The following is a 144,179-nucleotide window of genomic DNA, read 5'->3' on the forward strand; positions in this document are numbered from 1 at the left end:
AAAGCAATCAACTACATCTGAATTCACTGCTTCACCAGGAGGCACTGATCACTCGTTAGGCTCTCCTACTTCTTCAGAATCAATTTCTAGTACAGATTTAACTCTATTCATAACATTGTCACCAGAAACCTCAACCCCAACTCCATCAAGTGAAAACAGTCCACACACAACTGAAAATAATATTCAGTCTAAAACTACAAATGAACTAAGCACAGAACCCCGATCACCTGATTCCACTCTCCACACAACAGAATCTCTAGCAGAGACCTCAAGGAGCATTCCCCTGAGTACTTATACTAGTACAGTCAGTGTACCCTCAGACTTTACAACTCATTCTTTAGCAAATACTCCAGAAAGTTCACTGGAGTCAGTCTCATTGTCTCACATGAGCACTGCAAATGAGCCTGCAACAATTTCTGACAGCACACATTCATCTTTCTCGTTTGACATTAGTACAATGGAAGAAACAACAGACCTTATCTCTGTTAGCACAAGCTCCATTCATAGCCCTTTTACGGAAAGTGTCACTATCGAAAATGGAGGAACGTCAATCTTTCCAACTACAGCTCAGACTGCAGCTCTAACAGCTACCACCAATGGCCTCACAAATTCTTATTCCACAGGAGCAACATTCACTGTTCAGGAAAGCACAACTGAAACATCTACTTCTGAGCCGTCTACTTCGTCATCCTCCTTTACTTCAAAGCAATCGACTACATCTGAATTCACTGCTTCCCCAGGAGGCACCGATCACTTGTTAGGCTCTCCTACTCCTTCAGAATCAATTTCTAGTACATATTTAACTCTATTTACAACATTGTCACCAGAAACCTCAAGCCCACCTCCATCAAGTGAAAACAGTCCACACACAACTGAAAATAATATTCAGTCTCAAACTACAAATGAACTAAGCACAGAACCCCGATCACCTGATTCCACTCTCCACACAACAGAATCTCTAGCAGAGACCTCAAGTAGCATTCCCCTGAGTACTGATACCAGTACAGTCAGTGTACCCTCAGACTTTACAACTCATTCTTCAACAAATACTCCAGAAAGTTCACTGGAGACAGTCTCATCGTCTCACATGAGCACTGCAAATGAGCCTGCAAAAATGTCTGACAGCACACATTCATCTTTCTCTTTTGACACTAGTACAATGGAAGAAACAACAGACCTCATCTCTGTTAGCACAAGTGCCATTCAGAGCCCTTTTACGGAAAGCGTCACTATCGAAAATGGAGAAACGTCAATCATTCCAACTACAGCTCAGACTGCAGCTCTAACAGCTACCACCAATGGCCTCACAAATTCTTATTCCACAGGAGCAACATTCACTGTTCAGGAAATCACAACTGAAACATCTACTTCTGAGCCGTCTACTTCGTCATCCTCCTTCACTTCAATGCAATCGACTACACCTGAATTCATTGCTTCACCAGGAGGCACCGATCACTCGTTAGGCTCTCCTACTTCTTCAGAATCAATTTCCAGTACAGATTTAACTCTATTTACAACATTGTCACCAGAAACCTCAACCCCACCTCCATCAAGTGAAAACAGTTCAAAAACTACTGAAAATATTATACAGTCTGAAACTAAAAATGAACTAAGCACAGAGCCCCGATCACCTGATTCCACTCTCCACACAACAGAATCTCTAGCAGAGACCTCAAGTAGCATTCACCTGAGTACTGATACCAGTACATTCAGTGTACCCTCAGACTTTACAACTCATTCTTCAGCAAATACTCCAGAAAGTTCACTGGAGACAGTCTCACCGTCTCACATGAGCACTGCAAATGAGCCTGCAACAATTTCTGACAGCACGCATTCATCTTTCTCTTTTGACACTAGTACAATGGAAGAAACAACAGACCTTATCTCTGTTAGCACAAGTGCCATTCATAGCCCTTTTACGGAAAGTGTCACTATCGAAAATGGAGAAACGTCAATCATTCCAACCACAGCTCAGACTGCAGATCTAACAGCTACCACCAATGGCCTCACAAATTCCTATTCCACAGGAGCAACATTCACTGTTCAGGAAAGCACAACTGAAACATCTACTTCTGAGCCGTCTACTTCGTCATCCTCCTTTACTTCAAAGCAATCGACTACATCTGAATTCACTGCCTCCCCAGGAGGCACCGATCACTCGTTAGGCTCTCCTACTCCTTCAGAATCAATTTCTAGTACAGATTTAACTCTATTTACAACATTGTCACCAGAAACCTCAAGCCCACCTCCATCAAGTGAAAACAGTCCACACACAACTGAAAATAATATTCAGTCTGAAACTACAAATGAACTAAGCACAGAACCCCGATCACCTGATTCCACTCTCCACACAACAGAATCTCTAGTAGAGACCTCAAGTATTATTCCCCTGAGTACTGATACCAGTACAGTCAGTGTACCCTCAGACTTTACAACTCATTCTTCGGCAAATACTCCAGAAAGTTCACTAGAGACAGTCTCATTGTCTCACGTGAGCACTGCAAATGAGCCTGCAAAAATTTCTGACAGCACACATTCATCTTTCTCGTTTGACACTAGTACAATGGAAGAAATAACAGACCTTATCTCTGTTAGCACAAGTGCCATTCAGAGCCCTTTTACGGAAAGTGTCACTATCGAAAATGGAGAAACGTCAATCATTCCAACTACAGCTCAGACTGCAGCTCTAACAGCTACCACCAATGGCCTCACAAATTCTTATTCCACAGGAGCAACATTCACTGTTCAGGAAAGCACAACTGAAACATCTACTTCTGAGCCGTCTACCTCGTCATCCTCCTTCACTTCAATGCAATCGACTACATCTGAATTCATTGCTTCACCAGGAGGCACAGATCACTCGTTAGGCTCTCCTACTTCTTCAGAATCAATTTCCAGTACAGATTTAACTCTATGTACAACATTGTCACCAGAAACCTCAACCCCACCTCCATCAAGTGAAAACAGTTCAAAAACAACAGAAAATATTATACAGTCTGAAACTAAAAATGACCTAAGCACAGAGCCCCGATCACCTGATTCCACTCTCCACACAACAGAATCTCTAGCAGAGACCTCAAGTAGCATTCCCCTGAGTACTGATACCAGTACAGTCAGTGTACCCTCAGACTTTACAACTCATTCTTCAGCAAATACTCCAGAAAGTTCACTGGAGACAGTCTCATCGTCTCACATGAGCACTGCAAATGAGCCTGCAACAATTTCTGACAGCACGCATTCATCTTTCTCTTTTGACACTAGTACAATGGAAGAAACAACAGACCTTATCTCTGTTAGCACAAGTGCCATTCATAGCCCTTTTACGGAAAGTGTCACTATCGAAAATGGAGAAACGTCAGTCATTCCAACTACAGCTCAGACTGCAGCTCTAACAGCTACCACCAATGGCCTCACAAATTCTTATTCCACAGCAGCAACATTCACTGTTCAGGAAAGCACAACTGAAACATCTACTTCTGAGCCGTCTACTTCGTCATCCTCCTTCACTTCAAAGCAATCGACTACATCTGAATTCACTGCTTCACCAGGAGGCACCGATCACTCGTTAGGCTCGTCTACTTCTTCAGAATCAATTTCTAGTACAGATTTAACTCTATTTACAACATTGTCACCAGAAACCTCAACACGACCTCCATCAAGTGAAAACAGTCCACACACAACTGAAAATAATATTCAGTATGAAACTACAAATGAACTAAGCACAGAACCCCGATCACCTGATTCTACTCTCCACACAACAAAATCTCTAGCAGAGACCTCAAGTAGCATTCCCCTGAGTACTGATACCAGTACATTCAGTGTACCCTCAGACTTTACAACTTATTCTTCAGCAAATACTCCAGAAAGTTCACTGGAGACAGTCTCACTGTCTCACATGAGCACTGCAAATGAGCCTGCAACAATTTCTGACAGCACGCATTCATCTTTCTCTTTTGACACTAGTACAATGGAAGAAACAAAAGACCTTATCTCTGTTAGCACAAGTGCCATTCATAGCCCTTTTACGGAAAGTGTCACTATCGAAAATGGAGAAACGTCAATCATTCCAACTACAGCTCAGACTGCAGCTCTAACAGCTACCACCAATGGCTTCACAAATTCTTATTCCACAGGAGCAACATTCACTGTTCAGGAAAGCACAACTGAAACATCTACTTTTGAGCCGTCTACTTCGTCATCCTCCTTCACTTCAAAGCAATCGACTACATCTGAATTCACTGCTTCACCAGGAGGCACCGATTACTCGTTAGGCTCTTCTACTTCTTCAGAATCAATTTCTAGTACAGATTTAACTCTATTTACAACATTGTCACCAGAAACCTCAACCCCACCTCCATCAAGTGAAAATAGTCTACACACAACTGAAAATAATATTCAGTCTGAAACTACAAATGAACTAAGCACAGAACCCCAATCACCTGATTCCACTCTCCACACAACAAAATCTCTAACAAAGACCTCAAGTAGCATTCCCCTGAGTACTGATACCAGTACAGTCAGTGTACCCTCAGACTTTACAACTCATTCTTCAGCAAATACTCCAGAAAGTTCACTGGAGACAGTCTCATCGTCTCACATGAGCACTGCAAATGAGCCTGCAACAATTTCTGACAGCACACATTCATCTTTCTCGTTTGACACTAGTACAATGGAAGAAACAACAGACCTCATCTCTGTTAGCACAAGTGCCAAGAGACCTTTTACGGAAAGTGTCACTATCGAAAATGGAGAAACGTCAATCATTCCAACTACAGCTCAGACTGCAGCTCTAACAGCCACCACCAATGGCCTCACACATTCTTACTCCACAGGAGCAGCATTCACTATTCAGGAAAGAACAACTGAAACATCTACTTCTGAGCCGTCTACTTCGTCATCCTCCTTCACTTCAATGCAATCGACTACATCTGAATTCATTGCTTCACCAGGAGGCACCGATCACTCGTTAGGCTCTCCTACTTCTTCAGAATCAATTTCCAGTACAGATTTAACTCTATTTACAACATTGTCACCAGAAACCTCAACCCCACCTCCATCAAGTGAAAACAGTCCACACACAACTGAAAATAATATTCAGTCTGAAACTACAAATGAACTAAGCACAGAACCCCGATCACCTGATTCCACTCTCCACACAACAGAATATCTAGCAGAGACCTCAGGTAGCATTCCCCTGAGTACTGATACCAGTACAGTCAGTGTACCCTCAGACTTTACAACTCATTCTTCAGCAAATACTCCAGAAAGTTCACTGGAGACAGTCTCATCGTCTCACATGAGCACTGCAAATGAGCCTGCAACAATTTCTGACAGCACACATTCATCTTTCTCGTTTGACACTAGTACAATGGAAGAAACAACAGACCTCATCTCTGTTAGCACAAGTGCCATTCAGAGACCTTTTACGGAAAGTGTCACTATCGAAAATGGAGAAACGTCAATCATTCCAACTACAGCTCAGACTGCAGCTCTAACAGCCACCACCAATGGCCTCACACATTCTTACTCCACAGGAGCAGCATTCACTATTCAGGAAAGAACAACTGAAACATCTACTTCTGAGCCGTCTACTTCGTCATCCTCCTTCACTTCAATGCAATCGACTACATCTGAATTCATTGCTTCACCAGGAGGCACCGATCACTCGTTAGGCTCTCCTACTTCTTCAGAATCAATTTCCAGTACAGATTTAACTCTATTTACAACATTGTCACCAGAAACCTCAACCCCACCTCCATCAAGTGAAAACAGTCCACACACAACTGAAAATAATATTCAGTCTGAAACTACAAATGAACTAAGCACAGAACCCCGATCACCTGATTCCACTCTCCACACAACAGAATATCTAGCAGAGACCTCAGGTAGCATTCCCCTGAGTACTGATACCAGTACAGTCAGTGTACCCTCAGACTTTACAACTCATTCTTCAGCAAATACTCCAGAAAGTTCACTGGAGACAGTCTCACCGTCTCACATGAGCACTGCAAATGAGCCTGCAACAATTTCTGACAGCACACATTCATCTTCCTCGTTTGACACTAGTACAATGGAAGAAACAACAGACCTTATCTCTGTTAGCACAAGTGCCATTCATAGCCCTTTTACGGAAAGTGTCACTAACGAAAATGGAGAAACGTCAATCATTCCAACTACAGCTCAGACTGCAGCTCTAACAGCTACCACCAATGGCCTCACAAATTCCTATTCCACAGGAGCAACATTCACTGTTCAGGAAAGCACAACTGAAACATCTACTTCTGAGCCGTCTACTTCGTCATCCTCCTTTACTTCAAAGCAATCGACTACATCTGAATTCACTGCCTCCCCAGGAGGCACCGATCACTCGTTAGGCTCTCCTACTCCTTCAGAATCAATTTCTAGTACAGATTTAACTCTATTTACAACATTGTCACCAGAAACCTCAAGCCAACCTCCATCAAGTGAAAACAGTCCACACACAACTGAAAATAATATTCAGTCTGAAACTACAAATGAACTAAGCACAGAACCCCGATCACCTGATTTCACTCTCCACACAACAGAATCTCTAGTAGAGACCTCAAGAATTATTCCCCTGAGTACTGATACCAGTACAGTCAGTGTACCCTCAGACTTTACAACTCATTCTTCGGCAAATACTCCAGAAAGTTCACTAGAGACAGTCTCATTGTCTCACGTGAGCACTGCAAATGAGCCTGCAAAAATTTCTGACAGCACACATTCATCTTTCTCGTTTGACACTAGTACAAGGGAAGAAATAACAGACCTTATCTCTGTTAGCACAAGTGCCATTCAGAGCCCTTTTACGGAAAGTGTCACTATCGAAAATGGAGAAACGTCAATCATTCCAACTACAGCTCAGACTGCAGCTCTAACAGCTACCACCAATGGCCTCACAAATTCTTATTCCACAGGAGCAACATTCACTGTTCCGGAAAGCACAACTGAAACATCTACTTCTGAGCCGTCTACCTCGTCATCCTCCTTCACTTCAATGCAATCGACTACATCTGAATTCATTGCTTCACCAGGAAGCACAGATCACTCGTTAGGCTCTCCTACTTCTTCAGAATCAATTTCCAGTACAGATTTAACTCTATTTACAACATTGTCACCGGAAACCTCAACCCCACCTCCATCAAGTGAAAACAGTTCAAAAACAACAGAAAATATTATACAGTCTGAAACTAAAAATGAGCTAAGCACAGAGCCCCGATCACCTGATTCCACTCTCCACACAACAGAATCTCTAGCAGAGACCTCAAGTAGCATTCCCCTGAGTACTGATACCAGTACAGTCAGTGTACCCTCAGACTTTACAACTCATTCTTCAGCAAATACTCCAGAAAGTTCACTGGAGACAGTCTCATCGTCTCACATGAGCACTGCAAATGAGCCTGCAACAATTTCTGACAGCACGCATTCATCTTTCTCTTTTGACACTAGTACAATGGAAGAAACAACAGACCTTATCTCTGTTAGCACAAGTGCCATTCATAGCCCTTTTACGGAAAGTGTCACTATCGAAAATGGAGGAACGTCAATCATTCCAACTACAGCTCAGACTGCAGCTCTAACAGCTACCACCAATGGCCTCACAAATTCTTATTCCACAGCAGCAACATTCACTGTTCAGGAAAGCACAACTGAAACATCTACTTCTGAGGCGTCTACTTCGTCATCCTCCTTCACTTCAAAGCAATCGACTACATCTGAATTCACTGCTTCACCAGGAGGCACCGATCACTCGTTAGGCTCTTCTACTTCTTCAGAATCAATTTCTAGTACAGATTTAACTCTATTTACAACATTGTCACCAGAAACCTCAACCCGACCTCAATCAAGTGAAAACAGTCCACACACAACTGAAAATTATATTCAGTCTGAAACTACAAATGAACTAAGCACAGAACCCCGATCACCTGATTCCACTCTCCACACAACAAAATCTCTAGCAGAGACCTCAAGTAGCATTCCCCTGAGTACTGATACCAGTACATTCAGTGTACCCTCAGACTTTACAACTCATTCTTCAGCAAATACTCCAGAAAGTTCACTGGAGACAGTCTCACCGTCTCACATGAGCACTGCAAATGAGCCTGCAACAATTTCTGACAGCACACATTCATCTTTCTCGTTTGACACTAGTACAATGGAAGAAACAACAGACCTTATCTCTGTTAGCACAAGTGCCATTCAGAGCCCTTTTACGGAAAGTGTCACTATCGAAAATGGAGAAACGTCAATCATTCCAACTACAGCTCAGACTGCAGCTCTAACAGGTACCACCAATGGCCTCACAAATTCTTATTCCACAGGAGCAACATTCACTGTTCAGGAAAGCACAACTGAAACATCCACTTCTGAGCCGTCTACTTCCTCATCCTCCTTCACTTCAAAGCAATCGACTACATCTGAATTCACTGCTTCACCAGGAGGCACTGATCACTCGTTAGGCTCTCCTACTTCTTCAGAATCAATTTCTAGTACAGATTTAACTCTATTCATAACATTGTCACCAGAAACCTCAACCCCACCTCCATCAAGTGAAAACAGTCCACACACAACTGAAAATAATATTCAGTCTAAAACTACAAATGAACTAAGCACAGAACCCCTATCACCTGATTCCACTCTCCACACAACAGAATCTCTAGCAGAGACCTCAAGGAGCATTCCCCTGAGTACTTATACCAGTACAGTCAGTGTACCCTCAGACTTTACAACTCATTCTTTAGCAAATACTCCAGAAAGTTCACTGGAGTCAGTCTCATCGTCTCACATGAGCACTGCAAATGAGCCTGCAACAATTTCTGACAGCACACATTCATCTTTCTCGTTTGACATTAGTACACTGGAAGAAACAACAGACCTTATCTCAGTTAGCACAAGTGCCATTCATAGCCCTATTACGGAAAGTTTCACTATCGAAAATGGAGGAACGTCAATCATTCCAACTACAGCTCAGACTGCAGCTCTAACAGCTACCACCAATGGCCTCACAAATTCTTATTCCACAGGAGCAACATTCACTGTTCAGGAAAGCACAACTGAAACATCTACTTCTGAGCCGTCTACTTCGTCATCCTCCTTCACTTCAATGCAATCGACTACATCTGAATTCATTGCTTCACCAGGAGGCACCGATCACTCGTTAGGCTCTCCTACTTCTTCAGAATCAATTTCCAGTACAGATTTAACTCTATTTACAACATTGTCACCAGAAACCTCAACCCCACCTCCATCAAGTGAAAACAGTTCAAAAACTACTGAAAATATTATACAGTCTGAAACTAAAAATGAACTAAGCACAGAGCCCCGATCACCTGATTCCACTCTCCATACAACAGAATCTCTAGCAGAGACCTCAAGTAGCATTCCCCTGAGTACTGATACCAGTACATTCCGTGTACCCTCAGACTTTACAACTCATTCTTCAGCAAGTACTCCAGAAAGTTCACTGGAGACAGTCTCATCGTCTCACATGAGCACTGCAAATGAGCCTGCAACAATTTCTGACAGCACACATTCATCTTTCTCTTTTGACACTAGTACAATGGAAGAAACAACAGACCTTATCTCTGTTAGCACAAGTGCCATTCATAGCCCTTTTACGGAAAGTGTCACTATCGAAAATGGAGAAATGTCAATCATTCCAACTACAGCTCAGACTGCAGCTCTAACAGCTACCACCAATGGCCTCACAAATTCTTATTCCACAGGAGCAACATTCACTGTTCAGGAAAGCACAACTGAAACATCCACTTCTGAGCCATCTACTTCCTCATCCTCCTTCACTTCAATGCAATCGACTAAATCTGAATTCACTGCTTCACCAGGAGGCACTGATCACTCGTTAGGCTCTCCTACTTCTTCAGAATCAATTTCTAGTACAGATTTAACTCTATTCATAACATTGTCACCAGAAACCTCAACCCCACATCCATCAAGTGAAAACAGTCCACACACAACTGAAAATAATATTCAGTCTAAAACTACAAATGAACTAAGCACAGAACCCCGATCACCTGATTCCACTCTCCACACAACAGAATCTCTAGCAGAGACCTCAAGTAGCATTCCCCTGAGTACTGATACCAGTACAGTCAGTGTACCCTCAGACTTTACAACTCATTCTTCAACAAATACTCCAGAAAGTTCACTGGAGACAGTCTCATCGTCTCACATGAGCACTGCAAATGAGCCTGCAAAAATGTCTGACAGCACACATTCATCTTTCTCGTTTGACACTAGTACAATGGAAGAAACAACAGACCTCATCTCTGTTAGCACAAGTGCCATTCAGAGCCTTTTTACGGAAAGCGTCACTATCGAAAATGGAGAAACGTCAATCATTCCAACTACAGCTCAGACCGCAGCTCTAACAGCTACGACCAATGGCCTCACAAATTCTTATTCCACAGGAGCAACATTCACTGTTCAGGAAAGCACAACTGAAACATCTACTTCTGAGCCGTCTACTTCGTCATCCTCCTTCACTTCAATGCAATCGACTACATCTGAATTCATTGCTTCACCAGGAGGCACCGATCACTCGTTAGGCTCTCCTACTTCTTCAAAATCAATTTCCAGTACAGATTTAACTCTATTTACAACATTGTCACCAGAAACCTCAACCCCACCTCCATCAAGTGAAAACAGTTCAAAAACTACTGAAAATATTATACAGTCTGAAACTAAAAATGAACTAAGCACAGAGCCCCAATCACCTGATTCCACTCTCCACACAACAGAATCTCTAGCAGAGACCTCAAGTAGCATTCCCCTGAGTACTGATACCAGTACATTCAGTGTACCCTCAGACTTTACAACTCATTCTTCAGCAAATACTCCAGAAAGTTCACTGGAGACAGTCTCATCGTCTCACATGAGCACTGCAAATGAGCCTGCAACAATTTCTGACAGCACACATTCATCTTTCTCGTTTGACACTAGTACAATGGAAGAAACAACAGACCTTATATCTGTTAGCACAAGTGCCATTCAGAGCCCTTTAACGGAAAGTGTCACTATCGAAAATGGAGAAACGTCAATCATTCCAACTACAGCTCAGACTGCAGCTCTAACAGCTACCACCAATGGCCTCACAAATTCTTATTCCACAGGAGCAACATTCACTGTTCAGGAAAGCACAACTGAAACATCTACTTCTGAGCCGTCTACTTCGTCATCCTCCTTCACTTCAATGCAATCGACTACATCTGAATTCATTGCTTCACCAGGAGGCACTGATCACCCGTTAGTCTCTCCTACTTCTTCAGAACACATTTCCAGTACAGATTTAACCCTATTTACAACATTTTCACCAGAAACCTCAACCCCACCTCCATCAAGTGAAAACGGTCCACACACAACGGAAAATACTATTCAGTCTGAAACTACAAATGAACTAAGCACAGAGCCCCGATCACCTGATTCCACTCTCCACACAACAGAATCTCTAGCAGAGACCTCAAGTGGCATTCCCCTGAGTACTTATACCAGTACAGTCAGTGTACCCTCAGACTTTACAACTCATTCTTCAGCAAATTCTCCAGAAAGTTCACTGGAGACAGTCTCATCGTCTCACATGAGCACTGCAAATGAGCCTGCAACAATTTCTGACAGCACACATTCATCTTTCTCGTTTGACATTAGTACAATGGAAGAAACAACAGACCTCATCTCTGTTAGCACAAGTGCCATTCAGAGCCCTATTACAGAAAGTGTCACTATCGAAAATGGAGAAACGTCAATCATTCCAACTACAGCTCAGACTGCAGCTCTAACAGCTACCACCAATGGCCTCACACATTCTTACTCCACAGGAGCAGCATTCACTGTTCAGGAAAGCACAACTGAAACATCTACTTCTGAGCCGTCTACTTCGTCATCCTCCTTCACTTCAATGCAAACGACTACATCTGAATTCATTGCTTCACCAGGAGGCACCGATCACTCGTTAGGCTCTCCTACTTCTTCAGAATCAATTTCCAGTACAGATTTAACTCTATTTACAGCATTGTCACCAGAAACCTCAACCCCACCTCCATCAAGTGAAAACAGTTCAAAAACGACTGAAAATATTATACAGTCTGAAACTAAAAATGAACTAAGCACAGAGCCCCGATCACCTGATTCCACTCTCCACACAACAGAATCTCTAGCAGAGACCTCAAGTAGCATTCTCCTGAGTACTGATACCAGTACAGTCAGTGTACTCTCAGACTTTACAACTCATTCTTCAGCAAATACTCCAGAAAGTTCACTGGAGACAGTCTCATCGTCTCACATGAGCAGTGCAAATGAGCCTGCAACAATTTCTGACAGCACACATTCATCTTTCTCGTTTGACACTAGTACAATGGAAGATACAACAGACCTCATCTCTGTTAGCACAAGTGCCATTCAGAGCCCTTTTACGGAAAGTTTCACTATCGAAAATGGAGAAACGTCAATCATTCCAACTACAGCTCAGACTGCAGCTCTAACAGCTACCACCAATGGCCTCACAAATTCTTATTCCACAGGAGCAACATTCGCTGTTCAAGAAAGCACAACTGAAACATCTACTTCTGAGCCGTCTACTTCGTCATCCTCCTTCACTTCAATGCAATCGACTACATCTGAATTCATTGCTTCACCAGGAGGCACCGATCACTCGTTAGGCTCTCCTACTTCTTCAGAATCAATTTCGAGTACAGATTTAACTCTATTTACAACATTGTCACCAGAAACCTCAACCCGACCTCCATCAAGTGAAAACAGTCCACACACAACTGAAAATAATATTCAGTCTGAAACTACAAATGAACTAAGCACAGAGCCCCCATTGCCTGATTCCTCTCTCCACACAACAGAATCTCTAGCAGAGACCTCAAGTAGTATTCCCTTGAGTACTGATACCAGTACAGGCAGTTTACCCTCAGACTTTACAACTCATTCTCCAACAAATACTCCAGAAAGTTCACTGGAGACAGCCTCATCGTCTCATATGAGCACTGCAAATGAGCCTGCAACAATTTTGGACAGCACACATTCATCTTTCTCATTTGACACTAGTACAATGGAAGAAACAACAGACCTCATCTCTGTTAGCACAAGTGGCATTCAGAGCCCTTTTACTGAAAGTGCCACCATCCAAAATGCAGAAACGTCACTCATTCCAACTACAGCTCAGACAGCAGCTCTAACAACTACCAATGGCCTGACATCTTCTTCCACAGAAAAAATCTTTCCTTTTCAGGACAGTACAACTGAAAGATCTACCTCTACTCTTCAGCTAAAAGAAACTGCAGCACAGATGTCAAGTAGCGCTCCCTTGAGCACTGATACTAATATAGCAAGTGTATCTGCATTGTTTACAACCAATTCAACAACAAATACTCCATACGAATTGACTACACTGGAGACAGTCTCAATGTCAATGATGAGCACGCCAAATGAGCCTGGAACAGTTTCTGACAGCACATTTTCTTCTTCCTTGTTTGACACTAGTGCAATGGAGGAGACAACTGAAGTCATATCTGGACGCATAAGTGCCACCGATGGCCCTGTTACTGCAAGTACCACCATCCTAAATAGAGAAACTCCATCCATTCAAACTACAGCTCAGACAGCAACTTTAGCACATGTCTCCAATAGCCAGATATCTTATTCTTCCACAGAAGTAACCTTTAACATTAAGAAAAGTACAGCTCAAACATCTGCTTTCAAGCCATCTAGTTTTTCACCCCCCTCCACTTCAATGAAACTGACTACTTCTGAATTCAGTAGTGCATCAGGAGGCACCGATCAGCTACTAAGCTATGTTACATCGTCAGACTCAGTTTCCAGCACTGATTTAAATGTATTTACTAGTTATTCTGAGACAGTTTCTTTTTCAGCCTTTGCCAGTGCAAATGAATTGACATCTGGGCAATATACACCAGAAAATTCCACTCCATCTGCATCAAGTGACAACTCTCTACGCACAACTGAAAATAATATTCTGTCTGAGACTACAAATGAATTAAATACAGAACAGCCATCCTCTGCCACTGATCTCCATATCACAGAATCTGCAGCAGACATTTCAAGTAGCATTCCCTTGAGTACTGATACTAGAATACCAAAGGTATCCTCATTCTTTACAACCTATTCTGTAACAATTTATCCAAATGAAATGAGTACGTTGGAGACTGACCCACTAACCATGATGAGCACCACAGATGAGCATACAACAGCTGTTTACAGCACTTATTCTTCTCCCTCATTTGAAACTAGTGTAATGGAAGAAACAACAGATGTCATATCTGGTACCATCAGCCTCATTGATAGCTCAGTTCCTAAAAGTACAGCCATTGCTAATGAAGAAAGTACACAAAAGCAAACAACAACTCATATAAATGTTTCAACTACTGACAAAAATGGAGTGGTATCACCTTTGACAGAAGAAAAGAGTACCTCTCCAAAAAGCACAGCTGGGATGTTTTCTGCATTATACAGCTCCTCATCCTCCTTCACATCATTACAGTTGCCTACTACTGAGCCTGATGCCACCCCAAGCACCAGAGAACAAGGTTTTAGTTCAATTTCATTCCCAGAATTATCACTTAGCACAGGATCACCTGTAGTGCAAACACAACATGGGACTGCATCTTTTTCTGTCACAACTCAAACAAGTATCAAGACTACTGGAGTGGGCATATTCAACTATAGCACAGTCGAAACTGCTGCAAGCACTTCTTTGACATCTGAATCCCTCTCATTATTTGCAACAGGCACAAACAACAATCACACAAAAATAACAGCTCTTTTTTACAGTACACATGAAGCAGGAACAGAAGTCACACAATCTGTCTCCACAAGTGCAATCTCAGATTCAATCTTCAGCACCAATGCTTTATCATCCATTGTTCAGCAAAGCCCCAGCACTAAAGCAGAAGCATTATCTTCCACATCAAGCTATACTCCAATTGAGGCAACGTTGTCATCCCTGACGAGCACCCACGGTGAGTAAAGAAACATTATTTAATATTGTTTATTTCATTAAAATAATATGCACATATGTGATGGGCTGATGCCAATATGGAAAACCAGAAGACATGGAATGATAGAAACAGAAAAAATATGAACATTTCATGAATATCCAGGCTGAAAAACATATTTTCCTACAAATAACTTCATCATGGTGAATATTGTGCCATGTTTATATACAGGTAATGGAATTTCTGATGGGACAACGAATTATAGGATTAGGTATGTGCCTAGCGTCACACAATAAGAATATATAGCTTTCTAGGAAAGTTCTTGTGCAAAATAATTACACACAAATTGTCCCAAAACACACCAACGGCCCAAAATGAAAAATATATTGGCTGCCACATTGGGAATGTATGTAAAAGATTAGTAGAATTCAATGTGGGAAGGACATGCTAGATGACTTCACCACACTGCATAGCATCGGGTGTGTATATGACCACAAGGCATCATCCTCTATATAGTTCTGGAAGGAAATTTGGTCGCTAGTTGGGGGGTTTGAAAACCTACTCAAGCAGCAACCCCACAGACTTTGAAATGTATAAGTGTAGTAGGTGAAAGCTCCGCCACCCTTATCAAATCAGATATGGCCCATCCTCCCGACACCTATTCTCACTCTGTCTTACTATCTGGAAGCAATACACAAAGACCAACTGCCAGTTACACTAAGTCATATGACCCAGGATACAGGCTGCAGGAACCAAATGGTTGGGACAAGAAAATGCCAACTTTCTAAAAGTGACATTTTCTCGAATTGCGAATTAAAAACTTACTTTAACTTTAAAGAGGGTTTTAGGTTACAATTCTATAGACACCAAACTCGATATTCCTATCTGCTCCCATTTGAAAGTTATCACTTATTAAATATAATTTGGTAACCCAATGTTATCCTATGGGAGAGGTAGGCCTATGGGCTGTTTAGAGCCTACCAGACGGGTGACTTATAGGTATTAAAAAGGAAGGCTTAGTTAGGTCCGGCAAAAGTTTTATGTTGCCAGGTCGAAATGGCAGTTTAAATCTACATACACAGGCTACAATGGAAGACCTGAGACATGTTTACAAGGCAACTAAAGTTGGTGGCACAGTGGGTACTGCAGGTCCACTAGTAACGTTTAACTTACAGAACATGGGTACGTGAGTACCACTTTACTAGGGATTTAGCTGCACAGCCACCCATAACAGGTGGTGGAGCTCCACTGCAGGCTGGATCCCCAGCACCAACAAGCCAGAACAGCCATCAGGTCAAGAGAGGGGTGAAACACCCCAGTTCAAGTAGCAAAACCCCCAGCCAGCCAGCAGGCAATCCACTGCAGCTGGGTGGCTAGGAAATATAATCAAAAATGAGGAGTTCTACGGTCTCTGGACATCAGGGGGAGGCACAGCTTCAATAGGGCCACTCTGATACAGCAGTTACGCCAAATGAGGTTGCCCAGTATCCTATCAAGGTCCCGGGATGACTCTCTGGCGGAGTACTACTGTGAGGAACTGTGAGAGCATCACCCTCTTTGAAAGGGTTATTCGGCCCTTCACTGATAACGGAAGAGATATCCAGATGGTAACTGGAGCTCTAAGGAAAGATACTGCAGTCATAAGGTTGCCATCTAATAAATCTGACTAATTTTAGAATTTCCCAATATGGAATTAGCAGAAGGTCCAATCTTTCCAGCGTACCTGGCCCACCCAAAAATCTAGCTGGGCTGAAGTCACAGTGGGCACTAGGGGAAACAAGAAGGGCTCAGATCATGTCACTTGAAATCATGAAAGTTGCCCAAACTGGGTTACGAGTTGGGAAAATCTTGAATATAAAAGAGGACATCCTCTGTGTATAGAGCCATAGCATGCATCCTATCCAGTAAGGGTATACAAGAGAGGCCAGCATGAGAGGAGATGGTCTCTATTGCTAATGCGAAGAGAAGTGGGGAAAGAGGTCACCCCTGTCTGATGCCTCTATTCACCAGTGTAGATTTGTGAAATCACACCCCTGGAACAATCTCATTCTGTTGGGTTTGTGTATAGCAGATGGATCAGTTTAAAGGTGCGAGTCCAAGAGCTGAGTCATGTAATCTCAACGAAGGGAATTGAATGTTCCAATACAGGAGTTCCAGCCTGGTCAATGTGATTGTGAAACAGTAAAATCACCTAATGTTACGCGATGTGCACCTACAGGGAACAAAGCCATTCTGGTAAGCATGAATCAAGCTGGGAAGATACTGTTGGACAAAGGTGGCTAAAAGTTTACTCAGGATTTTGTAATTCATATTCAGGATAACTATGGGGCGGTAAGATACCAAACTAGTAGGGTTCTTCCAGGGTTTCAACAGGAGACCAGTAACGCCTCACAGAGTGTCTTAGGTGGTCAACCCATCTCCAGGCAGCACGTCTAGTGGAACCCCCAGGGCCCCTCATCCAGGCTACCCCATCCAGGGCATTTGTCGGCTCAGTCTTCCGCTCCAGTGCTGACCCCCCAGCAACTCCGAGGACAAGTCACAAGGCAGAGCCCAGAGCTAGTCGGTGCAGTAGCTCCCCACAGCCGGAACTCTGTTGCGGCTCAACTGCTGATGGGTCCACCCCCAAAAGCAAGGCCTAGGCAGGCAACTAGCAGCTCCTCAGTGGAGGTTGATCTCCAGGAGAAGGACACCTCCCTTTGATGTAACGGTTGCTGCTGTTCCCTTATGTCCACCATCATGCGCTCCTCAGTGCCGGCAAGGAGAGGGCTTACCAGACAAACTTCACCAGGCAGCGAGTAAGCCCGCAGTCCTTGAGTCACCTGCCTCCCGGGTGCAGGGCATCCCCACATCAGGGAAGAGGGTCTCCCATGTTCCACTGAAAGTCCTGGCACCCGCTGGAAGGCATTGAATATTGGGAGCTATGATGGGTTGAGGAAAATGTCAATTAGAGAGTTCGAGGCCTGGAACTCTGCGGTCAGGTGTCTGCCATTGCAGCCATGCTCCCGCTCTTTGGTAGACTACTACTACTGTTGTTCCTCTTCTGTAACTATAGCCCAGTTGCCACCAAGCCCTCATCTCCCCCGTCTCCCTCCTGCATCTACCTAGGTCAAGATCAGCTGGCCTTTCCACCGCTCTCCATCTCGTTTGGTACACAGGTCCTTAACACTCTGCCTGACCCTAACCTCTGATAGCTAGGGCTGAACAAAACTGTTTAAGACCAACATTTATTCTTTTACAAATGAAGTATTGTGCTCAAGTGCTTGAAACTACTTGCTTATTATTGCATCATCTGGCTCAACTCTTCAAGTAACACCATCGGCCGAGGATACTGTAACAAATAATAATTTGAGCACTGATCACAATAGACAAAGTGTTTACTCCAACTTCACAACTCTCTCTGACACAAGAACACTGTATTGAATATGTCTACAGTGGATGATATCTCACAGTTTGGGGGTTCTGCAAACCACTTTAAAAAGCACAAAAGCATACCCCTTAAGTTCTGCACTAGAAACTATTTCAGCAGACGTCCCTAAAATAAGTCCATAGGTATGAACCACTGGGGATGATTCTGCCAATAGTAGTGCTGTAGAAGTGGCGTTTAGTACTTACTCTGCCTCTGAACCTCCATTGACAACCTCAGGAATCAACAACAGCAAATGGTCAAGTATCTGAAAATACTTACAGACTACTCACCGAAGAGTCTGTCTATACTCTTCAAGTGATATAATGTACAGTAGATACTTAGAAAAAAAATCTTTCGGCACTGATCATGTTACTATAAAAGCATGTTCAAACTTTACAGCATCCACTACAAAAAGCACCGCACCAGATATGAGTACACTCAGTAGGACCTAGCACCACTACAGATGAACCACCAACCTTTTTTCAAAAGTGTAAAGCAATTTCATTGTGCTTCTTTTTTATAAACAAGTCCACTTGAATCCACCAGTACCAGTCCAAATGTATTAACTATTAGAAATGATGCAACCGATATTTAACTGTACAGGCCACCTTTAGCACCTTCTGAATCTTGTTTGACATTCTCAGAAATGGCCATTACTACATAAATAGTAGCATTTGGTGCTTCACCAGTTAATACATACATGTAACAAGAGAAGCACCTTCTAGCCATACTCTTCAAATACCATCAACCTTGAAGGTTACATCAAAGATTCCATTCTACACCAAATATGTCACATAAATATTTTCTCAAATTTCTCAAGCAATATTGCAACAAAGATTATCCATGATGCAAGTGCACTGAAAGTAATCTTGACGCCCTTCATATAATCACAAATGAACCACAAACCATTTGAAAGGCATGCAGCATTACCTCCTCACCATGTACCTGAAAAAATGCAGTGGAAGACAGCAGCGCATTCATGTCAGACAAAACCATGCCTGATACCAGCGCGAGTTACGAAGATACTATCACCACATTAGAAGAAAGCTTATTCACAACAAATGTATTTCACACACAACTTCCTATGCCATACAAACTCCATCTAATTTATCTCATATTACAGATGAAATATACTTTAATCATGAAAGTGCAACGGTGTATACTTCTGAAACATCCACTTCCTTTTCATGCTACAGATCATCAACAATGAAAAACACTGGATACAATAATTTATCAAGCAGCATTGAACAGGATTCAAATGATTTTTCACCATCTAGCACAACTTCAGGTGCATTCGCACAATGCCATACCATAATCAGCCAAAACAGGTCTAAATATACTAAACACAGGAGATACTTCAAAAGCAAGCAGTATTGAAACAGGTTCCAGCACTAATGTTTCTTCAGAGCCAGATTTGACATCCTGGAAGTTTACGCTTGTATATCAGGGTCAAGAAATCGTCATTCATCTGAAACTCTTTGGAAATGAACTACAGCAGACTTTTCTCCTAGCACCACTCTTAATATAACTCCTATCAAGGGGACTTCAACAAGCATTACATTTATCACTACTGGAAATACTGAAGGTAGACCCTGGAGCTTCCAACCTTCTCTGTAACAAAAATTGTGCCTGATATGAGTACGTTGAATACAGTTTCACTGTCCATACCGACCACCACTGGTAAACCTCAAATCACTTTGAAAAGCACACACTTATTCTCTTACAGCCATTCACTAAAAACAAATACAGTGAAAGAGAGCACTGCATTATTGTCAGGTAAACCATCTCCTGATACTAGCATGAGTTATGGAAGTACAGTGATTAAGAAGATAGTTAATTTAAAACAACTGAAGATCAAATTTCAATTTCATATGCTGAGATAATATATCATCAGCGTCTTCAGAGGTATGAATCTCTGTAGAGGGCATACTAAATACCAGTGCCATGGAATCTGCATCCAGCACCCATGCTGCTACTTATTTGCCCGTGATCCCGCCAGGAAGTGGTGAGTATCTCAGCACCTAGACAAGGTCCATTATCCAGAGCTACAAATGCATAGATCATACAACATCTGCCACCTCTGTTCATATAACAGAATCTACTGCAGAAACTTCAACAAATGTTTCTTTTATCACCGATAAAACTTACCAAATTCATCCTCAGTGTCTATGATATACTCTGCAATAGCTACTAGAATGAAATGTCTTCACTGAAGACCACATTGGTGCCCATGTCAAGCACTACATATAAACCCTGCATGACTTCTGAATGCATACTGTCTTCTGTCGTAAAACCAGCAAGTCTAACAAGAGAAGTGACGTATTCCTTTATGCAAGTTAGAAATAATGAATCTCATGAAACTATGAACAGCAGAAACAGTAGTTCAATCATTTCAACAGAAACTCAAACCTCTGTTTGGAACATAAAGGTTAACAAGGTTTCACCTTTGCCCACACCAGAACAACCAGTGGTCACTTGATACTCTAAGGTATCATCAACGACTGAATTTGATTTCACAATTATGTTTTTGCCATTGAAAACCAGCACAGCTTCTCCTGTAACTACCACAATGTCTGAGCCTGTACCTCTTTCCGAGCAACTGCATATACCACTAACAGATGTGCATCAGGCTACTGTGCCACAGAACCTGCCTCCAGTACCAACATTTCTTCTGAAGTCCCAGTACATTCTACAGCAAGTGAAAGTAGTAATAAAACAACAAAAACTAAAATAATACCTGAAACCACTAATGACAAAATAGTCAAGGTACATATATGTAGAGTTAGGTATAGAGAATCTCTAATTACTTGCCTTTCAATAGTTCAGCCTTGATATTCTGGTCCATTGAGATTCTCATCTTGATATCCTAGTGGCACGCCATCAACTGGAACCACAATTCGTGGCATTCAGTTTGTCTCAGAAACATCTGGAAATGTTTCGATGAGTACAGAAAGCACAACACCAAGTGTATCATATAACATCCCAATTTGCTCTTTAACACATTTTGAAAGCAAAATTAATTCACTGGAGACAATCTAGCTCCACTGAGCATCCTACACGGCTTCTAATAGCCAAGTTTCGTCCATCTCAAGACTAGCTAATGGAACAACTAAACGAGAGTACACATCAAATTAATTTTCAAATCTAAGATTACCTCAACAATTAGCCGCATGAGTTCTGAAATTACAGCAACCAAGAATGAAGAAAGAAACATGAGTACATTGGCATCTCTCTAAACACTTATTATTCATCTTCCCTGTAGAGTCCACAAAGAGACAAGACCTTGCAATAAGTATTTCTAATTTTGAAATATTTTTACATCAATACAGAGACCCATACACCCAATGTAGCAACAGGAACAACAGATCAGGAATTAAGCTCTCTTTCTTCACTGGAATCAAAATTCAACACCATCTCATATACATTGGCTTTAACCTTTGCAACTAAGCCCTTTTCTGACACTAAGAGAAAACAATGTAGGGACTGCCATATGCAATACCACCAAACACAGCACAGTGGAAACACAAGCCAACAACTGGTTTTCTTTTTGAAGCACCCTCAATATCTATCAGTCAAAAAGTACTAACCCAATTGTTTCGTCTGCTACTAACCATGTTTTTCCAAACAAATGTGGTAGAAGAAAGTTCTATCTTTAAATGAGACATTTCAGAGCCCATTAGAAGCAATACTTCTAAATTTGCTACAAAGGGAAAGGAAAATAATACAAATTCACCTGCTGTTCACACAACTCCTAACCTCTCACCCTCTCATTTCACAGATACATTCAGAACCACTTTTGAAAGTACATCTGAACTGTCAACTTCTAAAACATCCGTTTTCTCATCTTTCTTAACAACAAAAGAGCAGACTGCTGAAGAACCCACCACTGCGCCAGAGAGCACTTTGCACGATTTGAGCTCAGTTTCTCAGTCAGCATTGACCGTATCAACTGCATTACAAACAAATTCCGGGACTGACACACCACCAACCTTTACAAGTCCACATTTGTGGACCAATTACCATGATATATCACAAAGCCCAGAGGTGCTATCATCTCCTACAACTCTTCACACAACAGCATCTTATGCAGGGACTTCAGAAAACAGTTCTTTTGTTACTCATAAACTCAGTCATAGTGTATCAACAGACTATCTTACAAACAATGCAACAACCACTCCCCGTGAATTTCATACTTTTGAGGTATCATCACCGTCCCTGCTAAGCACCACCACAGGACCGCAAACAATTTCTGAAAGCACAACGTCTTCATTTACTAGACCAACACTACAGACAAGTGCCAGAGAAAAGTCAACTTCGCAAATATCAGATGCTACCAGGAACATTGAAAGCTCTGTGACTGCAGGTACATTTAATGATAATGAAGTAAGCTTTGTTAGCAGAAGTTCGCCTCAAGCATTTTCAAGTCCAGGCATCAGTGTTTTGCCAACTATTGTCACAGAACAGGTAAGTACATTTTATGAAAGTACACCTCGACCTTCTGCTTTTCAAACTGCACTGCCCTCACCCTCACTCCCATCAATGCAGACAACTAGTGCAGTCAATAACACTGTACCAGGGAAAACAGAACAAGAATCACACTCAATCTTTTTATCAGAAACAATACAAAGCACAGTTTCAACTTCATTGTCTGCAAATTCTGAGATGGCACTTATCTCAGCCAGTACAAGTGTTACAGAGGGAAGTACTCTGCACATATCAGACATCACTAGCCCCTTCGACAAAACTGCTTTCAAAGGTACAACCACCAATAATGAAGAAAGGGTTAGCAGAATGACTGGAGCTTACACAACATTATCAAGTATTGAGGTTACTGACCCTATCTCTTCAACTTTCAAAGATATAATTAGTACTGTTTATAGAGCCACAGCTGGACCTTCTGCAACTGAATCTTCTATTATCTTCTCTTCAGTTCCTTTGTCCTCATTTCCCACAAATATTGGATCCACATTTTACATACCCATCACTAGTACAGTTGAATCGACAACTGGACATAACACAATAGTACAACCCTCCTCCTCAGCATTATACGAAAATACAGCCGAATCTTCAGTTTCCACAACATCCTCATTCTCTATCACATCACCAGAACCTCCTCATCTTGAACCTTCTTCTTCCTCACCATCCACTTCCTCCATTTCATCGACTGACCCTCAGACTCTCAGACACTCTACCGTATTAGGAAGCACTGATCAGGAGTTTAACTCAGTTTCTCCATCAGAAATAATATCTCTTACAGTCCCAATGAAGTTTTCCATGGCTTCTGAAACAGTCCACCTTTTAGAAATTACAAGTGAAACAGTAAGGAGTACAGCACCCATATCAGACACGATTAAACCCATTAGTAGCACTGCTTCTGAAGGTACAGCCAGAAATGACAAACCATCAAATGGTATAAGTGCAACTATGAGTACCACAATTTTCACTGATGAATTTAGTACTATTTATGGAAGTACAGCGCCGCATTCTGCAACTGAAACATCTATGCAATTGTCTTCCTTCACATCACTGCAGCCGACTTCTTCTGCACCTGACACTTTACCAAGCAGCACCGGACGTGGGTTAAACTTTGTGTCTTCACCAGAATCAACAGTGCCCATGGGTTTGACTGCAGTTTCCTCACAATTTGAAACAACACCACATGCAGGCATTACAAGTGTACATGAACGGACAACAATTCAGGAAGTATCATCAAGTTCTTCAACTTTGCCATCACGTGAAACTGCTGGGCACATAACTCGAAATGATGCTCAGCTGGAAACTACTAATGACTTAGGCATAGAACAGTCATCATTTGATACCACTTATCATACAACAGGAACTGCAGATGAGGCTTCAAATGTTCCTTCTAATACTACCATATCAGACCATATAAACACAGACACTGCTTCTTCATCAGCTGCTACAAATATATTAAGTACAACTGAGAAATCATCACTGATCCTTGTGACCACGTCCAATGTGCCACAGAACGTTTCTGGACGCATACCATCTTCTCTCACCAGGTCAACAGAGCAAACCATTAGCAGAGAACAGGAAACTGTACGAATAGTACGTACTACCAGGGAGATTGGCAGCACTGTGATTGAAGGTACGACTAAGGGAAACGAGCAAAGCTCTGTCAGCGCAAGTGAAGCTCCCACAAGCTTTACAAGTGTTAGCGTCAGTGATTTGTCATCTGCTTTCAAAGAGGAGTTAACAACAGCTTATGAAAGTGCAGCTGGATATTCTCTTTCTCAAACATTGTTGTCCTCACCCTCCTTCTCAACAATGCCGAGAACTACTGTGAATACTGTAGAGAGCATCACTGAACGAAAAGTAAGCCCAGTCTCTTTGTCCGAAGCAACACTTAATACTGCTTCAACATTGTTTGATACAAATTCAGAGGCTGCTCTTATTTCAGCCATTACAAGTCCTAGTGTAACAGAGGGAAGTACTGTGCACATCTCAGAAGCTACCAGTCCCTTTAACAGGACAGTGTCTGAAGGTACAGAAAGAAGAAATGAAGAAAGAGATGACAGTACAACTGCAGCTGTCTCATCATATTTAAACACTAAAGCTAATGACATGATTTCTTCAGCTTTGAATGATATGGTTAGTACTAGTCATGGAAGTACAGCTGGACCTTCTGAAACTCCAATTACCTCATTCAAAAGCAGCACAGAACGTGAGTTGATCTCTGTTCCTTTTAGAAAATCTACATTTAGCATGGATTTACTTACAAATTCCACAACATTTGAGAACAATGCACGTACACACATTACAAGTCCACGTGTACTGACAACTGAGTGGGAGGCATCAGAACAGTCCTCCTCTTCAGCATCACATGAAAGAACACCTGAAATTGCAACTTCCACAACATTCTTGCCCTCCGTTACATCAACTCAGCCTCCTACTCTTAAACCTTCTGCTACCACACCATCCTCATCCTTCATCACATTATATGAACCTCCCACTTTTGTAGCTTCCACAACATCTTCATACTCGATCCCTTCAGTAGAGCCTCTAACTCCTGAACCTTCTACTTACACAACCGCCTTCATCACTACAATGGAACCTCTCACACTTAAAACTTCGGCTTTCACAACATCCTCATTGTCTATCTCTTCAACGGAACGTCACACACTTGAACCTTCAGCTTTCACATCTTCCTCCTTCATCACTTCAAAGGAGCCTCCCACTCTCGAAGCTTCAGCTTCCACAACATCTTCATCCTCCATTACACCAACTGAGCCTCCTACTCTTGAACCTTCTGCTTCCACAATATCCTCATCGTCCATCACATCAACCGGGTCTCCTACACTCACACCCTCTACTTCTACTACATCTTTATTCTCCCTCTCATCAATGCTACGTCCCACCAACAAACATTCAGCTTCCACTACATCCTCGTCTTCCAGCAGAACTTCCGCACCCACTACATTTTGGTACTTCCTCACATCAATGGAGCCTTCCACCAGCAATCCTTCTGCTTCTACTACCTCCTCATCCTCCATCCCATCAATGGAGCCTACCACAATGGATCCTTCTGCTTTCACCAATTCCTTCTCCCCCATCACATCAATGGAGCCTCCCACATTCAAACCTACTTCTTCTACCACATCCTCATTCTCCATCACATCAAAAGAGTCTCAAACCTCTGAACCTTTTGTTTCCACCACATCCCCATCCGCCACCACATCAATGGAGCCACCAACTCCCAAACCTTTGGCTTCCACAACATTTATGTTCTCCATCACCTCAATGGAACCTCTCACACTTGAACCTTCTGTTACCACAACATCCTTGTCCTCCATCACATTATATGAACAGTCCACTCTTGAACCTTCAACATCTACCACTCCCTCATACTTCATCACTTCTGTAGATACTCTCACTCTTGAACCTCCTGCTTCCACAACATCCTCCATCACTAAAATGGAGCCTGCCTCTCTTGAACCTTCAGCTTTCACAACATCCTCATTGTCCATAACCTCAACAAAGCCTCCCACTCTCCATCCTTCAGCCTCCACAACACCATCTTCCTCAATTGAAACTTCTGCTTTCACCAATTCATTCTCCCCCATCACATCAATGGAGCCTCCCCCCTTCAAACCTACTTCTTCTACCACATCTGCATTCTCCATCACATCAAAAGAGTTTCCAACTCTTGAACCTTTTCTTTCCACCACATCCCCATCCTCTACGACATCAATGGAGCCACAAACTCTCAAACCTTTGGCTTTCACAACAACCACATCCTCCAACAACTCAATGGAGCCTCTCACACTTAAATCTTCTGCTACCACATCATCATTGTCCTCTATCACATCATATGAACTGCCTACTCTCAAACCTTCAACCTCTACACCTTCCTCATACTCCATCACTTCAGTAGAGACTCTCACTCTTGAACCTCATGCTTCCACAACACCCTCCATCACTACAATTGAGCCTCCCACTCTTAAACCTTCGGCTTTCACAGCATCCTCATTGTCGATCACTTCAACAGAGTCTCCCACTCTTGAACCTTTGGCTTCCATGACATCTTCTTCCTCCATCACATCAACGGAGCCTCTCATTTTCAAATCTACTGCTTCTACCACATCCTCATTCTCCATCACATCAAAAGAGTTTTCAACTCCTGAACCTTTTGCTTCCACCACATCCAAATACTTCACCTCATCAATGAAGACTCCAACTCTCAAAGCGTTGGCTTACACAACGTCCAGGTCTAACATCACCTCAATGGAGCCTCTTACTCCCGAACCTCCTGCTTCCATAACATCCTCTGTCTCTACAATGGAGACTCCCACTCTTGAACCTTCGGCTTTCCCAGAACCCTCATTGTCCATCACTTCAATGGAGCCTAACACTCTTGAACCTTTAGCTTCCATGACATCTTCTTTCTCCAACACATCAACTGAGCCTCCCACCTTCAAACCTACTGCTTTTACCACATCCTCATTCTCCATCACATCAAAAGAGTTTTTAACTTTTGAACATTTTGTTTCCACCACATCCCCATCCTCCTCGTCATCAATGGAGCCACCAACTCTCAAACCTTTGGCTTTCACAACATCCACATCCTCCATCACCTCAATGGAGCCTCTTACTCCTGAACTTGCTGCTTCCACAACATCCTCCTTCACTACAATGGAGCCTCTAACTTTCGAACATTCGGCTTCCATGACATCCTCTTCCTCCATCACATCAGCAGAGCCGCCCACCTTCAAACGTACCGCCTCTACCACATCCTCATTCTCCATCACATCAAAAGAGTTTCCAACTCTTGAACATTTTGTTTCCACCACATCCCCATCCTCCTCGACATCAATGAAGCCACCAACTCTCAAACCTTTGGCTTTCACAACATCCACATCCTCCATCACCTCAATGGAGCCTCTTACTCCTGAACTTGCTGCTTCCACAACATCCTCCTTCACTACAATTGAGACTCTAACTTTCGAACATTCAGCTTCCATGACATCCTCTTCCTCCATCACATCAATGGAGTCTCCCACCTTCAAACCTACTGCCTCTACCACATCCTCATTCTCCATCACATCAAAAGAGTTTCCAACTCTTGAACCTTTTGTTTCCACCACATCCCCATCCTCCACGACATCACTGGAGCCACCAACTCTCAAACCATTGGTTTCCACAACATCCACATCCTCGATCACCTCAATGGAGCTGCTTACTCCCGAACCTCCTGCTTTCACAACATCCTCCTTCACTACAATGGAGCTTCCCACTCTTGAGCCTTCGGCTTTCACAGCATCCTCATTGTCCATCACGTCAACAGAGTCTCCCACTCGCGAACCGTTGGCTTCCATGACATCTCCTTCCCTCATCACATCAACGGAGCCTCCCACCTTCAAACCTACTGCTTCTTCCAAATCCTCATTCTCCATCACATCAAAAGAGTTTCCAACTCTTGAAACTTTTGCTTCCACCACATCCACATACTCCACCACATAAATGGAGACTCCGACTCTCAAAACATTGGCTTACACAATATCCCGGTCCAACATAACCTCAATGGAGCCTCTTACTCCCGAACCTTCTGCTACCATAACATCATCCGTCTCTACAATGGAAACTCCCACTCTTGAACCTTTGGCTTTCTCAGCATCCTCATTGTCCATCACTTCAATGGAGCCTAACACTCTTGAACCTTTGGCTTCCATGACAACTTCTTCCTCTATCACACCAACAGGGCTTCCCACCTTAAAACCTACTGCTTCTACAACATCGTCATTCTCCATCACATCAAAAGAGTTTTCAACTCTTGAACCTTTTGCTTCCACCACACCCCCTTCCTCCATCACATCAATGGAAACTCTGACTCTCAAAACATTGGCTTACACAACATCCCGGTCCTTCAGTACCTCAACTGAACCTCTAACGTATGAACCTTCTGCCACCACACCATCCTCATCCTCCATCACAGTATATGCACCTCCCACTCTTGTACCTTCAACTTCCACAACATCCTCATACTCTATCACTTCAGTGGCGGAGTCTCTCACTCTCAAACCTTTTGCTTCCACAACGTCCTCCATCACTAAATTGGAGCCTCCCTCTCGTGAACCTTCAGCTTCCACAAGATCCTCATTGTCCATCACATCAAAAGAGCCTCCCACTCTCCATCCTTTGGCTTTCACAACATCTTCTTCCTCCATAACATCAACAGAACCTCCTACCCTCAAACATGCTGCTTCAACCACTTCCCCATTCACCATCACATCAACAGAGCCTCCAACTCTTAAACCTTTTGCTTCCACCACATCCCCATCCTCCATCACTTCAATTGAGCCTCTGACTCTCAAACCTTTGGCTGCCACAACATCCCGGTCCTTCACCAACTCAACAGAACCTCTAACGCATGAACTTTCTGCCATCACAAAGTCCTCGTCGTCCATCACAGTATATGACCCTCCCTCTCTAGAACCTTCAAGTTCCACAACATCCTCATTGTCTACCACTTCAATGGAGCCTCTCACTTTCAAACCTTTGGCTTCCATGACATCTTCTTCCTCCATCACATCAACGGAGCCTCCCACCTCCAAACCTACTGCTTCTACTACAACCTCATTCTCCATCACATCAAAGGAGTTTCCAACTCTTGATCCTCTTGTTTCCACCACATCCCCGTCCTCAGCAACATCAATGGAGCCACAAACTCTCAAACCTTTGGCTTCCACAACATCCACATCCTCCATCAATTCAATAGAGCCTCTCACGCTTGAAACTTCTGCTACGACAACATCATTAACCTCCAGCACATCATATGAACTGCCTACTCTCAAACCTTCAACCTCTACAACTTCCTCATACTTCATCACTTCAGTAGAGGCTCTCACTCTTGAACCTCATGTTTCCACAACACCCTCAATTACTACAATTGAGCCTCCCACTCTTGAACCTGTGGCTTTCACAGCAACCTCATTGTCCATCACTTCACCTGTGCCTCCCAGTCTCAAACCTTTGGCTTCCATGACATTTTCTTCCTCCATCACATCAACGGAGCCTCACACCTTCAAACGTACTGCTTCTACCACATCGTCATTCTCCATTGCATCAAAAGAGTGTTCAACTCTTGAACCTTTTGCTTCCACCACATCCCCATCCTCCATCACATCAATGGAGACTCCGACTCTCAAAACATTGTCTTCCACAACACCTTGGTCCTCCATCACCTCAATGGAACCTCTTACTCCAAAACCTCTTGATTCCACAACATCATCAGTCACTACAATGGAGCTTCCTTCTCTGGACTTTTCAGCTTTCACAGCATCCTCATTGTCCATTACTTCATCGGAGACTCCCACTCTCAAACCTTCGTCTCCCATGACATCTTCTTCCTCCATCACATCAACAGAGACTCCCACCTTTAGACCTACTGCTTCTAACATAGCCTCATTCTCCATCACATCAAAAGAGCTTTCAACTCTTGAACCTTTTGCTTCCACAACATACCCATCCTCCATCACATCGATGGAGCCTCCGACTCTCAAACCTATGGCTTCCACAACATCATGGTCCTTCATCAACACAACGGAACCTCTCACGCATGAACCTTCTGCCACCACAAAATCCTCATCCTCCATCACAGTATATGCACCTTCCACTCTTGAACCTCCTGCTTCCACAGCATCCGCCATCACTAAAATGGAGCCTCCCACTCTTGAACCTTCAGCTTTCACAACATCCTCATTGTCCATCACATCAACAGAGCCTCCCACTCTCCATCCTTTGCCTTCCACAACATTTTCTTCCTCCATAACATCAACAAAGCCTCCCACCCTCAAAAATACTCCTTCTACCACATCCCCATTCATCATCACATCAACAGAGCCTTCAACTCTTGAACCTTTTGCTTCCACAACATCCCCATCCTCCATCACATCGATGGAGCCTCCAACTCTCAAACCAATGGCTTCCACAACATCATGGTCCTTCATCAACACAACGGAACCTCTCACGCATGAACCTTCTGCAACCACAACATCCTCATCGTCCATCACAGTATATGAACCTCCCTCTCGCAAACCTTCAACTTCCACAACGTCGTTCATCACTACAATGGAGCCTCCCACCCATGAGACTTCTGGTTTCAAAATACCCTCATTGCCCATCACTTCAACAGAGCCTTCCACTCTCGAATGTTCGGCTTCCACAACATGTTTGTCTCCCATCACTTCAAAGGATCCCCCTACTCTCGAACCTCGAGCTACCACATCCTTCCCATCGTCCACTACATCAATGGAGCCAACAACTCTCAAACCTTTGGCTTCCACTGCATCCCCATCATCCATCACATCAATGGAGCCTCTGACTCTCAAAACTTTGGCTTCCACAACATCCCTGTCCTCCATGAACTCAACAGAACCTCTCACACTTGAACCTTCTGCCACCACAACATCCTTGTCCTCCAACACATCAAATGAACCATCCACTTTGAAACCTCCAACTTCTACAACGTTCTCATACTCAATCACTTCAGTGGAGCTTCACACCATAGAACCTTCAGCTTTGACAGCAACCTCATGGTCCATCACTTCAATAGAGCCTCCCACCCTTGAAACTTTGGCTTCCATTACATCTTCCTCCGTCACATCAAAGGAGCCTCCAACCTTCATAACTGCTTCTACCACATCCTCATTCTCTATCACATCAAAAGAGTTTCCAACAATTGAACGTTTTGTTTCTACCACCAGATCAATGGAGCCACCCACTCTTAAACCATTGGCTTTGACAACATCCATGTCTTCCATCACATCAATGGAGCCTCTCTCACTTAAACCTTCTGCTATCACAACATCCTTGTCCCCTATCACATCATCTGAATCACCCACTCTCAAATCTTCAACCTCTACAACTTCCTCATACTCCATCACTTCAGTAGAGCCTCTAACTCCCGAACCTCCTGCTTACACAACATCCTACATCACTATAATGAAGCCTCCCACTCTTGAACCTTCGGGTTTCACTGCATCCTCATTGTCCATCACTTCAACGGAGCCTAACACTCTCGAACGTTCAGCTTCCACATCCTCCTCCTCCTCCATTACTTCAAAGGAGCCTCCCATTCTTGAACCTCAAGCTTCCACAATATCTTCATCCTTCATAACACCAACTCCCCTCAAAGGTAAATTTAATTCTGTTTCTGTGGAGGCCACAGGAGTGTCTACCATTGAAACATCTGCTTCCTCAATTGCACCAATACGTTTTACTTCTGCTTATACAGAGAGTGCATCATACAACACTGAACATGCTTTCAGCTCAGGTGCTGCTGCAATAAATGCACTCAAGACAACTTCATTATTATTCACAACAGTTTTTGAGAGCATACCTCAGCCTACCACAAAAAAGACCAGCATATGGTCTACAGAAGTAGCTTCACCAAAATATAGTACAACAAAATTCATTTCCAGCATGGAATTATTGTCTACAGCGTCTGACTTAGACTCTGTAACAGAAACCAATCATCTCTCAGAAAGTACTAAGGATATAGGAGCAGATGGACAGTCATCTTCAATGACTCGTAACTCATCTGAGTCCGTCAATGCAACATCTTCCACATATACGTTAAGCACAGCTGGATATTTACCTTCCATGTCATCTAATGCTGATCGAAAGTCTACATTGTCACTCACACTTACTGAAACCAGGGACCACAGCACCGTTCTCGAAACATCTCCTGCTCTTTCCAGCACTCTTACACCATCATCCACTGCCTCTGATGTGTTTTCTAGCAAACAAATTACAAATAAGACTGCAGCAACAGGCCTACCTCCAACCTCCACCACGATGGATACCCAAGGCACCAACACAGCCTCAAATACAGTTGTCCACAAATCTAGCCCCATTCAGCCATCAGTACCTGCATTCACTACAGCTGCAACAATATTTGCCTCAAATGCAGACAGGACATTTTTTAGTGCACCCTTTGAGAGCAGCGCACCTTTATCGATCAGCACTCCACCAGAGGCAGGCACATCAGAAGGACATACTGCACGCTTTTCTTCAACTGCAGCACCCACAATCAAAAGCAGCACTTCAAGAGATATGCATACAGTTGTGACTTCTATTGCATTGGGGAAAACAGTGGCAAGCACACTGATGTCTACAGAGGTGCCTGTGCGAGGCCCTACATTCAAGGTCTCAGGTGAGTGTGTTCTCTTTTTGCTTACTAGCCTCAGCACTGTTATTGGAATGAAATTGGTATTCTTTTCATTGCATTAAGTGATGATGTGTTAGGTTGTACATACAGGGATACAATCAAATAATCAGTGGTTTGTCAAACAAGACTACTCACCCTTGAGGGTCTGAAGGAACGGGGGGCTGCTGGTCCCTTTCAGTGTGGAGGCTCATAGCCACTTCTTGATGTCCTTGTTGATTTGGGTCAGCAACACGAATTGCTGATGTGGAGGGGCAGGGTGTTCCTGGCAATGAGGTAAGAGAATGAACTTCCTCCGGTTGGATCCTGGGGACGGAGGCTAGGGCGCGTTGGGTGAATTGGAGTTGTCTGGCCGGTAAGTGGAATGTGAGGCGGTGGTTCAGATATGCTTTGTAGGCAACATCTTCATACTCGATCCCTTCAGTAGAGCCTCTAACTCCTGAACCTTCTACTTACACAACCGCCTTCATCACTACAATGGAACCTCTCACACTTAAAACTTCGGCTTTCACAACATCCTCATTGTCTATCTCTTCAACGGAACGTCACACACTTGAACCTTCAGCTTTCACATCTTCCTCCTTCATCACTTCAAAGGAGCCTCCCACTCTCGAAGCTTCAGCTTCCACAACATCTTCATCCTCCATTACACCAACTGAGCCTCCTACTCTTGAACCTTCTGCTTCCACAATATCCTCATCGTCCATCACATCAACCGGGTCTCCTACACTCACACCCTCTACTTCTACTACATCTTTATTCTCCCTCTCATCAATGCTACGTCCCACCAACAAACATTCAGCTTCCACTACATCCTCGTCTTCCAGCAGAACTTCCGCACCCACTACATTTTGGTACTTCCTCACATCAATGGAGCCTTCCACCAGCAATCCTTCTGCTTCTACTACCTCCTCATCCTCCATCCCATCAATGGAGCCTACCACAATGGATCCTTCTGCTTTCACCAATTCCTTCTCCCCCATCACATCAATGGAGCCTCCCACATTCAAACCTACTTCTTCTACCACATCCTCATTCTCCATCACATCAAAAGAGTCTCAAACCTCTGAACCTTTTGTTTCCACCACATCCCCATCCGCCACCACATCAATGGAGCCACCAACTCCCAAACCTTTGGCTTCCACAACATTTATGTTCTCCATCACCTCAATGGAACCTCTCACACTTGAACCTTCTGTTACCACAACATCCTTGTCCTCCATCACATTATATGAACAGTCCACTCTTGAACCTTCAACATCTACCACTCCCTCATACTTCATCACTTCTGTAGATACTCTCACTCTTGAACCTCCTGCTTCCACAACATCCTCCATCACTAAAATGGAGCCTGCCTCTCTTGAACCTTCAGCTTTCACAACATCCTCATTGTCCATAACCTCAACAAAGCCTCCCACTCTCCATCCTTCAGCCTCCACAACACCATCTTCCTCAATTGAAACTTCTGCTTTCACCAATTCATTCTCCCCCATCACATCAATGGAGCCTCCCCCCTTCAAACCTACTTCTTCTACCACATCTGCATTCTCCATCACATCAAAAGAGTTTCCAACTCTTGAACCTTTTCTTTCCACCACATCCCCATCCTCTACGACATCAATGGAGCCACAAACTCTCAAACCTTTGGCTTTCACAACAACCACATCCTCCAACAACTCAATGGAGCCTCTCACACTTAAATCTTCTGCTACCACATCATCATTGTCCTCTATCACATCATATGAACTGCCTACTCTCAAACCTTCAACCTCTACACCTTCCTCATACTCCATCACTTCAGTAGAGACTCTCACTCTTGAACCTCATGCTTCCACAACACCCTCCATCACTACAATTGAGCCTCCCACTCTTAAACCTTCGGCTTTCACAGCATCCTCATTGTCGATCACTTCAACAGAGTCTCCCACTCTTGAACCTTTGGCTTCCATGACATCTTCTTCCTCCATCACATCAACGGAGCCTCTCATTTTCAAATCTACTGCTTCTACCACATCCTCATTCTCCATCACATCAAAAGAGTTTTCAACTCCTGAACCTTTTGCTTCCACCACATCCAAATACTTCACCTCATCAATGAAGACTCCAACTCTCAAAGCGTTGGCTTACACAACGTCCAGGTCTAACATCACCTCAATGGAGCCTCTTACTCCCGAACCTCCTGCTTCCATAACATCCTCTGTCTCTACAATGGAGACTCCCACTCTTGAACCTTCGGCTTTCCCAGAACCCTCATTGTCCATCACTTCAATGGAGCCTAACACTCTTGAACCTTTAGCTTCCATGACATCTTCTTTCTCCAACACATCAACTGAGCCTCCCACCTTCAAACCTACTGCTTTTACCACATCCTCATTCTCCATCACATCAAAAGAGTTTTTAACTTTTGAACATTTTGTTTCCACCACATCCCCATCCTCCTCGTCATCAATGGAGCCACCAACTCTCAAACCTTTGGCTTTCACAACATCCACATCCTCCATCACCTCAATGGAGCCTCTTACTCCTGAACTTGCTGCTTCCACAACATCCTCCTTCACTACAATGGAGCCTCTAACTTTCGAACATTCGGCTTCCATGACATCCTCTTCCTCCATCACATCAGCAGAGCCGCCCACCTTCAAACGTACCGCCTCTACCACATCCTCATTCTCCATCACATCAAAAGAGTTTCCAACTCTTGAACATTTTGTTTCCACCACATCCCCATCCTCCTCGACATCAATGAAGCCACCAACTCTCAAACCTTTGGCTTTCACAACATCCACATCCTCCATCACCTCAATGGAGCCTCTTACTCCTGAACTTGCTGCTTCCACAACATCCTCCTTCACTACAATTGAGACTCTAACTTTTGAACATTCAGCTTCCATGACATCCTCTTCCTCCATCACATCAATGGAGTCTCCCACCTTCAAACCTACTGCCTCTACCACATCCTCATTCTCCATCACATCAAAAGAGTTTCCAACTCTTGAACCTTTTGTTTCCACCACATCCCCATCCTCCACGACATCACTGGAGCCACCAACTCTCAAACCATTGGTTTCCACAACATCCACATCCTCGATCACCTCAATGGAGCTGCTTACTCCCGAACCTCCTGCTTTCACAACATCCTCCTTCACTACAATGGAGCTTCCCACTCTTGAGCCTTCGGCTTTCACAGCATCCTCATTGTCCATCACGTCAACAGAGTCTCCCACTCGCGAACCTTTGGCTTCCATGACATCTCCTTCCCTCATCACATCAACGGAGCCTCCCACCTTCAAACCTACTGCTTCTTCCAAATCCTCATTCTCCATCACATCAAAAGAGTTTCCAACTCTTGAAACTTTTGCTTCCACCACATCCACATACTCCACCACATCAATGGAGACTCCGACTCTCAAAACATTGGCTTACACAATATCCCGGTCCAACATAACCTCAATGGAGCCTCTTACTCCCGAACCTTCTGCTACCATAACATCCTCCGTCTCTACAATGGAAACTCCCACTCTTGAACCTTTGGCTTTCTCAGCATCCTCATTGTCCATCACTTCAATGGAGCCTAACACTCTTGAACCTTTGGCTTCCATGACAACTTCTTCCTCTATCACATCAACAGGGCTTCCCACCTTAAAACCTACTGCTTCTACAACATCGTCATTCTCCATCACATCAAAAGAGTTTTCAACTCTTGAACCTTTTGCTTCCACCACACCCCCTTCCTCCATCACATCAATGGAAACTCTGACTCTCAAAACATTGGCTTACACAACATCCCGGTCCTTCAGTACCTCAACTGAACCTCTAACGTATGAACCTTCTGCCACCACACCATCCTCATCCTCCATCACAGTATATGCACCTCCCACTCTTGTACCTTCAACTTCCACAACATCCTCATACTCTATCACTTCAGTGGCGGAGTCTCTCACTCTCAAACCTTTTGCTTCCACAACGTCCTCCATCACTAAATTGGAGCCTCCCTCTCGTGAACCTTCAGCTTCCACAAGATCCTCATTGTCCATCACATCAAAAGAGCCTCCCACTCTCCATCCTTTGGCTTTCACAACATCTTCTTCCTCCATAACATCAACAGAACCTCCTACCCTCAAACATGCTGCTTCAACCACTTCCCCATTCACCATCACATCAACAGAGCCTCCAACTCTTAAACCTTTTGCTTCCACCACATCCCCATCCTCCATCACTTCAATTGAGCCTCTGACTCTCAAACCTTTGGCTGCCACAACATCCCGGTCCTTCACCAACTCAACAGAACCTCTAACGCATGAACTTTCTGCCATCACAAAGTCCTCGTCGTCCATCACAGTATATGACCCTCCCTCTCTAGAACCTTCAAGTTCCACAACATCCTCATTGTCTACCACTTCAATGGAGCCTCTCACTTTCAAACCTTTGGCTTCCATGACATCTTCTTCCTCCATCACATCAACGGAGCCTCCCACCTCCAAACCTACTGCTTCTACTACAACCTCATTCTCCATCACATCAAAGGAGTTTCCAACTCTTGATCCTCTTGTTTCCACCACATCCCCGTCCTCAGCAACATCAATGGAGCCACAAACTCTCAAACCTTTGGCTTCCACAACATCCACATCCTCCATCAATTCAATAGAGCCTCTCACGCTTGAAACTTCTGCTACGACAACATCATTAACCTCCAGCACATCATATGAACTGCCTACTCTCAAACCTTCAACCTCTACAACTTCCTCATACTTCATCACTTCAGTAGAGGCTCTCACTCTTGAACCTCATGTTTCCACAACACCCTCAATTACTACAATTGAGCCTCCCACTCTTGAACCTGTGGCTTTCACAGCAACCTCATTGTCCATCACTTCACCTGTGCCTCCCAGTCTCAAACCTTTGGCTTCCATGACATTTTCTTCCTCCATCACATCAACGGAGCCTCACACCTTCAAACGTACTGCTTCTACCACATCGTCATTCTCCATTGCATCAAAAGAGTGTTCAACTCTTGAACCTTTTGCTTTCACCACATCCCCATCCTCCATCACATCAATGGAGACTCCGACTCTCAAAACATTGTCTTCCACAACACCTTGGTCCTCCATCACCTCAATGGAACCTCTTACTCCAAAACCTCTTGATTCCACAACATCGTCAGTCACTACAATGGAGCTTCCTTCTCTGGACTTTTCAGCTTTCACAGCATCCTCATTGTCCATTACTTCATCGGAGACTCCCACTCTCAAACCTTCGTCTCCCATGACATCTTCTTCCTCCATCACATCAACAGAGACTCCCACCTTTAGACCTACTGCTTCTAACATAGCCTCATTCTCCATCACATCAAAAGAGCTTCCGACTCTTGAACCTTTTGCTTCCACAACATACCCATCCTCCATCACATCGATGGAGCCTCCGACTCTCAAACCTATGGCTTCCACAACATCATGGTCCTTCATCAACACAACGGAACCTCTCACGCATGAACCTTCTGCCACCACAAAATCCTCATCCTCCATCACAGTATATGCACCTTCCACTCTTGAACCTCCTGCTTCCACAGCATCCACCATCACTAAAATGGAGCCTCCCACTCTTGAACCTTCAGCTTTCACAACATCCTCATTGTCCATCACATCAACAGAGCCTCCCACTCTCCATCCTTTGCCTTCCACAACATTTTCTTCCTCCATAACATCAACAAAGCCTCCCACCCTCAAAAATACTCCTTCTACCACATCCCCATTCATCATCACATCAACAGAGCCTTCAACTCTTGAACCTTTTGCTTCCACAACATCCCCATCCTCCATCACATCGATGGAGCCTCCAACTCTCAAACCAATGGCTTCCACAACATCATGGTCCTTCATCAACACAACGGAACCTCTCACGCATGAACCTTCTGCAACCACAACATCCTCATCGTCCATCACAGTATATGAACCTCCCTCTCGCAAACCTTCAACTTCCACAACGTCGTTCATCACTACAATGGAGCCTCCCACCCATGAGACTTCTGGTTTCAAAATACCCTCATTGCCCATCACTTCAACAGAGCCTTCCACTCTCGAATGTTCGGCTTCCACAACATGTTTGTCTCCCATCACTTCAAAGGATCCCCCTACTCTCGAACCTCGAGCTACCACATCCTTCCCATCGTCCACTACATCAATGGAGCCAACAACTCTCAAACCTTTGGCTTCCACTGCATCCCCATCATCCATCACATCAATGGAGCCTCTGACTCTCAAAACTTTGGCTTCCACAACATCCCTGTCCTCCATGAACTCAACAGAACCTCTCACACTTGAACCTTCTGCCACCACAACATCCTTGTCCTCCAACACATCAAATGAACCGTCCACTTTGAAACCTCCAACTTCTACAACGTTCTCATACTCAATCACTTCAGTGGAGCTTCACACCATAGAACCTTCAGCTTTGACAGCAACCTCATGGTCCATCACTTCAATAGAGCCTCCCACCCTTGAAACTTTGGCTTCCATTACATCTTCCTCCGTCACATCAAAGGAGCCTCCAACCTTCATAACTGCTTCTACCACATCCTCATTCTCTATCACATCAAAAGAGTTTCCAACAATTGAACGTTTTGTTTCTACCACCAGATCAATGGAGCCACCCACTCTTAAACCATTGGCTTTGACAACATCCATGTCTTCCATCACATCAATGGAGCCTCTCTCACTTAAACCTTCTGCTATCACAACATCCTTGTCCTCTATCACATCATCTGAATCACCCACTCTCAAATCTTCAACCTCTACAACTTCCTCATACTCCATCACTTCAGTAGAGCCTCTAACTCCCGAACCTCCTGCTTACACAACATCCTACATCACTATAATGAAGCCTCCCACTCTTGAACCTTCGGGTTTCACTGCATCCTCATTGTCCATCACTTCAACGGAGCCTAACACTCTCGAACGTTCAGCTTCCACATCCTCCTCCTCCTCCATTACTTCAAAGGAGCCTCCCATTCTTGAACCTCAAGCTTCCACAATATCTTCATCCTTCATAACACCAACTCCCCTCAAAGGTAAATTTAATTCTGTTTCTGTGGAGGCCACAGGAGTGTCTACCATTGAAACATCTGCTTCCTCAATTGCACCAATACGTTTTACTTCTGCTTATACAGAGAGTGCATCATACAACACTGAACATGCTTTCAGCTCAGGTGCTGCTGCAATAAATGCACTCAAGACAACTTCATTATTATTCACAACAGTTTTTGAGAGCATACCTCAGCCTACCACAAAAAAGACCAGCATATGGTCTACAGAAGTAGCTTCACCAAAATATAGTACAACAAAATTCATTTCCAGCATGGAATTATTGTCTACAGCGTCTGACTTAGACTCTGTAACAGAAACCAATCATCTCTCAGAAAGTACTAAGGATATAGGAGCAGATGGACAGTCATCTTCAATGACTCGTAACTCATCTGAGTCCGTCAATGCAACATCTTCCACATATACGTTAAGCACAGCTGGATATTTACCTTCCATGTCATCTAATGCTGATCGAAAGTCTACATTGTCACTCACACTTACTGAAACCAGGGACCACAGCACCGTTCTCGAAACATCTCCTGCTCTTTCCAGCACTCTTACACCATCATCCACTGCCTCTGATGTGTTTTCTAGCAAACAAATTACAAATAAGACTGCAGCAACAGGCCTACCTCCAACCTCCACCACGATGGATACCCAAGGCACCAACACAGCCTCAAATACAGTTGTCCACAAATCTAGCCCCATTCAGCCATCAGTACCTGCATTCACTACAGCTGCAACAATATTTGCCTCAAATGCAGACAGGACATTTTTTAGTGCACCCTTTGAGAGCAGCGCACCTTTATCGATCAGCACTCCACCAGAGGCCGGCACATCAGAAGGACATACTGCACGCTTTTCTTCAACTGCAGCACCCACAATCAAAAGCAGCACTTCAAGAGATATGCATAAAGTTGTGACTTCTATTGCATTGGGGAAAACAGTGGCAAGCACACTGATGTCTACAGAGGTGCCTGTGCGAGGCCCTACATTCAAGGTCTCAGGTGAGTGTGTTCTCTTTTTGCTTACTAGCCTCAGCACTGTTATTGGAATGAAATTGGTATTCTTTTCATTGCATTAAGTGATGATGTGTTAGGTTGTACATACAGGGATACAATCAAATAATCAGTGGTTTGTCAAACAAGACTACTCACCCTTGAGGGTCTGAAGGAACGGGGGGCTGCTGGTCCCTTTCAGTGTGGAGGCTCATAGCCACTTCTTGATGTCCTTGTTGATTTGGGTCAGCAACGCGAATTGCTGATGTGGAGGGGCAGGGTGTTCCTGGCAATGAGGTAAGAGAATGAACTTCCTCCGGTTGGATCCTGGGGACGGAGGCTAGGGCGCGTTGGGTGAATTGGAGTTGTCTGGCCGGTAAGTGGAATGTGAGGCGGTGGTTCAGATATGCTTTGTAGGCTTGTAAGAGGATGACTTTGGGAAGACAGAAATCCACTACCTTAGCAAACAGGGAGGTTTTAGACAAAAGATGTTCATCCTTCTCCCTTAGTGGGGTGGTTGGCTGCAGAGAATAAACTTGAAAAGCCACAAAAAGCCCACAGAGGTTAATCACACAAACAATTTTCTTGGGCTAGCAGAGCATTGTCAGGAGCAAGCGTCTGTATTTACCTGGAATTTGATGTCACCCTTTAGTATTTTCCGGTACCCAAGCACACTTTAAATCCTTTGCCACAGACACAGCCATTGCTCATCTCACTTCCACTTGCACCTTTTAGCCTCTAAACCTTCTCAATCCTCGCTCTATCCCCATGACCTTTGTTCTATTCCTTTTTATTTTGTTCTATCTCTTACAGTGGAATGTCCTCCCTGCCCTCTATGTCCTTCCACCAGCAGGCCTGTATCGCCTTCCTCAGTTGCAATTGAGCATCTCCTGCACATACCATACCCGTTGCCTGTCATTATCCTTCAGTCCTCTCACTCTCTTTGTGAACCCTACCATCATCTTCCAGTCCACAGCATTGTGTCCTCTGCAGCATTTTCCCCATCTGTGCAATTTTCTTCCACTTTTCTCAGGCCTCAACACGTTGTGAACTCCCACTCAAAATTTTCCTTTTCATATCGAGGCGATTGATACTCAGTGTAAAGGCTTTGCAGTTCTGTAACCTATTACAACCACATTCTTCGTGCACCTGCAGTTCAACAGGACTTTTAAGTCTTGTAAGTAAATGTCTAGATTTCTAAATATGTTTCACTTTTTTTATCTCATTCCTTTGCAGAATCAGCAAAAACCGCAGCTACTGAGATAATAATGACAAAGCCACTTACCTCATATCTGAAAACTGAAGAAACAACATTTGACCAAAGTTTAACTTCGTCAACATTATCAGCATCAAGTGGAGTAGAATCATTAACGGGTTCTGCTGGAAATTCGCCTTATACGAGGCTTTCAGTTCCAACATCTACAATCATTCCGACAAGTGCAACACATTCAGTCGCAGATACAGCAACGACTGCCACTGAGTCCAGAACATATAGTCAACTATTTACAACGGGTTCAATTAACTTCACAACATCCCTTTCTGTGTCCACAACAATAACACCTACAATTCCTGATATAATGTCAACTGTGGCTAAAGGCACTTCAGAAGCTGTAACAATGTCGTCAAGCCTCAATATATCGCCTGATACTGCTGTTTCTATTGAAGCATCAGCAATTCCTCAAACTATACCTATGGTAACCAGTGGGATTTCAGAGGCTTCTGCTGCCAGTGATACTAAGTCTTCAACCCTAAATGTCGCCTCTACCCGTTTTATTTCAAATAATACTCTAACATCCAAAATTCCTGAAACCATGACTGTAGTGACCAATGAGACTTTTGAAGCTTCCATTGCCAATACTGGAACCTCTTCAACCATCAATACAAAATCTATTATTTTTTTCTCATCTGAAAAAACACTAACTGCAACTGCTGAAACCACAAATGTGGAGACCAAAAGGCCTTTCGAAACGTTTAACACACCTCCTACCCAGGCCTCAGAAGTATTGTCTTCTTTTATTTCCACCAAAACCACAACAACTATTTTTCCTGAAACATTACCTACACTCACTTATAGGGTTTCTGAAACTTCTGCCACTAGCAGTCCCACAAAGGAATTTGTCAGTGCTACACATATCCCTTTCATTTCAAGAGAAGCAATGACAGCTTCAGTCCGAGAAACCATAGCTGTTGAAACCACTGGGAATACCAACACTTCTACCATCAATAGTAATAAGCCTTTGACTGTCAATACAACTGCTATTTCTTTTGTATCTGTTGAAAACCTAACAACAAAAATTACTGAAGCTCAAGCTATAACAACCAAATGGATTTCAGGAAGTTCAAACACCAGAACAGCTAACCCTACAACAGAGAGTGCGGCATCTATTCTTTTTAATTCAACCAAATCACAAAGTACAACTTCTGAAATGACTACTATGGTCAAAGGAACCAATAGGGATAGTATGCCTACAGTGACAATTTCAACAACTACATCTAATTCAGCTGTTGCATCAACTACATCGAAATACCCAACTTCAATGATCAATGGAACGTCTGCCACTATCACAACCAGCACCACCAACCCAATTCTCATCAAAAACACATCATCTTCTGCGGTTTCTAATTCAGCAACTACATCAACAGTCACAAGAACTCCCAGCACTCGTATAATGACCAAAGAAACCTTGAGTACTACTAAACTCTGGACTAGTAATCCAACATCAACAGCAACTCCAACTACTTCAACAACCATTATTGCTCAATCTTGCGGTAAGGATATTACTCCTAATTGAAAAGCATTATTAGTTAAACAAAAATCAGTTAAGGGTCTATTCACAAACTGTGTTAGGTAGCACGTTTAATAGTACTGCAATAGTATTGCTTACAAACTACAAAATGCTATTCAGAAACCTATGTGCGGAGGTCTATGCCTCTAACTCTCCTAGCTTTTCTATGTAGAGTTGTCTGCTCAGACTGCAGAGATCTATGTCTCTATATGTTTTTGTAGTAAATGTGGGAGGGACGGGGTGAGTGGATGGGAAATGGGGAATACTTACTACTGAAGGAAAGAGTAAGGAGGGGTTAAGTGACGATTAGGGAAGGGTTTACGGAAGGACATGCACCCACCCACAAAACAGTAAGAATATTCCTATTCTAAAACTGCACTTCTAAAGTTACTACAGTCAAAATGGACCCACAACAGTCATAAATGTACTCCAGCTCAGAGCTGGAGTAAGTTCAGCATCACCCATGCCTACTCACACGTACTGCATCATCCCTCTCCCCAAGAAAATAATGGAGGTAGTAACTTAAAATAAACCCCGTAGGAAATAATGTTAAAATAAACATTTAAAAATATATCAGATGTATTTTAATGTAAATAAATATGTTATTCAAAATATGTCAGCAGTATTTTTTCAATTTTAAAATAATTATAACTTTTTAAAAAATACATTACATTGATTTCAATTAATTCTATAGATAGATTTTTAGAGTATTTTAAGAGACTTGTAGGAGTAACCTTAGACTACTAAATAGTGAATAACCAAATGTAGACAATGTAATAAAGAGTGTAGGAGTAAACTAATACATGTAGATTTACTCACATGACAGTTTAGCTTTGTGAATATCCCCCTTAGTAGTCCAGACGTAAGTGCTAAAAACAGCGTTAATGCACTTGAGTATTCTGAACATGAACTAATGGGGAGACAAGGGTATGCTTTGGCCTTGTCAAGTATCCAAGTTACATGGAAGTAAAGAACAAGTTCCTGGGAGAAATGGGTTTAACCCAGGTAATAATAATAATACCAGCATTTGTAAAGCGCACAGCTACCTCCGGAGAGGTGCCCCAGCGCGGGGGGCCATCGGGAAGATTAAGCAAGCTATTGCCCAGCGTCACATGGTGCTGGGCTAACCTACCACCAGCACCAGGGATTGCACTGTGAACCCCATGGGCCTAAGCCAGGCACCCTGGCCGCTGCGCCACACCTCTTCCCGCTGCGCCACACCTCTTCCAGGAGTGGCACAATGTGACAAGCTTCTCTCAGAGAAAATGCATGTAAAATTTGTGCGTATACATCTTCTTCTTGGGGTGAGAAAATCAATCGCAGGATGTGGAATTCTGGCAGATCTAGGTTAGGCGCTGCATAAGTCAAAGCAGAGATGACCAGCCTTTACAAAAACTATTTCAAAGGCTTTTGTACTGAAAATACAAGATCGCTGGTTAAGAAGTTTAATGAATAACAGAATGCTGCAAAGATGGCACTGCCACTCCTTAATATTGTGAAATATGAAAGCAGGCCTTGATAAAACTAGAAAGGCAACATATGAAATTAATATCACATTGGAATGGTAGATAACATGTACTGGCAGGTGTTTAGCATCGCATGAGTGCCAAAAGGCAAAATATACCAACATATCTAGCTCCATACAAGTAAGCAATCTAGTGGAATATGCAAAAAAAAGGCACATTTTACTGCAGGGAAAACTATGGTATTCTATTGATATACATAACTAGATGCTAGCAGGTGGGAAAACTATCAGATTGCAATACAATAGACACATTAGAAGGGACTTGTGGATTTCTGGAAGTTGTGCACTACACTCCCATTAAGCATATGGTGGTCCAAGTTGTGGAATGTTATAACATGAAAAATTTGACAGCGATAATAATCCACAGTTATCTTAATAAATTTGAGTACGTGAAGAACAGCCCCATGCTAGATGCAGGATCAGTGTTCGTCCCCGATATGATAATGTGCTCAAGACCCTTCAAACCACTGACCAGGATACACTCATCATAGACAAAACTTATACACTTTAATCAATAGCAACTTATCCACCTTACATCACCACTGGATGATGTTAATGAACATCTTTATTATAATTGTATGCATTGCACGGCTATGATAATTGTTGCTCTGTACGAACAAAAAAAACGAATAAAGTATGGTGATGTACCTTTAACATCACCTAGGTTTCTGTGTTCTGAGTCCTGAAAAGGGGGTAGACATCCGACCAATTTTAGTTCAAGCGATCACAAAAACACCTACCCTAGCGAATCGCAAACAAGTTCCTTCTTTGTTAGGAGTATGTGGTAATTATGCTAAATTTATCGAGAATTTTTCAGCAAAAACAGTTGATTTAAGCGGTCTTCTTAAGAAGAGAAAAATGTTTCAGTGGGATGAAAAATACCAAGCTGAATTTGTTGTTTTAAAAAGATGACATTGTTTCTGCTGAGGTATTAGCACCATTTGGTTCCATTTAAGAATACATCATTACTGTGGGAGCAAGCAATGACGAATTGGGTGCTTCACTTGCTCAACTTAGAAAAGGAAGTGAGAAGGCCATTGGGTTTCCACCTAGAGCTCTAGGGGACAGTGACATTATTTTTTCAGTTATAGAGTAATAACCTTTGGCATGTTGTTGCGTTGTTGAACGTTTTAAAAGCTCTATTTGGGGGGCAAAGTTCATGTCAAAGATGGGTGCCAAGCCTTTAGCGAACATTTTGAGTGGGGGGGTAATTAAGGACCATTCACTGAGGGTCGCTAGATTGAGCTCCAGACTGTTACAATATACTTTCCAACTTGAGTACATCCCAGAAGGAAAACATGTCAGAGCTGATTATTTGTCTCCTATTCCTGTTGATGAGCATAGTTTGAGTATTGAGGAAGAGGATGAAGAGTGTTGGCCAGCGGCCATTGATGTATGTCAAGAGTGCGGGTTCACTGAAGAAGAATGGCTAGCCAGCATGTCCGAGGAAGAAGATTTGAAGTTGGTCAAGAAAATATTACGGAGGGTTGTCCCAAAGATAAGTCAATGCCGGTGACGGTGCAGCCGTTTCATAAAATAGTGGGCGATTTGTCATTTAACATTACTGATGTTTCTGTGTTCTTAGTTCTGTTATGATTGGCATATTTCGGGGTCTGCTGGGGGTCTGAGCAGTGCCTGTGGGTGCTGTTTGGGCTGTGGCAAATAAACCTCCACAACTAAGTTATTTCGACGTCAATGAGTGGTGATTTCTTTCCACCCCCTCCTTAACCCCAATATAAATGTATTAAAATGAGAAAGGGTTTTTAGATGATTATGCCTTATTACTACTATTTTATTTGCCTGAGTCACAAAACAGTATAAGGAATACTTCCTTACTCCTGGCCACCCCCTGGCCTTTGCGAATGGCGGGGGCAGTCTGGGGGGAGCAGGCTGTGGGAAACATTTGTTTTAAGCAGCATTGGTTTTTTTAAGGAACAAGGGCTGCTTTGATAAAAACAAATTCATTAGGGAATGCATAAACAGATATGGTGGTCTGCTCTCCTTCAACTTCAGAGTGTGATGTGACCTTTTAGTACACAGGTTACATTGCAAAATTAAATGTTGGTTGCAAAATGTCAGCATGCAATTTATAATCACTTTTTGTGACCAACCCTTCAGAACATCTTGCCAGAAGAATGCGTCGTTCATCACAACGTATCAAACTGTAAACATGGACAATGCAATTAATAAATAATTAACGGTTTCTAAATATACATCTCTTCACAGGCCAAACACCTCTGTCATTCGAAATCAAGAGTGTCACGAGCCACGTCATTCATTTAGGATGGACCAAGGCAAGCAGCCAGAAGGACATTCTTTACAATGTGACGCTGTTCTATAATGATGGATCAATGAAAAGCGAAAACAAACGAACAACGGAAATCACTTTTTCTGGCCTCTTACCTTCAACTAAGTACAAAGTATCCATCGAGGCACTTAGCTGCTTGGAGAGGACCACCGCTTCGTTATCAATCATGACAGGTACTTTCAATGTGCAGATTGGTGTCAATAACCTTCCCGCATATACCTTGCTGATGTGCTGTGGTGTTGAATGAAGTTTTTGTGTATGGCTTCAGGAAATTGTTTTAAATTAATAATTCAATATAGAACTCACTTTAGGGGTGGCTCGTAACATGACATCAGCATCAAATTGGCAGATGTCCTGGTTTTCCACATCTTGAGTCCCTCACTTCATTTAGTATATCCGGATATCCTCAGAGAAACTCCTCTGGTAGCAGCAGCCACCTTCAGACCTGGGGTCAAAAGGGCCATCCTCCCAACACCCTGTCTACCATTTTCTTCCTTCCCTGATAGAAAAATACAAAACATTCTCCTGCAGGCTGACGGACACTGCTGGGTTGTCAGGGCCATTCGTTTTTCATTTTCCAAATCCAGAGCCCTGTTTTGGGGAAAAAAGTGATGGCCAGATCAGGTCACCATGCTGCTAGGATATGGCAGTAAGGCTGTCACAGTTTTCTATTTACCAAATGAGTGCAAATATTTAGGTAGGAGCTCCGCTGGAAAACAAATATATACCACATTCCTTGAGGCACTTTAAAAAAATTCAGCAGGGTGGTCACATCAAGGCCAGCAGAGGTGGTGATTCTGCCACCCCAATCACATGTCAGCTGACCTGCCAGAGTCCAAAAAACCCTCGGTGTATCTTTTGGGGGGAAGACAGATCATCAGTAGACGTTTCCTCCTACCCTGTTTAAATATGGAAGTTTGGGTTTCTTAATTGCATACTAAATTAAGATGTTTTAAAAAAATGTCTCAGACAAAGTTATATGAAGGGGTGATGCATTCATTACCATCACCAATAAACACGAAGGTTAATTCCAGAATGAGGACCTCAAAATCTAATTTAAAGGTATGCAGAAAATGAACCCATTCTTTTCGGAATCACATTTTCCAAATACGTCAGGAGCAATTATATGTTTCCTACGTGGTGGTGGGGGTAGGGTGTTGAAATATCGATTACAAAAATATAGTTTACAAAAATATAGTTGTAAAAATATCGTTTACAAAAATATCGACACCCTATATCTAAACAGGTAAGTACATAAATATCTACTCAAAAATATTGTTGTAATAAATATAGATGTAAAAAATATCGACTTTTTAAATTAATTAAAATTACATTAAATAATAAATAAATATAAGTACTATTAACAAAATACTTTACATTACTTTTATTTTTTGACTATTTAAAAAAAAATTAACTACACTTTTTCATTATAAACTTAATAAATGTGTACATATACATATATTTAACACATTACTTTATATAACAACAATAATACATACATATAATTAAAATATAAAATATATTATTAGTTAAAACATTTGATAGCGAAGGGGTAAAAATTACTATTCCCACTCCAGAGGGTGCAACAGTAGGGAAAGCGTTGGATAGCGTAGGGGTTAAAATTACTATTCCCACTCCAGAGAGTGCAACAGCAGGGAAAGCGTTGGATAGCGTAGGGGTAAAAATGACTATTCCCACTCCAGAGGGTGCAACAGTAGGGAAAGCGTTGGATAGCGTAGGGTTAAAAATTACTATTCCCACTCCAGAGGTTGCAACAGTAGACAAAGCGTTGGATAGCGTAGGGGTAAAAATTACTATTCCCACTCCAGAGGGTGCAACAGTAGGGAAAGCATTGGATAGCGTAGGGGTAAAAATTACTATTCCCACTCCAGAGGGTGCAACAGTAGGGAAAGTGTTGGATAGTGTAGGGGTAAAAATTACTAAATGTATTTACTCGTTTAAAAATTAACAAATCTTCATTTTTATTTAATTAATCATTAATTAAATAATCATTCAATTAAAATGTAATTAATTCACTACATTTTCACTTAACAATTCCACTACACACACCTAAAATTAATTAAACAATTAACATAAGTAATTTACATAATTAATAATCAATTAACTAATTGAAATTAATTAACTATTATTTATTACACTATTTATATTCAATTAACACATTAATTAATCAATTATGTTATTATATTTAAATTACTTCCCACCCTACTCCCCTATAAACCCACAACCCGCTACAGAACTATTAACACTAAATTCAACATAAAATACCTTATTAACTAATAAAATACTACAAAAAATACTACTTTGACAACCAATACTCATTAAAAACACTAAATTACTTTTAATTATTTAAAAAACGATATTTTTGTAAACTATGTTTTTGTAAACGATATTTATTACAACTATATTAATGTTAACGATATAACTTACCTGTCTGTCGATATTCTGGTCAAACTATATTTTTGACATCGATATTTCTTCTTGTAGATTTTTCTGCGGCGATATTAAGGTTAGTCGATATTTTTATGACGATATTCCCGCTCTGCACCGGTGGGGGGAAAGCCCTGTGTTTCTAGTATTTCATTAGACAGTGTGTCCTGTCATTAGTTTGCAGTTTCTCCCTAATATTAGTATTGATTTAGGTAAATTAATATAAATGAAATATATTGATTTAAATCACAGTATACCATGAAACGGCAAGTAGATAGCGGCAGACGATTCTAATTCTACATAAAGATCAACATAAAAAAAGATTACATTATTTTTATGTGAACTTGCTGAAGCAGTCATTATGAGTTCCAGTACCAAAGCTGACCCTTGTCAAGGAGCAGGGTAACCTTAGCAGCGGCAGCCTTTCCCTAAACGGGTCATTGTCCTTTCATCATTCTCTGTATATTCTGTGGTTACCAGCCCCTTTAAACTGTAAAAGGCAATTAACCTAATGGGTTATTTTGTAATATACCACTGCTGTCCCTGTCGGCTCTAGAAAATGACATTTTCAGATGGCAGTAGGCAGCTTTCAATACCCATCAAGTTACCTTACCCTGTGTCCGAGGTAGCTATCAAAATTATTCCATTGCCCGCTTTCTACCACCTTCCTAATAAGTTGTAGGTGGGTTTATGGTTTCGTACCATAAAACCACCTACCCACCAGATTAGGAGATCATCACTGGAGCACCACTGACCTCCGTGCTGTCAGAGGAAATGTCACCATGGCAGTTCATTTGAAGACTACAAGTTTGGTGGACAGCCCCTTCTGTTAGGCAGCTTTTCACCAAACTTTTTTGTTTGGGAGTTTATTTGTGAAAAACAAAAAAACTAATGACTCCCCCAGCCTTTCTCCCAGCATGCAGGAAATATATTTTTTTCTGTCCATCACTCCATCCTCTCTGAATCGGGTCGGCTTTCTGATATCCTTAGTCCTATGGCTTTTACTTTATTGGGCCACTTGGGTAAGCTTTTTGACAGTGTAGCTAGCGGGCTCTGTTGTCTGAAAGGTGGCAGTCTGCCCAACTGCCCACCTCATAATTTAACCGTCAGGACACTCTGTCATGGAAATTAGGCTCATAGTCTCCTGCTATGCACAGCTACTGTGTGGAAGCGGTTCTGTGGTCCCCGTTGATATATCTCTTAGACATAAGGAGGTCGATTTATTTAGTCAATGAGAGCAGAAGATTCCTTTGTGATCACAGATCAGAGGAGAAACATTCTGCTAAAGATCAATTCATCCTAAGAAAATCAATTAATCCCCTTTGCATTATTTTCGATAACTGCGAAAAAGTATGGGCACCTATAGATGGATTGGTTTGCATAATGTGCTAGAAAAAAGTAAATGTATTCAAACACGCATAAGGGCAAACATATATATCACTGACACAGCGAGCTGGATACGGTCACATTGGTATGACACACGGAGAGCTGCAGTTTCAATCACTGCGTGAAGTCCTGACCAAGGTGTGACCTCATTTGATCTAGATTTTACCCAATTGGCTTTGATCAAGAGATGAATTCAGAAATTGATGTAGCATAGATGAACAGAAACAAAAAGGTATCAAGCAAACATTAGGGGCACTAAGATGACCCCTTTTGAAAGATGGTTATCAATTTCTCTTCAGTGGAGCAAGGCAATTTGTATTTGAAGTTCATATGATCCTTTTTCTCCCAATGAATGAAATACCAGGCATCATTTGAAAATGTCATTCTGTAGAATCAAAGAGAATTGTAATTTTTTAGTTTTTATATTTCGCAATATTTCATATAGCTGTACTCCATTTTCTTTAACAGCGGGTAAAATCTACACAGGAAAGACCAGAACAAATCTGGTTTATAAAGAAGGTTATGAAAATTCATTGAGTGCAGCATTCAAAGAGTTTGAAAAAAGCTTCAAGGAGGAGGTAAGAACTCAGATATAAAGTGTGTCCATTAACTCTGAATTAGAAAAGTTAATGGCCATTATTACATCTATTATCGTGGCTATTCTTTCCAGGTGGTTCTCAGGCAAAACCAGACTGTGCACTAGGTAAAATTATGAATTTATATTTTCAGGTGCTTTGCAGAAGAGAAGAAGCAGCTATGATTAATCCCAAAAAAGGCATTTACTTCAATTGGGCTTAACCTTGTTTTAACTATCCATGGTTGTTGTTTTGTTGGTAGCAGGCCGAGCATATGGCTTCTTCTAAGCAGACACCTGGATCAGCTGTCAATAAATGTTACTGTCTGTGTACAAATTCACAAATGGAAGAAATTCAATACTGAAAAAACAAGCCCTCTCCTCTTTAGCTTGACATCTAAGGAACTCTTTTTCTTCGGATATGAGCCAGGCTCTTACTTTCTTTCATCCAGGAACAAAAATCATCCTCCTCATACCCTTCCTTCTCACAAAATATGAGTGATCAATCACATGCATCCTTACTGCATGTTTCACCAGTTTTTCGCTTTGACCTAACTAAAAAAAACTTTAAAGAAATTAAGAAATTAAATGACAGTGACAGCAGGGAATTAACAACCACACAATAGGTATTAACGACCAAGATTGTAACTAAATAAATACATAAAATATCCCAGAAAGTTTTTAAATATACATAACAAGATAATGCAAGAAAGGAATACATGAAGGCTATCTAGACGGTGAGGTACTACTTTTAGTAACGAAAAAGAGTGCAGCTTGTTTACTTTTCGTTAAAATCAGGCATGTTGGTAGACAAAACATTCATACTATGCAATGGAATTACAACATTAAATGATAAATAAAAAAATCATTAAATACGGTCAGAATTAAAATATAAACAACAACTACTAATAGAGAACTAACATTTGGTTTAAAACTGTAAAGTTTTATGATGATCGCTGTAGTAAATTGGGTGATAAGCTGTGCATGAGGTGAGGCCTGTGCAAGTAATAGGTCCACAACTTCCCCTCACTGGGAACCATGCACCACATTGTAGTGCTTGACTCTCTCAGGGTAGCGAAGCAGAGCAGTCGAAGGTCTACTCAGGGGCTGTGGTGTTGGCTAGTAATCACCATGAGTTAGAGATGAGCGTAGGGCCTGGAATGGCTCAAAGAGGTCGATGGAAGCCTCAGGGGTAGTGAAGCTGCATCTGTGGCCCCTGGGTACCACAAAGACGACGGCTGGGGAGTTGGTGCGTGACAAGGGGTGGAAGGGCATGGAAGCGGGCTATTAGAGGCAGCAAGCTACGCACATATAAAGAGATGCTGCAGGCCGGGAATAGCTTGAGTCTGAATCGCCCAAAGAAATTGTATCCCACTGGGTAGGGCCAAGGCAAGTCAATAAGTCTTAGGAATTAGCTGAGGGCCCCAACACTGGAGACTGTGCCTTGCTACGCGAGATGCACAAACATCGCCCCCGCTGCCTGAGTTAGACGGATGACTGGGAGAAGCAGACCTGGGCCATCAGGAGCAGTGCACACGGGGATAGAGAAGTGACCAGCCCTGATGCTAACAAAGTAGTGCCTGCAAGGTGATGCAGGCGTGTTAGAGGAAGACCTCCAGTCCCCCCAAAGAGTTACAGAAGGGATACCTGGAAGCAGCTTGGAGGGCTAGGGTGATTGGCAACAACAAGACAGAAGTAGTGAGGGGTGGATTGTGCAGCCCACAGTCGCAACGGAAGTGACACTCTGGCTGCACCCAAAGCCAAAGCAAGTGCAACCCACGTGTCCCGGGCTTGAGGGGAGCACAGCTACTTTTTGCTTCGAGAGTGGAGTAGTCCGGACAGGGCACTGTGGGAAGGGTCCAGGTGCTTTTTATAATATGGCGTCTGCGAGAGCCAAGAAGGGGGGCTCAATTAAAGACTTGCTGCTCAAACAACCAGGCTCCCAGGAGAGCGACTCCCAGACAACCTCAAACAGGACGACATTGCCAGCAGCGAAGGACCTAGAGGCCCCGGTCATGCGCCCATATTTAGAGGCCCTGTTTGAGAGACCCCAATGAGGGACAAGAAAGACATTCTAACTGCACAGAACAGATGGGTGCTCTAGGGGGGCGACTTGAACTTAGTTTTTAACAATGCAGTTGACCGCTCGACCTAGAGACAGGGTGTAGCTGGGGAAATCAGTCAGGGGGCTGCTTTTGGGCTGCAGGAGCTGGGACCTAGAGACATTTGGGGAAGCTTGCACCCAAACTCTAGGTACTACACATTCTCCCATGCACATAAATCCTAAGCAAGACTGGACAAGTTCCGTGGCTCTAGGGAGGTCCTGGCAGTGAGACGGGTAGTAGATAGTGAAACTAGATCCCTATCTGACCACTCAGGGGTTCTGCTAAACCATGCGCTCCCCCCTATGTGCGAAGACCCCATTTCTGGTGACTGCGAGAGACCCGCTACGTAGACCAGAGGTAGCAAAACAGATATAGAGAGTAATACTTAGAGGCCAACGATACCTTGGAGACCTTGACGCAATGAAGGCTGTACTTAGAGAGAAACTGATTGTAATCTCTGCGGCAGATAAGGAGTGACGTGCCAAGCGCAGGCACCCAAGTGCAGGCACCTACAGCAACAAAGGTGCAAACTGGGGCACATTCACCACCGTACTGGGGCACCCAGAGTCTTGCGCCAACTCGAGTATTCACTACTCAGCCTCAAGCTTGCGTTTTATGTGGGGGTAATAAGCCTGGGAGAAAACTGGCAAACAAACTCAGGGGTCAGTGTCAGGCTAACGTTGAGACCCTACTCGCGGACGATGGGACAAAAGTGATGGAGGACGAAGAGGTGGCGGAGATTTGGGGCCTTTTATAAAGATTTGTACTCCGCACAGGATCTCCCATCCCAGGCGATCTCAAGGTATCTGGAGAATGCTAAAGTAACATGCCTGACAGAAGAGTAAGCAGCATGCTTAGTTAGCCCCATGAGGATAGATGAAGTAATCGCAGAAATATCTAGACTGAAACTACATAAATCCCCAGGTCCAGATGGCTTTTAAGCCTATTTTTATAAAAAAAACTTTTGTAATCTATTGGCTCCTCTCTTCACCAGAGTTTTCAATAAGATTACAAGCTCAGCGGCACTCCCCCCTCATTGAAGGAAGCCTTGGCGCTAAATGATTTACAGCGATCCTGGTGACACGACTTGCTCCTTATATGCCTGTGCTTGTAGGTCCAGATCAAGCTGGATTTATTCCTGGCAGACAGAGCTCAGATAATACCAAGCGGATCCTCCGCCTCATAGACAAGGCAAGCGGCTCTCAGCGTGTCTCGGTGCTCTTCTACATAGACATAGAGAAAGCCTTCAACAATGTCCATTGGCCCTACTTAGAAGCGGTATTGAAATGATTTGGATTCGGAGACAGGTTTTGTGCCTGGGCGCTAAGCGGGTATAGAGGGCCATGGACGCCAGTCGGGGTAAACAGCAGGAGATCATGGAACTTCCCGATAGAGTGCGGAACGTGGCAGGGATGTCCCCTCTCTCCGCTATTATTCGCACTTTCTCACACAGACTCTTTCCATTTGTTGGGAGCAGAGTATAATGTATCTGGGGATACAATTGGCATTGACTATCCAGGAAGTTATAGATATAAACTATCGCACCTTGGTTATCAGATTGCACACCGATCTAGTGAGGTGTCGAGCCTTTCCCCTGTCATGGCTTGGAAGGATCGCAGCATTAAACATGTCAGCCCTTCCTTGGATCCTGTACATTTTTGTGACGCTACCGCACTGGCCTCCGTTTGAGACACTTCAGACTCTACAAAAAGCACTTCAAAAATATGTATGGGCGGACAGACGGTCCTGTATGCGCTACAAGCTCACTTGGCAAGCACCTGTATTTTACAATATTTGCAAGCAGCACAGGTTAGGTTCCTAGTGGAGTGGTCGCACCCGGAATTGGAGAAAAGTTGCCATTCATGGACAGTGCTTTGGCCAGAACAAACTAGTAGAAGGTCCCCTTCTTGGGCAAGCAGCACCGCTCCCCCAATCTTTATCTCTCTTTTCGTCCTTCTCCTCTCCATTTACCCCGTGGTGGAGAACCCAGACTATTCCCCAGGGCTGAATACAGTGTTCTTTGGGGAGTGGGCAAAGCAGGGATGCAGATCGACAGGTCATTTCTTTTGATCTAGAGTACCCCCTACAGTTCAAAGCCTTGAGGCGAGATAACGACTAACCCCAGGGACAGAGATTCCGATACTTTCAGATCAGGCATTATCTGATGCAGCCCAAGATGAGATGGGCGGCTCAATGACACCTGGTATAAGACCCGTATAAATTTCTATCCGATAAGTCTCCTGAAATTAGATCTGCAGCCCAGCTGTGATGAGAGTGGGAACTGGGGTGGGAGCTTTCCCTTCTGGAGTGGCGGGACATCTTTAACCTAGCTAAGCACACAGCCACCAATGTAATCAGCACAGAAAGGATGACAAAGATCACCACCTAATGGTATTTAACGCCGGCCCGCTTACACAGAGCGAATCCACAGTGGAGTGAAAAGTGCTGGAGATGTAATGGTGCCCTTGGGACACTTGTGCATATCTTTTGGGAGAGCCCTAAATTGATGAATTTTTGTGAGCAAATCCTGACAGAGATTGACCACCAGTTCAACACTCAATTCCCCCGGTTCCGGGCCTACCTGCAGTTGGGCCTCCCTAATCCACTGACTTTTCCCCTTAAAGCTAGGAGAGGTAGACACATTGCGCTGGCGTTAGGGGCGGCTCATTAAACGATTCTGTCCCTCTGAAACTGACAGGCTCCTGACTAAACTAGGGTGGCTCCACCACATTTGGCACCTCTTGGGGATGGAGAGACTTATAATGACACTGAAACTACAAGAAGACACATTTAGGGAAGTTTGGCAGCCATTTATCTCCCTCTTGTTACAGGAATTCACAGAGCTTCCCTAGGTATATAAAATTGCTGCGCCTGACTAATCCACAACCTTGATTTAACGAAGGAGAACCTTGAGAATGCAATGGCAAAAGGTACACAGAAAAACCAAAGGTACACAGAAACATAAGTACTCATGAGCACCCATGGTGGAAGGGTTGAGATATGAGGGCATTTTTGGTGTTTAGCTTTCTTTGTATTTTAAATTAAATACGTCGCTAGCAGCACTGACGCTGGATGAATGTTGATTCTGCGTCAGAGATTACAATGCTGAATTATATGCTTTGCGTTGCAACAAATAAAACAAATATAAACAAAAAAATTATGTACTTTTTCTTCAGAAAAACAGATGATACATTTTTGTTTTGGGTGCTCGGTCACCCCACATGACCATGTTGGGGGTAAGCTCCTGTGTTTCTCTTGGTTGCCACCGGGCTCCGCCCCTGCAACAGGCATGGAGAGCAGGGCATGGGCCCACCACAATTGGGTGAGCGTGATGGAGTTCCTCCAGTTCTCTTGCTATAGGCTATTACGGATGAATGGAAGGGGCCCAATCACTGGAAAAGGAACCCAGCATGAGACGTGAGTCAGCAGCTATATGGGGTGGGCAGCTGCATCTCCAGAACCTGGTCTTGCATCGCCACACCATCCACACTGGCCTCGCCATGTCATCACTGTTGTTCCCTTCATCCTCCTGGTGGTGCGGGTCTGTCGCCAACCCGTCACTCGTCACCCCTGTCAGCGCCGCCGAACTGAGGCCAGCGGGGGAGCAGCGAAAGCAGTGGCAAAGCCAGGAAACAGCACACTGGGAAAGGGTCAGAGCCGTGGAGATCACTGGGCGGAGCGGAGGTGGCTAGTGATACGCTGGTGTGGCTTGCCCCCCCCTCTTGCAATCGCGACCTGTTCGCTCACTGCAGCCTTACTCCTGCACTGCTCTGCCTCTGACCTGCAACAAATCCTCAGAGGTCGCCCCACCCATCTCCCTTTTGTTACCCTCTCCACCCTCCCTGAGGGGAGGGAGGCAGGTGAGCAAATGGGGAGGGACAAAACTGGCAACATAAAGGGAAGCTCTGCATAGGGGCATAAGGGGCCCGGGGGCAAATCCCTGAAAGAAATTGCTCAAACTGCATGACTCTGTTTAAAGTACTAAAAGTGCAACAGTGCTAAATCTTCTTCAACAAAAAACAAGATTTAAAAAAACAGAAGACAGTCAGCAACTGGCAGCAGATCATAACAGCATCAGCAACAACACCCTGACCTCCCCAGCATGCCTCAGGCAGGGCCAACAGCCGGTAGGTGGCAAGTTGATGAACGGAAAGAAAAGCCGGGGAACCATCTGAGCTAAGCATGGGCGAATTTTGCGAATCTCGCGTTCGCGAATTTTGCGGATTTGCGAACTCGCAATCCGCAAAATCCGCGAATTCTCGTGAATTTGCGGATTTTTTTTTTTGTGTTTGCCACTCTCTGTCACCACTGCCACTCTCTGACTACTCATGCCACCCTCTGGCCCACCCATGCCACCCTCTGTTTCATCACAGCATCCTCTGGTTGTCCAGTTTTAAATTATTGTGGCAAAGCAAAGCACACCTTCCCTGCCTCAAGTGACCTGAATTAATTTGGGGCTGATTAATGTGTCACAGAATATTTTTTTAGCTGGCACCTGCTTCCTTAGTGCTTCCTGATTAGTGATCTTTTGCACTTGCTAAGTGCTTTCATTGTTGCAAAATTAGTTACAACACCTGCCCTGCCCCAACTGACAATAATGAATTAGGGGCTGATTAATGGATTTGAACTTCCAGCCTGGCTCCTGCTTGTCTCCCTTAGCTGTAATTCAGGACCTTTGTGGCATATGTGTAACTATTCTGAGGTTCAGAGCAGGGTCACATAATAGTTGCAACTGGCAACTGAACTCTGAACCTCAGGAAGCACTACAGGAAATGGCTACTAATGATGAGCCTGAACTTTTGAACCTGGTAAGTAGTTTCAGTTTTGCTAAGATCGTATTTCTGCAATTTAGCGCTTATTCGCGGGGCGCGAAGTTGTACTGGAAAGCCGCGAACTCACGCGAACAGTGCGAGCAAGCCATAAAATCCGCTGCTCGCGGATTTGCGGATTTTGCGGGAGATTCGCGAATCTCGCGGATTGCGAATTTACCGAAAATCCGCAAAATCCGCGAGCGAAACGGATTTTCCGCCCATGCTTAATCTGAGCCCCATCAATCCTTATTAACCCTTAACAAGCCGCTCAGACAGGGGTCCAGCTGAAGGCATGTACTCAGGCTGGACTTCGGCTGGTAGTAGGCAGAGGCAGGGCACATCGCTAGAAGCAGTGCCTCAGAGGGAGGTGTTCAAAACCTCATGGTCTGAAGAACAACAAATCAACAATACGGCTCGCTTCGTTCCCTCACCTCCCACATCCCCTGCTCCTACCCTGCTCCTACCTTGTCTGACACTGTTCACCGAATTTACCGCATAATCCCCACCAAAATTGCACATTTAGATAGTTGGCCTTCGGAAACAAAACAGTAATAAATCAACCAAACAATTCAACAAGACACCAGCAAGAGGCGACATCTCTAGCATGAGATCAGGAAGAGTGTGAGGGGTCTTTACAAGGCCTAAAAAAAAAACAGTACAGTCAGCACCAGACACAACACAAGAACCACAGCCACCAAGAAAGGCACCAACAACCACCTCAACGACAGCAGCAACAACAGCAGCACAACTACAACAATGTGGCCACCAAAAACAGCTTGGAATGCAAGGAATAAAAGCACAGCAAAACAGAAGAGCTCATAAACATCAATGGTATGACTCTGAAGGCAAACCTTTGCACACAACAACCGAAAATCAGCACCAAATTTGCATTCTTGAAAGATCCCAGGACAGTAATTTACTCGAACAATGTAGACATCAAGGGACTCCAAACCCCACTATAATCAGGGGGCGTTGATTACTGCCCAGCTCAATCCCCACCCCCAGCCATCGCACACCGAACTGTGGCCGACAACTCATCAGCTAAGGACACGACAATGCCAATTAGAAATGAAGAACCAGACGCAAACAGAGATCTAGGGGGCATCACTGTAAAAACAGCCGGAAGTGGTAAATGCCCAAGAAGAGGTATTCTGACCAACAAGGACACCCCCGTCAAAATGAACCACAACATGAACAGAAAGCAACGCCCATACGCTCCTTGGATCACCTAGCAAGCCCAAACACAGGAGAGGACAATGGTTCATTCAGCTTCCCCAAGCATAGGGCAGAATGCCGCCAACACACCACAACCCAAAAACAGCTCTCCCCTAAAGCTAACATACTTATCTGCCGCCGCTCCAACAGCTTACCGTTCATTAGTGTACAACCCTACCAATAACTCCCTCTTGTATCAACAAAACAAAGATTTGCAGGGAACAGACTGCGACATGCCATATCTTGCACCCCATGAATGGGAGGAACTGGTAGCTTCTTATATACTAAAGCCCATCCCCGGCCTCCACCAAGAAACTGACACCAAAATATTTCTGCCAGAATACAAATCAAGAGGGAGTGGATATATTCTGAACAGGGACAACATACTACAACTTCTGTAAACAATTAAAAGCCTGGCCAACCTGTGCTCAATCAACCTAATATCAATTGAGTTTTTCCAGGTTGACAACTTGCAGGGCCCGGAGACAACCAAAACTACCTGGATAACAAATGACACTGCTAATAAGGTCTTGAAAGAAGCAAGCACATTTCAACAATGGGGGATAAAGTTATATCCCCACAACAAGTCAGGCTACCCAACCCCCGTGTTAATCGAAAATACTTGGAAAACGCGGCTACAAGACAGACACATCATCAAATCAGAACTAAAAGGTGCAAGAAGCAGCTCCACAGCAAGCAAACACAGAAACAATATCCCACAGGGGAGGCATGAATCAAAGGTGCCAAAGCCGCCAACAACAACTGGACAACAATGACAGACAATCCACCACACCAGCCCTATTCCGTATGGGCCCAGACTGACTCCCTTGTGCATTTGGAAGATCAACGACCTAGCCAGTAAAGCAAACAACACACAGCTTTTAGACTACCTGCAGGCTTTACATCTCATACTTCTCCAAGAAACCTAGGAGGAATGAGCAAAGATTCATGTCCCAACTCTTCCCCGCACTGAAGGGGGCAAGATACTGCCACCAATCTAGTTGCCTGACAATCTATGCCTCAATACCAAAAATAGGAATCATCAAACCACTAAGGGCAACCACAGCAGCCCGAAGCAAAATACAGGCAGTAACCACAATAATCCCCTTTAATGAAGTAGAATGGCCAATCATAATCATAAATGCCTACTTACACCCAAGGTACAGCTCAAGGGCGCCAAATAACGGATTAAAGTACTAACAAGTATCTCAGAAGATCAATCCTGGATCAAGGAGGAGAAACACCGGGAAAGAGTCATGTGCCAAACCAGGAGATGACACATAGCCAGAACCACGCTAAACCCAATGCAGGAGTAGAAGCAGAGGGCACCGAAGTACCTCAAACTAGTGGTGAGGAACCCCATATTATATCAGCACAGCAAATCAGGAAACAAATAGCCAAAGGGATATCAGAAGGTGCTCCGGGCCCCAATGGAATGCCACATATCGTGTACAAACAGGACCTAGAGTACTGGAGTAAAGCACAACCAGTAGTCTTCAACAAGACATTGGAAAAAGAAACAATCTCAGAATACTGGAAGGGGTCCACAATCTCTCCCATCTACAAACAGTGCAACAAGAGCAACACAAATAACTACTGTCTTGTTGCCCTGTTCGATAATGAGGCTAATTACAATGCAGGAATGGTCGTGGAAGAACTTACATCCGGGGCCTAGTCTAAATCCATCAAACCAGCAAACCAGACCGGCTTCTGCAGACAAATGGGAACCACCCCCAACATCATGACCCTGTCACCTCTGATTGACACAGTTAAAAGGCCAAGCAACCACTATTTCTATGCACCATTGACTATTGCTCAGGATTCAATCACTTAGATCGCGCACAGCTATGGCAGAAACTAAAAAAAATGGGGCATCCCACCAGCCCACTTAAACCAGCTGATTTTACTACACATGGACACCTGGGTTAAAATCAAGTTGGGAGCCGGGTCGCACCTTTGAAAGCGCATTACTCTACCAGAGGGCAAAAAACGAGGGTGTGTTCTAACTACCTCCCTCTTTAACCTCTTCATGGCTGACCTTTTGGCAAAACTGGACATGCCCCGAAACTTGGAAACATGTCCCTCTCCGACCTTCTCTACACAGACGACCTGGTCTTAATAAGCAGAACGCCAATCCGATTACAGTACGTAAAGATTTCTCACAAACAAAAGCTCTACACATCAACTTAAGCAAAACAAAAACCATGGCAATAAATTACACAAAAAACAAAAAGCTGCACTGCCAACTGGACAGGTTTCGCCTAGAAGAAGTAACTGCATACAAATAACTCAGTCTTGCTAGACAGCAAAGGCTCTTACAAAACCCAGATGGAGGTCCTGCTTCGTAAAGGCAATAAATAGCAACAACAATAGCAATGAAGTCCCTAACAAAGGCACTACCAGGCCTGACCCTAGATCCACTATTCCAGGTGTTACAGGCTAAGCTACTACCAATGTTAGAAGGAAAAAGTCTTTCCTTTTTTAGGAAACTCCTCACTTACCAACCTAGTTGGTGACATGCTTCATCATCGGGTACACCCGATTAGCCGAATGCCACTTGGGTGTGCTTCGACGTCTGAACTAAAGAGGAGCTGGTTGTTTTGTTTTATGAAGGATAGTGTATGTGAGTGAATTCTAAAATTATCTTTGTCGTTTCCATTCAGTAAATGTACGCTTTGCAAAAATAACAGCACATTCACTCCATACTGGCTTCCTGATGCGTTTTAGTTAGGAGACTAATTCCTCTTATCTTTTCATTCCTTACCCACGTGCAATCATTGTCAGGAGTGGGTGTAATGCAGAGGTATATATTCAAGAACCTGCGGCCATGTGACTTTGTGAGTCTAGATTCATGCATCAGTACACGGTGGGGGTATTCACCTGTTACAACGCATTTTTTACAACGCACTACCACTACAACGCAGGCATTACAACGCATACCATTACAACGCATAGCGCTGGGGGGCGCTCTAGGATAAGAGGTAAGTTTAATTTACTATCCAACACCTTCCCTAGGGTCCACGGGGACTGGAGTTAGAATAGTAAATTATACTTACCACTATCCAGCACCCCAAAGCGCTATGCGTTGTAGTGGTATGCGTTGTGAATACCGCGTTGTAATGGTATGCGGAGTAAAAGTATGCGTTGTAACGTCATACATCCCACGGTGGGTACCGCTTAGATTTCAACCCTGTCTTCTATTAGGGAGACAAAAGATTTTTAATCACTTTTAATTCCTTCTATTTTGTTCCCTACAGAATGCATCTATAAGCCCGCCCCCCCACGGCATTCATGGGGCAAGAACCCCTTTAGTCTTCCGTGAGTTGAACATTTAACCCTTTGGTTCCATCCAATGTCTGTCGCATATATACTGTCACTGGCACCATGTACTGATGCATGAATCTAGACTCACAAAGTCACATGACCGCAGATTCTTAAATATATACCTCTGCATGACACCCACTCCTTACAATAATTGCACGTGGGTTTGGAATGAAAAGATAGGAGGAATTAGTCTCCTAACTAAAACACATCAGGAAGCCAGAATGGAGTGAATGTGCTGTTTTTATACTATTTACAAAACGTACATTTACTGAATGGAAAAATGTGAAATAGATATATACATCAAAGTCATAATGGATATAACAGTGCGCAAATGTTGTGCTCTATCTCTTTCTGACACCGATTTTTTTCTCCCTACACAGAATGCTGTAGAGTGGCCTCACCGTAGGTACAAGGTCTGGCTAGTAGTGGAACCAGGTGATGGATGCGCCTTAGCGTGCGCAGACCTCCCGGTTTCAGCTTTTGGTCCTGACGAAAACCTTGTACTAACACATATAGGTTGAAACATGTTGACCAATGTTTTCACTTAAACTACTGATACTTTCCTGGTCAATCTAACCAATATAAATATCTCACTTGTTTTTAACCTTATCTTGTTGCTCCAAATAAAGTTTAAGTACAACAAAGATAATTTTAGAATTCACTCACATACACTATCCTTCATGAAACAAAACAACCAGCTCCGCTGTAGTTCAGACGTCGAAACACACCCAAGTGACATTCGGCTTCTTGGGTGGAACCCGATGATGAAGCATGCCACCAAGTAGGTTGGTGAGTGAGGGGTTTCCTAAAAAAGTAAAGACTATTTCCTTTTGACACCATTTTCTTATTTTTCCTATACCACAGGGACGTCTTCATCCTTAGGACACTCTCTCTCTTTGTTTAGATATAATTACTTAGGGGACCAGGAGTGTGATCCCCAATTACCCTTACTCACTCTTTTGTTTAACATACTACCAATGTTAACCTACGGAAGCGATGGAGGGACGCAATCAATTTGGATAAAATCATCACCAATGCCTATAGAACAATCTTCCACTTCTCAAACTACACATCTCCAGCCAAAATACAGCTAGAATTCGGCCTACAATAACAGTCCATGGCAGAAGGGGGCCGTTCATAAAACTCTAGCATAAGATCAGGGGAGCTGAGCAAGGCTCACTGAATTCACACCTATGGGTTGAACTGACATATCAGGGAAACTCACCGACCAGACTCCCTATCAAAACTAGGCTTGACTAATTTATTGATTATGCCTGCAACTCACCTGAGCTTCAAAAAAACAGTAACATAAGCCACAGGAGCAATAGCCATAATCAAAGCTAAAGTAACTTTGACGGAAAGGGCACACAGCTGGTCTTTTCTTAATGATTACACAGCCATCAAACCACAACCATACCTGAGTGCAGGATTTAATAATATGTCGAAGGAGAGATTTTTAAGACACCGCCTGGGTATCCTTCTGATACTCTCTCAGCTACCTCCCTGGAAAAGGGAACTAGGAGAGCACACCTGCCGGCCTAGCGGAAACGGAAATGAGGATCATGTACACATAATCCGCATCTGCCCAAGCCTACTGTATGTCAGGCGTTCAATGCGCCCTCCATCTTCAATCAAAAAAGGATTAAGTCCTGTAGGCAGATCTGCTTCAACCCAACTGCCACTCAACTAAACTGTTGCTTCACAAAATTCCTCATCACAGCAGAAAGGAGACTGGCCCAAACGCCATCTTGCATCTAACAACTGGGCCAAGAGGAATCTTAACTCTTCAAACATGAGAAAGGCAGGCTGCTACAATAAGTTTTTCATCTTTGAGAATGCCATCACTCTCCACAAAATGCACATAGAACTCCGACTCAACAAACCTAGAAATTGATAAAACCGGTAAATCAAATAAGCAGCCATAAACCAAAGAACCAAAAAAAAACGAACTAAAGGACAATTATGCACAGCAAACTTTGCTCAACGAACTCTTTGCAGCCTGTATTTTAAGACGGAATTATTCTTTTTTAATATTTTGGTAGTGTTATGTAAAATAATTCATAAAGTGACATGTGCATGCAAACGTTTTTTATTAACTATGCATAGTAATAACAAACGTTCAGACTTTCAATCACACCCCCTCCCTGAGGCTATTAATATATGTATACTCTCCCAACCCCCTGGCCTCTTAGGAGATGCAAGGGAGCCCCACCTGCTCCTTTTCATTAAAAGATTGCTTAATTTGAAAATGTCCTAACCTAGACCTCGTTGGGCCGAATTAGATGCATTCGGGTAATTTTACTACTGGTAGAGAGCACTAGCGACCAGGACCAGTTTTAACATACCTCTTCATCTCCAAAACGATGTACTTCGGTAGGGACTGGATCCACACTGGCTCCCTGCGCCAGCTATCCTTGTGGTCTTTATCTCTGGGCAAGGAAGTCCAGTGCTTTTCCCCAACTGGTCCTTAAGGGATGTAAGTGGGCCATTCTCACTGGCGCTTAGAGATACACACTTGTCCTGGGATCCACCGGGGATAGAGTTCTGAGTCCTTTTGGGAATCGGGGGTTCCCCTTCCAGTTGTCCATGGCTGTCGCAGTCAAAGGTTCCAGCAGCGAAGAGCACAAAAAACACAAACCACAATAGCATCTATCCCTTGTGCTGGAGTTATTAAAGCGGGTTGCAAAGTTCTAAGAGCCAGGCATCCCACCCCAATACTAGGGTGCCACGTCTCCTCTCCACTCCTGTCCCAACCCTTTTGCACAGCATGCTGTGACAGTTTAAGACGCCGTCATCCAGGAGTCACTAGTCATATTTGCTCTTGGGGTCCTGGCTCTGCCCCTCGCTGACTTCACTGCCAGGGATTTTCCCACCAAATGTTCAAAGAGGGCCCCCCTCCTGAGTTGGCTTCAGTTGTATGGGCTTCCTTCTTTGTTCAGTGAGCCTGGGATGTCCCCAGCCCTAGTACAGTGTGACAGGTAATTAAAAGATGCTGTTTTTTTATCCACACTCTTTCCTGTTTAGGAGCTGAGGGAAGCACTGTTAATTACTCGTTTTGTGTGGGGCAGCCTTTTCTCCTGCTGCTGGAGAGAAATGTGATTAACTTGGCACAGCAGGGTGACAAAAGTGCTGGACTCTGACCCTGAGCCGAGCCAGAGAAATATTGCGACCCTAAGTGACCCATAAGTTGTACAGATATCCACTTGGAACTTCCAGATATGGCTTTCTCACACATATTCCACCCAATTTTGACATGTAACTGAACTTTGTAGGCCAAAGGGAGGCAAAAACTGCACTCTAGGGCAGTTTTCCCTCTACGTCCATAATAAAGTGTTTGCTACAGACAAAACAGTTAATCACACTGACTTTCCCTATAAGTGCCCACTATCATTATAAGGCCTACCACAGCCGCGGCCCGTGGAGGGAGTTGCGGTGGGGCAGGGAGGCGTAGGGTGGGGGGTGATAAAAACCGGCATATGGATATTTGGAGGTAAGTAAACAATTTAATTAATAAAACGAATTTTGTAACGCACGCTGCATCACATTTTGCATGATTTAGAAGTGACATTTAATTGTCCACTACTGGTATTGAGAGATGTATGTTTTGTTGTACTTAGTCCTGCTGGAAGCAGGCCTTTTCTTTGGGACAAAAGTATAAGGTGAGACACTGGAAGCTTTAATGCCACAGATACATAGAACCAACAGTATTATTTGGTCAAAGTTAAAATAGTAATAAGTATTCAATAAGTGAAGTAGCCTTGTAAGGATTGTCCTCCTTTTGACCTTTGTGCAATCACTGCAAAGTAGCCTGACTAATGGGACCAAAAAAGCCAGCAGAAGTGCCCCAGTCCCATGGCTACCAGAAGTTTAGCTGTTTTGTGCATCTTTGTCTCAAACTTATAATCTGGTACAACCTTTTCATTAGAATCAGGCCATTCACAGTAATGCCACATTTCTGTAATTGTGTTAGGACAAGTAACGTGCTAAGCTTTTGCCTATATAACTGTCAAGATCGCTATAGTAAACCAAAATAGCAGCTCCTATCAGCTGGCCATGAGTGACTTAAGTTCACTATTTGTAGTTTTACCTGGATGGTTTGTTCTTAGTTGATGACCGGATGTAAAATATATTTTAGGAAAACTATTTTAACCCTTTCACTGCGGCGGCTATTCTGCCGCAGTGCTAAGGGGCGGGGGCGCACGGCGCTCCCACGCTGGTGACGGAACCGCTCCGTCACGCCCCTCAGGTGAGCTGTGCTTGTGACGGAACGGTTCCATCACAGCCCGCCCGCTCAATAGAACGTGCCGCGCAGGCGCCGCGAGCGGGCCGTGACGGAACCGTTCCGTCACCAGCACAACCCACCCAAGGGGCGTGACGGAACGGTTCCGTCACCAGCGTGGGAGGGGTTAATTTATACTGTCATGACTGAGTGTGCTCCAGTCCTTATTTGCTTAATCTAATTAATGATTCTGACGTAAAATCATATACATTACCGATCGTTGATTGTAGGAATTGACAGATTGTAAGAAAACATGGTTACAATGTATGAGTTTGTGACCTCGTGGAAAGTCCAGCAAAACAATTGCACATGGCTTTGACTGCAATTCTGTTGCAGGCATAAGAATATTTGGATATCTGCTGAACCTTGATGGAAATATTGTGAATTTATTCCACTGGAATCTTGGAGCTGACTCTGCTGTCTCTTTGTTTCAGTTGGTAAAACTCTTACTAGCAGAATTACTTCTGCTGTTTCTAATAAGCATCTCAAAAACTTTGAATATCCCATCTAGTCTAGACCAAGTAGAAAACATCTTTAACTCATTGAAAGGATAGCTGCACGGTGGATCTCCTGTGGTCTCTTCAATGAGACAAAGATTTACAGAGCTTTCTTTGGAAGTGCTGATCATAGAAATTAACATATGCATGAGGGCTCACCAATGGGTTGCGCACAGTTATACAGTCAGCAACCGTTTTTTGGTCCCATTTAGCTATTGTGGCGGACAGCAGTTTTGGGCATTTGCAGTTATACGGGGGGGGGGAGGGGCACTAAAGTAGGACTGAACTAATCAGTGCTTTGTTTTCAGGATATGTTAACAAGATAAATGTATCAGAATTAAATTATTTTACAAAATGCTTTTTAACCTGAAAATCTGGCATGATTCTTGCATGCTTAGCCTTTGTGGTACGCCACTGACTTAGGCTATTCAATCTCTCTGTTGTCTGGATGTTTATAGTAGTGACCGTGCACTTTGACTTAGATCTCTTGCAGTTACTACTGGGCTTCCTTTTAAGACTACAAACAGCCTTCTGGATAAATATAATGCAGTAGAACCTAGAATGACAGACTTAAATAATTCCCAACACTTGAGCAAGGTCACTGATGAACCATTTTTATAAATTTCTCCTAAGAAGCATGGAAAAGTAAGGGGATATTCTGATGTCTCCTTTTATAGTATGTGTGATTGTGGAACTTCTTCCATGATGACCTAAGACTGAATCAAATTGAAAGAATTGCTAAAGACACTTGTATTCTGATGCAGGCACTTTTGACTTGAGTAACTGCCTGTAGCACTGGGTTAGCCACTCAGATTTTAAGTGCTACACAAATATTAGACCCTCCTACGTACTTTCTTTTTTTTATGTTACAGCTAAAGAAGCTGCTCCCATCAGACCTTAGAGGCTTACTGGACAATGGAATGATGCGCGTTGAAGTGATCAGTCTTGTGCGTGGCAGTGTGGTGGTCAACTTCAGGATTGTGATGAGCACAGATCGAAATGTGACCCTGGCGGAAATTTCTGATGCCTATATTGGGGCCCTGAACAAAAGCACTGCTTTTACAGTAGACCTCAAAGAAACTGTCATTGATGGTAAGGCATCAGCACGCAGACAGTGAGAAAATGCTGAATGGTAGTACTTAAAAGGTGTTTTCTTCTATATCTAAACATAGCATGGTTGTCAATCTCAAGCTTTACTTTGTCTTATATTTTTTAATAATGATCATTGCCTGGGATCGTAGGAAACATCACTGAAATATGTATGGCTGAAATATCCTCTGTTGTATGTAATAAGGACATTGAAAGTCAATGAAGATTTGCATGACCACATTTAATGTCCTGCAATAACATCTTTGGGTCCAATTAAGGGTATTTAATTCCTTAGTGGAATCTCCAAACATGAGATGTCACATTTTTACAATTCTAAAAATAATTATTTGCTATGTTTACTTAATCTTTAGCAAATCTTTAATGACAGGCTTCCCTCCTAAAACCCAGTGCACTCTCATCTCTTTTATCCTAAAAGGCATGGTCCTGTATCAAGTTTTTTCAAGTTTAAATACTTTATTCAACAACATTGTCATAAAAGCATATATCCCTAAGCTAGACAAAATAAATACTAATCTAGAATAAAAAACATATTAAATTCCATACAGTTTGTACTTTGTTGGCGAATAACACAATAAAAATGCACATTTTTAAAATAGCGACACAGCACAAAGTTTAAAAAGAAAGGTTTGGTAATCAAATAGTTCATAAGAGTTTTAAAGTGCGCGTGCGTATTATCCATGCCCACCCCATGTATTTAGCTACAGCAATTGCAAGGTTAAGGGCACAATTTGATTTTAGAATCCTTAAGGCCTCTAAATATTTCCTTGTACCCAAATTTCTGCATGCAGGTTTCAACCATCTATTCCTTGGGGCAGCATATAAGGGGCATACAAATAGAAAATGTGGGATATCCTCTACATGTGTTTTACAATAAAAACAAGTATTTACATTATCAGGAGACCATTTGTCTGTGAAAGCATTTAGAGGTAAAGAGCCAATTCTAAACTGAAAATACAGTTTCCTATCTAGAGGCTTGGAGATCAAATCCCAGTACTGTTCAAATTTTGGGATCGTTTTAACTTCCAAAAACTGGGATGTCAGGACAGATGGTTGATTGGAAGTCAATGCAGCGTTGTTTATCATGTCCCAGTACAATTTTTTCAATGTAGCCTTTGATGGAAAATCATCTGGGTCTACTGCAGACCACAAGTGTTCAAGGTGCAGTTTTTGAAGTAGTTTCCTCACTTCTTTAAGCCAAAGTACTTTATGGAAAGTATCAGAGTTATCAACATCCAAGAGGGCAGCTGCGTAATGACTCAACTCAGGAGTAGTTTTTATGCGCCTCCAATATAGGAGGGGACGCAGTCTGACCATATCCTCGATCCTTTTCCTCCCAAGATCGTAGTGGAGTGGGGTCGAGGGGGTACTCTGTGGAACACCAATTATGCGCAGTAGAAATGTATTTTCTGCGACTACTAAAGTGTTCAAATTGGTGAAACCCCATAATTCTGATCCATAAAGACATGCACCCAGCACTTTCATACCATAAATCTCCATTATGGGCTGAATTGGTTTTGTAAATGAAGATTTGTGCTTTTGGGCTATTGCCCCTGCCAGCTGGTTAAATTTTAGCACTACAGAGTCCATATGTGATCTCCAGTTCATGTTAGCATTTAGAGAGATGCCTAGGTAGGTAAAAGCATCCACTTCTTCCAAAACAGCCCCATTGTAAACCATTTTCCCCTTGAATTTCTTAGTGGGATTCAGATTCATAAATTTAGTCTTTGATGTATTTATTTCCAAGCCCCGAATCCGGCAGAAGTCACCAAAAGCGTTTATTGTCTTTTGTAAACCGCTGGGGGTCCGCGAGACCAGCAAGGTGTCATCTGCGAACATTAGTACTGGAACTCGCTTCCCGTCTAATAGTGGAGCATCCGCCGGAAATTGCTTCAAAAAGTCAACTATGCCATTAATGTAGAGAGAGAATAAGGTGGGGGCCAGGACGCAGCCCTGTCTCACGCCTCTCTCAACAGGGAAGGATTCCGTGATGTCTCCCTGGGCTCCCCACCTAATCCGGGCATAATTGTTCTCATGCAACCTTACAAGCAAAGTTAGTAGTTCAGGACTTATTCCGAGTTCCCTTAAGACAACCCAAAGTTTTTGCCGGTGAACTAAATCAAAGGCTGACTTCAGGTCAACGAAAACAGCAAACAGAGGACCATTTAGCAGGGTTACATTTTTCCAGTATATAGTTAAAAAGTGGAATACCTGATCGACAGAGCTAGTTAGAGGGCGGAAACCAGCTTGGTACAGGGAGAGGATGTCCTTGTCAACTATCCAGGCTTGTATCTTGTTTTGTACCATCCTGCCCATCAGTTTTTAGGCGCAATCAATGAGGCTGATGGGCCTATAGTTAATTGGTAGAGCCTTATCCGCTTTTTTGTAGACTGGTATTATTTCCACTCCTTTCCATGTTGCTGGTATCTTTGCCCCTTGTGCAATGGCATTTCCAAGCCATACAAAGTATTTACACCAGCTGTCCGTGTCCGATAAAAAAACATCTGCCGGTATTCCATCGATTCCTGGCGCCCTACCTCTGGTCACTCCATCCATTGCCTCATGTACATCTTTCAATGAAAATAGTTCGTTGGTAAAAAATACCCTTTCTGGAGGAGAAACAGTTTGCGAACCTGAATTGTCTGCATATTGGGGTTTGAAAAAGTCCACCCAGGACTCCTTTGCTACATGATTTTTCGGGCAATCAGCTATTCCCCCTGAGCCCCACTTTAATATGGCCCAAAACTCTTATTGGTGTTTATCAACACATGCTTTCTTCAGGTCTAGCCAAAGGTTCTCATCCCACCGTTTTTTTGCCTTAATCTGGGTTTTTCTATATTCGTCCCTAGCATTTAAAACTCCTATTTTAGATCTCAGTGCTATACTGAGATTTTGTCTTGCTATTCTGCAGGATTGGTCGTACCATCCCTTCTTTATGGGTGGTCCAGTGCCCTTCCTCTTCTTAATTGTTTTAAAGAATAGCTTCTGTATGTTAGCAAAGAACTTTGGCTGTGACTCTTCAATTCGTAGCTTAAAATTTGTATCATTCATTAAAACCTGTATCAACGCTTGTGCACCTTGTCAATTTGAAGTTAATGTGCCACATGAAACAAAAGGTCGGTGGTGCTTTAATTGTCCCAAAGATCAATCAATCATTCAATCATGGGTTTGTTAAGCGCAGCTACTAACCCAATAGGGTCTCAAGGTGCTGGGGGGGGGGGGGGGGGGGGAGTGATGCATGGAAACTGGAAGTTCATGGCAGTCCCTTGAAGAATTAGGTCTTGAGGAACTTTGTGAACTTGGAGAGTGTTGGCATCTGTGTGAGGTGAAGTGAGAGAGTGTGCCATGCCATGTCTACAAGGCAGGAGAAGGAGCGACCTCCTGTTCTGGTCTTCTTGATGCGCCGCACAGCAGTGGGGGAGAGCTGGGCTGAACGGAGGGATCTTTGGGGTGCGTGGAACGAGAGACAGTGGTTCAAGTAGGCAAGTCCTGTGTTGTCGAGGGCCTTTTGGGCGTGGGTGAAAAGCTTGAAGGTGATTCTCTTGTTGATGGGGAGCTAATGTAGAGTCTTATGGTCTTGGGAGATGTGGCATTGACGTGGTAGGTTGAGGACTAGTCTGGCGGAGGGATTCTGGATATTCTGGAGTTTGCTGGTGAGGTTCTTATTGATTCTGCCTAGAGACCATTGCCATAGTCGAGTCTACTGCTGATGGGGGCGTGGGTGATGGTTTTCCTGTGTTCGAGGGGGATCCAATTGAAGGTCTTTCATAGGAGTCGGAGGTGTGGTAACAGGAGGATGAGACAGCGTTGATTTGGCTTTCCATTTTGAGTTCGGAGTCCAGGATGATTCTGAGGTTGCGTGCGTGGCTTGTAGGAGATGCAGTATCCCGAGGCCGGGGGCCCACCAGGTGTTGTTGCAGCATCGAGTGTGGTCTCATGATGAGTACTTCGGGTTTGCTTGAGTTGAGTTGTAGGCAGCTGTTGATTAGCCACCTGGTGACAGCTTCCATTCCTTCTTGAAAGTTACATTTAGAAATGTTGGGTTTGTTGGATAGGGAGAGGCTGAGTTGGGTGTCATCTGCGTAGGATACAATGTTGAGTCAGTGGGATCTGACGGGGATGGGTGCGAGTGGGGCCATGTAGAATGCTGAACAAGGTGGGGCTGATGGAAGATGCTTGGGGAACTCCACAGGTGGTCTGTGTGGGATCCAAGAGGAAGGGTGGGAGTCTGATCTGCTGCGTTCTACCGGAGAGGAATGAGCGGATCCAGTTGAGGGCCTTGTTCTGGATCCCTGCATTGTGGAGTCTGCGGGCTAGGGTGAGATGAAAGACTGTGTCAAAGGCTGCGGAGAGGTCCAGGAGGATGGGAGGTAGCGATGTCATCTGTTGTGGCGAGGAGGGCTGTTTCGGTGCTGTGGTTTTTCCTGAAGCCTGATTGAGAGGTCTCGAGGATGTTGTTTTCTTCAATGAAGGCAGTGAGCTGGCTGTTGGCGGCATTTCAGATGAGTTACACCGGATACAGGAGTAAGCAATGGGTCTGAAGTTTTTGAGTTCGGTGGGGTCCACCATGGGTTTTTATGCAGGAGCGTGATCTTGGCGTGTTTCCAGTTGTCGGGGAAGGAGGCAGTCCTGAAGGAGCGTTTGATGATTTGTTGAAGCTTGGGGACGATGAGGTTGGTGGGTCTGTAGTAGATGTGGTGTGAGCAGGGGTCCATGGGCAGCCCGGAGTGGGCTGACTCCATGGTCTTCAGCATGTCTTTGATGGTGAGGGCGGGCCAGCTGTAAGGTGTAGGCTCCAGGGTGTCGGAGTGGGGGGTGTAGGTTCTGCATGTTGGTGGTCATCATTGTAGTTGTCGTACATGGTCTTGATTTTGTGGTGGAGAAATGAGCTGGGTTTGTCGCAGAGGTCCTGGGAGTGGGGTATATCGGTTGTCTCACTGTTGGGTTGAGTGAACTCTTTGATGATGCTGAAGAGTTACCTTGCTGTTGTTAGCGTGGGTGGAGATTTTGCCCTGGAGGACTTTCTTCCATGTGTTTCTGATGAGCTTGTGGTGGGCAGTGGCGGCTGCTTTGAAGTTGTCAAGGTTAGCTGTTGTTTTGGTGTTCCTCCATATCTTTTCAAGACATCTGCAGGTTTGTCTGGATTCTCAGAGTTCGGTGTAGAACCAGCTGGCTCTCTTGGCGTGTGTTGTGGGACAGAGCAAGGGTTTTTAGAAAGTAGCGCACAGCTTAAAAGTAACGCTAGTAATCAACGTGTAAGGTTTCTTGTTTTTGTGAGGTGCAAAAGGGGGCGAGGGGATAAACCCTATAACCCCACAGAAGAGTGCTAACAGAAGTCAGTACTGGAGAATATAATTAACACGGTGCCCATGCACACTCGGATAATAAACATAAATATCGTAGTCGTTGTTGACACTGTTTTTAGAGACAAAAGCTAATAAAAAACACCAATGAACAGTATGTAACACGATTAATCCAGCATTGATGTGGTGTCTTTTAATGTTCAGACACGGAAAGACCAGTCGAACCGTGTTTCGTCGCGTATGGCACAGTCTGACTACGACTCTTCAGGGCTGTACCGGGCAGGTACAAATTGAAAGGTCGCTCTATCGGTGATAATTCCGACCCGGAGGGCCCAGGACCAGTGAAAATGACGTCTTGTCTGTATGTGGAGATTCTCAAGCGGAATTCAAGTTGGTATCTAACTTAAATCTTCAAATAAAAGCAAATGATACGTGGCAATCAAGAAGTAATGGTTTAAAACAATCTCATTAGATAAGGAGCCCGGCGGGGTAAATGCACGTGACTCCTAATTTCCGTAAGGCGGAGCAGGTGTGAGGACGGGTGCGTCCTGAATGAAATCCTGGTGTGCGCCGGATAAGCCCACGTCTTATCGTGTGTGTTGGTAGTCCTCTTGAGGGGGCAATGGTGTTGGCACAGTGAGTGATCCATTTGTGCAGGGTCCGGGCTGAGATGGTTGGGTCGTCTTCCGTGTTGGCTGGAGTTGAGCTGCTGAGGCAGACGATGATCTAGTCGTCAGAGATCTTATTCCAGTTCCTACGCAGGAGCTGGAGTGGAGGTTTGCAGGTGGTGGTTGTTTTGAAGGTGAAGTGTATGCAATGATGGTCCGTCCATGGGAGTTCGGAGGTGTGGTCGAAGGTGATGGAGTTTCCTGCTGTGAAGATAGGGTCAAAGATGTGTCCTTCTGAGTGTGTGGGTTCTGGTACGATATATTTGAGTCCGATGTTGAGGATGTTGTTCAGGAGGAAGGTGGAGTTGGGGTCTTGGAGATTGTCAAGGTGGAAGTTGAGGTCTCCCACCATGATGTTGTCGGTGGAGGTGATGGCTTGCGGGTGATGATGTCAATGATGGTGTTGGAGAAAGGTGCGCTGGGTCCAGGAGTCTGTAGATGAGGGTGCCTCAGAGGGTGGTGGTCGGGTTGGTCTGTATCTTGAAGTGAAGGTGTTTCATCCGTTCTGTGGACCCGTCAGTGTAGGTGCTCAAGTGGAGGTTGAATTTGTGGGTGATGGCGATGCCTCCTCCAGGACGGTTGGGGCGGTCCTTCTCGGTGATCTTGTAGCCTTCAGGAATGGCGATAGCGATATCTGGTCCCAAGGTGGCATTCGCCCCGGTTTCTGTGAAGAAGGCGACGTCGGGGTGGTGCTGTGGAGGAGGTGCCAGATTTCCGTGGCATGTCTGTGGAAGGAGCAGATGTTGAGGAGGATGGATTGTAGGGTTTGGGGTGCAGTGGAGTAGTGGCAGGAGTTTTGCGGTGGGTCTTGGGTCTCGGTGAAGTCGAAGGATTTACAATCTGACCTACAATTCATGAATTTGCTCTTCTGAAAAACAAATGGACTATTTTAGCCCACCACACAGGCATGCAACTTTCTCTGTACTGTTACAGGGCATGCACCACTTTCAATCAACCAAGCCACTACACATGAGAACATTGTTAGCAGATTACAGAGAGCCCTGTTAGGGTGCTGTGTGCCGTGTAACACCCATGCTATTCATGTTCGTGGTGTAGGAGTTTATAAAAGGGAATCTGTAGTAATCGTTTTCCATCATTTAAGTTACGAGGTCAGAACTTATGTGTATAAGGTAACATTTAGTAGATATGATGATGGCATTAGGGTTCTACAAGTTTTGCGTAATTTGGGCATTTCACATTTGCAAACTATGCTATCTGTTGGATGTTATATCAGTGGGAAATTTGGCATATCTTATTGCTGCAGATGTTTGGATTGAGCAGAAAAATGTCTCGCAGGAGAAATGCACAAGAGGAAAATGTGTCAAGAGACAAATTGTCTCCTAGAAGGGAGTTTTGAACACAAGGTATACTCTCACGTTCAATTTTCCTTTAGGATACCCGCGGTTGCATTTGGAGTATTTCTTGCATAATTTTCAAAATATTGCACACAATTTTGGGAAATAAATAAATGCAATTGTGCACACCATTGTAAGTTTGAATGCATGTATTTGGTATTTGTATATTGACAACCCAGATAAAAGGCTGATTAGCATTAGCAAAAGCAGACCAGACTTCTCTGTATTAGCAAAAATGTGTTGGCACAAGATATCTGCTGGAACCAAATCACAGAATTGCCAAAAGACAGATGTTAGAAATGGGGGTCTCTAGTTGGTAGAGGCAGGTACCTTTGTCCAATTAGGGACCCTTCTTCCTAGTCAGGGTGAGGGAGTTACACTGCTAAAATTACCCTTGCTCATCCCCTTGGTAGCTTGGTAAGAGCAGTCAGGCTTATCTGAGTGTAAAGCATTTGCACATAACTAACAGTAATCCAGTGAAAACACTACAAAAGGAAACCACACCTGTTTTAGAAAAATATCCAATATTTGATATACTTAAAACAAGACCACAACTATAACAATCCACAATGCAGTACTTAAAAATTTACACTTTGCAAGACTACTTGAAAAATACAGTTCCTTGAAGTTGGTAGCTCTGTACGGGGCTAGCACGGCGTCGTGAACAACAATCCAAACAGCTCTGACTGACTGTGGTGTCGCGGGCCAGCTACGGTGTTGGGAAGACCAGCAAAACAGGACCTTTAGAAATGTAGGGCATCAGCGACCTCTTGTTGAGCTCTGAGGAGCCGGCTTTGGCAGGCGTCGATTCCGGAAGTCGGTGCAGGAGTCGTTGGGCCTTTATAGTCACACACGTTGCAGATCAAACTCCTCGCAACTGAAGTAGGGAGCGCCGGCATCGGCAGGCGTCAGGTGCTGCAGTGCAAAGTGTAGCGGTGTGGCGTGCAGTGCCCTCAGGTCGCGGTACAGGCAGTGGCTTGGTGATGGTCGTCCAGCGGCATCGGTGAGACCAGGGCTGCGGTGCAAAGTGATGCGGTGCTCATCGCGGTGCTGGCATGTCACGGTGCAAGTGGCGGCGGCATCATTGCTGAAGCGCTGTAGTCGGCTGACGAACTGGAGTCGATGACACCGTGTCAGTAGGCCATGGCAGCGGTGCGGGGTGAGGACGGTGCATCGTGTAACTTACGAGCGGTGCCCTCGAACCATGGTACAAGCTGCAGCATTGATGTCGGCGTGGACCCGCATCGTCAGGGATACCAGAGCATGAAGTGAGTTGGTGCGTAGTGCGGTGCCCACAGGTTGCGGTGCAAGCTGCAGCTCGGTGGTGGTGTCAGGTGGCGTCGTCGGTGAGACCAGGGTTGTGGTGCAAAGTGCAGCAGTATCTCTGCATTGCCTTCTGGACATTGAGTCAGCAGCGTTGTAGACAACGTCGGATTGCTTTCTCTTCCGTTGCAGCACAAAACACACAGTCCCCAGTGCTGATGGTAGAAGAACTTGAAGTCTTTACTGTTCCTGAGACTTCTTGAACATGTGGAAAGCTCTAACTCTAATCCTTGGAGATACTCAATAAAGAAGTTGCAGAAAGTTCAGGCCAGTCCTTTCACTGCCCAAGACAGAAGCAGCCACTGCAGGCCAACACAGCAAAGCACTCAGCAAAGTGGTAGTTCCTCCTCAAAGCTTCTCCAGCACTTCTTGGCAGTTTTTCTGGTTGAAAAGAGTTCTAAAGTTCTGGCGTCTGGGCCCAGGTACTTATACCCAAAATTCCGTGGTTCTCTCAGCAGAGAGTGTCTGTGCTTAGTCCAAACCAGATCTCTCCTGTCTGGCCCAGATTCCTGGCAGGAGGTGGAGACAGTATTGTTGAAGGCAGACCAGGCCCATTCAGGTGAAAGGAAATCTCCTACCCCTACTTTAAATGCAGCCCAGGTCTATTCAGTCCAGCCCTGACTCATCAGACTCTCAGAAGCCACTGCTCCTCCCCTGCCCCTGTCACTCCAAAGCTAGACAGTGAATACACATCCTAGCAGAGGCACACTGGATGGCTCAGCAAGAAAATACCAACTTTCTAAAAGGGGTATTTTCAAACACAGAATGTAAAAATCATCTTTACTATAAGATGCTTCTTTATTTTCTGAGTTCAGGCATACTAAACTTTATTTTCCTATCTGGTCCCAATGAGAAGTTATATTTATAAGATGTTATAAATTAACTCCCATGCTTTCCTACGGGCCAGATAGCCTTTCATTAGTGAAAAAATAAATTGGTAGTTTTTCATTATCAGGACATGTCACACACATTAGGGCATGTCCTACCTCTCACATACACTGCACCCTGCACACAGGGGTGCCTTGGGCCTACTGTAGGGGTGAATCACATCTAAGAAAATGGAAGGTTAGGGCCCGGCAAGTGGGCGAACTTGCCAAGTCAACATGGAGTACTAGACTGCACACAGACACTGCAGGGGCATGTCTAAGTTACCTTCGAAGGGCTGCTTGTGTGGGTGGCACAACCAATGCTGTAAACCCACTAGCTGCATTTGATTTACAGGCCCTGGGCATACACAGTGCACTGTACTAGGGACGGACTAGTAAATCAAATAACCAATCATGGAATCACCAATCCATAACACAATTTACAACAGGAGAACTCTGAATAGCAGTGAGAAAGTGCGCAGAGACATCAAACCAGCAAAAACAGAGTCAAAACCGGGAGGTCAGAAAGCAAAAAGACAGGGGAAACACGCCAAAAGAAGGCAAGTCTAACAACAGTGTTTCATGTGCAGCAGCTTTACCTGTTCTCATGCTTCATAAAGTAGTTCTTTCCTCAGTTCTTTCCTTCCTCAGTTCCATGCTACTTAGCCCCATTTTATACTTCCCCAGAAAATGGGCGGTACCAGAGCATTACAGGACTTGTGCGTGGTGGGCATGCATGTTTTCACTGATCCCACGACCCAGTGTGAAATTAATTTTATACAGAAGGATACTTTTTTGCCCAATCCAAGAAAAATCCAGTCATACCGAATTTGCTGGACTACCCTACTTACCCTACAAACTTGATTCTTCCGACCAGGGAAAGTCATTAGGAATACAGAAAGGGCCATTGTGGTAATCAATAAAAGGCCCAAGGAATGGAAAAACACAGCCTAATAGTAATACAAGTCACTCCATCGAGTTACTGCCAGGGGCAAAACTAACACAGGCAGAAAATCCCGAATTACAGAAAATAATACTGGCAGCATTGCTGGACTCTGCCACCTGAACTAAGCTTGGCTCAGAGCCGGTTTTAAAATGAGTAGAGCATGTAATGTGTTGCCCCAGCCAGAAGCTATGATTATTGTGTGGTCACCAACAATTAATGCTTGAATTTATAAGTGTGTTGTCCTACAGTGTCCATGAAACAGGACGTTATTTTTGACCGGTGGTCGTTGTACTATCTCGCAGTATATTTTGTCTCAGTGTGAATAATTTAACTGATAAATGCATGGAGTATGTGGTGCTTGTACTTTTTATTAACACCAGGAAGTATATACCATTGCTGGTATCTACTTCATTTGTTATTTCCTAGCACTGGCAGTAATTCACAATTGCAATATCCCTAGGTGGTAATCCTGGTAAAATGTTAACTTCAATGGTGCTGCAATTTTCACCTGTGGCAAGTTTTATGTCATGACAGTTCTGGTGCTCTAAAATAAAGCCTTGGCTGGTGTCAATTCTAATTAACATGTTCAGCACAATTGAAACAATACCAGATTCCCTAATCTATTAGGGACATCACATCTAGTGATATCACACACCCGCTGTCATAATGACATCACAAGAAGTAATAATATAGATCCTTTGACCCTAAGGAAATAACCCTCCATCAATCTATAAATAGCTTCCCAAACTTCCAGGTATGTACACAATGAAGTTGTAGAGATGCTGGAATCCCTTTATCCCTGTGTTTTCGGTATTCCAAAAACACAGTCAGCAGGTGCAGCGCTCAAGACTCTACATTGGCTTCCCATAAACTGCAGCGCACAGTTTGAGGCATTATGCATTATACTTCAGGAAAAACCCAGCACAGGTCCACATGTTCTTCATCAACTGGCCACCCCTTAATGTAACAATAGAGGCCTTAGGTCAAATAATCTTGGGCTTCTTACTGTTCCCTGAATTAGGAGAGCAAGGAGTGGAGGTCGGTCAGTTACATACCGTGCACCTACGCTTTGGAACTCCCTGCCTATTTGCCCAAGAATGGATGACAACTTCATGATATTCAGAAAGAAACTGAAGACCTATCTACTACCCTAATTCGTTGAATATATTTTAACCAGAACGATAGCGCTAGGAAGCCCGATGTCGGGTAGCCATGCGCTTCACAAAACTGATTAATAGAGAGGAATAGATTAGAATACATTATGTCCCCTAAATTACATCAGCTACTGTGTCACAGAGTACGTGGCCATAAAGTCACTGTCTGTATTTCCAGTCCTTCTGAGGATTCAGGATATTGTTCATCTGAAACCTCGGGGTCTTGTGGGTACATGAGATGGTATATAAAGGTTCATAACTAGGGATGTATGTGGTGTTCCTCTCTAAAACGTCGCATAATTCTCACAAATATTATGATTACTGTCTGCAGTTTTCAAAGTTTAATGCAAATGAATTTTCATGTTACATTTGGAATTTTGTGTCAATCTTAAATTAAGAAAAAATGTCTCCAACATCCACCCATCTTCTAAGTCTCAAGGAATACAGATTTGAAGTTAATTCCATTTCCTGTGGCAACTAGAATTTTATCACCATTCTGCACGGAAAAACATTACGGACATCAGATACATCGCAAATGCTGTGACCTACATCTAGTCCAGTCATTGGGATCCTTGGGGATCCTTGGGGATCCATGCTTGCATGATAAAATCTCCATGCACCACTTTTCGAAACGCGATTCCTGGTGGTCCCTAAAAGACATGCATATATTATAGTTTTATTCATTTTCTATTTGGACAGATTCGTTTTATGGAACACGTGAATATTTTGTTTAATACTGCATTGTGGAACCCTTAGGAAGGCCTGTGCTAGTTGCTCAGAAGCAAACCAGGTGCCATGAAACACACACATATTTCTTGCCTTCCTAGGCACATTACATATAAATGTATTGTTTTTCTCTAGTGACTAATAGCTGTCTGCCAGGACTGAATGACTGCTCTGGAAATGCCATGTGTACACCAGTGGGAGCAACCTATACCTGTGCATGTAAATCTGGATTCAAAGACACCAGTTTAGGAGATCCCGGCCGATTGTGTGAAGGTAAGAAGGCACCATAATTGAGGCAAAGATCAGTGCACAGTTACCAGTGTGATGTATTTCTTTTACAAAATCAGTACTGCATCTTATTAATGGCCACAAATGAATTTGTAAGCTTTAAAGGGTTGTTTCGGTTTTATCCAAAGTGCTCGCAGTACATGTTCAAGCAACTCTTTTTAGTGTATACAAAACCAGTATTCCAAGCAGTGGCGCTCGCCATGGGAGTGCTGCGGCCGTGAGGCGGGGCGGGGGAGGGGCAGGGTGGGAGGGTAGTGAAGTCGGACATGCGACAGAAAGGTGTAAGGTACGTAATTAAATAAATAAAACAGTTTATCTTACGCAAATAAATCGCAGATTTGGCGATGCAGCGCGATCAAGGTAAATTGTAAGGGGGGGGCGGGGTGGTAGATGGGTGTTTTGGACAGTTCAATGTTTGGTAAAGGCGGGAAGTTTGTGAACTCCCACAAGTATGTATCTTGTTAGCTTTCACAAACTCCTCTCATTCTCCTTTCCAGCCAGGAAAGGGTTGTATTTTTACTACACTATATTGCTGGGATTAATACACTTTTCAGGGTGATGAGAGGAAGGAATTATTCCCCACCGCCGTATTTGGAGGGGGATATAGTGGACGATATTTCTCCATGGGAAAATTGTTTACCACCTGGAGAATTTTTTAAAGAATGCGCATTTACAAAGGCCATCCAATTTCCCCACACAGAGAACTCCATAGAGGGAGAATGGGATTAGAATATTACTTGACTTCCAGGGTATCTTCATAGAAACTTGAAAGTAGGAAATACACTCAGATATAGATGTACATCTACAAGTGTAAAATTGCTATTTTTTGTGTATAGGGACCTAATGCATAATCCGTTAAAATACCCATTGTATCTTAATATATTTCCCCAGTTTTCTACATTGGCACATGGATCAGGCTGGCGTTTCTCGTCTATCCACCCTAAGGATCATAGTCACCTCCTTTCATCATCGCACAAACTCTATGTCCCCTTCTCAAAGATAGAGGTGGACACTACAAAGCAGCACACTTGCCACCCACACTCAACTGTGATTATTCATAACAAGTACCTCCAATCAATCAAGCACATACACATTTCACAAAATCATAAAGATACTTGATGCTTCAATCCTAAAAGTTGCAGTCAGCAGCAGGATGAAACATGTGATTTAAGGTAATCCAGAAATTCATATTTAGAAATATATATTTCTATAGTGAATATGACAATTTGAAATTAAAATGGATGAATCCAAAATAAAAGCATTCACTTAAACTTTAAAAATGGAAAGGTAATATCATTTTATAATATGTCCACTATCTAAAGGTATTTTACAAACGTAATAAACTTTTACAAAATAATGTAACCATTTATAATAGAAAAATTCTATGAGTAAGGGCAAGTATTTCTACAAATACTCAATACAATGCATTCATTTTATGAGATTAAGATGTACCATTCTAACACCAGTCACACTAACCCTGGGTAAAGTGCATAAAAGGGGACAGATTTACTATTCAAAACCAATTCCTCAAACACATAACAATGGAGAAGTGGTTAGAGTTGCAGGCCCACATTTACTGATGGAACTATAGCCTTAAAAACATTGGTGAAAGCGCATAAAGGGCGTGACATTTACTATTCTCACGTCAGTCCAACAAACACTATGGAAAGTGTAGAAGTAAAAGAGGTCAGATTCTTAATCCAGGCCCACCAATGCAGTCGCAGCTGGAATGACTCGCGGGTGGTGTGGCGGGTGGGGGTGTTCTTGCGGGGGGTGTTTAAATAATATAAAAAATAAACTTACCTTCCTGGGTCCCCCGATGCCGTGGCTCCTGGCAGGGTCCCGTTTTCCTGCTCTCCTGCTGAACGGTAAGCAGGCAGCCTCCCTGCCTGCACATAAACAATCCTAAAATACCATTTTGTAACTTTCATGTGTGCTGCTTTGTGCAGCACACATCAAAGTTACAAAATGGCATTTTTTAAAAGGTTTTTTCATGTGCAGGAAGGAATACCTCCATGTACATGAGCAAATCATGTCATTTTGCTTTTTCCATGTGTGCTGCAGAAGAGAGCACACATGGAAAAAAACGAGGAGCAATAAAGCATTTCTCCTCATTTCGCCAATTTAAGAACAGGATTTTCCTGGTCTTAAGTTCGGCGCTGCCACCTATTATCGCCGCCCTTGATAATAGGTGGCAGGGTCAATTACAATGGGTGTTGCGGTGGAAAGCCCAACGAAACACCCACTGCATGCCCCTTTCACGCTAAGTTTAGCGTGAAAGGGGCCTTATTCTAAATGCAGCGTTAAGCCACTTAACGTGGCTCATAGCTGCCTTGAGAATAAGGCGCTGGCCCTATCGCCACGGGAACGTCAGAAAAAGTGATGTTCCTATGGCGATAGGAGCTTGATAATATGCCCCATAGAGTTTTATAACGTTGTATGTTGAGTTGAGTGCTTATTTTCCCTGTTATCAGGACTAAAGAATGCAGACAGAATTATTTTTAACCGCTACAAACTGTACTATTGCAGTTACACATTCAAATATCCTATACATATCCTATCTATGCAATTTCCTCCATTATTTGATTAAGGTATGGCAGAGCATCAGAATAAAAAGACGACTAACAAAGATGGGCTAACAATATTATTAAATGTGAAGCATGATGTGAACTGCTACTGCAGCTTCATTCATGCTTTGAACATCTGTAGTGCCCACTTTATGGGTATTATAGTCCAGACAGGAGAAAATAAAATTTTGCTCAAAACCAAAGGAAGTGCACTTAGATGCAACAAACTCATAATCATTGTCATTGCATGTACTTTTTTATCTCAGCAAATTTTTTGTTGTTGATATTTTACAAAAATGAATCAGTTCATAAATATACATTAGTTATAAAAATCTAATGAATTTGTCAAAACATGCATGGAGTGATTATAAAAATACACAAAATCCAGTGACTGTAACATAAAAACATAGAATAACCTATTGCTTAACACTGATTATGAGTTTTGGCGGTCCTGGAGCGAACTGCAGGTCACCGCTTCGCTCCAGGACCGCCGAAACTCCCTGCCGCCCACCTGCCAGAGTACAAGTAATTTTGGGGTGGGCAGGTGGGTGGTGGCTCTTTGTGATCCTTAAACAGCACCACCGCGGGACGATTAGTGCATGTTCCTCCACAGGAAGTAATGCACCATGCCATGAATTCCTTCCCATGCAAGACCTGGGGCTGCCAAATTACAGGGGGAACAGCATGTGCCCCCCCTGCATGCACCCTGTGCAGAGGGGCAAGAGGAGGTCCTCTAACGCCCCCTTTCTTGCCTCACTGCCACCCTTTTTATGACTTGAAAAGGGTGGCAGTGGGAGCAACTTAAAATATGCTTTGCTGTGCTGGCTGTGGCACCGCCTGCATTTCTTTCCCACGGAAAGACCGTCAGCCCAATGGGATCCTTGATCCCAGTGGGGCAGTGGGGCCGGCGGTCTGGTGGCTGTACGACTGCTGCAGTTGTAATACTGTGGGCGGTCCAGAAGTGCAGCAGTCTTTGGACCACCACCGGGACTACAGCAGTCCAATGGACTGCCACAGTCATAATAAGGGCCTCTGTCTAATATATGATACCTGGTTCCCTTGGGTTGGATTAAGGAAACATTTGATACAATTCTGATGCTAATTTGTAGGAAATGAATGTGTTCTTGCTAACTTTAGATCACATCACTGTATCGTGGTTTCAACACTCAACTGTATGATCCAGAATTAACTACGTGATTTTCCAGTACCCAGGTCTGCAAAAATTTGGAAGGTGGTAGAAGCAGGGAAAGCACAAGAATGAAATGCTATGAATAAATGAAAGTATTTGGAAATAATAAATGGTCTGCTTAAATTATCCCTCTAAATAAATGTTGCTCTGCGATGCGTTCAAGGCAAAGGGTACAGACGCATTACAGCATTTATGCTCACACTAAAACTCAGAAGCATCTGGCCATTCACCACAACTCTGTGAACATTTCTGTGGTGGCTGCATCACTGATCCTTATCCATACTGAGGAGGATAAAGTAAATATAGCTAAACTGTTGATGGGGAAAGGCTAGTAATGGGAATATCAATCAGAAAGGTCATTTGGATCAAGATGCATCATCCGTAGTCTGTACCAAGCTACAGTTTCAAAACTATCCTTGTGTAAGCTCCTCTGAGCCCGTGATGAAGAAACTACAAGAACTGAATCCATACACCATTTTCATGTTCTGTTCTCATGTCCTTTTTCCTTTCTTGATAGACATAAACGAATGTACTGATGGCAGTAATACCTGTTCCTTTCTGGCACAATGTACCAACACCATTGGAAGTTATAAATGTGAATGTTACAAGAGCATACAAGATGAAAGCCTGACAAATCCGGGAACCAGATGCACAGGTAAGCATTCTAGCAGAGCAGACATTGTGAGAGATATACCATTTTGGACTAGTTGGAAAGATACAGCGGAATCATTTGATGAATCTTGTAATAACAAACACTGTGCCCTATTTTCACTGCCCTATTACAGAACACTTTGACTCCAACAAATTCAACCAGGCAATCTTATCTGTCTATAAAAATGCATCAACAAGATTGAAACTGACACAGTGGGTCATCTATACCATCTGAAACACCATTTATAGACTTGCTCAGTTTGAATGAGGCTGCTTTGACCGACATCATTTTAAAAATTATCTTTATTTTCCGGATGGCCTTCAACCCTCTTCATTACTGTCCTCTGCTTGAGGTCCATTTGTGCTGACACTTTGTTTGTGCTTGTTCATATGGTGACTACTTCTTAGTTTTTAGTGATTATCTTATTTTTTTCCCCTCGCCTCTGCGTGCTTTATGTGACTGTTTTTACCCCGGGTATATAAAGGGGACTAGATTTCCTTTTTACATTGGTAATGAAATTGTGAAATTGTGAATAGTTTATATCACTAATTAAATGTGAACTGTTTTTATGTGTCGACAATGAAAGTGTGAAATTCCCTGATGCAAATGTGATTATATGGGGACTAAGATAAATAACCTACCTGGGAATTTGGCAATTACTCAGGCATTTACATTCTGCCTGGGAAGGGTCTTTTACTGCTTTGATCCTCTTTCTGGCTCCACTCCTGGTCTGCTACTTGCTTTGGCAGAGGGAGTGAAGAGCAGAGTGTTCTTTCTAGGTCGAGGAGAACATCTAGAGGCAACATTTTGGTGAGTGCTTTGATCTAATCAATCTTCCCTGCTCCCTTCTGAGCCTATTTAATAAGAGCTGCATAGTGGACTGGCATCCCAGGGGCAAGCTCGTCTGTGCCCGTCCGCAACCATCCTGTGACCAGTGCCTGCCATTATGCTGATTCCAGCCCACCTCGGATTGTTGTTGCCATTTATCTAGGGAAGAACTTTGGCCCTTAATCGCCTTCGACAGGGATGTAAGAGGCATAGGCTTGATTCTGTTGAGATACCTCCATTTTGTTTAGGGTATAAGTCTGCTTTGTCTTTCATCTCATTCCCCTCTGTACTTACCTCTAATCTATATGCTCCTCAAGAACAGCCAGTGGTGAGTAAACCCCAGATTACCCATCATTTCAGGCCGGTGCACTGTCTTGTTTTTAAAACAGGATTGGTGCATGCACTCTCTTTGCTCAAGCACCTCTCTCTGTTGCACAGTTGCTTGAGGTTGACAATCTAGGCGTCCTTTTTTAACTGAAACCTGACTACAGTCTGAGTAGGGCCTTAATATTTGTCAAAGTAATCCCCCAGGATTTGTTATGTATCAAAGGGATCAAATAAGTAAAAAACGAGGCATGATTGGGATGGTTAATTGTAGGAATTTTCATTGTAGTTCGTTTTCTCTTTTGAATTTGAAAGGTGCTGAAGGTATGGACTTCTGCACCTCTCTTGTCCCTCAACTTTCCTTTTCAGAGATTTTGATATATCGTCCTTCTGGACTGTCCTCTGATTCTTTTGAGTCTTTGATCAAGATACTAAGTACTATGGCTCTTAGGTATTTAAATCAGACTGTTTTAGGTGATTTTAATTTGCATGTGGATGTGCAATGGATGGCATGTGAAAGTCTTCGCACAAGCTTTCCAGGTGTTTAACTTATCCCAGTTTTTTAGGTGTCCCACTCATCAAAGTGGACATTCACATGACCTTATTTTCTCTAACCTCCCTCTTTGCCTTGAGGCTCTCCTCCCCTTGCTATGGCCAGATCACTACTTTATCACTTTTCGTTGGGCGGTTGCGACAAGGAAATCTCATCCATCAACCAGGGCTTTACGGAAGTAAAGCTCTGGAGCCAAGCTACGGAAACTGATATTCACTCATTTCTGGCATCCTCCCACTCAGGAGTCGATTCCGATTCGGGTAACGAATCCCTACGATGATTCTTATTCGTAGCCGTTTCCGTTCGAATCGCACGGATCCGTCCGAATCGCATAGTACGATCCGTTGTGAGAAAATACATCTGAATCATTGCGAACCGTACGAAAATGAAGTGTAAATCCGCACGACATCGACCCCACAGTGACCCACCAAGTACGATCAGAACTGGGGAATGAGTACGCGATTTGTACGGTAAACGTCGCGTATGAGGAATTTGTACAGAGGGCAACACTATCACATACTCACCGTACCCCTAAAATCAAGGGGTGTACGCACCATACACCTACGAACTTGGGGTGTATGAGCCATACCCCTACTGTCCGTACACCTACGATCATGGGGTGTACACACGGGGACATACTCACCGTACCCCTGAAATCCAGGGGTGCATGCACCATACCCCGATGCACCGTACTCCTGCAATCATGGGGTGTATGCACCGTACCCGGGGGGTCCGTTTCGTACGCATTTCAAGGCAAAATCTGCTTTTACGGACGTTTTAAGCTCCCGTACCAAAAGAGTCGTAGGGAGTGTTGTCGATACGATTCGTACTTGCAGGGTCGGAAAATGCAGCTTCGATCCGTATGGACATCAGGTACTGCGCGTTCCAAATGCGATTCGTACGGATTTGTGAGTTGTACGGTCTTCGGTACGATTCATATGCAGAACTGCTTTGGGTACATATCGTACTACATCGCACGTACGGGTATGGTTCTACATACGATTCGTACGGGAAAAAAGCTCCATACGGCTATTCGGAGGGCATTTTAGCAAATCTGAATCGACCCCTCAGTCTTTTCCAGGAACTGGATGTAGGATGCCATGAAAGGTAATATTTGCTGCGGGAGCCAATTGGCCTTTTTGCCAGCACTAAAGTAACTCACCCTAAATAGAGAGGTTCTTCAGCCCCCTGGTTTTCTTCTGATTTTCTGGCTATTAAAAAACAATGTAAACATCTAGAGAGACAACAGCGACTAACGTATAGCCCTAGTAACAAAAGGCAATGCAAAAAAGCCATAAAGGTATACCATAAGGCCATATATAATTCATGCTAAATGGTCTTTTTACATGGCCTGCATCAGTGCTGCTAAAAATGCCTTCAAGAAATTTTCAAAATTGAAAAATCTTATCTGCATCCCACAACTTGCAATCCACCTTTTATGACCTCAGATACCTGGTGTGAGCAACTTTTATCCTTTTTCTGAGGGTAAAAGTTTGAGAATTTATGATAATCTGACTGCGCCTGCTGGAGGCAATGATCTATGGATGAAAGATGAATTTGCTTCAAAATTGAATGTTACTTATTTGCTTAATGATTTCGAACCAATCGCTCTGCTGGATATCATATCAGCGCTATCACAGTGTGGCTCACCTCCGGATACAGTTTCTCCTTCCTTTTTTAGGTTGTTTGCCACATCAATTACCCCAGTGCTCACTGAGTTTCTTAATGGTTTCTTAAAGGTAGCTTCTGTCCCTGTCTGTTGGGGAAGGCCAAAATTAATTCCACTCTTAAAAAAAAAAAACTTCTGGGGATCCAGACATTCTTTCAAATTATCGGACAATTTCATAGACCACAACATGGCATGGAATCTGCCCTCCTTGTAGTGACTGAAATCATTCAATTTGTAGTGGATGAGGGAAAGAGTGTTGCCCTTATTCAGCTCGATCTAGCTGCAGCTTTTGACAAAGTATCCCATCCAATTGTTGCTGCAGAGGCTTGCAGACATAGGCATTGGGGTTTAGTGTGGCAATGGTTAAAGCCCTTTATCGAAGGTAGAACACAAGAGATCTGGCTTGCACCTAACTTGTCAACACAGAAGAGACTTGTTTTGGGAGAACAACAGAGCTCTTCTTTGAGCCCTACTTTAATTAATATCAATATGGCCTCACTAGCCACTCGCATCGAATCTTATGGGGTGGCAACCTTATCAAATCCAGATAATACCCAACTGCTTCTCACTTTCGATCATTCTTCTCCCAATAAAGTATTTTCTATTGCTACATGCTTAAAGAATATATTGCACTGCATGCAGAGGAGTTTCCTCCATGCAATGCAGACAAACCTGATATTCTCCTGTTTAGTAAAGCTAGAGATCTTTGGAACAGCTTCATTTGGCCACATGAAATTCCCCCCGCCCCTATTGGGAGTTAGAATAGATGATAAGCTCTAAATGGGCATCCAAATAAGTTCTGTTACCAGGATCGGCTTGTTCTGCTGCATTCCATTAGAACATTCCTAGACCTGTTGCCTATGCTTTGATTACTTCTAGGCTCAACTACTCTAATGTTGGGTATGTTTGTGCCTGATTATAGGATCAGTATACTTCAAACAATCCAAAAAGTTGCAGCCTGGCTTATTTTGGGCTTATTAAGAAGGATATCAGTCTCCTCATACCTACAGTAATTGTACTGGCTTCCCATTAGGAAGAGGATCTTGGTTAAAACCTCAACTTTCATTCATCAAGGCTTTGACAACTGAGGGCCTAACTACCTTATCTAAAAAATCCTTCATTGTACTATCTCCAGAGCCCTTCATTTGGCTACAGATCTGTTTGTGGAAATACCCAAGTTTTGCTTGGCGAAAGTAGGAGGTTGCTCCTTTTTGGTGCAGGGAGACCAGGTTTGGAATGAGCTTCCACTCGCTTTGCATGCTATACAGTGCGAGGTTCGCTTTAAAAAGGAACTAAAAAGCATAGTTTCTCTTCAAATTTACTGTAAATGGATGTTCTGATCTTGTCAGACTAGCGCCGGGACACTCCTCTGGAGTAGCTGTGTGCTTAACAAATTGCTTTCATTTATTCATCACAATCTCATTTCCCTTCCTGTTAAAACTTGACAGCCTCTTCTGTTCTCTTTCTCCTGACACCTCTGTCTTCCTCATTGGTAACTTTAACCTTACACCATTGACCCCTCTTCTTTCTGTCACTTAGTAGTTCCCTTCTGCACCGACTCACCACACTGAAGGTATTTTGCTCCATCCAGTATATCTACTGAGAGCCTGGGCTCATGCTCTGCAAAATAAAAGCACTCAGCATTCCATCCTCAATAAATCAATCTGGGGAATTGTAAGCGCACTATTCACCGATGAGGGTCTCAAGGCGCGGGGTGGTAGACAGCACCGTTCAGTCAAAAAGCTTGACTTCTTTGCCTTGTAAATCACGTCTTGCATCTATTATATTTATTCACCTCTTGTAAGTAATGACAACTTACTATAAACATTGTAGAAAAGCACTGAAAAGTCCAGCTAAAATTCATTGTTCTGAATACCAAAGTCTGCCCCCAAGAGATGTAGACAACTCTTTCCACTACTGTACTCTCTGCCAACATGTCTATCACATTTCCAAGTATTGTCTTCGCCTTTCTTTCTAACTACCTCCACACTCACCAGCTTCGCAACATAGCTGCAAACTGTTGTAGCATGCATACTAATAAAACTGGGTCTCAGGCACATCTTCAGCTTTTTCCCACCTACTTAGCGCAATCACCTCTCCCCCTGACCTCGATGCAACGCTGGCATAGTAACTCACTTTAATAATAATAATAATAATACAGATGCTTGTAGAGCGCGAACAGCTACCTCTGGTGAGGTGTCCCGGTGCTAGCGAGTCCTACAGCAAAGAGCGAGTAGCCAGGAGGAAGTTCAGGATTATTGCATAAAAAGCCAAGTTTTTAGGAACTTCCTAAAGCTAGCTTCTGTCGTGGCAGATTGGATAGCAGGGGGCAAGGTATTCCATAGGTTCGCCGTGCCGGCCGAGAAGGACCTGCCTGCAAGTCTAGCTTTCCTCGCGCGCGGAATAGTTAGCTTGAGCATGGAGTTTGAAAGCAGCTCTCGCTTTTGGTGGTAACGGGGAAGTCGAAGTTTTAGATAATTGGGGCACGTGCCTTTTAGCGCTCTAAACGCCAAGGTAAGCACCTTGAACTTAATTCTGCTTGCCACTGGCAGCCAATGAAGCTCGTGCAGATGCGGATAGATATAATGCCTGAAAGGAACACGTTTTATCAATCTCGCAGCCGCATTCTGCACGATCTGTAAGCGTTGCACCACATATTTGGGCAGACCAAGGTAGAATCTGAAGTCAGATTTATATGTGTGGCTTAGAGATTATTTGAGTTGATACTAATCCATTGATGGTTGAATCAAAGGCTAATTATACCTCTATTTCGGATAGAGCAGAGCCAATAGAATGATGAAGATAGGCATGCCTTGCCTGCTACTCTGATGCCAGCTTCAATGAATTCCAAGACACAGGAGAGGGCATGGTCACTGTGAAGGAGGTGGAATGGTATTTCCATATTGATCATTTCTGCTTCAAGGGGCTGTCTGGCTCCACTATTTGCAGGAGGACGGTCTTGTAAACAGCATTGAGGAATTTAATAACTGTACAAAGGTGATGACATGTCTATCACGAGAAGAGTGTATTGGTCCATAACAGTCATGAAACTAGATGGTACGCTGCTTTCGACAGTACAGTTAATATGCATAATAATGTGCTTAATATGTCACATAATTTTCCTATGTTGCTGCAAGTTGGCAATGGCCCAAGCAAAAGATGAAAACGTATTCTCAATGCAAAGTTTTGAGCTGCAATACTGAGAAATGTAATGTCCGTAAAGAGAGTGTCACTATCAACCAAACGTCAAAATAAATTCTGTATTTTAGTAACCACCGCATTGTGTTTTCCAGATCCTGTGATGTGCTTTAACCATACTACACTCTGCACAAATACGAGTTATTGTTTCCAGACCAAACCTTCTGTATGTTCACGTAAGTCATTGCTGTTTTTTCCATATTTTCAATTAAGTGTATAGCATTTCACAGAGTTGTCAAACATTAGTTCAAGAGGTAGTGATATAATATCCACATAACCTACAGCTACAAAAAAGGAATTATAAGTCAAAATGATTTAGATATTTGGTGATTAACCTGAAAATCTGGTATGAATAAGGTCTCTTGCATCTTTGTTGAATATCTCTGCTACGGTTTATCTGTAATGAGGTAAGTGGGTTGGTTTGTCTTGAGTTCATAATTTATCTCTAGTGCATTGAATGCTCATGTATTCTTTAGATTATTTAAAACCAAAGTACGTGTTGATGGGCTGACTCATGTCGATTTCTAGTGAATTAGTAGACCGAGTGATTCAATGTCATATACAAGTTCAACGATGTGTATGGCAATTCCTTTGACTCCACAACCTCTACGTCTCCGATTGGTTTAACAGTTGCAAGTACCCTTCTCTCCCATAACCCCTCATCTCTTATAGATGATCCTAGCACTGCCCTGTCCCCGGGGGAATTATTTCAACCCATGAGAGTTCCCTCTCAGATGGCCGGTGGATCTATGGGTTCAATCTCATTACCGCCCGTCAGTCTGTGACAGGGTTTCTGTGAAGCCGAGAGTTTCCCTCAAGACATACAGTTTCCTCGATTACTTGATGAGGCCCCTTACCCCATCCCTATAACTTTACCACAGACTATACCACATTCTGGACAACGAGCCCCCACACAGTCAAGTGACTTACTCAGATGCTCATCATCACCGATCGTTTCTCCCTCACACCCTCCACCCCTAGACCAACACTCAGACCTAGCTGCGCGCCTTGACGATATTTCTTGTCAGCTGCTCCTTCTGACTTCTGAACTACACAACCTGAAATCCCTCTCAAATTAATATTTCCCAGTGATCAGCTCTCTCTTCACCTCTTTGAATTGGCCCAGAGTGTCCACCAGGGACTGCAACCACACGGATCAGCCGCTAGCCCCGTCCTTTCGAAATCTTTTCCCCTACTCAATGCCTGTGCCAGCACTAGAGGATGTGGGACACTCCCGGCATCCATTGATCGTCTTGACAGTCATAATGCTAATTCTTCTTGTTCCAATCCTAACATGGCCAGCCGAGACAAATACATTCCATCCTTTCCAACCCAAATAGTGAACCTCCTCACAATCCTTGAGGCAGCAACTCAGACAACCTTACCCGTGTGAACATTTTCCAGACTCCTTCCTCCGTTATTCTCTACGACTTAAATGTGTACTACTTAGTTGTAGCTCAGCCAGTAAATACGCCTCCGATATCTTCGACCTCATTCAACACAATGATTTAGACATTATCATCCTCACTGAAACATGGTTAAATCCCGCTTCCACCCCATCTAGTACCCTCCACTCATGACATAATTAGGCTAGACAGAGTTCTGAAGTTGGGTGGTGGTCTAGCCTGTATCCACAGGGACACACTCGAGATTTCTCTACTGGAGTCCTCTGCACCTTCCTCCAGTGAATACCTGTGTCTCAGCATCTCTAGTATGAACCTACCGGTTTGCAAACTTCATACCTTTTACTACCCTCCGGGTGACAATCTCCCCTTCATTGAGCATCTAATGGAAATCATCACTAGCAATGTCGACTCAGCATTGGCCCAAATCTTCCTTGGTGATTTCAACCTTCACTGGTCTAAACCCAATGACTCCGCAGTATCCTGCTTGGAATCTTTCCTAACTGATCAAGATCTGACTCAGCATTGTCACCAACCAACTCACTCTGAAGGAGAAATTCTATACCTTATCATTTCTAAAGAACAGACCATCACCCTTGATTCCATTATCCCCCCCCTGTGACTGGTCCGACCATCATAGCATCCTCTTTTACATTAACAGGAAGGTATTGATGAGCAAGGCGCAACATATGAAATAGAAGATATGGAAAAGGAACCTCAGCTCAATTAATTATGACGATCCAGCTGCCCAATGTAAGTCTGCCCTCTGGTTGAGGTGCAACCACTCACCAATGCCTACAATTCGACAATTTCCAACATCATGGATGACATTGCTCCACTCAAACACAAATATACCTCAACTAAAATATCCAAACCATGGTATAATGATAACTTAAACACTGAACGACGCAACCACAGGGCAGCTGAACGGTCCTGGTGAACCAATCCCTCCTCGGACCAACTAAAACTCCTTAGAGATGTCAGGAGCCTCTACAATAAACAAATCAGGAGTGCCAAGGCTGACTACTTCAGACACCAACTGGATCAAGTAGCAAACTGACACAAGAAACTGTTTGAATTCGTCAAACAGCAATCAGTCGTTGGTCCAAACCACTCTGATCTTGATGGCCGCCCACCTTCATGCGATTATCTTGCCGCTTTCTTCTCTGAGAAATCAAGACTCATCTCTGCTGACTTCGCCTCTAACAAGGCTCTATTGCCTCCCTCAGGTGCCGCCTCCCCTCTTGACCCCTTTGATAAGAACAAACTGACCACCAAGAATACTAGGGACAATGCTTCATGGGGTACCTTTACCCCTTTTAGTGAAAATGACATCCATAGGATTCTTCAGAATATCAACCCCTCCACCCACGTCAGTGCCCCGCCGCCCCCGGCTATCTTCAAAGAAATCAAGAATGCACTCATCCCCACCTGGTCAAGGATAGTAAACGCTTCTCTTTCACAAGGCCTAAAAGCAGCTCAGGTCTTACCTATTCTAAAAAAACTAACGCTGACAAAATCTGATCTCAACAATTTCAACCCCATTTCCAACATACTCACCCTAGCAAAACTTCTAGAAAAATGTGTACAATCTCAACTTTGTGCTCACATAGAGAACTATCAACTTCTAGACCAACATCAATCTGGCATCAGGAAGGGACACAGCACTGAATCGGATCTCACCCACGTTATGGATGACATTTTGAAAATGCTTGACACAAACGAATCCTGCCTCTTGATTCTCCTTGACCTTTCTTCCGCCTTCGATACGGTTAATCATGACATCCTCCTATCCATCCTGCAAAATAGGATGGGTTTTTCTGATCAGGTGTTACAATGGTTCTCGTCTTTCCTTCATCACAGATCACAAAGAGTCAAGGCAAACTACTCCCTCTCCCAACCTTCTCCTGTTCTCATGGGGGTCCCTCAAGGGTCTGCCTTATCCCCCATCCTATTCAACCTTTTCCTGCAACCTCTCGCTAACTCATTAAACTCCATGAACATTCTCTTCCACATGTACGAGGACGACACGCAACTCTATTTTAAAATCTCATCCTTGGATAACATCATCACCCTCAACACTTCTATAACATTTACTCAAAACTAGTTAACTGAGAACCATCTCCTGCTTAACCCTTCCAAAACAGAATTCCTACTCATCTCCCCCTGAAACACATCTCCAAAATAGACCTATGGCTGAGTCACTTTACTGCTTTCAATTGCACTCCTCTGATCATAGACTCAGCCAAATCCCTCGAGTCACCATGGCCAAGCACTTGAATTTGAAAAATCATATCAGCAATGTATGTAAGGGAGCAAACCATTTGTTGAGGTCACTCAGAAATATCAAACCTTTCCTTCCACTAAAGGATTTCAAGCAGGTAGTCCAAGCGCTTGTCTTACCAAGGCTTGACTACGGCAATGCTACCCTCTGTGACCTTCCCAAATACGCCCTGGCTCCACTTACGTCAACTCTGAATGCAGCGGCTAGACTGGTCACAGGCACCAAAAGATACGATCATATATCCCCAGTTCTAAAATATCTCAATTGGCTACCCTATGAAGCTCAAATTCAGTTAAAGAATGCTGTTCTGGCTCATAAAGCCCATCACTTCAATACTCCCAGGTACCTTGCGGAAAAACTTTGAACTGTCATGTAGATCTAGAGCCTTAAGAAGTGCCATTACCTTCCTCCTAAAACCACTTATCCTGAACAAAAAAATAAATAGTCACAGAGCCTTCTCCGGCGCTGCACCAAAGATTTGGAACTCTCTTCCACCGGAAGTACGCAGAATCTCTTCAACAAAGGCTTTCAAATTAGAAGCTAAACGATTCCTTATGAACACATTCTTACCCTAAGATGGATACGTTCACCTGCTCGGATGTTGATACTGTTGTTTATGCTTTTCCTCCCATTCACATTGTAAAGCGCTCTGTTATCTTGTTCGCACTATATAAAACTTTATAAATAAATAAAATAAAATAAATAAGTTTCGAAATGAAAGACAGTGCTAGAGTTAATCTATCTTTGATGTACTAACTACCATGTATGAGTTGGACTCTGCCTTATTTAATTATTCTCTTTCACTAAACATTGGGAATAGATGTCATAGTACACTTTCCACTGGAACTTTCAAGAGGCAGTAGATACCAAGCCAAACAGATGGATGGAGGGGTCTGGTTGATAACTGGACCGACAGACAAACAGACACTTCAGGCCCTAGTTAGAGTTTGTCAGACAGGGTACCCTGACCACTAGACCGTTGGTCCTCCTGCATCAGTAAGAGATGGGCAAACACTAAGGGGCCCATTAGGATTTAGGGCAGATCCCCACCGCCCGCATGGTGGTGGCATTCCACCCTACATCCTAGCCCGCCCGCCACCCATTTCCCCCGCCACATTAGTATGGGGGGAGAGGGGGCGGTGGACGGGAAGACCGTCCGCTGCTTTCCCACCCGGTCAATGAGTTGACCAGGCGGAAAAGGGTTTCATTTGGTGGCGGTGGCTGCTAGACACCGCCATCCATATCCGGATGCAGGCCACGGAAAGGCATGTGGTGCTTGTGTATGGGGGCCCGTTGCGGGCCCCCAGGATGTTGGGGGGTGGCACATGGGGGGCACCTATGGTACCCCCCAGCTGTTACATGCACAACATGGCAGGCACCACGCAGTACCTGCCATGTTGTGCATGGAAGTTCACAACATGCTGAGTGCGCCGCCCGCCACAATGCCAGGAATGCAAGATGCGCCCGTCACTGTGGCGGGTGCATCCTAATTGCCCACACGGGACCCCTGCCCTTATGGCGGGTGATCCCAAATCCTGAAAGGTTGGCAGGCGGACAAAGTCCGCCCACCATCCTAATGACCCCCTAAGTATTCTGTCAACAGAGTGCCCAGTGGCTCCGTCGATGGACTACTTCCTCCGATGACCCAACCGAGTAGGGGCATTACACCGTCTACCCTATTTAGGGCCATGACCACGAGTCCTGTAAATGTATAAAGATGTCCATGGGGCTGGACATATCTAAATTTGTTGGGCAAAGTTCTCTCAGGATGGCAGAGATAATGTCCTCCCGAGAGTAAATTCTGTCCGCCAAACTTCAAATCTAGCCCTTTTATTGATATAAAAAACAATGACCTTGTTCCCGTTGTGCTCAGACTGGCACAGCCTTAAACTGCATCCACTTTTGCTCTCGTGCTAATCTTTATACACAATGATGTACGATGTCTGATCAAATCACCTTATTCGCTGTTTGTCAGTGCAAGCCCATAAAATCCACAAGCCTGGATGGTTTTTATTGACTAAGAACCTAGCACTCGCAGACAGACCTTTTGTCATCTGAGGAGCAGCCTCTAAGAAGAATAATGCTTTAATCCATTTGTCTTGCAGGTAAACAAGCATTGGCATGCAATATTCTGTTCAAAACTTGGACCTTCTCTCCAGAACTGTATAACCCAGCTAGTAATGCCTATGCAAATATGTCTAACACGTTCATCCTGGATGTAAGTATTCATTTATATATATATATATATATATTTATATCCATTGTTGGTTTTACTCCTGTCTCTTTTTTTCTCAACACATAACAAAATGCACAACTCTCTAAACAGGTAAAGGGTTGCGAAGGTTCAGTGCCTCGTACACCTGAATAATTCAGTTCTGTTACCAATACAGAACACAAGGCACCTTTGGCCCATCTGCGAAATGCTTTTACCCATCCCAGGGCCGGATTTAGGGCTGTGCAAATGGTGCAGTAGCACTGGGTGCTGACCTGGGGAGGAAGGGTATGTGTTTAGCATACAAATTAAAAACACCTTCAGCAGAGTTCCTTTTGCGTCCAATTTTCAGGCAGCATACAAAATGTCAAGAAAACTGTTGGATTAATATTCCTGCTAGAGAGAGACATCTGAGTTTTGTCTAGGGACAGTTTTGACTCGCCACAAAGTAGAGCAGAGGATTAATATGCCTGCTGCAGAGAACACGTACTGTGCAGGTCACATATCTGTATGTTATGTGGCTAGGTACGTGGATTACTGCTTTTGTCACAGAGCTCCTTTTGTTACCGCAGTTCATAAGATACAACCCTAATATAGAACAGTGACTGTTATGAACTGTTATCAAAGAGCTGTACACAAACTGCATAAAAATAGATTAGGATATTCTATCCCCCCAGCCCCCCCCCCCCAGTCTTTCATTATCCATTCCTAATGTTGCTGCAAAGTGGTTGCTTGGGTACATATACATTCTTACTAAGTGCTTTAAAACAAATGAAATGTATGTGATAGAGGGACTATGGAGAGATGACGGGCAGTTTTGCCTGGTGGTCATGAGGGAATCCAGTAGGTGGTCATAGGGTGTTGCCAAAAATAATTTGTACTGGGTGCCAACAGCTCTAAAGCCAGCCATGGCCGACCCAGCCAGTCGATAGGCATTATTTGTGGGCATTAACTATGGTTGCTTGCCTACAGTATAAGCCTTCCCTATTTGTGTCAGAATATAGAGCTAGGACTTAAGGCTGATGGGACAATGGACATATGTGCTTGCGAATGACGGGTGAGGAGAGGAAGCTGCACCAATGTACTTAGTGGTGCACAGTCTAAATATAGAGTTTTATATATCGACCTACAAAAATATCGAGTTGGGACTATCGAAGGTATAGAATATCGAGGTCAAGAATATCGTTGGACAGAATATCGACCCTAAGGTAAGTAATATCGATTTTTTTATATCGAACAAAATATCGAGTTGGGAATATTGAAGGTATAGAATATCGAGGTCAAGAATATCGTTGGACAGAATATCGACCCTATGGTAAGTAATATCAATTTTTTTTATATCGATGTAAGTAATATCAAAGTTCGTAATATCAATAGCATATTTATCGATGTAACTAATCTCGATGTTACGAATATCGATATTTGTATTATCGTTATATATTTTATTATGTATGTGTAATATATTTTTGTTAAGTTTTTTAATTGTTTTAAATGATATGTACTATTTTTATATACTAATAATGTTATTTTTAAGTACATTTTATGTTTTACTACCAGAGCAGGTTGTGGGTTTATAGGGGAATAGGGTGGGAAGTAATTTAAATATACTAAATTAATTATTAATTTTTAGAAATAATAAATTAATTTTAATTAATTATTCGTTTTTATTTCTGTAGCGGGTAGTAGGTTTATAAGGGAATTGGGTGGGAAGTAATTTAATTGTAATTAATGAATGATTTATATTTATTCATTGGTATGGATAATAATTTTATTTATAATGCATTATTAATTGGCAATTAATTATTTTAATTGATAATTATTTTTAAAATTGGTAATTAATGTTTTTAATTGTTACATATTTTTTTAATTGGCAATTAATATTTTTAATTGGCAATTAATATTTTTAATTGCCAATTATTTGTTATTAATTGGAAATTATTTGTAATTAATTGGTAATCAATATTTCATAAAAAGTATTATTTGGTATGAAAAATAATTTTATTGTTTAATCATTTTTAATTGTGAATTAATTTTAAATAATAAATATTTTTTTAATTGAAAAATATTTTATTGTTTAATATTTATTTGGTGACTAATCTTTATTAATTAATATTTATTGGTATTTATTGTTAATTTATTGTTAATTAATTATTCAATTGTAATTCCTTTTATTAATTATTAATTGTTTGTAAATGATGTAGATTTATTTAAAAATGTAATTATTCATAATTTCAAATCAAAAATTATTCCTAAGTATGTTATATTTAAATTCGTTTTTCTTACTGTTTCACTCCCTGGAGTTGGAATAGTAATTTTTACCCGTACGCTATCCAACGCTTTCCCTATTGTAGCACCCTCTGGAGTTTGAATAGTAATTTTTACCCCTACGCTATCCAACGCTTTCTGTACTGTTGCACCCTCTGGAGTTGGAATAGTAATTTTTACCCCTACGCTATCCAACGCTTTCCCTACTGTTGCTCCCTCTGGAGTTGGAATAGTAATTTTTACTCCTACGCTATCCAACGCTTTCCCTACTGTTACACCCTCTGGAGTTGGAATAGTAATCTTTACCCCTACGCTAGCCAACGCTTTCCCTACTGTTACCCCCTCTGGAGTTGGTATAGTAATTTTTACCTCTACCCTATCCAACGTTTTTCCTACTGTAGGACTCTTTGGAGTTGGAATAGTAATGTTTACCCCTATGCTATCCAACGCTTTCCCTACTGTTAAACCCTCTGGAGTTGGAATAGTAATTTTTACCCCTACGCTATCCAATGCTTTCTTTACTGTTACACCCTCTGGAGTTGGAATAATAATGTTTACCACTACGCTATCCAACGCTTTCCCTACTGTTCCACCCTAATGGAGTTGGAATAGTAATTTTTACCCCTACGCTATCCAACGTTTTCCCTACTGTTACACCCTCTGGAGTTGAAATTATCATTTTTACCCCTAAGCTATCCACTGCTTTCCCTACTGTTGCCCCCTCTGGAGTTGGAATAGTAATTTTTACCTCTACGCTATCCAACGCTTTCCCTACTGTAGCACTCCTTGGAGTTGCAATAGTAATTTTTACCCCTACGCTATCCAACGCTTTCCCTACTATAGCACCCTCTGGAGTTGGAATAGTAATGTTTATCCCTACGCTATCCAATGTTTTCCCTACTGTCGTCCCCTCTGGAGTTGGAATAGTAATCTTTACCCCTACGCTAGCCAACGCTTTCCCTACTGTTACCCCCTCTGGAGTTGGTATAGTAATTTTTACCTCTACCCTATCCAACGTTTTTCCTACTGTAGGACTCTTTGGAGTTGGAATAGTAATGTTTACCCCTATGCTATCCAACGCTTTCCCTACTGTTAAACCCTCTGGAGTTGGAATAGTAATTTTTACCTCTACACTATCCAATGCTTTCTTTACTGTTACACCCTCTGGAGTTGGAATAATAATGTTTACCCCTACGCTATCCAACGCTTTCCCTACTGTTCCACCCTATGGAGTTGGAATAGTAATTTTTACCCCTACGCTATCCAACGTTTTCCCTACTGTTACACCCTCTGGAGTTGAAATTATAATTTTTACCCCTAAGCTATCCACTGCTTTCCCTACTGTTGCCCCCTCTGGAGTTGGAATAGTAATTTTTACCTCTGCGCTATCCAACGCTTTCCCTACTGTAGCACTCTTTGGAGTTGCAATAGTAATTTTTACCCCTACGCTATCCAACGCTTTCCCTACTATAGCACCCTCTGGAGTTGGAATAGTAATGTTTATCCCTACGCTATCCAATGTTTTCCCTACTGTCGTCCCCTCTGGAGTTGGAATAGTAATCTTTACCCCTACGCTAGCCAACGCTTTCCCTACTGTTACCCCCTCTGGAGTTGGTATAGTAATTTTTACCTCTACCCTATCCAACGTTTTTCCTACTGTAGGACTCTTTGGAGTTGGAATAGTAATGTTTACCCCTATGCTATCCAACGCTTTCCCTACTGTTAAACCCTCTGGAGTTGGAATAGTAATTTTTACCCCTACGCTATCCAATGCTTTCTTTACTGTTACACCCTCTGGAGTTGGAATAATAATGTTTACCCCTACGCTATCCAACGCTTTCCCTACTGTTCCACCCTATGGAGTTGGAATAGTAATTTTTACCCCTACGCTATCCAACGTTTTCCCTACTGTTACACCCTCTGGAGTTGAAATTATAATTTTCACCCCTAAGCTATCCACTGCTTTCCCTACTGTTGCCCCCTCTGGAGTTGGAATAGTAATTTTTACCTCTGCGCTATCCAACGCTTTCCCTACTGTAGCACTCTTTGGAGTTGCAATAGTAATTTTTACCCCTACGCTCTCCAACGCTTTCCCTACTATAGCACCCTCTGGAGTTGGAATAGTAATGTTTATCCCTACGCTATCCAATGTTTTCCCTACTGTCGTCCCCTCTGGAGTTGGAATAGTAATTTTTGCCTCTACGCCATCCAACGCTTTCTCTACTGTAGCACCCTTTGGAATTGGAATAGTAATTTTTACCCCTACGCTATCCAACGCTTTCCTTACTGTTGCATCCTCTGGAGTTGGAATAGTAATTTTTACCCCTACGCTATCCAACGCTTTCTCTACTTATTAATAAGTAAGTGTATATTATATATTTTATGTTTATGTTTAATTAATGTTCTATTATTGTATATGTATTATTTATTAATTTTAAACATTATTAAATATGTCTACCTATGTTTATTTGGTTTATAAGTATTATTTACTTTATATTACACTTTTTTTAATTAAAAAAACGATATTTTTAATTACGATATTTTTACCATCGATGTTTTCTGTAGGTCGATATTTTTTCCGTCTATATTCTGCCAGTGTTTCGTGCTTAGGGGCCCATTAGGACGGCGGGCGGATTGCCCCCGCCAGGCTGGCGGTAACCACCGCCGTCCCGAACTGCCAAGCCATGCCTTCCCTGGACCGGAAACAAGCTTCCGAGGACCAGTTTCTGGCCTTTCAGCAGTCTTCAGCCCGGCTTGCTTGAATCCAGTGGCAAAGTGAGCAAGGGACTCACGTCTAAGCATACACTGCCAAATTATGGCGGACAAAGTGGTACAAAAGGGAATGGTGATGGACGAAGCATCTGAACCAAACAAACACTCACACCCAGTGAACAGATCTGGGTTTAATCCATCACCATTCTTTAGCCCACTCTGCCACGCCAGTTCAGACATGGCCATATGCAAATCAGTCTGACCCTGTGCCTCATGGGAACAGTCCAGCCCGAACTGCCAAGCCATGCCTTCCCTGGACCGGAAACAAGCTTCTGAGGACCGGTTTCTGGCATTTCAGCCGTCTTCAGCCCAGCTTGCTTGAATCCAGTGGCAAAGTGAGCAAGAGACTCACGTCTGAGCATACCCTGCCAACTTATGGTGGACCAAGCGGTACAAAAGTAGGTGGTGATGGACGGAGCATCTGAACCAATCAAACACTCACACCCAGTCAACAAATCTGGGTTTAATCCATTGCCGTTCTTTAGCCCACTCTGCCACCCCAGTTCAGACATGGTCATATGCAAATCAGTCTGACCCTGTGCCTCATGGGAACAGTCCAGCCCGAACTGCCAAGCCATGCCTTCCCTGGACCGGAAACAAGCTTCCGAGGACCGGTGTCTGGCATTTCAGCCGTCTTCAGCCCAGCTTGCTTGACTCCAGTGGCAAAGTGAGCAAGAGACTCACGTCTGGGCATACCCTGCCAACTTATGGCGGACAAAGTGGTACAACAGGGGGTGGTGATGGACGGAGCTTCTGAACCAATCAAACACTCACGCCCATTCAATATATCTGGGTTTAATCCATCACCGTTCTTTAGCCCACTCCAGAAACAAGCTTCAGAGGACCGGTTTTTGGCATTTCAGCCGTCTTCAGCTCAGCTTGCTTGAATCCAGTGGCAAAGTGAGCAAGGGACTCACGTCTGAGCATACCCTGCCAACTTATGGTGGACAAAGCGGTACAAAAGGGGGTGGTGATGGACGGAGCATCTGAACCAATCAAACACTCACACCCAGTCAACAGATCTGGGTTTAATCCATCACCGTTCTTTAGCCCACTCTGCCACCCCAGTTCAGACATGGCCATATGCAAATCAGTCTGACCCTGTGCCTCATGGGAACAGTCCAGCCCGAACTGCCAAGCCATGCCTTCCCTGGACCGGAAACAAGCTTCCGAGGACCGGTTTCTGGTATTTCAAGCGTCTTCAGCCCGACTTGCTTGAATCCAGTGGCAAAGTGAGCAAGGGACTCATGTCCGAGCATACCCTGCCAACTTATGGCGGACACAGCGGTACAAAAGGGGGTGGTGATGGACGGAGCATCTGAACCAATAAAACACTCACACCCAGTCAACAGATCTGGGTTTAATCCATCACCGTTCTTTTGCCCACTCTGCCACCCCAGTTCAGACATGGCCATATGCAAATCAGTCTGACCCTGTGCCTCATGGGAACAGTCCAGCCTGAACTGCCAAGCCATGCCTTCCCTGGACCGGAAACAAGCTTCCGAGGACCGGTTTCTGGCATTTCAGCCGTCTTCAGCCCAGCTTGCTTGAATCCAGTGGCAAAGTGAGCAAAGGACACATGTCTGAGCATACCCTGCCAACTTATGGTGGACAAAGCAGTACAAAAGCTCCATTGCGATTACATGCGAGAGACGTACCAACTAGGCTGCTATTGGGGAGGCTTCATTTCTCTTCCAGTACAGGGCTTTAAGCTGCTTAGCCGCTCCCAGCATTTGGAGCGCCAGAATCCAATCGCTTCGGGTGAGCGCCTTCAGGCTGGCAGGTTTGATGCCTAGTAGGATTGTGCTCGTGGCTTCAGGCAGAGGAAACCCCAGTACCGCACTGATGTGACTAAGAACCTCCTTCCAAAATAGGGTCAACATTCGACATGCCCACCAGACATGAATAAAATCCCCAGATGCAGATCGACACCTCCAGCACAGGGGAGAGGATGTGGGGAACATCTTGTGAAGTCGCTGAGGCGTGTAATACCATTGAGTCAAGAGTTTTTAGGCATTTTCCCGCTGCGGGATGCTACGGTATACTTTGGGGATATCCTGCCATAGTCTACACCACTGCGAAGGCGCGATGACCGTGCCGGACGCCAGCTGCCATTGGTGTTGGTATGGATGAGAGGGTAGAGTCTGTGGGTGCTGTAAAATCTGATAGATCTGAGAAATCAGTCCTTTTGATCTCCCAAAAGAACGTGCCAGCCTTTCGAAGGGGGTAAAGTCGCGAGTGGCCGCCTGGTACCTTTCCCCCCGGACACCCAATGTCGCAGCTGAGCATACCAATGTGCTCTTTTAATGCTATTGCCCTTGGGTTTGGCCTTAAATTGTGGTGTAGACTAATAACAAATATTAATGCTGATATCAGAGGGCATTACCACCTAACTAGCGACAGGATAGACTGCTGTCTTCACTAGCTATTGAAATAGAGCTCTACTGTTGCTTCCCAGTTCTTTATAGTAATGTGATGCCATAACAAATTCAAAGAGCTTGGAGACAAAGAGGTGAGTGGCCAAAGGGAGACATGTATGTAAATTTATGTATACAGTAAAGCGCACTATCACCTTTCAGGCATCCTGGCGCTGTATACCGCTGTGGAACCCCCAAGGTGAAGCCAGGCATACCAGCGCTTTCGAGGCCGTTGTGGAGATTAAGCAAGCTATTGCCCAGAGTTGCAGAGTGGGACCCATGATTAGAGTAGGCACTGCGGCGAGAATTATCGAGTCCGTGGACATTGAGCCCAAGACCCTGCTGCGTCGGGAATTGAACCCTGGTCCCGGCTTCTAACCAGTGGGCCACACTTCTCCAACATGGCAGTCCGATTCAAGTGGCGGGACCTCAGCACTGAAGTTTCTCTTTCCGGAGGTCACGCCAGGAGTGCAAGCCCCCAGTCACACTTACAAGCCCTATGCCACGAGTAAGGAGGCCCTTTGTGAATCAGGCCCACAGTTTTTTTTACAGAATCTGCAGGGCAAGCATACATACCGGTCACAGTTCACTTGAAGTTTCCTATACAATTAAAGTGAGCTATGTGATAACACCATATTGGAAAGTGATGCCTCATCAGTGATCAAAGATTAAGACAGCACCAAAAATTGAACGAGCAATGGTGTACTTACCTTATGTCTAAAATATTCTGCAACTAGATATTGGGCTGCACGCAATTAGAAACACAGGGTAGAATATAAACACTTTCAAGGTCACGTATGTCCCCGAGGACCTTCTCCTGGCTGCATCAAGGCTAATGCTTCCATGTCTGATACGTAAACCTTTGAAGCATAATAATTGGGCGACTGAGTAGACAGTTTAGACGAGTTCTTCAGAAGAACCTGCCTCAAGGCGCTCTTTATCCTCTAACCTTTGCAGGGAGCATGGAAAACGAGCAACTGGTCACTTCCGAAGCGAAGCAAACGGCTTATAAATTGACATCTGATCTTTTCATCTTTTCATTATAAGAACATCAAACATGGCTTGGACCAATAGCTTTGCTTGAGCGTATACATGTGGAATGTTCTAACGAATTTCCTGGAAACTTATAGTATGCAATTTATAATATAAATGTAAATGCTATATTTGTTTTTTGATTTAAAAGTAGCTGAATTTAGCCCACTTTCCTGCCCTCCCAAACGGAGACCAAATAGGTTAATTGGCTAAGATCACACAATGACCCAGATTTTGTAACACTGAAGCAGTGCTGAGCGGGCATAGATGGGGGTTGTGACCGGAACAATAACTGTGCAGCACCACATTTGTAACGAGTAGCACGCCGATGACGTCATTGGCCACACTCCGGCTAAAAATGCTGTCTTAGAACGATGTTAAGCGTTGTGCTGCAGTGCAAGGGCGACCTGGCTTTGTCTTGTGAGAGATTTATACTAGTGGTTCGGCCTCCACAGCAAAAACTCATAAGAACAAGCATTGGCATAGCCAATAGGTCTCGCCTTTGGGACCTTATAAGTATTTAGTTATGCAGCACAATATCCTTGGTGCAACAAAATCAAGTGTTGCATGGCTAAACACTGATAAGAAAGGCGAGACCTATATGCTATGTCAATGCTGGTTATACTAGTTTTGAACCTTAGGACAGTTTATTACATTATTGAAATCAGAATAAACTACGAATTCCTGGTTGCACAACTGTTCTTAGTTACCTGCAGGTGTACCTATCCAGAATAGCGTCAGCCACAAAAATAAGTACATGAGATACTTTAGTAACATATTCAAACCTCAGCAGGGCTATATCATCCTTCAAAGTGTATCGAGAGCGTCATTACAACTTGTAGCAGTTGCACCTATCATTAGCAGCATTTAGGTACATGGCTGGGTTTTAACACAATGTAAGAAAAGGGACTGAGTAATACATTATACCAGTGGAAGGAGGTATCAGCCGTGTTTTTCCTGAATAAGAATGAGGTGATGGATGGAACACATGAATTCATCCCAGTTAGTTGTAGTTACGAGGGGTCACATTCCATTCCATAATTTTTTGCTCACTGCTGCATTCCAGACAGGCATTAGCCTTATACTAGTGAGCTTTTTTTTATGCTCCAATGGGATATGTTAAGCCCAATCTGCCAGACTATGTCGGCTATGAATGGGGCGCTAGCAACCCTATGCAGGTTTCGGTCTCATTGAGCCTCATCAGTGAGGTGCATCTTAAGCATTATCGGACAGCGAGTAAGGGACTATGTCTGTCCACACAGAGTCCCTCTGCATTGACACAGTGAGAAAGAAGATGAAGGACTGAAAAGTGGCCCTGAGCAATTACCCAGCTGATCTTAAATCAAGCCAGCATTCCATCCATCACGTTTTTGTTTAGTAAGAATGAAACATTTAACTGACCATAGTTTAAAAAATATTAAATGCCGTAGATAATAGATAACGAGAAGAAGTAGTTGTTCCTCAAATGCTATACTTTTTTTACTGCCAATGCGCAGGCCTTTTAGTTGTTTAGTGCCCAAGATGGGAGAATAGTCAGTCATATAATCTTCAGCGCAACTACATATAAATGGTAAATGTTGATATAGTGTTTTACAAATAGGGGGCCATATTATCAAGCCTGGGCGATAAAATTATCACCGCTTTATCGGCAGGAAACTGCCGATAGAGTGGCGATAATGGGCTTGATAATAGGCTCTATGGAATTCCAATCGAAGCCCATGTTAGATGTGAAGACATCGCCGATAAAGCGGCGATAATTTTATCGCCCAGGCTTGATAATATGTCCCATAATTCTATGGTATGTCACGTTTACGAGGGAACAGTGTAATCGAATGTTTTTTTAGAGCAAAATAAACGTTATTGTGTAGTTAATAAAAAAACATTGCAAGATCAGCACTACACCCATGTAACTCATTGGATTTAGATAGTCAATACAATCCTAAATTAAAACATTTGACTGGCAGTTACAAATTGTTTTAACTCAACTTTATCCCTGGAACCCCATTTCACACCTCGCTGCCCTTTTTATTTTTACAAAAAGTGTTCTGTGACCCATTCACTGCCTCTGATTACTCTATCCCACAGCCTATCAATATCTCCTCGGAGATCTCCCCGAACGTCTGCCCTGCTTGCCCCAGCTCCAGGCGTCATGTTTATTTCATGTTGTTTCTCATGTGCCTATTCTGGTTCAGTGGGCCAGTCCTCTTCTAGCTCTAGGCGCCAAGGAACTAGTTGGTTATGACTCAAAATTAATCTGGAAAGAAAGGGTAGTGGAGTATTGTCAGCTGATGGGACCCCCAACAGAATGTGATGTGGGGCCATTGAGTCTCCCATATCTAACAGATATTCATTAGCCTTGGGAAAAATGGGGCACCCCTCAAGGACTGGGGTTCCTTGAAGTGTTGGGTCCTCTCTGTGATGCAGGGGTCTGTGTTAGGGCCCTGGGAAGGGGTTAGAGCTAGAAATGATCCAGTGTGATTGCTGACAGAGCTAGAATCATGTGGTAGGACCATCATACTTTGTGCTTCATATTATGAATTAGTCATGTTGTCCTATTTGCATAATGAAGGGAGTCCACTGTAAAAATACCAAAAGAAGTTGCATTAGTGCAAGACTATGATTGAGTGTCTACTTAGACTATGGTTTAATCTGGATTAGAGGACGTGCTGCATTCAAACCCTGCACAAAGATTGGCTATTAGTCTCTTCTTATATATACAATTATAGATGGGTAACAGTGGGATGTTTTTCACCAAGGGGTTCTGAGTTATATCAAATAGACAACAGGTGCAAAGCTGGGGGCGTGTATGATGTCACTCAAAATATGAGGTGAAAAACATCCCGGTAATGAACTTTTTACCCATCTATAATTTTATGTTATATATGGCCCCTAAAATCATTTTACTCTTCTTGCAACAGCTATGACGGGCCAGAGTAGTAATAGAAAGAGTTATACATAAGGTGACCTGTCCTCTCTGCCCCTAATTTGAAAGAAAAAAACATACCTTCCTGCCATTCACCTTCACAACTCTCAGTGCCTTCCCACTCTTACAGCAGGGTTGCTCCCAGCTGTCTAGCGCTGCTCTAACAGGCTGTCACAGAGCCCCCTAGATCAGCCTGGAATTTATTTTCGATGAAGTAACAGTGAATTACAAGTTCTGTTACCCTTTATTGCTCCATCATAGCATTGACTTAGTGGATTTAGAATCCAATGGCTGTCTGAGAGCCATCCATAACAATATCATTTATATTTATCTGACAGAGCTTTCTTACTCTAGACAGAAGCCATTTCATGAAGGTAGGTAACGAGTCATCATTGTTAAAATTGTGCCATTACCTTTCCCTTGTGTATGGAAGAGTTCGCTCACAAAATTCCAAAATTGGGTTTTTGTTATTTTCACCAGATATGATTTCAGAACTAACTTTGAGAACTTTATTTCAGATTGTCCCACCAATGAGGGCTAAACTCAAAGATGACAGTTTTGACATCACAATCGTTGGTTTCCGGCCCGGGAGTGTGCAGTTCTACTTCCTCTCTCTGATGGATGGAATGCTGCCTGTCAATGTCAGCAAGGTTCAAATAGCCTTGAGTGAGGTGGTGAAGGCCACACTGGCTAATGATATAGAAGTTACAGTGAAATGTAAGTGATGTGCAACAATATTTCCAATTGGTACACAAAAATCACACAACACATATATCGCGAAAAATGCATGATATTGTGCTGTGTGCATATTAACTCAAGAAGAGATTGGTCAAGGACTGGACTAGTGTCTAAGCAACTGATCAAGGAGCCTGGAGAAAAGGTTTGAAATCCTAGCTTGGCTTGATCAAAAACATGTTATTCTTTTCTAATATCTTGTTCTTCCTGGGACTCAATTGTTAAAGGTGTAGCTATCATTAGTTTACTCGAGCATAAGGGTGTGAGAGGCCTTCTGCACCCCAATTATTGCCTCCATTTGTCATGCTGGGACCATTTCACAGCTGCTACTCACTACATATTCTCTGCATTGTATGCTGATCCTAGAAGGTAGTTCGTACACTGTCAAATACGTAAAAATATATATGTTACAAAACCAAGAGGAAGGCATTTCTGTACCCTTAGAGCTTGGGGAATCATTTGAATGGACAGAGTTGGCATCTCTTTAATGGTGAGCGCACAATTGCACTAAAAAGCTAAATTGGAGTGATCTGACCCTTTTTAGGTCTCGCCTCGGCAGAGCTTGCACTGTCTCTTCGAGACATGCTGTATCTCGGATATGGGCGTGAAAAACACCCATCTTTTTCATTGGTTCCTGTTGCTATCCTTTAGAAATGTTGACTTCACATTGGTGAATACACTTAGTAGTCCTTCCTTTTGGAATTTTGTATCCTCCCATGAGGACTGCCCCTCTTACATGTGTTCGTATTGTTCAGGCTATTTATACTCATGTACCTCTTATAAAAGCTATCACATAAAATGTAAATTGCTCTGATACCTTCAGGTCTAACTAGCACTACATAAAATTAAAAATAGTAATAATAATACTTAGAGATAACTCTTTTTATTTTATTTTATTTAATTGACCTGCCTCTTTGCTCATTAACTATTCTGTTTACATGTACAGTGAAACTTTGGTCGCATCATTTACTTGCCGTTGCTTCATCTCCCCGTGCCTCCACCTTATCGCTTTCACAACACTGCTCGGAGGCCCCCACTACCCCTCCAAGACCAATGCTGTTTTGCTTGTCTTTTGTTACTTTACAAACACTTTTATTGATATAGCACTCTGTTGCTTTATCTCCCGGGGCCTGCCCATCACCCCTCTCATAACACTGCTTTTGTTGCTTCATGTCCCTTAATCTCCCAGTACTTCCCCCTCAACCATTCCCACAACACTGATCGGAAGCCTCACCACCCCTCCGAGGCCACTGCTGTTTTGCTAGTTTTTTTTGTTACTTTACAAATGCTTTTATCCCATGGGTGCAGTGTGCTCATGAATCCCTGCATCACAAAATGCAATCTACAGAAGTACAGGCTAGCAATAGGAATTCTTACTGACTGTGAGTAGCCAATTAGAATGCACCACATGCAGCAACCAGTTCTGATTGTTTAAAGGGTGGGCAATTACATTACTATTGTTTCAGCAATCTGAGTGGTCACCCTTACAATCAATCTGATTATTGCTTTGTATTATTACCACGTGGATCGGATGTGCAGCCAATAAGTATGCATCCCTGAGTCAAACTAATTGGACTCACACGTCAGACTATTATATTGCAGTGGTGCCCAGCCGTGGAATACCACTAGACAGTCAATTTTTTACTCCGTGGTAGGTGTAAGCTGATTCCCCAAAATACACGGGCTGCACTGGTGGGCGTTACACGTCTGTCATAAACCTCCAATTCCCAGGAAGTGCCAATCAAACTGTCACCTTGGCTACAAGTCTAAATGTTGTCTATTATTCTCAAACCTGTCTGATTTGTTAAATTTTTTATCTACAGCAATTCCCACAGCCACCACAACAGCTGCCACAACAGCCGCCACAGCAGCTGGCACAAAGGCTCCCTCAACAGCTTCAGTTCAAGACTACGGTTGGAGGACCGCCGTGATCGTCATAGCAATCCTTCTTGCCATAGCGTTGTTAGTTATTGTGATCGCAGTACTTGTCTGTGTTTACTTGAAGAGGAAAACTGGCAAATACTTCACAGATCCTTCAGGGATCATGGGAGACTTCTCTTACAAATATATGTAACACGGCCACTGATTCAACACTGAGACTTATAAGTAATGACTAGAAGGGTCAAAAAAGGGCCAATTTCATTAGTTTGTCAAAATAGGGCAAGACAATTTTCTTTATGTGCAACAAATGGACATATTGGTATGTTGAAGTGAAATGATAAAACAGGTCAGGTCGCTAACCAGAGGCTTCCCACACTCATAAGGTGATCCAAGGATGCCCAGGCTCACACAACTGCCGAGAGAAGTAGTGTCCTAGTAATGTATTCTTCAGGTATGCTCTGAGCTAGCTTTCATCCAAACTGGCTTGGATCAAAATTAGTCATTAGCAGTCATTCCAACACATTTACATTGGTGTGCGATGAGTATTTGCATGACAATTATATACAGCATGAAAGGTCTAGCATATATCCTTTGTTTACATTTCAATGCTATGGGTGCTTGAAATTATGTTGGCCAGATGTAATGAGGTGTAGATCTCCCCACACTTCGGAACTTCACAAATACACACTCTCCCAAATTGCAAGACACTATATACCTTCCTTTAGGGCTAGGGTTTACGAGCAACTAAATTAACACTTTATATTGTGCACTTTGAACGCTACAAATGAAATGTGTTTTTATTGTATGATAGTTTGTATAGTATTTGTCTGTATTGCTATGGTTTTGCACAGTTCTGTTTTGCATAACTGCACACTCGATTGAGGTCACAAAATAGACCTCACTGGTGGTTTATTTGAGGTATTTCATTCCCTAGGGTGTGAGTTGTTTTGCACTAACCACACTAGAGCGGGCATTTTTAAATAATTCCCTGGACTAAGTGGTTTGCGTCTGCACTGGGGGTTCTGGCTGTGGATTTCTGCCATGTCTATCATGTCTACAGTCTAGAAAAATAGCTCTTAGACAATGCCCACCTTCTCCCCAATCCACTGTGGTGTTATTCTGCACATACAAGGTATGGACAAAAAGAAGTGTGGGGTGATACATATAAGTGAACTGTGGCAATCAGGCACCTCTTAGGGAGGAAACGTAGTAAGAGAAGAAGACTGGTGCCAGCGGACAAGATTGAGCCACAATCGCACAGTTATTAGTTTTTTTTGTTATGAGTCCAGATGTTGGCCACGGGTCAGAACATATTAAATGTTACTGTGCTCAAGAATAGATGACTATACAAAGAAAAGACTGCACTAAGTGGGACAGCGCTACAACAAGCTGACAATCCCTTTATACAACGTCATCTGAACTTGTTGCTGCTGTATAACCCAACATCCCCAGTACAAGTCCTGGTACGGCTGGGGCGCCCCACCAACGTTGGCTGGGATGTTTCCATTTCCACGTGGACCCGTCAGACTATCCTTGCCTCTGAGAGAGAACCGTTCTTTGTTAACTGTTTGGGGCTTTATTACACTAGCACAAAAATTAAACATCTCTTTATCCATCAAATTAGTTTAATAGCAGTAACTAAGATGGATGTAGGTACTCCATTCCGGGCTGGTGATAATTATTTATTTCAAATATACTGTATGGTTTCCGAAGCTAATACTGAGCTCTTTTTTCAATAACCTCTACTTTTGAATTTACTGTTTTTATAAACAGACTGTGATATCAGCAGATGTATGTTTTCCAAATGGACATGAAGGCTCCTAACGTAGCCTGAATTTAATTTGTATATTTTGTATACTTGAAAATTAAAATGAAAGATGATTTATTCTTCTCTCCAATATCAGGAGAAACTACTTTAACTTGAAACGTATCAACAGAGATGAACAGGTGAATGTGAAATTAATATTTTTATACCATATTTGTAAGAATATATATCGCAAAATTATTTATTAAAATGTCAGTTACTAAGTTATTAAAAAGGCTTTATTTTATTGTAATAAAAGTGAGAAAATAACACGTTTATATGTATTTTTGTACATGACTACGTTTGCTCTCTGCTGCGGGTAGACAAAAGTGATGCAGGGACATTGGTTGGTACCTTTCCTAGTAGTTAGAAACAAGCCAGTCAGTTGCCTTGTATGGTTTTATGAGTGAAAGTTTATGATGCAGCATCCATATTTTGAAATTCTATCGAAATTCATAACTACTTGTTATTGCAAAGATTAAAATAAGTCCCAATGATCTCACACTAATTTGTGAAATGTTTACACTGGACCTGGCTTTATAATCCTCAGCCGATTAACAAAGTGCTCTTGTGCCCACCACAGAAGTGTGGCCAGGAAATGATCATCTGAGGTCACATCAAACCAGCTCTGAGGGAAGCTCCCTTCCCACTAAGACTGGAGCCTCCCTGACTGGAGAAACAAACGCTGACTGGAGAAACAAACGAAGGGCCTGCCCAGATGTCAGCTAGCATTTTCCTGTGACAGGAAAGCCTGCTGTGAAGTTAATCAGTGTCCTGTGAGCAGCCAAGATGGTCATCCTAGCAGAGGAACAGACAACACCGCCCCATGCCCAAGCCTTAGTCTTGCTCTGCAAGCATTTTTCACACCTCATCATGGGGTCTATTCAGTTGCCAGGTGACAGTTGAAGCTCATGCAAATTGGCATCTTGAGGCTTCTGGGAAACAGTAACTTTTCAAAATATTTCATGTTCAAGAATGAATTCTTTAGCTGTTTCCTAGCTGAAGATAATATCAAATGTAATACTGCATCCCTATGCTTTCATATGGAACAGCCAACCCTGCTATAGTGAAACTAGGTTTTGAAGCCTTTTCACTGTAAGGATATGTCTCATCTTAAATTTGTGAATGTCCTACTTTTAAATACCATGCACCCTGTCTTATAGAAAGTAAGGACGAACTTAGAGGTAAATGATAAATATTTAAATGGTATGTTTAGGACTGTCAAAAGGGGTTATTTTGTGAGGTCAAATTTGCAGTTTTAATTCTGCACAGCCACGCTACAAATGGTAGACCTACAGTCAAGTGCAAAGAGTTGTAGAGCCAGCAAAAAGCAGTCATGCATAAATCTGCACCACATTAAAGATGGTAATTTTCCACAGAAGCCCATGAAGCAATGTCTGTATTAAAGGTATTGTTCATGGAGGACCAGTTAGGAATATGTCTGCACACTTGTTCTAGATTGGAGTTTGCTTATGATGAAGGCCCAGAAAGTACCATCTTTGCACTGGAAACACAGTTAGGGAAATGTCTGCAGAGAAGGTCCACATAGAATCATGTCATGTAGTGGAGGCCAATGTAAGAATCAATTACTTAGTGTGCTAATCACCTCGAGAGGTATCCAGGCGCTGCATGGATCGGGCTATTCGAACAGCCAGGTCCTGAGGCCGCTCCTGAATTTGGCGAGGGAGGTGGAGGTTCGGAGGTGGATGGGGAGGTCGTTCCAGGCTTTGGTGGCAAGGTGGGAAAAGGAGGGTCCTCTGGCTCGAGTACAATGGAAGCGGGAGATGGAGGCGAGGGCCAGGGAGGCAGAGCGCAGGTGTCTGGTGGGCTGGTGGAACATCAGGCGGTTGTTCAGGTATTCTGGACCCATGCTGTGGAGTGCTTTGTAGGCGTGCATGAATTGCTTAAAGTGGCGTCTCTTCTTGACGGGGAGGCAGTGCAGGCTACAGAGGTAGGGGGTGATCTGGGATCATCTGGGTAGGTCCAGGAAGATTATTGCTGCTGTGTTCCTGATTGTTTGGAGTCGCTTGAGGAGGAGGGTCTTGGTTCCGGCGTAGAAGGCGTTCCTGTAGTCGAGTCTACTGGTGATGAGTGCTTGTGTGACTGTTCTTCTGGTGTCAGTTGGGATCCATCTTAAGACTTTGCGGAGCATTCTGAGGGTGTTGATGCAGGTGGTGGCGACCGAGTTGACCTGCCGTCTCATGGTAAGTTCACTGTTGAGGATGATACCGTGGTTGCCGGCGTGGGTGGTGGGTGTGAGTAGGGGTCCGAGGGAGGAGGGCCACCAGGAGTCATCCCACAGTGAGTGGGGTTTCCCAAAGAGAATAACTTCAGTTTTGCCCGTGTTGAGTTTGAGGCAGTTGGCACTCATCCAGTGGGCGATGTCTGTCATGGCGTTACGGAAGTTTGCTCTGCTGGTGTCTGTGTCTTCAGTGAGGGAGAGGATGAGTTGTGTGTGGTCAGTGTAGGAGATAATGTTGAATCCATTGCTGTGTGCGATGGATGCCAGCGGAGTCATATAGATGTTGAACAGTGTGGGGCTGAGTAAGGAGCCCTACGGTATGCGCAGATGATGCTCTTGAGGTCAGAGATGCACAGCAGGAGGTGGATTCTTTGCGTGCATCCTGTGAGAAAAGAGGATAGTAGTTTGAGGGTGTTGCCATAGATGCCGATGTAATGGAGTGCTTGAATGAGGAGGAGGTGGGAGACTGTATCGAAGGCAAGGCTGCTGAGAATGTGTTTTCAGTAGAGACGTATCTAGTACCTTGTCTGTAATAATGGATCGGTAAGGATTATATCTGTAACGGTCACCTAGTTTGGATCTTTCATGCAGTAGAAACATAGTTAGCATCAGTCAGGAGTAGAGGCACACATCTGGAAATCTCTCTAGTCAGTCTAGTTTGAAATGGTTCTTCATTTTAAGCCCAGTTAGGGTAACCTGCAATGGAGACCCACATTGATTGTATTTGCAATAAAGATCAAAATAGGATTGCATCATTTCAAGAATTGCCTTTTTAACCCACTACTAAAAGAAGAAGGCTTTCACCTTTTGGGAAATATTTTTTGTTTCAAAATGTATTGAGGAAGAAAACTGCTTCTCACAAACTCCTTTTCAAAACACCAATTCACAAAACATTTTTCCACGCATAAGTGTGGTTTGCTCCTGGAAATTCACAGGTGATATTGAACTGTATTTAAGTGAACAACCAATGCCATACTGTTATTCAAACATAAGATTGGTAGCCAACACATCAGCGTGTGGATTAATTCATTCCAGTTTTAATTCTTAGAAATCAAGTTGGCTTTGTCTTGAACATTCACCTATTAATCGGAAGCAAAAAACAAGCATTATAATAGACTAACAGTGTCCTTGGTTGCTAAATAATGTTAGTAGTAGGTTGGAAGGATATTGATGAGAGCTGGAATCAAGAACAGAAACCTCAATACCTAATATACTGGAAATTATAATACAATTCAGTGCTTTTCCGGATTCAAAATTAATTAGCATAAGAGGGAAGCCTTACCACTGAATTTCTACACATTGTACTCTAATAAATACACATTTTTGGGCAAAAACATAGCATTGATTATGAATTCTGCCAATCCTTTAGCCTTGAACGTTTCTCCTGAATAGGTCTTTTTACATGATATTGCTGAGATACCTGGAATGACTCACCATATGCACTAATGGTCTGATACAGCACCAACAATAGCGATATACTGGTTCTGACAAAATAGTAAGTCAATAAGTTTATTAATGACCTGCATAAGAATGATATAGGAGAAGGGGCTCTAGCAGAGATGGCTCGCATATGGATTCTTAGGTTCGGTCACTGATACTGTGATATTTGTCTGTTTTTTTATTTTTTATTGTACTTTTATGGTATTGTATTTTATGCAGAATAAAGTATTGTTGATGATGATGTTGAAGTCAATAAGTTGAATTCTGACATGTCACCTTGACTAATAAATAAGCCTAATCAAAGAAGATATTAGGATATTGTCTTGGAAATCCTTGTACATGTAAATTGCCCTGTCAGGTAAGACTGTTGGCAGTCATAGTCCTCTTTAGTTGACTGGATTAACTCCTCATTTGTTTGGCGTCTTCTCAATTTTCCGTCTTATTTTTTTCCATTTGTTCACTTGACTGCACAAGCTGTAGGGGATGTGGTCACATGCGCAGAAGAGCAGGATTTGGTTATTTGACACAATAGTATTTGATTACTTGATGGCTACTTGCTTCTCCAGCTCCACTTTTTTCACTCCACGTCCTATTTTTCCATCCACCATTTCCTATTATTACTTGTTCTGAAAATATCTTGGTGCATGTTGAGTTTAACACTTTTGAGCAAAATTCTATAAAGAATATTATGAAAGACCTCTGGCTCAAACAGTGCTGTTTGGCATTTGAATCGCAAATTGTGGTCAAAACGTTTTGTCTACTTGTGTTTAAGCCAGTATATTTGCTTTTATTTCCCGAGCTAGTTGACCCATGGATTCCTTGCTTTCAGCCCTATGCTTTATGCAGTCACACCTACCCTTTAGGATGGGTTTAAACAATGTTTTCTGTTTTAACTTCTCACCAGACCACAAGCCATATTATCAAGACCGGCGATAAAAATTATTGCCGCTTTAGTGGCAGGAAACTGCTGCTAAAGCGGCGATAAGGGGCTTGATAATAGGGCCTTGTGAATTCCCATAGAAGCCCATGTTGTGGTGTTAACATGGGCTTCTATGGGAATTCACAAGGGCATATTATCAAGCCCATTATCGCCGTTTTAGAGGCAGTTTCCTGCAGCTAAAGCAGCGATAATTCTATCACCGGTCTTGATAATATGGCCCCACGTTCCTTGCAATCATGCTTATTCTCTGAGGTTTGAATCGCTACATAACTGTTCTTTGATGTAGATGATGCTGCTTACAGTATTTCCTCCTTGATACATAGGATATGTCTCTGAATGCATCTTCGGAGGCAGATTTATGCACAAGGCATGATGGGCTGGGGCAAAACCTTTCAATGTTAGGTAGTGCTCTTTTCAGTGCATATTATTTTAAACCTGTACACATATGGTGGTAGTGATGGACAGAAGACTATCAGTGGCCAATCATCACATTCTGTCCATGTGGGTCTGGTGGATGAAAGTCTTTGGTGTTCTGCAACTTCCATAACTATCCAGTGTGAGGCTCACAAAAAAGATAACACAGTAACGTACAGTAAAGTACCTAGAGAATAACTACTTTGTAAATAAGCGTAATAATTCTTCTGCACCCTCTCTCTATCTGAAATATCTAGTGAGCAGCATCACAGCCATATTTCCTGATGCGATGCAATTGCAGTAATGCAGTGAGCTGACATTACTGGCAGGTTCCTATAATTATCCTTAGAGGGAGCTAGAACAGACAGAGGACCCCCCCTTAAAGTGACCTCTCACAAAACCCGCCCTTACCGACAAAGATATACTGTTTGTTTGGATTTACTCAGTCATCCTGGGTAGCATAGTGGAAGCTATATGGTCTCCCTCAGGGAAACTATGGTACATTAGAATAAACGGTGGTATATAGAACTATGTAAACAATGATACCATTAACACGTCAACGTATTAAAAACCAAGACCAATGTAAATGCAGTAAAAAGTGTGTCAAAATTCAGAAAACTGGTTAAATAGACCAAACGAAATTGATAAACAAAAAAGGAGATTGGGTACACAGTACAAATAAAATAGTACAGTTGAAATAAAGTATGAATGCCGGCGAAGGTTGTATGCTGGAATTGTATAATATTTTATGTAAACTCAATATATTTACAGTATAAACAGTCACGGAAAATAACTCACATAATAAAACACATAAATGTATCAGAAACTTTACAATGAACCAATTATCTGATAATCTCAGGTGTAAACAGCTAACCAAATAAAGTAGAAGATAATCAGGTATCCCTCATAGAAGCCAGAGCTTCAGAACAAGGCTATGTTTACTAGAAGGATTCTGCTAAATTGATCAGTGTACAACGAGGAACGATGGACATTCATTTAAAATGCGTATAAATCTGCAATAATGCTAAGATTTCAGGGGTCTTCAAGCAAATATAAAAAATAGAAATTGATTAATATAATGTAACAGCACACATTGAAGCACACTATGATGTTTGCATTTTCAAAAACAAGTAAGCATTAGGGCACATATGCGAGTGAATTCACTTCCTCATAACCAATCATAGAAATATCATACCTCTCTATATCATACCTCTCTATCAGTGGATTTCCACTTGTCATTCGTGACCTTGAATATCCACCGGCTCCCAATAAGTGTGTTTTTTCTGTTGAACACCAAATCCGTTTCTATCCAGGCAACTGGAATAATGCAGCAGAGGAAGACCACATTATGCACCAGTGTTTAGTAAATAATGCAGCAAGAAAAGCAAAATGCAGCACATTTTATGATTGTATGACCTCATTATTTTCTCCAAAACTATAATCTGGTCATAGGCTCACCTCATTAGTACTATGTGACACCCTAGTACAGCAAAAAGCAACAGAAATATGACCAGTCACCCTTTGTGCAAGATTTTCTACTGTGCAGCAACACATGTTGCTGTATTTTTTTTAACCTTTTGATCCATTTGAGGGAAAACATTTTTAATTGCTAAAATCTGCACATTATTGAGCAGAAAATAGATTATGTGCCAAATGTGACAATTCATAATTATGCACAAAAAAAACTGTGCCTGCAAAAACAAATAATTTCAGTGGCCCGTATATTAATTTTCGAGATTGAATAACATTAGTGTTTACCTAAGGGTAATGAAAACCGTACTGCCAGGCTTGAAATAATTTTATTATTCTATTATTATTAGTGAATTAGCAGTGGGGGCCGGCACAGTTAAGGTGGGTGGGGCGGGACAAATTGGGAAGATGACGGGATAAGTAACATTAAATAAAACAATAACTAAACTCACCTCATGAAGTTTCCCCTTCTCAAGTGTAAGTCAATGGATGAGCCAAGTCAGATATATGGTCGATTATTCCCAAACAATTACCTAATGTAGATTGTTATAACAACTTTAATATCTGGAGAACAACCTGAAATTTGAAGTACTTTGTGGGTGTATTGCATTTTTGTTCATGTGTAATCTTTACTGAAAATAAGCACCATAGCATCTTATGTTCCTAAACCTTATGCCTGCTTTGGTCTGGTGAGGTGTGACTTGTCATCGAAAACACTCTTGACAGGAACTGGAGCCATCGAAGATGAATATGTTCAAAAGATAATTAATAACAGTCTCTTTCAAGCTCCCTGAGGACTTCTCTGTAAACATTTGTTCAACAGAATTGAGGGTCCGATGTATATTTCATTTCTCTGCCAGTGCAATGGATTACATTTCTCCATTGGTTTGATGGAAATGTGCCTGCCATATTTAGAAATGACCACCAAACTTGCGGTCATTTCTAATGCTTTGCTACGCCCCACCATGCCAGCTATTCCTGCTAATGTGTTTCAGTATGGCACAGGGCCCCATCAACATAACGAAGCCTTGCACCAAACTAGTTTATTTTTCATTTATTAAAGAAAACATGAATCGCGACAAAAATATAATGTCCCCCTAGCCATGAGTGTCATGACACACCTCAACCCCCCTCCCCCCAGTGGCTGTCTACAGTGAATGCACATCCACAGCCCCTGTCACTCCAAAACTAAACAGTCAATACACAAAACAGCAGAGGCACACAGAATGGTTAAATAAGAAAATGCTTACTTTCCAAAAGTGGCATTTTCAAACACAAAATTTAAAAACATCTTCACAAAAAGATGTGCCATTACATTCTGAGTTCAGAGAGCCTAACCTCCATTCCTCAATCTTGTCCCAATGGTTAGTAATATTTGTAAGATGTTACAAAGTATCTCCCATGTTATCCTATGAGACAGATATCCTTTCAATAGTGAAAAACGATATTGGCAGTATTGGCAGTATTTTACTATCATTGGACTGCACCACAGAAGGCTTGCAATCTGAAGGACTGCATCTGCTCGACTTTCAAGGCTCCACACCAGAAAGGATTGTGCCTGTCTTAAATGAAAAGGAGTGGACTCCCTGAGAAGCAACATGTAGAAAAGTGTTGGAAGAAGCCATCTACAGCAGCCAAAGAGAGGACTACTCCAGCTGACCAATATTTTCTTAAACTGGATTTTCTTGAACTGTCCAGATACATTGTGGGATACTTTGTACCACACCCCAAGAGGCAATCCAGAGCTTCTGAGCTCTAGGGTGGTGCTGCTAAATACTTTTCATCCCAAAAGACGCATTCCAGAAGAAATTCTGAACGTTAGCAAAACATTTGGCAACGTTTTGTTAAAAAGCTCCAGTGGAAGACCGACATTGATGTCAGTCAAGCCAGCGGCATCGAACTGCGACTTGGTCTGACTGCGCTAGTTTGTCCCGCTGAAAGCTCTGGAGCTCATCGCCATTGACACCGGGGCCAAAAACTTCCAGAGCTCACCGAGGCAATTTACTGTTTAGGTGATACTAAATGCTTTATGCTTACCGGTATCCTAAGTTAAGCCTGCCTCCTCGTTGCCAAGCTACCAAAGGTTGAGCAAGGAATAATTTATTGAGACCTATTAATGATTGTGGTATTATTTTTAAATGAAAGCGCATACCTTCACCTACTAATAAACCACCTTCCTAAACTTTGCTTGTTATAAAGGTTTAATTTTAAATCTTATTTAGCACTCAAATGCCCTGAGGCGCCTTGCAAGGGCTTCTAACACTGGGGCAAAAGGATGCTAGCACTAGTTTTCGAAGAGCCAAGTATTAAAAGATTTTCTGAAGGACCATAAATTTCATAGGCATAGCAGAATTTCAGTGTGAGAAATTGTAGTATTGGACGAGGCTTGTTCCTGAATGGGTCCACCACCAAATGTTGGTAAATACCCACAAATCTGTGCACCATATGTTTATGGGTATATGACAATATTGTGAATGTTTTTCCCACATTGAATCTGTTGGCAGATTTTCTCCTGTCAATGGCAGGAATAAATGCATTTTTCTGGGTGGGTAGACAGAGGGAACACCTTTAAATTGATAGGGATAGTGTGAGGAAAACAGATTTCCTGTGAAGAGAAAAAAAGAAAATAAATCACATATGCAAAATACATCCAAAACGTGCTCATTCCGGTGCTACACTAATAAATAAATAATAACATGATTTAGAGCCGGAATAATGGCACTAGAGGCAAGAAATAAAAGACTTTAATACAGGAGGAACATTCATTCTGAGTAAGCAATACTTGATTAAGCCAGTCTCCAGTAGTAAAATGAAAAACTTGCATCATAAATAAAGGTGTGTAAGGTGTTCTGTAATCCTCTGTACCCGGTGGAAAGGGTACTGGTTAATTCCAAATTTTGAAAAAAAGGTTACATATTGTTAGAAAATGGGTTTCTGTTTGGCAGAGGTAAGCACCCCGTCCCAGCAGGAACCACAATCCTAGTCAGGGGTAGTCAGATACACACCACAAATTAAGCTGTGCTCACTTTTTGGTGGCTTGGCAGAGAGCAGTTAGGCTTAACTTAAGACGCAATGTGCAAAGTATTTGTGTAGCACTTCAAACTGGGAAACGGTAAAAACACCACACAAAAATATAACACTCCTAGTAGAAAAATAGAGCCTAATTTAATAAACAACAAAAATCCAATAATTATAACCGGAGTTATGAATTTTTCAATATTGAACTTAAATGTAGTACTTTAAAGCATAATGCGCCAACCGGGATTATCTGGTTGCGCTTGACCGAGGCAAATCCAAAAGTTCAGGCCGACCGCAATGAAGCATGGGTTGGATACAGGGACCAACCTTGTCCCACTGACTTGTACTTTGTTTGGTCAGTGACAAAGACCCGATGAATGAAGCAGAGGAGGCGATGTGTCGTTGTCGATCTTTTCAGATGATTGCGCTGTGACGGTTCCTAACCACGCAAGTCGGAGATGCATCAATGTCGAACCCAAAGATTTAGGCGATGGGTCATCGTTAACTCACACAAGTTGAAGATGCATCAGGAACTGCAGGTGATGCGCATTGTAGTCGGACATGCGACGTCTTCGGTACATGCTTCTGCGGCGATGCATCAGCGACGAGGGATATACACCGATTCTAAGCCAGGCAACGTCAGCGATATGCAGATTTTGGTAGTTGCTGCACTTTTATACCCACTTCCAAAGGCCCATGGCTGGATTGGTACCACTTAGCAGGACAAAACTCCCAGATGGCAGGGTCCAGGTGCTGTATCTGAGACTTCTAATAGGAGGCCAGCGAGCAAGCCGCTGGAGTCACTTTGGTTCTGGGTTGTATAGATACAGGTCCAGCCCTACTCACTCCAAGGCAAGGAGGGCAGCGGGCAGCAGGTCAGCACAACAGAGCAGGGGTCCAGCAGAGTGACAATCGTTTCAGCAGCACAGCAGTCCTTGTTCCTGGCAGAGTATTCACAGGTCCAGAAGTGTACTGAGGTGGTGGTGTCAGGCGTCCAGTACTTATACCCAGATGTGTCTTTGAAGTGGGAGAGACCTCAAAGAGAGGACTTTGAAGTGCACAGAATCCCGGCCTTTCCTACCCTGGCTCCAGTCTCACTACAGGGGGTATTCAGACTTTTGTGTGGGGATGTGACACAGCCTATTCAGGTGTAAGTATCATCTCCTCCCTCCTAACCTGACCAGGATGACCCATCAGTATGCGGATGCTCCATAAGTCACACCAAATCTCCCTTTGTGTGTGACTGTCTAGAGGGAATGCACCAAATCCAGCTGTCACTCACCTCAGATGTGTATTTCATAGCCAGGCAGAAGGCACCAAATGGCTAAAGTAACAAAGTGCCTTTTGGGATCTGTGAGGGCAATATGAAACAATGCTGCTGACTGCCACCGTGCATATGGAAGAGTCCTGCACAACCTGTTAAATCTCCTCTTTCTCTTTATGAACAGTAGCCCTAATTTCTGTTTGCTGTTTTTTAAATATACTGCATCCTGCCCATGGGCTGTTTAGGGCCTACCTTAGGGGTGTATTAAAAAGGAAGGTTTGGGCCTGGCAAGATGGTTAACTTGCCAGGCCGACATGGCAGTTTAAAACTGCACACACAGGCTTTGCAGTGGCAGGCCTGAGATATGTTTAAAAAGCTTCTTAAATGGGTGGCACAATCAGTGCTGCAGGCCCACTAGTAGCATTCAATATATAGGCATAGGGCACATGCAGTGCACTTTACTAAAGACTTATAAGTATTATAAGTATATGCAAATTGTGGATAAGCCAATGTTACCATGTTTCAGCAGTGGTAAAGTGCCCAGAGTCCTAAAGTCAGCAAAAACGAATCAGCAAAACAGTATGTCAGAAGACAAAAGTCAGTAGAAACCACACCTAGGATTCCAGGTCTAAAACATGTTAATTTCAAACATGCACCACAACTGCAGCTATGAGTACTGTGATGACCAAGAGAACTACATTCAACAAGCCAAAACACAGTAGACTTGAGTTGAAAGTGTGATGTAAGCTCATTCATACAACAGCCACTGACACATGGAGAACGAAACAGAGAGATACATGGGATTCACAACAGATGAACAGGAAAAATAAAGAGGTGGTAAAAATACACATTTGCTGGTATTTTCCAAGCCTGGTGCCAAGTGGCACCAAACTCAATAAACATTCGCACCTCTGTACCCATGGTTGAAATAAAATATGCATAAAATATAATATGCATAAATAAAAATATGCATACATGGAGCCCGCCACAGGGAAAGTACTTTACACCTTGAGAAAGGGAAAAAGAAAGTCACACAACTATTTGCATAAACCTGAATTCTCTTTCTGGTTCCTCAATATCCATTAGAGATTTCCTCTTTCAAATCAGTGGTGGTTCCTCCAATAAAGACGAGGAGTGTCGCCCCACTGCTTTTCAGCAGTGTAAAAAAGAAAACAGAAAATGATAATAACACAATGCTATCATTTTATTTTTCCCTGCTGAGGGAGTTTTGCGGGGCTGGGCGGGTGGGGCTGGGCTGCTCTGCTCACAGAGCAGGAAGAGGAGTGGTGGTCAATATGTAAGTGAGCATGATGGTTTGGCCCTCCGTCTTCGGCCGGCCAAAAAGTCATGAACCGCCTGGGTGGATAACATGCACAGGCTCCCGGTCCCAGTCTGGGCGTCAAACCACGGTGTTCAGACCAATCACAATGCTGCTGACAGAAGTGTTGTGATTGGCTTTGAGAGCCTGTGGGATTCCTGCTTCCGTTCTGGCCGAACTTGTCGGGAAGAGACGTGGAGAGACGACAGCAGAGACATGGCGTGAAGAGATAAGTGTATTTTTTTTATTCTTCACACCCGCCCACCCTACCACCCCGAATCTGAGGCAGATGAGACTGTTTCATATCGATTCATCTCACTTCCACATAAAGTGGTCCCCCTCATGTGTTAGCAGAGTCCATATTTTCCACATCTCGCCAATAAACATTCTAAATATCGGATTGGCCCTTGTGGTTTTCAAAGGAATTGAATACAGAAGTCTGAAAAGGTGGATCCAATTCCATTGAGAATCATCCCAGACCTCTCCCTGGTAGATTGACAGTTCATCGAATCTTGTACAGAAATGTTGAGAGATCCAGAAGGACAAATGATTTCGTTTCCATCAAACTCATTGTTAAAAGTACGGATATCAGCGTAATATGAGATGGATTTGGTCTTTAGGTCTTCTTTTTTTAAATCAGTTTATTTTTAAGTTACCCTTGCATCTTAAAGAAAAAGGAACTAATCCATGCAGAATGCAGAGTAAAAATTGCGGATTTAGTTATACAGTTTACAAAATAATGGTAATTTGGTTTCTGACTGAGCCATGCAAAGTCCTTTCAAACTAATGCACTTGTGTACGTTTAGGATTCAAGCTCTGGCTTTTCTAAGGTTTTGCCAATACGTCAAAAGAGAGAAATTACAATTATGTCTGGCGCTCCTAAAAGCATTTCAAGAACAATGTCCTGCTGCAGACGCATTGAGTATTTCCGACAAAAGCTTGTTTTGTTTACTCTGTCTCGATCAAGGTATTATGCACTAAAGGGCACACAGTGCAACAAATAAAATAACAAATAAAACTACTGAGACAAACAATTGCTTCTGTCTAATGCCTACATCACCTGACATTTCTGACTTGTAGAGCTGCTTAATGACAATGCGCAAACTGAAAGGTGAAGGATTAAGTTACTTTCATTTATATTTTGTAGCACAATCCAAAAAACAGCAGACAACAAAGCAATGTTCCAGTAAGAACAGCACAAATGTACAGCAAAAGCAATAAAGACCGTGTTTACTGAGAAAATCATACATGGAGAATCTTGGAGAATGGGACAGGTTGTCCCTAATTGCTTTAGTGGTCTTGGCTACAAACAAATGTATTGATCTGTATAGAGGCCGGATGTTTATCTGATATGTATTCTCTTGATTTGATGTCTTTCATCCCTATTTTTGTGTTTGCCATTCCCATAACCATTTGAGTCTTGCAGTGTTCTGATAAGATGGTATGTATCCTTCCATTGTCAACTTCGGGAGACTCTTTTAGGTGTGGGGACAAAGCTCGAGAGGCTGGTCCTCAACAGGCGCTTCAAGGTGCAGCCATGCCACCTGTGACCTGCCACATAACGCTCAGAGCGTCAGCCCGCACTGCTAATTATTTACCTTAGAAGTCTTCATAAAACCACATCTTTCATGTTTTCATGAAAACTGCCAGTGCAAAGGTCATCCCTCCCTACCTCTCCACCAAGCTCCTGATGGCAGAAGGAGGAAGGGACTGAGGGGGTTGAGGAACTATCTACCTACAGACGGGAAACAACCATTACAACGCAGTCATTACAACGCATTACATTTACAACACAGTCATTACAACACAACTGCTTTTACATTGCCTTCCATTACAACGCAGCCATTACAACACATGGCACTGCAACACATGCTATTACAACGCATTATAAAGTAAGTGATGGGGAATAGTAATTTGTATCCCTACACTATCCAACACGTACCCTACTGTTGCACTCATTAAAGGGGAGATAGCAATTTTTATCCCCACACTATCCAACACTTACTTTACTGCTGCCCTAAAAGTATTATGCGTTCCAATGGTATGCATTGTAATGGTATGCGTTGTAATGGAATGCGTTGAAAATGTAGTTTCTAAAAATGTGTTGTGATGGCATGCGTTGTAAAATCATGCATTGTAATGGATGTTGCAATGTAAAAACTGCATTGTAAAGGCATGCGTTGTAAATGTTTGCATTGTAACATGTCCTATTCCCTACAGACTGTTGTTTAAATGCACAACACTCTGTAGGTGGATGTCAGAGTTGCGCATGTGAATGGCTGAATTCAGCTACAATCCTCTCATTCAGGCACACACCATTTTATAGAAGACATAATGCACATGCCTCAGGCAGCACAGTATATCTGCTAAAATATATAATCCAAGATGCACATCACTTCAACCCTGAGTGCAATGAGGACCGAAACAGAGCAGCAGGGGTAGGATCCCGTAGTGTGAGTGAGTTAGAGTGAGTGAGAGGAAGAGAGTGAATGAAAGAGGTAGAGAGTATGAGTGAGAGTGAGTTAGACAGTGTGAGTGATTACAAGTTCATTTGTTTGCATGTGTTATCCTTTTTAGACTGATGCTTGGCATGGCAAACTCAAGATGATTCTTGGCTTATTGAGTCACCCAAGATAATATACTGTTACTGGCAAATTGGAGGTAATTCTTATCAAAAGAAAAGACAAATATGGAAAACGTCAGACTCTGACATACTCAGAGGTATTCGTGTCATATTGGGGACGCCTAGGGCAAAATGCTGATACTGGAATGCTTGAGCTAATTAATGGAAACCATGGGATACTGGGTGTGAGGTTGCGAAATGAGGAAATGCAGGCTCTGACATACTAGAGATAATTTTGGACATGCGTGACACTCATGACACATGGGTAGTATCAAAACTCTGGTCCCGGTACATTGTGTGTAATCCATCTAATCCCATTGCAAAATGCTTCCATTGGGACACTGGAGGTTATTCTTTACATATAAGGGACACATAAGGAAAAATGTAAAAATAAATGGGGTAAACCCATGGCAAGTCACACCCCAGCTCTTTCAGTGATCACTGACCGCCACTGTTGGGCTTAGATAGAAGAGTGCCAGAGACGTCCACTCCTGATATTTTTTCAGTGTGCATCCACTTTCCAGAAGAGGGCCAGCATGGTATGTGCTACAGATGCCAATGCACTCACATTTTATGCATTTGATTTCCAAGGGCAGAAGCAGCCAGTGATACCTTCTCTGTAAGAGAGGGGTGGTACTTCACAAATCTGCCAATAAAATGTGTCCAAGGTGGAGTTCAAAAACGTAAATGGCTTTCAGAACAATGGTAAACTAAAACTATGTGACTATAGAATAACAAATAGAATAAATATGTCATAATGGGTGATGAAAACACGTGTTCACAGTGGCGGCCAGCACAGGTAAAACTGGTGAGGTGTTGGGGTGGGGTGGAGCGTGGTGCAGTGGAGGGGAACTCTACAGATGACAGGGTAGGCAAAATGAAATAAAAAAATGAATAAAACCACTTATCTTGCGCTCGCCGACTCCTCGACTTGGCTATAGTACATAGCTCGGATATAGTAGCTGCTTTAGGAAAAGAATGTTTGTTAGAATTGGGGGTCTCCAGTTGGCAGAGGCCAAGGCTTCTGACCAATAGGGACCCTCTCCTCCAGTCAGGGCAAGGTGGACACATGTTAGTAGATAATCCCTGCTCACCCCTTGGTAGCTTGGCAGAGCAGACAGACTTATCTCCAGGGCAATGTGTAAAGTATTTGCGCCAACACATACAGTAATGAAATAGAGCAGCACAAACGAACACCACACAGGTATATTTATAAAAATAATATATCTTTACATATTTTTAGGCAGACTTTAAAACGGACATAAACCAACATAAAATATGCTTCTTGAAACAGAAGGATTCTTAGGGTAGAAAGGGTTCCTTACGGGTAAAAAGAGTCTGGTGCAAAAGGTTGATTAATTCACACCTCCACGATGTAGCAACCCCTGTGGGCTTTCTCCGGCTCTCTGCCGCGCCCTCTCCTACTCGGGTGTCCAATCAGAACTGCCCTTGGTGATTAGGCTACCTGTTTGAAGCTCTTTCATGTCTGGGAGCTTCTCAGCCGGAGTCCCGGTACCGCGCTTGTCTGGTGCCTGGTACAGGACTCTGAGAGGGAACAAGTACACAGGACTTAGGTAGGGAACGGGATTCCGAGTGCCCCAGAGAACACAGCAGATGTCCCCTTGGCAGCTAACCCGGTAAGACGCTCGTAGACACAGGAGGAGGCGTGCTCTTACCGGGGAGATCGGTGGTCTTAGCTACGGTAGTCCGGGTCCCGGAGGGCTCCGTCGGTCCCGGCAACTGGGCAGTCAATCCGTGAGGGGCTCTCAAGGATTTCGATGATGTGGCAACGATTCGGCCACTCACAGCGCAGCTCACGGGAAGTCCTTGGTGACGCTGGGAGCCGGGGAACGATGAGCCAATCCCTGCGCGGCGATCTGGGTGAGCCCCCTCGGCTTCTCGGAGCACTTTGCTTTCGGCGATCTTGGCACTGGGGGCACCTCGGGACGCCGGGTTTTCACGGCAAGAGGTGGGGGCCCACCGCACTTCTGTCAGGATGCAGAAGAGCGGCCACCCTGGCGGTGCCTTGTGTAGTTGAGCTTGGAGAGAGAGAGCACGAGCCGGCGGGCTCACGCAGCCCCCAGTCTCTCCCGGTCGGTTGTAGTCAAATAGACGCTCCCCATGCACACAGCAAGGAGCGAGGAAGGGAGATGAAGACGGCAGAGTTTCTTTGTCCCTGAACTCTGAGCTCTTCTTCTAGCCCTTGGAGAGTTCTTCTAGGCCGGAGGAGGACGAAGCACACAGCACAGTCCCAAAGGTCCCTCTTTGGCAGGACAAGACAAGACAGCAGGTCAGCTTCCAGACACACAGCAATGGCAGCCCTGTTCCTGGGGTCTTCTTACGGTGTCCTCTTCAGCAGGGACTCTCCTCTTCAGTCAGAAGTAGTCTACTTCTATTGTGCATGGGTATTTCCTTTATACAGCAAATTGTCTTTGATGCCTTTGAGGTTTTGTGATTTAGGCACGAGTTGCCCTTGTCCAGACCCTGGTGGTGGGAGTCTCTTGGTCCTGGGGAATCTTTCTCTTTGAAGCAGGGAGGCAGGGACATCCGTCATCCAGCAGACAGGGGAGCCGGTATCCTAAAAGGCAGTGCAGAGCTCAGCACCACTCCTTCCCCTAACCTTCAGGGCCAGCCAGCTATCATCCCACTGCTGGAGCTTTCCCAGACCCTGTCACACTCCCTCTAACTCGCACACCCAGGCAGGCCCACAGACAGACTGGACAAGAAAATAGCCACTTTCTAAAAGTGCTATTTTCAGACACAACATTAGAAAACGATCTGTGCTAAAAGAACTATTATCAATTTCTGAATCCTGGGAAACCAGGTTTGGATTTTCTATCTTGCTCCTGGGGGAAGATAGGCAGGTACACATGGGACCCCCCCCATTCTGTCCTATGGGCAAGATAGCCTTCCTGCCGTGAAAAATGAATTTTGCATTAGTCCACTACTACAGCATGTCTCCTACATCAGTACAGACCCTGCTAGGAGCACTTGCACTTTGAAACTGATCAGCAGTGGCAACGTGCCCAAAGCATCTAAACCAGCAAAACGTAATCCAGTATAAGGTCAAAAACATAGGAGGTAGAGATAAAAAAAGTCAGGGGAAACCACGGCAAGGATGCCTGGTCTAACACGTGTCCCCTCCAGCTGAAAGTGAGGGGAACTACCCAACCCCTTGGGAGTTCTCATCACTAAGGCGGAAAAATCTGGACAGACTGTCAGCATTGGCGTGTTCTGTGCCAGGGCAGTGTTCCACCGTAAAGTCCATTCCCTGTAGGGAGATTGACCACCTCAACAGTTTTTGGTTCTCCCCCCTCATCTGCATTAACCATCTGAGAGGCCTGTGGTCTGCCTGAACCCGGAAGTGAGCCCCAAATAAATAGGGTCTTAGCTTCTTCAGCGTCCAGACCACGGCAAAAGCTTCCCTTTCAATTGCGCTCCACCTCTGTTCCCGGGGGAGTAGCCTCCTACTAATGAAGACCACAGGTTGGCCCCAGCCCTCGTCATTCAGTTGGGAGAGCACTGCTCCCACCCCATGCTCTGAAGCGTCTGTCTGCACTACAAATTCTTTGGAGAAATCTAGTGCCCTTAGCACGGGAGCGGTGCACATGGCAGCTTTCAGGACTTCAAATGCGGTCTGACAGGCATCGGTCCAAATCACCCTTTTGGGCTGTTTGTTAGAAGTCAGCCCTGTCAAGAGGGCCACAATGATGCCATACCCTTTGACAAACCTCCTGTAATACCCGTAGAGGCCCAAGAAGGCTCTCACCTCTGTCTGGGTCTTTGGGCGCTCCCAATCCAGAATGGTATCAATCTTTGCCAGTAGGGGCGCCACCTGGCCGCTCCCTACCTGGTGTCCCAAGTACACCACAGATCCCTTTCCTATCTGGCACTTATTGGCCTTGATAGTGAGGCCTGCATTCTGCAGAGCCTTCAACACTTCCCAGAGGTGTTGCAGGTGTTCCTCCCAAATGGAGCTGAACACAGCAATGTCATCCAGGTATGCGGCGCTGAATTGCTCCAGTCCAGACAGTACCTGGTTGACCAGTCGCTGGAATGTGGCAGGGGCGTTTTTCAAACCAAAGGGCATGACTCTGAACTGGAAGTGCCCCTCTAGTGTTGAAAACGCCGACCTCTCCTTTGCCCCCTCAGTTAATGCAATCAGCCAGTACCCAGAAGTCAAATCAAATGTACTGAGATACTTGGCAGCCCCCAGCCGATCCACAAGCTCATCCGCTCGGGGGATGGGGTGTGCGTCAGTCTTAGTGACCGCATTGAGCCCGCAGTAGTCCACACAAAACCTGAGTTCTGGGGTGGCACCGGGCGCAGAAGTCTTTGGTACTAAGACCACCGGACTAGCCCACGGGCTGCTGGATGGCTCAATCACCCCTAGCGCCAACATCTTGGAAACCTCTTCCTTGATGCTAACCCTGACTTTGTCAGCTACCCTGTAAAATTTCTGTTTCACAGGGGGCTATCTCCAGTGTCCACATCATGGACGCACAAATTGGTGACTCCTGGGGTCAGGGAAAACAGGGATGCAAACTGACCCAACACCTGGCGACAGTCTCTCTACTGCTCTGGGGTCAGGGTGGGTGAGAGAACCACTCCATCCACTGACCCATCTTGTTCCTTGGCTGCCAGGAGGTCAGGAAGAGGATCACTTTCCTCCTCCATCCCTTCATCTGTAGCAAGGAGCATTGCGACATCCGACCTCTCAAAGTGTGGTTTGAGGCGGTTCACATGCAGGACTCTTAAAGGGTTCCTGGGAGATTGAAAGTTAACCAGGTACGTTACATCACTCTTGCGCTCCACCACCTCGTACGGCCCAGTCCACTTATCCACTGGCGCCATCACCCACACCTTCTGTCCAGGTTCAAATTCGACCAGAGTGGCATTCTGGTCATACCATCTTTTCATTTATTCCTGGCTGGCTTCTCGGTTCACCTGAGCGAGTTTCCTGAAGCGTTGAGTCTGGTTGCGGAAGGCCAGCATATAGCTGAACACATCCTGAGGGGTCTTACCAGGGGATTTCTCCCAACCCTCCTTCACCAGACTCAGAGGTCCTCTCACAGGGTGACCGTACAGAAGCTCAAAGGGACTGAACCCTAAAGACTTCTGGGGAACCTCTCTGTAGGCAAACAACAGGCAGGGTAGGAAGACGTCCCACTTCCGCCTCATGGGCTCTGTGAGGCCCATTATCATGCCTAAGAGGGTCCGGTTGAATCTCTCAACCAGACCATTCCCTTGAGGGTGGTAAGGAGTGGTGAACTTATAAGTTACCCCACACTCCTCCCACAAAGACTTCATGTACTTAGAGATGAAGTTGGTACCCCTGTCGGATACCACCTCTCTGGGGAATCCCACATGGGAGAAGATCCCTATCAATGCACGGCCCACCACAGGGGCTGTGATTGTACGGAGAGGGACAGCTTCCGGGTACCGGGTGGCATGGTCCACCAAGACCAGGATGAACCTGTTGCGTAGGGCTGTCTTGGGTTCCAGAGGCCCCACAATGTCTATGCCCACCCGCTCAAAAGGGGTGCTAACCACAGGAAAGGGTTGGAGGGGTGCCTTGCACTTTCCTCCATTCTTGCCACTGGCCTGGCAAGTCTGACAAGTCCTACAAAAAGTTCCCACGTGCTTCTTCATCTGGGGACAGTAAAAGTGGGTGACAAGCCGTTGAAAGGTCTTGTCTTGCCCCAGATGTCCTGCGAGAGGCACGTAATGAGCCAGACCCAGTAAGAAGGTCCTGAAGCGCTCGGGTACCACCAGCACACGGGCTGCACCGGGCTCAATGACCTTAGGCTCACTATACAACAACCCATCTTCCCAGTAAATGAGATGGTGTTTGGACTCTCCACCTGCTGCCTGGTCTGCAGCCTGTTGACGCATACCAATAAGAGAGAGGCACTCTTTCTACGCCTTGCAGAACTCCTCCCTGAAGGGACCCCCTTCTTGCTGCCAATTGGTCAGCTCAGGTAAGTCTCCCAGTTCGGCTACCTGTTTCCCTGTAGGTACCAGAGCATCCCCCTCAGCTTCTGCTTCCTCCTGGACCATGGGAACGGCTGGGGCTGGTTTCTCATGCCCCCCTGCCCTTCCTCCTCTGAGCAGGTACCTGGGCCACTGTTTCAGGCTCCAAGTATGCTTGATCACCCCTACTGGTGGCCATGGACCGAGTGGTCGCACAGGCCCACTCAGGCCAATCCAACATCTCCAGATGCACCTGGCGATCCACCTCGATCCAGGGAGAACTCTCCAGGTCATTGCCTAGGAGACAGTCTACCGGCACGGAGGGCCTCACAACAACTCTCAAGGGACCTGAGACCCCCCCACTCAAAGGGAACTTGCGCCACTTTGCAGCGGTGCACCGAGTTGTCAGCTGACACTACTGGGTGTAGTACATCTGGGATAACCTGCTCCCCAGAGACCCACTGGCACCTGACAGATGTCACACTGGCTCCTGTATCTCTGAGAGCCTCCACCCTCCTCCTGTTGATGGTCACCCACTGCCTGTACCTTTTAGTGTTTTCAGGCAGTTAGGTTTCCTGGACCATCTCTTGGTCTCCTAAAGAGACCAGGGTCATCACTGCCAGCTCCTCCTCCCCACTAGGTACTAACTCCTCCCCAAGGTTACACTCATCAAACTCGGTTTGGGAGCACCAGGGTGTGTTGGGGATTTCTTGGGGCACCTAAGGGCAATGTGACCATTCCCATTGAAGTTGTAACACCTAATGGGACCTTGAAAGGTACGCCCACCCTTAGGGGGTGGTGGTGCCTTAGACTGGGGGGCTGGGGACTCCTTTCCAGTTGAACTGTTTTGGGGCCCTTTAGGGAACTCCATTTTGTTATCTGTGTCCCCCTCACTCTTCTGCTGGGGCCCCTGTCCAACTTTGGCTGTAGTACCCACAATCGCCTTGTGGACCCTGGTGCTGGTCCAGCGGTCCGCCTCCTTAGCAAGCTACCTGGGATCAGTTAACTTACTATCCAAAAGATGCTGGCGCAGCTCTGGAACACATAGACTGCTCAAGTGCTCCCAACTAATTAAATGGAACAAACCCTCATAATCAGTTGCCTTGCTGCCCTTTATCCAACCTTCCAATGCACGCGTATACAGGTTCACACACTCCACCCATGTACTGGACTCTAACTTTTAGAAGTTCCTAAACTTACTGCTCTGGGGTAAGCCCATACCTGAGGCATAGGGCCTCCTTCATATGGGGGTAGGCCATTTTGCCTGATAATTCTAAGGGTGAGAGGACATCCCTCCCAGAAGCCTCAAAATGTTTCCACAGGCCCGCCCCCCAATCCTCCATAGGCAACTTACCCATCTTAAGAGCAATCTATAGGCTGTGAACCACCCATAGATATCCTCCCCCCTCTGAAAATTCTGGACTATATCCTTTGGGAGGTATACCCTATGCCCATGCACTGGCTGTGCGCTGCAACCATTTGAACCGGACTCCAACTGCTTAGCTTTTAGATCCAGTTCTCTCATGCTCACCTCATGGGCCAGAATTAACTTCTTTTCTTCCATCTGGGCCCTGAGCCTCAGGACTTCTAGCTCATGTTCTCGCACTCTCTGGTTCTCTTGAATTTCCTCTGGGGAGAGACCCCTGCTGGAATGGTTGCTGCCAGCCTTTGAGGCTGGTCTGCCTATTGCCAGATCACTTGCTCCAAAGCCATTCCCTGATGGACTCTCTGTCTCTTCGGCACCTGTCCCTGCTGCCTCTTTGGCCTCCCACCAGACCTTTAAGGCTTCCTGCAGCTCGTCCTTTCTAGAGCTGCTTTTGATGGGGCACCCAAACTCTCTGCAGTACTTCCTGAGAGCATCCTTGTGGTAGGAATACAGATCCTCAATGTTAAAATCAACTTCTCCCTTTACACTGGCTTCCCTCTCACTTGGTGCCTTTTTACTGGGTGCCTTCTCACTGGACTGTGACATGGTGCTTCAAGGAAAAAAAAATAGGACCAAAAAAAAAACAACACAACAAAAAAAAACAAAAAAGAATTCGGTATGTGGTTATGTAGGTCTGCACTAAATTAGTGATGCACACCAATCACTGTAGGTCAAGCGCAAATACATGTTCACGTCCTCACCACTGCCACCAATGTTAGAATTGGGGGTCTCCAGTTGGCAGAGGCCAAGGCTTCTGACTAAATAGGGACCCTCTCCTCCAGTCAGGGCAAGGTGGACACACGTTAGTAGATAATCCCTGCTCACCCCCTTGGTAGTTTGGCAGAGCAGACAGGCTTATCTCCAGGGCAATGTGTATTTGCGCCAACACATACAGTAATGAAATAGAGCACCACAAACGGACACCACACAGGTATATTTATAAAAATAATATATCTTTATATATTTTTAGGCAGACTTTTAAACGGACATAAACCAACATAAAATATGCTTCTTCAAACAGAAGGATTCTTAGGGTAGAAAGGGTTCCTTACGGGTAAAAAGAGTCTGTTGCAAAAGGTTGATTAATTCACACCTCCACGATGTAGCAACCCTGTGGGCTTTCTCAGGCTCTCTGCCGCGCCCTCTCCTACTCCAATGTTCAATCAGGACTGCCCTCTGTGATTAGGCTACCTGTTTGAGGCTCTTTCATGTCTGGGAGCCTCTTAGCCGGAGTCCCAGTACCGTGCTTGTCTGGCGCCTGGTACAGGACTCTGAGAGGAAACAAGTACACAGGACGTAGGTAGGGAACGGGATTCCGAGTGCCCCCGTAGGTGAAAGCACTTGCTGTAGAACCGCTGGCCGGAGAACACAGCAGTTGCCCCCTTGGCAGCTAACCCGGTAAGATGCTCGTAGACACAGGAGGAGGCGCGCTCTTACCGGGGAGATCGGTGGTCTTGGCTACGGTAGTCTGGGTCCCGGAGGGCTCCATCGGTCCCGGCAACTGGGCAGCCAATCCGTGAGGGGCTCTCGGGGATTTCGATGACGTGGCAACGATTCGGCCACTCACAGCGCAGCTCACGGGAAGTCCTTGGTGATGCTGGGAGCCGGGGAACGCTGAGCCAATCTCTGAGTTTCGATCTGGGCGAGCCCCCTCGGCTTCTCGGAGCACTTTTCTTTCGGCTATCTTGGCACTGGGGGCCCCTCGGGATGCCGGGTTTTCACGGCAAGAGACGGGGGCCCACGGCGCTTCTGTCTGGATGCAGAAGAGCAGCCACCCTGGCGGTGCCTCGTGTAGTTGAGCTTGGGGGGAGAGAGCACGAGCCGGCGGGCTCACGCAGCCCTCGGTCTCTCCCGGTCGGTTGTAGTCAAATAGACGCTCCCCACGCACACAGCAAGGAGCGAGGAAGGGAGATGAAGACGGCAGGGTTTCTTTGTCCCTGAACTCTGGGGTCAGGAGGCTAGCTCTTCTTCTAGCCCTTGGAGAGTTCTTCTAGGCCGGAGGAGGACGAAGCACACAGCACAGTCCCAAAGGTCCCTCTTAGGCAGGACAAGACAAGACAGCAGGTCAGCTGCCAGACACACAGCAATGGCAGCCCTGTTCCTGGGGTCTTCTTACAGTGTCCTCTTCAGCAGGGACTCTCCTCTTCAGTCAGAAGCTTCTATTGTGCACGGGTCTTTCCTTTATACAGCAAATTGTCTTTGATGCCTTTGAGGTTTTGTGATTTAGGCACGGGTTGCCCTTGTCCAGACCCTGGCGGTGGGAGTCTCTTGGTCCTGGGGAATCTTTATCTTTGAAGCAGGGAGGCAGGGGCATCCGTCATCCAGCAGACAGGGGAGCCGGTATCCTAAAAGGCAGTGCACAGCCCAGCACCACTCCTCCCCCTAACCTTCAGGGCCAGCCAGCTATCATCCCACTGCTGGAGCTTTCCCAGACCCTGTCACACTCCCTCTAACTCGCACACCCAGGCAGGACCACAGACAGACTGGACAAGAAAATAGCCACTTTCTAAAAGTGCTATTTTCAGACACAACATTGGAAAACCCTGCTAGGAGCACTTGCACTTTGGCACTGATCAGCAGTGGCAACGTGCCCAAAGCATCTAAACCAGCAAAACGTAATCCAGCATAGAGTCAAAAACATAGGAGATAGAGATCAAAAATGTCAGGGGAAACCACGCCAAGGATGCCAGGTCTAACGAACAAGTTACTTACCTTCGGTAACGATATATCTGTAAGAAACATTAGTTAGTATTAGATTCCTTACCTTAGAATATCCCCAGGCGTCAGTCTGGATCCGGAAACTTTTGCGTAGCAGTACCCCTGCGCGTCGGTAGGCGTCGTCTGCAGGCGTCCCCTGCGGCTCCGCGTCCGTCGTCGGCGTCGTGCGCCGTGATGACGTCGCTGGAGTATATAGACGCCGCCTCCGCGCGCTGACGTCAGTTCTTTGTACACAGCTTTTCCGCGCCAGAACACGCAGAGCCGTGAGAGAACCAACACTGGTACCATTTTGAAACTAGGGCCCTGAAAGGGATGTCCTTAACCCTAGGTATCAGTTCGCAGAACGGGGAGGATGGGTGGGTTCGGTAAGGAATCTAATACTAACTAATGGTTCTTACAGATATATCGTTACCGAAGGTAAGTAACTTGTTCATCTGAAAGAAACACGTTAGTATTAGATTCCTTACCTTAGAATAGATACCCCAGCAATACCAACACCGGTGGTGGGTCTGCGAACCAATACATTCCTACACCAGAAAGTCCTGGAGGACAGAACGGCCAAAGAAGCCATCCCTCCGGACTTGACCGTCCAGGCAGTAGTGCCTCGCGAAAGTGTGTAGCGAGGCCCACGTAGCAGCCTGGCAAATGTCCTGCAAGGGGACTCCCCGGCCCAGGGCAGTAGTAGCCGCCGTGGCCCGAGTGGAATGGGCCCTCAGCCCAACAGGAGGCTCCTTCTGAGCCAAAGAGTAGCACGCTTTGATGCACAGAACGACCCACCGAGAGATGGTCCGTTTATGTACCGCCCGTCCCTTCTTCGCACCCACGTAGCCAACAAACAGTTGGTCATCCACCCGGAACTGGCGTGTGCGATCCACATAAAATGAAAGCGCACGTTTTGGGTCCAGACGATGGAGCCGCTCTTCATCCTTTGAAGGATGCGGAGGCGGGAAGAAGGAGGGGAGGGTGATGGACTGCCCGATGTGAAAAGCAGAAACTACTTTGGGCAGGAAAGAAGGTCTAGTCCTGAGAACCACCTTGTCAGGATGAATGGACAGGAAAGGAGGTTGGACAGAAAGAGCCTGGAGCTCACTCACTCTCCTGGCAGAGGTGATGGCAACCAGGAAAGCCGCCTTTAAAGTCAGGAGACGGAGAGGACAAGAATGAAGGGGCTCAAAGGGAGCACACATCAAAAAGGTTAGAACCAGGTTCAAGTCCCACTGAGGCATCACAAACGGAACAGGTGGATACATGTGTGTGATGCCCTTCAAGAATCTCGTTACAATCGGGGACTTGAACAAAGAAGGCTGATCAGGAAGCCTCAGAAAGACTGAATGGGCCGAAAGGTAGCCCTTGACAGTGTCCAGTGCAGAGCCCTTCTGGGCAAGAGAGAGAAGAAACAGAAGAACCTCGGAAAGAGGGGCAGAAAGAGGATCCACAGCCTTTGCTGTGCACCATGCCACAAATCTGTTCCACCGACAGGCGTATACCGACTTTGTGAAGGGACGCCTGGCTGCCAGAATTACATCACAGACTTCAGGAGGCAAGTCAAATGGCCTCAACTGCCGCCGCTCAATCTCCAAGCATGGAGGTGGAGACTGGACAGGTTCGGGTGGAGGACCATCCCCTGCTGCTGCGACAGAAGGTCCTCCTGAAGGGGCAGGCGGATCGGGGGACCGACTGACATGCTGAGTAGCTCGGGATACCAGTACCTTCGAGCCCAGTCCGGAGCCACAAGGATGACTTGGGCCCGGTCGCGCCTGATCTTCTTCAGCACTCTGGGCAGAAGTGGTATAGGCGGAAAGGCGTATAACAGACCGCAACTCCACTCGCGCCGAAAGGCGTCGCCGTGCGAGTGCCGTCTTGGAAACTCCAACGCGCAGAACTGATGACATTGCGCGTTCTCTTCTGTGGCGAATAGATCTAACCAAGGCTCTCCCCATTGCAGAAAGAGGCCTCGCGCCACGTCCGAGTTCAGACGCCATTCGTGATCCATCGAGCACCAACGGCTGAGTTCGTCCGCCCTGGCGTTCAGAGAACCTGCCAGGTGTTGAACCGTCAAAGTCACGCCCTGACGTTCCAGCCACTGCCAGAGGCGCAGAGCCTCCTGGCAAAGGGTCCACGACCCCACCCCGCCCTGTTTGTTGCAGTACCACATGGCGGTGGTGTTGTCTGTGAACACCTGCACTACACTCCCGTTGACAAAGGGGAGGAATGCCTTCAGTGCTAGATGAATCGCCCGCAGCTCCAACAGGTTGATATGGAGCCGGGACTACGCCGGAGACCAGATGCCTCTGATCTCTGCCTCTCCCAAGTGGCCACCCCAGCCCTGGAGGGACGCGTCCGTCACGACAACATGCTCCGGTTGGGGAAGGGAGAGGGATCTGCCTCTGACCCAATCGCGGTCCGTAAGCCACCACTGCAGTTGTCTCGCAGTGCCCTCCGAGATCAAGACGTGGTCGGACAAGTTGCCCTGATGCTGGGCCCACTGAAACTTCAGGTCCCACTGCAGAGCCCGCATCCGCCACCGGGCGTGATGCACCAGAAGGATGCAGGAAGCCATCAGCCCCAGCAGCCGCAGCGTCAACCTGACCGAAACCCGGGATAGCGGCTGAAAGATGGGAATCAAAGCCTGTATATCCCGGACCCGCCGTTCCGGAGGATAAACCCGAAACTGCGCCGAGTCCAGAACGCTCCGATGAAAAGGAGCTTTTGAGAGGGACACAGGTGTGATTTCGGCACATTGATGGAGAACCCCAGGCCGTGCAGGAGGTCTGCCGTCATCTGAAGGTGGTGGACGACTGTCTGGGGCGAGCCCGCCTTCAACAACCAGTCGTCTAGGATGGGGAAGACTGAAACCCCTAACCTGCGCAGATGGTCTGCGACCACCGCCATCACCTGTGTGAACACCCGTGGGGCGCTGGTAAGGCCGAAGGGGAGCACGATAAACTGAAAGTGCTCCTGGCCTACCGTGAACCGCAGGTAACGCCGCGACCATATCCCACACAGAGTGGGTGTAGCGGCCCAAGAGGCAAGCGGTGTTGCAAGACCGCAGTCCCAAACTCAGGGACGAGAAGACCTTCTTGCCATACTGGTCATACCTCTTAGATTCCCGGTCCGGCGGGGCCGACGGGAATGCGGTCTGGGAGGTTGAGGCCTGGATCACCAGACTCTCTGGGGTGGGATGGGTGGACAGGAACTTGGGGTCGTCCGGACAAGGACGGTGGCGTCTGGCCACGTTCCGATCAACAGGCGAACCTGAAGAGGGCCTGGACCACGTGCCCAACAGAACGTCTGACAAGGCTTCGTTAAACGGCAGCAGTGGCTCCTGTGGGCATGACTGCGGTTTGAAGACCTCAGTGAGGATGTTAGGCCTCACGGCCGCGACGGGGAGCTCAAGGTGTAAGGCCTTGGCAGCCCTCATCAACACCACTGAATAAGCAGCTCCCTCCTCCGATGCCACGGAAGGAGGAGAGACAAAGCCAGGGTTAGGAGAGTCGTCCAGACCACTGGCATCCCCCAAATCACCTGCCCAGTCCACAGTCCACGTCATACTGGCACTCACGTGACAGAGGGTCCTCAGACCCCTCCCAACCTTCCCCGTACTCTTCATCATCTCCATATTCGGAGTCAACGATGTAGACCGGCTCCTCGGGGTTCACAGGCCCCATCGGCGTCGAGCCCGGCGTCAAGCGACGTCGGTTCGACTCTGCGTCCAGATTCGGGGAGGGTATGGGGACGGCGCCGCCCGGAGCCGGCGCAGGAGAACTGGCGCCGCGCGGGGGCGGCGTCGGGGGTAGCCCCGATGGAATCGGCGCCGGAGCGGCCGGCAGACCACCCGGCGTCAACCCCGAAGGCCCTTGCGGCGCCGGGGTCGGAGCCGTCGGCGGCACCGGGGCCGGAGCACCCGATGGCGTCGAGTCAGGGACACCCGAACCGCCAGACGGTAGCACTGGGCCCGAAGGCGCCGTAGGCCCCGTCGGAGAAGTGAGCGCCCTCATGGCCATGAGGAACGCCTCAATCTCCTCAGGCGTCGCACCTTGCCCAGGGACCGGAGGGTATGGAGCAGGCCGCGCCGGCGACTCTCGCGGAGCCGCGGGGTTGGGGTCACCCGAACCCCCGGCCGCGTCGCGCGAGCGTCGGGGGGAGTCGGGGGTACGATGACGACGCCCCGACTTCTTGTGTTTCTTACCTGAAGAGCCCGACGAATGGTGACCACTTCCGGAGCGTCCGGAGCAGCTCCGCGACCGCTCCCACGAACGCTCCCAGGACCTCCGGCCGGACCGGGACCGCTCCCGACGCGGGGCCGACACCCGGAGCTCGAGTAGCTTGCGGGACCGCTCCCGTCTAGCCTTATTAGTCAGAGCCCGGCAATCGACGCAGGCGTCCACGTCGTGGTCGGGGCCCAGGCACCGGAGGCAGAGTCGGGGATGGTCCGTGACCGACATCGTACGGTCACAACCGTCACAATTCTT

The 144,179-nt window shown here is 44.2% G+C and overlaps 1 protein-coding gene across 1 annotated transcript; it reads left to right on the forward strand.

Moving 5' to 3' along the window:
• The first annotated feature begins 40,990 nt into the window (after positions 1–40,990).
• LOC147698857 (uncharacterized) lies at positions 40,991–115,091 on the forward strand. The gene is made up of 11 exons (XM_086933524.1): positions 40,991–41,168; positions 42,396–43,928; positions 47,697–47,951; positions 52,081–52,190; positions 69,290–69,509; positions 82,001–82,138; positions 86,427–86,564; positions 93,229–93,309; positions 98,926–99,038; positions 110,960–111,158; positions 113,000–115,091. The coding sequence occupies exons 1-11, from the start codon at positions 41,069–41,071 to the stop codon at positions 113,248–113,250; spliced, it is 3,138 nt and encodes a 1,045-aa protein (XP_086789650.1). The 5' UTR covers positions 40,991–41,068; the 3' UTR covers positions 113,251–115,091.
• The last annotated feature ends 29,088 nt before the right edge of the window (positions 115,092–144,179 follow it).

The sequence above is a fragment of the Lissotriton vulgaris genome, chromosome 8, assembly GCF_964263255.1.
Source record: "Lissotriton vulgaris chromosome 8, aLisVul1.2, whole genome shotgun sequence".
Classification (NCBI taxonomy): domain Eukaryota; kingdom Metazoa; phylum Chordata; class Amphibia; order Caudata; family Salamandridae; genus Lissotriton; species Lissotriton vulgaris.

What these genes read in the sequence shown, in the direction of transcription:
- LOC147698857 (XM_086933524.1), top strand. Translation starts at nt 41,069, where the DNA reads ATGCATAAAGTTGTGACTTCTATTGCATTGGGGAAAACAGTGGCAAGC. An exon ending in CCCTACATTCAAGGTCTCAG is followed by an intron (nt 41,169 to 42,395) that starts GTGAGTGTGTTC and finishes ATTCCTTTGCAG; the next exon opens with AATCAGCAAAAACCGCAGCT. An exon ending in CATTATTGCTCAATCTTGCG is followed by an intron (nt 43,929 to 47,696) that starts GTAAGGATATTA and finishes ATCTCTTCACAG; the next exon opens with GCCAAACACCTCTGTCATTC.